At 38.5% G+C, this 109,507-nt stretch overlaps 2 protein-coding genes across 4 annotated transcripts in view; both read right to left on the bottom strand.

Annotated features, from left to right (window-relative positions):
* Nucleotides 1–4,207: 4,207 nt before the first annotated feature.
* ANXA2 (annexin A2) lies at nucleotides 4,208–60,359 on the bottom strand. Its single transcript, XM_069098396.1, has 13 exons — nucleotides 60,260–60,359; nucleotides 47,780–47,838; nucleotides 39,865–39,964; nucleotides 23,414–23,508; nucleotides 19,773–19,886; nucleotides 15,713–15,803; nucleotides 14,624–14,703; nucleotides 11,416–11,475; nucleotides 9,322–9,415; nucleotides 8,216–8,311; nucleotides 7,481–7,539; nucleotides 6,238–6,360; nucleotides 4,208–4,592 (listed from the first exon to the last, which is right to left on the bottom strand). The coding sequence occupies exons 2-13, from the start codon at nucleotides 47,825–47,827 to the stop codon at nucleotides 4,533–4,535; spliced, it is 1,020 nt and encodes a 339-aa protein (XP_068954497.1). The 5' UTR covers nucleotides 47,828–47,838; nucleotides 60,260–60,359; the 3' UTR covers nucleotides 4,208–4,532.
* A 27,033-nt stretch (nucleotides 60,360–87,392) lies between these two features.
* ICE2 (interactor of little elongation complex ELL subunit 2) overlaps nucleotides 87,393–109,507 on the bottom strand; it is a 64,782-nt gene continuing 42,667 nt past the window's right edge. For 2 of the 3 annotated variants that reach the window (XM_069098393.1, XM_069098394.1), the window contains 4 exons: nucleotides 108,428–108,512; nucleotides 106,503–106,553; nucleotides 102,801–103,059; nucleotides 87,393–89,228 (listed from right to left, as the gene is read on the bottom strand). In XM_069098393.1, the coding sequence (XP_068954494.1) occupies nucleotides 89,082–89,228; nucleotides 102,801–103,059; nucleotides 106,503–106,553; nucleotides 108,428–108,512 (542 nt within the window). In that variant the 3' untranslated portion in view covers nucleotides 87,393–89,081. Of the gene's footprint in view, nucleotides 89,229–102,800; nucleotides 103,060–106,502; nucleotides 106,554–108,409; nucleotides 108,513–109,507 lie in introns of those variants that run through there. The other variant, XM_069098395.1, reaches the window with a different exon arrangement.

The following is a 109,507-nucleotide window of genomic DNA, read 5'->3' as shown; positions in this document are numbered from 1 at the left end:
GATGGTATATACTGTCTTGCACTGTAATTATTTTAATGTTATATCTTCTCTCTCCAACTAAATCCTAAATTCCTTGAGGGCACAGCCCACATCTTTTAACTCCCTAGAGTACTGCTTAACACATTTTAGGCTCTCAATAACTTTTTATTGATGAGTTAAATTGCACTCAGATTCATAACTATCACTTCTAAGAATGGAAAAAAAGTGAGTGACAAATGTATGATGGAAACAAATATACACGTGTTTCACTGCATATATATGTATATATGTATAGATGCATACATCTATATACATATATATATATATATATGCGTGTGTGTGTGTGTATATATAAAGATGTGTTTGTCTGTATTTCCCCAGAAACCTGATAAACCTAATTTCAGACTGAGGTACCAAAAAAATCAATCTCACTTATGAATTTATACTATGTACTTTGAAAAAAATTCTATAGCATCTTCTTTAAAGGCTTTTTACAGAAATGAGTTTCACAATAAGAAAAGGCAAATGGAGAAAACAGATGCAGGTGGAAAACTCTGAGCTTTGGATAGTAATTAGCTAGCTATCATTAATAATTAACTCATTCTGAGTTAAATTTAGAGCAGGTCTATACAACCAATACCAAGTGAACTTCAGAGTTTAACTATTCTAGCTTTTAGTCATATGGAGACCTGGATAATGGTTCTAGCTGAGTTGTTTGTCCAAACCTTCAGGAATGAATAGAAATTATTGAGCTGTTAAAATGTTTTGAAGTTTCCCAAAAGATTTCCTAACAACTTGAACCAGAAAGGATCATATGTGGAGTTGAAAGGGAGTTTAGAAATTACGTAGTTCAAGGCTCTTTTTACAGTGGAGGAAACTGAGGCTCAGAAACATTAAAAGACTTGCCCAACTAAGTCAAATAGATGACAAGATGCAGAGCTAGATCTGAAGCTGGGTGATTGGATTCCAAATTGAGCAGTTTTCCTGTGATATCATGCTGCCTGATCTCAGTGATTCCTTATAAGCATATTTTGGGGGGAAAAATTTTTTTAAAAAGAAAAAAATATACTTCCCAAACTCCATCATAATCAAGGACATTTCCCAAGTTTTCTTATATGTCCTCAAAATCACAGGTGACAATGTCCTACCTGATACATCTTGACTGAAGTCAAATTTAGAGTAGATCTATACAACCAATACCAAGTGAATGGAAGGACTATCCATTATCTCGATCATTTAGATTAGGCTGTCTATATGTAAGCAGTGTAGACAGTTACCTACCTGCTGTCATTTCAAAAACTTACGGAATGCTACACATATTCAGGAATATCTTCTAAATGTTCAGCAATACTTAAAATTTCATTTCACTGACTCCACTTTACCTTAAAAAGTAAAAGCCCCAGGAAGAGGTAACACTGTGACATACTCATACCAACTTATAAACAACTGATAGCAAATCTTACCTGATCCTAGATCTTAAAGGTTGCAGCATAAAAGCAATAGGTGCCTAAAAGGAGATGGGGTGAGGAAATAATACAAAAAATAAACAGCACGAGAAAAGGAGTGTTATGAATCCCCTCAAAATATGTTGCTACAAGATCTACCCCCTATGCATTCAAATTAAAGATAGGAAATTTGCATTCTAAGTTATCTGGTGTGATCACTGACTACCACTCAACAAAGTGGCTAACAGCCAATTCTCTACCTTACCCTGAGCCCAGTGTGGAGACCCAATCTTAGAGGAATGATTAGAACTCCAAAGCTGAGGACCAGAACAAATGAAAAAGAGTCAAGACCCGAGAAGAAAAAAAATAAAATGAGTGTGACTTTCTGTTCAAGGAAACTTGCTGACACAGAGAATGCTTCTGTTTTCCTACAGAAATGCTGTCTTCGGTAGACAAAATTCAGTCACAATCAAGCTAATTGAATGCACAAATGTAATATTTTTCTGGGGCACCTCCAATTTAATGCTTGATGAAGTCGTGTCATTGGCACGTATTTACAAAAGCTTTTCTTCATCCAGAAACGTCTGGTGAAATTGCTTACAGATGCTGAGATAGCAAATCACTCTTCTAATGTAATGAAATAAGTCATCTCTATAAACTTTGCTTCCTCAAACGTAGTCACATAGAAGAAATCAGGCTACAGGCTTTTTTCAATAAATAGAACGAACAACAAGAACTCAATGGCTATGGCATGTTCTACCTCACTGCTAGGAGACATTGGAAACTGCACTCTCTCAGTAGGGCTTTCCTTTTGGTGGTTGACGGGAAAAAAGTCAAATAAACTTATGTGAATAAAAAGCCAAAGCACTTTGTCAAAAAAAAGAGTCAGAGTCATTTAAAGACCAAAAACAGGCTTAAAAGCCTTCTGTCTCAGATCATTTTTCTTCCTAATGAGCTTGGCCTCACCAATGCGATAAAGTGTAGGGAGTAGGAAGGAATATTTTTTCAAAGATTGACCACAAATTACATTTATGCATATCCTTCTAATTAGATGACATAGATCTAGGCAAAATCCCCCGAAAAGTTGGGTGGAACTCCCAACTAAATCGAAGAATTTCCTGGAGAACATCAACAAGTCACACAGGATGAAAATGCCAAAATGGGCTATGGTCTGCATCACTGGGGAAAGCATCCACTATGATGGGATCACAGTTCCATCAAAGGACATAAACATTCTTTATATAAACAATACATTTAGTTATTGTCAGAAAAGGGGGGGATCACAAACCTCAATATATGTCAAAATATTAGGAACACCTTGTTTTCCAGAGCTAAAATCCAGAAAGCAAGCTGTGCCCTGAGCTTGGCATAACAACAATTCTTTGAGTTCATCCTCTGGATGATCTCACCCTCTGGTAAAATCACAGAATTATCAATTGCTTTGACCAGTACCAGGTATTCTCTGAGCTCAAACATTGGACAAGTTCAGACAAGTGTTCTGGTCATGAAGCCCTCCTATGAATCAAACTTGTCCCATTGTTGCTGTTACTTCCAGGGCTACAGCTGACCTGTAGTCATAAGTATAAATATTGAGATCTCCCCACACTGACTCATCTCCTCCCCAATAAGGGGCAGGCCCCCGGCACAATGTCTAATTTCCCTCCGTGCTTACAAGCTATTTCCCTCACTTTGAAATTAAATACCTGTTTAATTCCTGACTCTTCTGTGTCTAGTCTACTTTGTTTGGCTCTACTCATCTACACGTTAGAAGCCAGGTCAGTGAGGTGACATTAAAAATATAAGTTTAGGGGTGGCCAGGTGGTGCGGTAAGAGTACCGGCCCCAGAGTCGGGAGACCTAGGATCGGCTCCGACCTCAGATACTTATCAACCACACAAAAATAACTGTCCATGTAACCTTGAGCAAGTTACTTAACCCCTATTGCTTTAAAATATATATATATATAAGTTTATATGACTGTTGTTATCTGAAACATAAGGAGCTATAGAAATGTAAGCTATTATGATGATGGTCAAAGTATGTGCCCATATTCATTCCACCACAGAAAGAAAAGTCTAAAAAAGTCACTTGGCCAATCCCTCCCCCAAATCGTATTTTATACTTTAATTAGTGGCCTTTAAATTTTTGTTTAGGGCTATTTCAGTTAGGAGAAGGTAGAGGAGAGCAAGAAGGAAGGAAGGAAGGAAGGAAAGAAGGAAGGAAGGAAGGAAGGGAGAAGGGGAGGAGGGAGGGAGGTGAGGAGGGAGGGAGGTGAGGAGGGAAGGGAGGGAGGGAGAGGAAAGAAAAGGAAGGGAAAGAGTGAGAGGGATTGAAAAGGAAGGAAAAGAATATGAGACAGACAGGCAGGTAGACAGAATAGAGAACTAAAAAAAAAGAAAGAACACAAGATTCCTATACATGCAATTGGCCCATAAGTGCAACAACCCAACATCACCAAGAAGGTAAGTTGGCCCCTTCCCAATTCCACATCCAGTTCCCAGGTACATATTTTTTGTGACATCTTTGTTCTCTCAAGACTGTCCTTGATGTTCATTTATCCCAAATTTCACCTGATATAAAAATTTTGCAGGCCAGGGGCACTGTTGTGGCTGACGATGATTTGGCCTTCCTTGGTCATCACCCTTCATAAAGGCCTTTTTTCCTGCTAAACATTTGCCCACAGGATTACCGAATAGAGAAAGCAACAATGTTGGATAATCCCTTTCAAAAGGTGATCTATTAGTTTTTAATTCTGCATTTGAAAGCAAAGGTGACAAGACTAGCTTTTAAAGTAAAAATTTGGTTTATTTGTCTTTTTGACGGACACAGGACACAAGAAGCCAAGTGTTTCACATGAAAGATTTCACTTCCATTTCCTTGAAATGTTCATTCCTTTGGCTAAGGGGAAAACTTGAGGAAAGACAAGCAATGCATACATGACTACAAAAAGTACAAGAAAGCAAATAACATCACCCTAATAAGGACTAATACGAGTTACTGTTAGTTGCAAGTTACCACAAGTTGATTTTCTAAAATTACTAGGGGGAAGGGCAGAAAGCATTGTTTCTGGATATTACAACTGCTTTGGTCATTTCTTTCCACAAGGCTTTTAATCATCTCCGCCACACAGATACAGGAGTGCCTTCTGATAGTCTCCTTTTGTGTCTTGCTACAATGTCATGAAAGAAAAAGAAAAGAAGATGTTAGGACTCATGAAAGGGCCCATGAAATGCCATAAAAATGCCCTAGATATAGGCGTTCCCCACCACACAGCTAAAGCAAGCCTAGAAATCATAAGAGTATTTCAGACAATTAAGAGAATCTCAACAAATGAACGTAGATTCAGGGAAGTAGGCATGAGCCCAACACAATTCTATAGCATTATTCTATTCCAGTCCTTGTTGAAAAAAGAAAGTGACTGAAAGGGACAATTAAGTATTTAAAGACCTTAAGGAATAAAGAATGGAAATAAATATAATCTAAGGCCAGAGGAACTTTTTTTAATTTGTTTCACAATCTAGCAGCATTTAACTAGGTCATGGAGATTATGCCCAAGATAGATGAATCAGAAGTTGGCAGGGGATGAAACAGAAGTACGGAGTTTTGTGTCTTGAACACTGCTGGGCTGGCTGACATGGACACCATGACTGAGAGTCAGGTCCCCATACCTTGTCATAACTGTGCTCTGTGAAGGTCCATAACCCCTGCCCCTTTGGCCTTGCGATCCATCCCATAGCACAGTGGTAAAAGTGAATGCTCCGGATTGAGAACAAATGTAGCAAAATGAGCTCATGCAGCAGGAAAAAAAAATGCCTTGTTCCTAGGGTGGCTGATTATGAACTTGTCTGAACTCAGGGGCCAGAGACCTTTTTGCTCTCTCTCAACTGCACCTGAAGGTGGATTCCTGGAATCATTTCTGGGAAAACTAATGATCACTAAACTCTCTAATTTCTCCCTAAATTCAGGTGAAAAATTTTACAGAACGTCTCACGGAAGACCTGGGTATACTACCCATCTCCAAATTCCTGTTATTTTGCTAAAAAAAAAAATGATTGCATCTTCCAGGAAGAGCGCTTACAAAGTGGGTCTCGGTATCACAATGGCACAAGTATATTATTCCTTTATAATATTAACTTCCCATTCACTCAGAATAATGAGGTATGTTTTGATTTGTCTTGGGATTAGGATATTGTAGCTGAATTGACTGAATATTCTGGTTAAATGAGAGGTATCATAATAGTGTCATAATGTAAATTACAAATCTCCAAATCACTGAAAAATAGTAAAATATACTTAAAACAAAACATAATGAATCTATCTTTGATGATCCAGAAGGCATCTGAGGAGCTTGAACTGCCTCCAGGCCCATCACTATCAAAATCAATTATCACTGTAAAAGATTATAGACATAGCCAAATTTATGCTAGCCTAATGGCATCCCCTTCAAGGTGGTTTGGTTCTTTTGATATTGTTGTTACATAAGTCCACAATAGAAAATTAATTGTCATCTGTCTGGTTCTCAAAGAATTGGAATGTGGACTATAACTGTTTTTTTCTACTTTTAAGTTATTTATATTTTCAATAAAGCAGAGTTTATTGTATTTTCTATGAGACCTTGCCAGGAAAGAACTTTGAGGCATACAAAGAAAATTGTTCATGTTTAAGAGGAGGATGGAGCTAATTAAAACAATTTCCTCCAATGTAAAAATGCAATTTCTCTGCTACCGTCCTAGGTAGCCCATTCAACAATCCAGCAGAAAAGGGCTCTCAGTAACCATACAAAGTAGGTGTGAGTCACACGCTTCCAGACTTACCTGGATGAAGTAATACAGAGATTTTCCATACTTCCTCTTGAATTCAGATCTAATTTTCAGCATGTCCACTTCACTGCGGGAGACCATGATCCGGATCAGGACCTTGTCGCGGGTCCCCTTGCCCTACAGTGAAGTTTACATCAGAAGTTACAATTCACTGAAAACACTATCATCTAAAAGCAGTTGAAAAGGGCTCGCTTGCACATGGAAGGGTGCTAGATCCCTCACAAAATACTTGGCCCTCGACAAATATAAGGGCAAAATTATTTTACAAAAAAAATTTGAGCTTATTGGAAATTCAAAAATGCCAGTATTAAATGGATTAAAAAACCCACTGCATTTATTCATTGTTTTTGTTGTTGCTGCTGCTGAGGCAAATCGGGTTAAGTGATTTGCCCAAGGTCACACAACCGTTAAGTGTTTGAGGCCAGATTTTAATTCCTGACTCCAGGGATGGTGCTTTAACCACTGAGCCATCTAGCTACCCCCATTCATTCATTGACTGATAACCCCATTCAATCATTAATAAGCACCTATTATGGAGGTGTGACACTATGTAATATGGAAGACAAAAAGCAACATTAAGACACTATCTCTGCCCTGAGGAGTTTAAAGTAGGGGAGATAAGATATACACAAATACAAGTTACATGATGGTTTGTTTGAGTAGAGTCAGCAGTAAATGTTGGAGGAGTCCAGAAAAGGAAGACTTCGTTTCTGTCTGAGAGACATTCTAAGATGATAAGGGAAAGCTTTAAGGAAGAGGTGTGAGTGGATATAAGTTTTCAGAACATGGGGAGGAAATGGAAGTGGAGACAATCCAAGCTGAGAACAGAAAAGTGTGAGAAAGCATAAGACAATCGAGGGAACACCATATACAGCAGATTGAGTGAAACAGAAGGTTCATGCCCTATAAGGTACAGGTGACAGATAAGCCTAAAAAGCTGGAGCCTCGTGGAAAAGGATCTTGAACATCAAGATAAGAAATATGTACTTTACTCTGTAAGCAACAGGGAAGCAGAACACTTCCTCCACTTTCATCTGTGCTTTTTCTATCGATACTATACCACTCAGTTGTAGTTTGTATGACATCACAAACACACCTGATTCCAGGCTCTATGCAATGAATCCCTTCCTTTATCAGAGGCAACATACTTTTTGAGAAATTAGAAAAAAAGCTGGGGTCAAGGAAAGAAGAGAGGCCAAGCAGCAGAACTCTGAACTGAGTAACCAGTTGCTCTTACCTTCATGGAATCATAAAGTCGGTCAGCAAAATACAGGGGCTTGTTCTGAATGCACTGGACTACAGAAAGAAGAAACTGTCAGACTTTTGGTGCAACTGCTTATCTATCTACAAACCCCAAGAGTGAAATGGTCTTATCCTTGCTGAGTAAACTAGAAAGGATTATATCACAAAATGGGTTTGCTTTACTAAAATATATTTTAAAGTAGGAATGTCTGATGGGGATCAGAAAATTGTACATGTTTATCCCAAGACTGATACTAATCACCAAAGATATGTAAAATCCGGGGATATAGATGATGTATAGACAGTGAAAATCTCTTTCAATAATACAGTCCTCTCTTCTTTGACCATCATTCTCTCCCCTCTCTTCCTCCACCTCACCCCCCAGTCCCACCCCACCCCAAGCTTTTTGGTCCTACTATAACAAGTCTGTCAGTTTAATGTCTTCACATAATATCCACAAATTGAAATATTGGGTATAAAAGTGCTTTAAGGAATAGAATGCACTACATATAATAGAAGGTGGTATGATGATGATGTTGATTATACAAAGCCACAGTGGAGAAAGCTCCTAAATCATAGCTCTTTTTTCTTTCTTCCATGCAAAAATCATTCACATTCAGAATAAGAACTTCCAATTACCCATATAAGTTGGTAGGGCTGATGAAGTATTAAGGCTTAAGGCCTGTTCAGAGAAAGTTGAAATGGAGTCATAGGGCACATATTTGCTTACCCAGGTTGAGGAAGGCATTTTCAAGGTCTCCTTTGACCTCTTTCTTGATACTCTCCAGCATGTCATAAGGGCTGTAACTCTTGTACCTTTCAAATACTGTAAGAAAGACAAAAGGAATTAGAAGAACAGAAGCCTTCAGTGCACATCAAACCAAAGTTATCAATCAATCAGTCTCATCCTGGGGGCAGAGAGGCTACACAGAGTATTTTGGGTTCAAGATTTGTCCCTGACACTGACTAAGTAAGTGACCATTTAGTTCTTAAGAGTCCCAGGAAACTCGAAGTTATAGGGAAGTCATAGACCTGCATCCATGGAGAGAGTTCCCATATAGGGGAGGGAGTTAACTATACTGATAAAATCACAGGTACAGATCCATAAAAAGGTACTGCTATCAGAAAGAGCTAATTTATTATTATAACAGCTTCTTCCTTCCACAAAAAAAAACAAGTGAGTTCAGTGCACAGTAAGAACAGCTAATTCAATATATGTAGGTAGATGAGAGAGAGAGAAAGCAATCATAGGGTCACAGGCTGAAAGATGTCCCAGATGTCCCATTTTATAAATGAGGAAACAGGACTCCACTGAGGTTGAGTGACTTGACCAGATTTCCACAGCTAGTAAATGTCAGGTACTGGATTTAAACCCAGATGTTCAAAACTTCAAGCTCAGCCCTTTATCCACATGGACATGCTGCTTCTCTCTGATAATGTCTGGTCAATGTATTTTCTTGTATTTCTTCGTAGTGCAAAAATTTATGATCTATGTACTCAATGTTTTATTCGAGGTACTAAAAATGGAAAAGTGGAAAGAATGAGAAAAGAGGCAAAGTAACTCTGTCACTTGACATATTTTTGGGTGGAAAAGGACAAAAATGGTGGGGCTGGTGGGAATGGATGGTGGGTGTCTAATAAGTGCTCGATGATTGACTGACAGGAAGGAGTGACAGTGAGCAGACAGATGAGAAGGTAAGTAAAAGACAGAATCATGCCACCCAAATCCTGCCTCACCATGGCCCTCCCCCAAACCCTATCATCATCGTATGTGAGATAAGCCTTGAGGACAAAACTCTAACTTGGGTCATGTATTAGAAAACGTGGGCACAGTACCTTTCTGGAGGTGGCACACACTCCTCTCAGTCATGATACTGATCCATTTAGGAACATCAGTTCCCTTTCTCTTCACTCCTGCATCATAGAGTTCCTGTAGGCAAAATCAAAGCAGACAGAACTCAAGCCTCACTAGGCAAAGCATCACATTAACCTAATACAGACTTTACATTAAAAAAATCCTCAAAATCCAAACCAGAAGAAAACTTTTTCATACAGACCCAAATTGAAATATATGACGTATTAGTGGTTCATATATTTCCTGGTGATTTGCCTCAGGCATAAAGCGGGAAGATCCTGGCTTCCTTCAAGATACAACTCAAATGCCACCTGCTCTGGTAGGTATTTTTCCGTGCCCCCTCCCTGTCTACACCCCAAGATGCTAAAGCGCCCCTCTAAGGTTTCCTTCTATTTTCTCTATAATGTATCTTGTTTGTAAGTTAATTATTTACATTTTCTCTCCCCCATTCAAATGAAATGAGAGAGGCTTGAATGGAGAGGCTATTTTCCCCTTTCTTGATATCCACAGTGTCTGACTTTAACAAGCACTTAATAAATGCTCACTAAGTAATTGATTATTCACAAGGAGAAACAGCTCTAAAAGAAGGTTTTCCTTAGAGAACTTTTGTCCATGTGTATATTGTTGTTCACTCATGTCTGGTTCTCTGTGACCCCATTTGGGGTTTTTATGGCAGAGACATTGGACTGGTTTGCCACTTCATTCTCCAGGCCATTTTACAGATGAAGAAACTGAAGTAAACAGGGTTAAGTGACTTGCCCAGAGTCACACAGCTTGTAAATGTAAGTGACTTGCCCAGAGTCACACAGCTTGTAAATGTCTGAGGCCAGATTTGAATTCAGGAAGATGAGTCTTCCTGACTCCAGGCCTGGCACTCTATCTACTACCACCTAACTTCCCCTGTCCACATGTATAGTGGAAAGTAAATTCTAATAGTGACACATTGACCAATCCTTTCTTATGACTTTTGTCGGTCTTTTTTCAGTATAAGCACCTGTCAACACTGGTCAACTGTCTCCCTGCACCATACTCATGGGAGATCTTTAATGTTGGAATCTATCTGCCACTGAAACCACAGTGCAGGCAAAAAGCAACTTCAATATTCTATTACTTGCAATTTTCAAATGTCAACATTTTAAATTTTGATATTCAACTTTTAGAACAGTGATACTTAGCTTGGGTAATATGTGAACCTTTTTTAATCAATGTAATAGGCTTCCTCTGTATTCCTCTGTATTTTATTTTATGCATTTAAAAATACTACTTTAAGAAGGGATCCATAGACTTCACCAGACTGTCAAAGGGATCCATGACACAAAAAAGGTTAAGAAGGGCTCTATTAGAAGTTAGTATTAGCCCAGGTCCAGACTTTCGAAATATCCAGGGGCAATAGGTAGGAATAAGTAAGGCACATAAGTACAGAGAAGGCAGGGGTTGGGGAATAAGAAAGAAGGGGAAAAGAGAAAAAGAAAAAGAGAGGGAAAAAGAAGAAAGGGAGTAAGGGCCGGGGGTGAGGGGAGGGAAGGAAAGAAGGAAGAGGGAGGGAGGGAAGTAGAGGTGAAAGAAGGGAAAAAGGGAAGAAGTCTAGATCATTTACAAACTAAGAAACATAAAAATGCTCTCCTACCTGAATACATACATGAAAATATAATACTCTATGACTATTTTTTAAACATCTGACCCATCTTCACTCTCTAAGCTTCTCCTGAGTGATTTATGTCATATATTTAATTTTTAAGTAAAAATCAACTCCTTTTCTGTTTTAAAGAATTTTTAGATCTGCTCTGAAATAAGGGTAATATTCACCAGGAAAAATCAGCATTAGTGTCAACCTCTTTGTCAATTCCTTACCTTCATCTTCTACTTCTCTCCAATATTAAATGCCTAACATACATAAAGCATTTTGCAAACCTAAAGCACCATATAAATGCTGGCTATTGTTAATTATTATTATTTGTTTTATTATAAATAGTGATAATAATATTTCTTATTATTGCATGAGCCTCTGGAGCAAATACACTTTAATAAGGCACTTCTAGCAAAAAGAAATCTTTACTGGTTATACTTTCACTTACCCGAGCATCTTGGTCAATTAGCTCATAATCAATCACAGAACGATCCTCTGCCCGTCTGCCCTATAAAAAAAAATCACATATAAAATTCATAACCATATTTTATAACAAACTTAAGACAAATTACAATTTCCCCATAGTTTCTATAAAGCTCATGTGTGTTAATTAAATGTTCACTTTGAACAAATGCAATCTACGGTTTTCAAGTTGAAGCAAAAGACACTCACTACAAGCAGTATTTAAAAAATAGTGGGGGTGGTGGGGGACAAGATGTTAACAGACCAAAGTTTGAAAGCTACCATTCCTTATGTCTCCAAAGTTAATCAACAAACATTCACTAGGACAGACAAAGTGGAGCACATAAGTGAAGGCAAGAAGGAATGCTAAGGAGTCATCTAGTCCACCCCCTTCATTTCTTGGATCAGGAAGATAAAGCCCAGAGAAGTAAAGGTGACCTGTCCAAGGCCACGCTAGTCTCAAGTAGAAGAATTCAAATCTGAAGCTAGCTTCTTAGATTCTAAAGCCAATGCTCTTCCACTACACCATACTGCATCCTAAGGTATATGTTTAAGCAGCCTATACTTTAATTAGGAAAACAAAAGGAGAATAATTAAGTGTAAAAATCATTTGAGACATTGTGACAAAAATCACTGTGACATTGAGATGTCACAAACAAGGAAGCCTTTCTGCAGGCTGACTACTGTCACAGATTTCTACTAGTCTCTCTGACCACCATTTCCCCTTTTCAGTCTATCATTTTATCAGTCTATCATGACCCCTCCTATCAGGGACAAAGCTGTCAAAGCTAGCTTCCTAATTCATAAGCCCCATAATGTCACTCCCCCTGCTCAAAGACTAAGATGTTCTCCATGGCTCACAGGATAAAATATAAACTTTTTTTTTTTTGCTTTTTGGAGGGCAATTGGGGTTAAGTGACTTGCCCAAAGTCACACGGCTAGTAAGTGTGTTAAGTGTCTGAGGCCACATTTGAACTCAAGTCCTCCTGCCTCCAGGGCCAGTGCTCTATTCACTGCACCACCTAACCACCACAAAATGTAAACTTCTTAACTTAGCATTTAAGGACCCTACAATATGATTCCAACCTATCACTGCAGTCTCATTCCATGCCACTTCCTCCTATCCTTACTACATTCCAGCCAAACTAACTTACTAGCCTCTCCCTGATCTAGTCCTTCCCTTGCCTACCAGAATGCACTTGTATTAGCAAACACCCATTTCTAGAATGGACTTCTTCCATATCACTTGCCTGCTGAAACAATGTATCTTCCCCTTCAAGTGCTAGCCAGAGGTGTGCTGGAGCCAGCTCTAAAGGCCAGAAGCTAAGTTTTCAGTGTGAGCACTTATACCTCAGAAACTGGCAAATGCTACAAAACATGACTTGAGTTATTTGGTTTCTTTATTACCTGCACTTAAAAAGCAATGGGGAAAATATCAATAAAGCAGATTAAACTTAAGTGTATATGGGTACTTTTTTCCGTCCAGAAAGACAGTTGTTAAATATTTCTCAGCACACCAACAGGTGTTATCTATTTCACAAAACCTTTCCAGTTAGCAGTGATCTCTCTCCCATCTCTCACCCTTCTCTGTCTCACCTCTTCTACATATTCATAACATTCTAACTTGTATCGTAGCTATTGGAATATGTTTAAAACTCCCCCTTCCTACTATATTATAATCTCTCAGAAGATAGAGACTATCCACTTTTCATTTTTGAAACCCCAAAGCTTATTACAAGGCCAGTTCCTGGAACAATAGACTTTTAAGCAACTTCCAAAAGCTGCCTGTTAAGGAGTAAAGTCACTGTGATGTGCAACAGTGAAGGGGATACCTAAAGCAGTCTCTGATCTATAACATATTGAAGTATCCTCAGGACCTAACACATAGTAGCAGATAAATAAATATGGGAATTAGGATGGGGTGTTAGACCCTAAAGGATGAACAGAACCAGAAGGAAGAACAAGGTAAAGTAGATCTGAGCATGTTATCACAGTGATAAGATCAGGCTCCCTCCCATAAGTCATGTTTTGAACTAGATCCTGTAATTTTTAGTGATATAGGGTACTCACACTAAGGAAACTCCCTCTACTCATGCCAATGGGAAACTAGTCTGCAACCTATAGTCTTAGAGAGTTTCCTGAGACACTGGAAAGTTAAAGTAACTTGCCCAGGGACAAACGTTTACTATACATCAGAGATATGAAACTAAGTTTTCCCAACTTTAAGGATGATTCTGTCCAACAAACTACATTGCTTCTCAATATACTGTCTGGAGTAATAAATGTTGGAAAACAGGGATGGATAAAATGGGTGGGATCAGATTGTGGAGGGTCTTGAGAGAAGAGGAAGGAGACAAAAAGGAGTTTGACTTTGATGTAGATTTCGTAGGTTTGCATATCACGTTTATAGATTTTGTAGGTTTGCATGTATGTTTGATGATGGCATTTCTTGAGCACAGGTTTGATATGACAAAAGTAACATTTGGGAAAGATTAGTCTGATTCATGGGATAAAGTGTAGATAGGAAACTGGAGTCAGAAAGCACAGCCAGGAGGCTGTGAGGAGATAAGCCTGTGTGGTAGGGTCCAAAAAGCACTAATCATTTCATTCTGAAGGTCCCAGGGAAAGTAACTTCAATTCCCTCCTCTGGTTCTTAGGCTTTTAAATTGCATCCTCAACACAATTCAGGCTTATAGGTGATAATACTTTGCATTTCAACAATGCCTTGTACTTGCATTTTCAAACTGACTTACAATCACCGACAACACTAAGCACAGGACCACATGTGTAAATCCTCCCAGATGTGTATAGCTGTTCCTTTCTCTCCTAAGGAGTTTAGGTGAACTGGATGAGAAAGCACAACCCTGTGAAGGGGGCCTTTGGGAGCCCATCTGAGAGAGGCAAAGTGACCTTCCTAAAGTCACCCCAGCAAGGGCTGGCAAAGCCTGGTTGGGCCTCAGGAGTTACTTATTCCCCTTCTGTTCCCCAAGTCCACTAGCCCAGGCTGTTTCTCAGGATAAGAAATCCTATTATATGAAAATGACAACTCTGCAGTGCCGGTATAAACCTACTGTCAAGAAAGCAGCAGGCCCTGGAGGATTTAGTTAATTTACTCCCAGTCATGAAATGAGGCATGGGACTGGCCAAGGGAGTCAGAGGAACAAGGGCAGAGAAACATGCTGAAAGAAACTAACCTTTGCCAGGGCAACCATCAATTTGCGGAAGTCACCAGATGTGTCCGAAATAATGTCCTTCTCCAACTCTGTCTTGTACACTTGAAAAGAAAGTCAATAGGTTTTTACATTTCCAGCCTCCTTACCTACCCTCCTACCAGCCCCTGCTGTTCTGGCTTGTGTCAAGGCTTTGACATGTCTGACTTAACCTGAACAATGAACATACCATGTACATTAGCATCCCCAAATCAATACCTAATTATTAAGAAAGAAGCCTTTTATACTCTTGGAGTCAGAACTGGTTTGTCACTTTTAGTAACAAAGGACTGATGGTTGAGTTTGAGATCAACAAGCTTACTTCTAAACAGCCAAACTTGAATTATCTGTGGCGTGGAAAACTAGAGAGCTTTAGCAAGTGAAATTTTCATGTGCCACAAAAAAATTATTTCATCCTCCCCACCAAATCTTTTTCCCCCTAGCAATTGGGGTTAAGTGACTGGTCCAGGGTCAAACAGTAGTGTCTGAGACCAGATTTGAACTCAGGTCCCTCCTGCAGACCTCTCTACCAATGCAGGCTGGCTCTTTCTCTACAATTTTTGTTGTTGCTCTCATTTAGTTGTTCCAAGCATTCCATGCACTGTACTACCTAGCTTCCCCTCTATAACTTATATTCTTAGAATTTTGCTTAAAGTACTGCTGAGAAGTTAAGTATTTGTTCATGGAACCACTGTGTATCAAAAGCAAAACCTGAACCCTGTTCTTTCTGGTTGTGAGGCCAATTTCCACTCTGCCCTGCTGCCTCTGATACAGCTACTAATAACGATGAAAAATTAATTAATTTTTGTTTTATCTGCTTTCCCTTCTGTCTACCCTCAAGACATTCAGAAAAATGCCCAAAAGTCAAGAAATGAGGCAGAAGAAAATGCTTGGATAATTTTAAAAACAAAACTAGTAACATTTTGAAAAATTTCTCTCCAGCATAACCAAAGGCATGGACCATTCATCAAAACTTCATTGCAGCCATCTTACTGTCCCATTCTTCCATTATGTATTCGGGAAAATTGGGCTGAAAGGGTTTAACATAATTACAGACACAGAGAGCTCACTTACTTTCTCTGTAGACTTTGTTAATTTCATAGAGCTCCTGGTTTGTCCGTGAGCAGATTATCTCAATGAGGGAATCTTCATCAGTACCCAGGCCCTGTAACAACAGATCAAAATTAGGGAGGAGTGGTATTGAGAAACCATAAAGGTCTAAGTGCTTGTAATCATATAGTCACTTCTGTCTCCTTTGGTATCCATACTCGTGAATCACATGGCTTTGATATGAGAAACCTGCACTAGCTCCATTATCTCCCCTCCCCATTCTTTTTTTTCTCTTTCCAAGAGAGAATCTAGACGGTCTTCCTTAGATACTCATGTTCTTCTTCATTCCTTAAAAAGTGACTGTTTTTCAGTCATTTTAAGCAAAAGAAATACAGGTGATGTTATGGTATCACCTACAGCCAGCCTGTTAGATTCAAATAAACCTTTATGCTAGGAAAAGGTATATGACAAAACAAGCTTTAAAATGAAAACTTGGATGAATGTTAAAAATGTTATACTTGCATTGCCTCTTCCCCTTAATTATTATGCACTCTTCAGGCATTTTAGAGGAGCAAAAAGAAATAATGAAGTGTCAAATAAAGCCAGACACTAACATTTTATTAAGGAGTAAGAATTGGAGAGAAGATGTATTCAAATTTAATACATACACTTTTGATTTAGCCAGACTGGTTGAAAGGACATGATGAAACATGTATTTCAAAGCCTGCTTTGTGATCAAAGTCAAGATTTAATAATCAGGTCCTTGAATACTTGCCATTCTGTGAAGCTAAAGTAAAACTGAATATAGAAATATTGCTTTGAACTACACAGAATGAGTACTGTTGAAAATGTAAATCAATTATAAGGTGTTAATACAATAAGAAAATTACTTATCCACATGAAAAGAGTGTCAGCTATTAATTAAACTCTATTAGAGTTCAGCTGCCCCCCAGATATGCTCAAGTACCATGTGCTAAGCCTTGGGCAACTGGTCAATGGTTAATTTTAAATTTTGAACTTAATCTGTTTCACCAGCTAACACCTCTGCCTACAGGATTTCTGGATGTCTTATTAAGGCTCTGACATTCAGTAAAGCAAAAACTTCCTCCCTAAAATTCTGTGCCAACTGAAAGGGCACCATGTAAACAACCATTTATCTTTCACAAAACATCCCTACTTCTACACAAATGAATAGTGGAAAATGAGGATCAAGGGGCTGATGATATAGATTTGGATAGTATCTTTTTCATTTTCAAGGCTGATGGAAATGTGGACTGAAACAATGAAATCCTTTACCACTGTCAGTTTGCTCAGTCTTACGGCTGAGAGAAAAGCAAGGACCTTACAAGGTACTTGTTTGTCTCTATTATTTGAACTTAACCTGTGCAGTCTCTGAACTCTCAAGGTTGAATGGTTTCTGGAACATCAATAGAGCTTATATGTCTTGGGTTAACTCGGAATACTTCAAAAACTAAATAAAAACTCGGGTTTTTCATGAGGCTGCCCACGATTCCTCCTGCGGGGGCAATGTTGACAGTGACATGCTGGGGATACTGTTGCTTCCAGAAGGCAAAGTGGACTGTTCTTAAAGGTAATTCAGCCAACATCATCATTTCAAATTTCAGAGTTTCCAGTGTGGTGCCCAACACAACAACAAAAGAAAGAGCTGGAAAGGGGTCAAAGACTTTTCACTCAGTGCTTCTTTTCATTGGCCTTCAATGTCTTGAGAGATTATAAAAATGACAAGACAACTCTAATAAGTCCCGAGTCCTGTTTCAATCACTGGTGTCTAGTTCCCAACCCCAGATAAGTATGAGTATCAGCAAAATGAATTCATGATGAAAAGATTTAGCATGAATCTGCTGAATGTGCTGATGGTAAGAAAAACCCTCCATAAGGCTAAATCTTATGTTCCTCTGTGTTTTTCCTGGCTCAAATTTCAGGGATGATATTTATCAAGAAGGGATCATTAAATCTTGATGAAATTTCACTCCTTTAAGTCATTTTGATGAATCTTAGACTAATTAGAAAATGTAGGGAGAAGGGAGTGTCTAGAGGGAAAAAGAAAGAGGAGAAAGAGAAGGGGGAAAAAGGGTGAAAGAGATAAAGGTAGAAAAACAAGAAGAGAGGGACAGAGGAGAGAGAAAACAAAAGGAGAGAAAGCAAGAGAAGGGAGGGGGACGGAAAGAGTGAAAGGGAGAAAAACAGGAAAAAGGGGAGGGAAAGTAGGAGGGTGATACATGAGCTGAGTTTCAGCATGATAAGGGAAAATGAATTTAATAATTAGATATTTATAGTGGACTTGATGTTTTAGGTTTTAGTCCCCAAGAAATACACCTTCCCTCAGCATGCTGACTCACACTCTAGTTTACTCTCCAGAGAAAAGGACTGAACTGTGGCACTGGTCATAGCTCTGCTGAAAGGCCTGCAGGTTGGTCTCTTGGCAATCCAGGAATATTAAAAGCCCAACAAAAGCAGTGGAGCACAGAATAAAACGAGAAATGTGCTTTTTCTTGAATTGTACAAGTTATATCTACACAGAGCAGCAGAGGGCACCATTTGATTATCCAAAAACCTTGTGGCTGGCTAGACCCTATGGTAGCACCATTTATACACTAAATGTGTGTGTGACACACACACATATGCGGATATAAATAGATATTATGTAGATATATTTTTCATTTAATGTAAGTTATGACTTTTAGTACAATTCCTAGCCAAACTTCTAATAATTATTTAGCAATAGACACCAAAAAGTAGTATGAGTTGCATGATGATGATACAATAAACAACTAACATTTATATAAAGTTTACTATGTGCCAGGCACCGTGCTAATAAGCACTTTACAATTACTATCTCATTTGATAAGATACCTATAATAAATCTTATGTAAAATTATGTCAGAAATTTACAAAAATTTTGTTTGACCTCTCAAGAAAAAAAAAATCAAATAGATAATTCAAACAATGGTGCACCCATGACCTGAAATCCCTAGCCACAGAAGTGCCAGTGTCTCCCTGCTGCCCCTATGTTAAAGTAAAAATTATTTTCTTTGGCATTTAAGACTCTTCTCCAGTGTTACTGCCTGTTACTTTCCACATATTCCCAAGTTTAAACCAAACTGGCCTATTTGCTGTTATTCATACGTAACATTTCATCTCCTGTCTCCGTGACTTCACCCAAGCTGTACCCCATCCCTGGCTTTGCTCCCTCCTGACTTTCACCTCTTAAAAAACTAGAAGTTCCTTCAAACTCTGTTCAAGTGGTACCTCTTCCATGTGTGCTTCCTCAATCTCACCACATGCCTGTGTGCTAACACCCTTTCCCTAGTAAATATTTTGTACTTACTCTGTTTTCATCTGTATTTTCCTATCTATGTTGTTCCCCCCTAGCAGAATATAAATTCCTAGTGGCAAGAGACTATTTCTCCTTGGTCTTTGTATCTCAGGAACATAACACAATGCCTGCCGCTTAATAAATGTTGAATGAATGAATGAATGTAGAAGAATTCTTATTCCCATTCTGTTCCTAGGCTATTTTGTCAAATAGAAGGTAATCCTGGTCAAGTTAACTATCCTCTCTAGGCCTCAGTTTCCTCTTGAAAATGTGGGGTTCCAGACAGATTCTCTAGTTCTAACAATCTACATTCTAATATTTGTTTCACTAGCAGGGAACTGGGGGTGGTGAATCTATGAAATACTAAGGCAGAATTTTTTAGCCTCAGAGAGGACCTCCTATGTGTTTAACTTTTACTTAAAAATCACAAAACATTTTTCAAAGGAGGAAGTGTAATCAAGGAAGTAGTTTTCCAAATGGTACAGCAATTGCCCAGGTGCCAAGCAGTAGCAGCTGGTAACTGACTTCTCAGCATCATGAAATTTCTTTAGAGTTTAAAAAAAGGAATTGAAATATTTTTGGTTCAAATCCCAGGCCCTATATCTTCAGTTCATTCAAGAAAAAAAAAGGTTCTAAATGGGAATATTCAACAAAACTGAAAATCACCTAATTATACTAAAGAAGAAAAAAAAGTAATTCCCAATATTAATGGTAGACTTCTGATTTGGATTAAATCTGATTGTTTACCTTCATTGAGGCTTTCAGCTCTGAAGCATCATATTGAGCAGGTGTCTTCAAAAGGCCCAAAATCACTGTCTCCAGGTGGCCAGATAAGGCAGATTTCAGTGCTGATGAAAGTTCCTTTTGGGGTAGAAGAGAAGAGAAAATTATGGTGAACTTAGAGTTAATAGTTAGCATGGCTTTTCAAACTTATGATTAAAAGAATGGTAAGATGAATTCATTTTTAAGGCAGATTATTATCTCCAGATGAAACACACAAACATTTGTTATATCATTTCTATTCTGAGGTGTCATGGCTGGAAATATCTATTTCCACTTCCCTTCAACACAGCTAGATGCTAAAAACCCAAAGATCTGACAGACCCTTCTTTCAAAGTCTCCTCAAAATCCAAGAGGGAAGACATAAAGAGAAGTAGAGTAAGCAGAGTGCTGTGTTTCCCTCCTTGTCAATAAAAAGATGTGGAAATTTTATTTCATTCTTGAAAGCCGTAGTAACATCAATAAAGTCTCATGGCTTTCTGAGGTTCAAACACCTTTGCTAATCAGGAGGCTTAATTATTAGATGAGAGAATCACTACATAATGCAGGTTCCTACTCCAGGTCTATGATCCTATGACACTTTTTGGCCAGGAGACTAAAATATTTGTCAGTGGACCTTTTTGCTGAGACCCTGTTCTTCCTGAAGATTAAAGAAAATACAATAAAGTCCATTTCACATTCTTTGATGCCTCATATGGGGAGTCTTAGCTGTATCTCCAGAGATGATACTGGCATCAGCCCAGGTGCCTGACACCACTCATTCAGTTAAGCCAGCCTAGAACCACACAGCTATGCTAGAGGGCATCAGATGTCAACCCATGCTTTTCACCTTCTAGGTCCAAAAGTCAGCAAATGCAGTTTTGCCTTGAAAGCACATCCAGCTGTGGGTATCCACTGCCAACAACCGCCTAATAAGAAGAGAATCAACCTCAGGAAACTCTTGCCTCTGCATTAACTGGGGAATTACAGATTGGAGTTCCCAGAAATGGAGAGCAATCCCTCACTCTGCTATAAGCACACAAGGACAATGGCTAAAGATGCCTTTTTATAGACTGGGTCTCAAGGATAAACTTAATTGCAGAGGAAAGTTATTTCTGGTACACAGTTTAGAGTAGCAAGTGAAGACAATGGTGTTGCCACCATCCAACAAAAAACTTTAACGAAGTTCCCTTCTTTAAATGAGTCTCTCCCTTCCTCTTCCTTCCTTTCTTCTCTCCTGCCTGTGTCTTAGTCCTACCAAAAAGACTCAACAGACCACTTAGAAATTACTTTGTCCCACTGTAATCTGGTCAAATCCATTCATTTTACAGAGGCTCCTCTACACATCCAGAAGTGTTATGGCCAGATTTCCAATCAGACAAATTAGGAGAATTCTGAAGAAAGCTTTTCCTAGTGATTTGTCCAAGGTCACACAGATAGAGGCAGAAACTAGGATTTGAACCTGGGTTCTCTGACTCCAAATGAGTGTTCTTTCAATGGTACCACATGCAAATCAGTCAAAAATGAGGAGCAAATTATCGTTGTTTTAAAGATTATTTTTTGCTTTCTAACACTACACTCTTAATTGGCATAGTCTCCTCTGGGGAATAATATAACTGAGATGTAGGCAATATTTTCCCTCGAGTGTGTTCTCATACTGTCCTCCCCTGTTGTTGAACACCACTGTCTACCCTTCTAGTACTACAGATATATTTATTAATCCTGTCACCTTTACATGAAAAGGACAGAGATGCACTGCCTCTCTCGCAGAAGTATCTCTACATTGTAGGATCTTTTTTTTTCCTCTTGGTTTGATACCAATTTCATATACTATGGTTTCGTTCCCTCCAGAAATTGTTTCAAAGTGTTTGTTATCCTTTTCATCAGAGATGAAAAGTTTCCTCAGCAAAGAGAAAAGGGGTTGAAAGGGGGAGGGAGACAGACTTAAAGCTGTCTCTGTAGCAGTAAACAACTACTCAGAGGTATCTAAAAGACTGGTAAATAATCCTGCCATGATCAAGGAGGTCTGCCCACCCCAGTACTAAGAGAAACTAAGAATCAATATAACTATATGTGTTGCTAAAAGCAAGCTGTCCCTATACACAGTGACATCTATGAGGTCAATGAGCACATTCAATTGTTTATAGGGATGAGGGGATTCCACAAGAGGGTCTCTCAGCTCTAGATCTGTGACCCCATGGGTGCCTTCCTCCATGCAGGACTGGGCAAAGCTGCTCTCTTCATTCATCCAGTTGTCTGATTGGAAATTTAGATCTACAGTTCTCTATGTGCACACCAAGAAAGGAATACAGATTAAGATGGCATGTTCCAGAATAACATTCCAAAGGTGACAGTCTAAGAAAGCAACTACAAGGACATTTTCTGAAGAGAGAGGTTCTCTCCTTTAGCTGAGACACAGCTCTACTGGTTCACAGATCCTCTCAGGGAGTCAGAAAAAGAAAACATGCACCCAGACTCTACCAGGGCAGAATAATAAAAGCCCAGCTCCAGAAGGAATTATAATGCATAGAGGATGAAGGAAGACAGCTCCCTGATTTATACCATTTCAACTACTCCAGGAGGAGGGAGTGTTATCATTACTTGGCTACTTCCCAAAGGTATCTTACAGTCATATCAGCCGAAGTCTTTCCTCAACCCCACAGGGCCCCAGACACCCAATTTCCCTTGCATTCAAGCACAGGTTCCTTTGCTTCATTTAGACCACTGTTAGAAGTGAAAGCCTGCCTGGGAGAAGTCAAGGGTGAGTGGCAGGAAACTGCACTTACTACCCTGCCAAAGAATAAATCAGGTACTTTAAATAACAAGAAGTTAAAAATAAAAACTGCCAACACTACAATGAAGTAAAAGGTGAATAAACACTTGGTTGTTCCAAAACCACAGACAAAAATAAACAAAACACCTTAACCAGTGGCATATATATATCCTGTGGATCTCTTCCCTGTTAAAAGCACCCTGGTCGATCAATTGGCTAGCTCTGTAGGCAGCTTAATGGAAAACTTACAAATAACCCAGTAGGTCTTTAAATGCCATTTTGAGGTATTGATGCTCAGTAAGATAGCATGGTACTGGGAAGAACATTGGCTTTGGAATCTAAAGTCCTGGGGTCAAATCTTAATTCTGTCATTTATTGCCTATATACCCCTGAATGTCACTTAACCTCTTTAGGTCTTGGTTTCCTTATATGTAAAATAAAATAGACTTGAAGGACTCTAAGGTCCCTTTCTGCCCTAAAACCTACCATATAATTCTGTATATAAGCAAGATAATACTAAATTCTAGTCTCCCAAGCAAAAATTTATAAGCCCTTTCTCCCCAAGCACTAGAAATTCTTTTTTCATGTACTCTAATTAGGAGGGAAAGAGAGTTCCCACTGGCATACCCTCAAAGTGCTTTATGATCTGCTTAGAGGGTTCCAATAGCAAAAAAGAAGGAATACCACATACCTCCAAGTGCAGCTGCCTTGGACAAACTACAGTTTGACAACAATCTCATGCGACTCCTTGGTTTGAAACTTTGAGGGAGACCCAAAACTCTTCTCAAGAAAAGTAATCCCATGCCACCCACGCTCCTAGAATAAGACCAACCTGTACACACAAAATCTTTAGTACCTTTTTGGTCCTTCTCTGATAAGCGAAGGCAATGTCCTGCCTCTGTTCATTGCTGCGATTTGTCAAAATGTTGACAATGGTAACTTCATCCACCCCTGTGGAAACACAAGTTGGAAAAGATCATTGCACTGGTTGTCTCATCCAGAGAATTTCAAATTGAGCTTTTCTAATGAAAATGTCATTGTTTGGTTCCTTGAAACACCAAGACATCAATATTTGTTCCTTATCTTACAAGTACTTCCTCCAATCCACACCCTTTTTATTCCCATCTTTTCAGATAGCCTCAAAACTCACATCTAAAGACACATTTTAATTGCTCATGGGGAGAAACATTTTACGCATAAATTGCTTTTTGGAATCAACAGTAGGCAGTGAATTTGTGAGGCTCCAGCAGTCGGATGGAACAAGAAAGATGCAGTGGCATTTTAAATGAAGATTCCCAAATTACCACTTAACAGTGAGATTAATAGAACAGTAGCTGCAAGCTGAATTAATGGAGACAATTATTTATATTTATTACAGGTTTATAGCTATACAAGCAGCTAGGTATAATTTCTACAATTATAGCAACTGTTATGACAAATGAGTCTTAGATTCGATATGGCAGTTGTATTTTAATAGCATAATTGATTATTAAAATCACACTTAGTGAAGACTAAATTGTTTTGTGAGGGAAATAAATGTTCTACTGCTTTTAATCTTCAATAGGCAATTTTAATAATCAATTTTATAACTTTATTAAAAAGAATAAGTGCTTTAATCTAAATTAAATCTAAATTGGGAGTTTTGAAGTGCCACCAAAATATTTTAGTACCTATTTTAATTGGAACATATGTATTTACAAAGATAAGCAATGCCTCCTAGCATCCGAGAGCTTCCAACTTTATATAATGAGAATGCCACCAAGATACCATTAACTTTTAAGAACACATGCACTCAAGAGTTCAGAAAGTAAAAGACCTCTCCTGGCTGAATATGGACTTGCTTCATAAAAGGGGGGGAGGGGAGGGGAAAGACAAAGAATCTTTGCCATGACTCTCCCTGCCTGTCAGGCAGGTGTGCAAAAAGGATGTCAAGTGGCACATACCTACCTAAAACAAGATCTAACTCAAAACAGTTTTCTCCAAAGGAAAACCAATGATACTTTTTTTTTTTGCTTTTTGGAGGGGGGAAGGTAGGGCAATTGGGGTTAAATGACTTGCCCAAGGTCGCACACAACTAGCAAGTGTTAGGTGTCTGAGGTGGGATTTGAACTCAGATCCTCCTGACTCCAGGGTCGGTGCTCTATTCACTGCACCACCAATGATACTTCTTTAAAAAATAAAAGAAACCCATTAGTTGGGATTTTATTTCAAGAGTCACAGAGTCAAGAGAAAGTACAATGTGATCTTTAAAATAAACTATAAAGTTCACAAGGAACAAAAATAGGATGAAAGGGTGTATAAAAATGGCACAGTAACATTTCAGACTAAATTTCATAAAAGGATTCATCAGAACACTACATCATGGCATTGTTTTTATTGTAGTGTCTCCAATTAGCTCTTATTTTTTAAAGACTTTTAAAACTGCATCTTTGTACTTCTCTGGTCTTGGAGTAGTGGGGAGACTCGGTATGAAATGTTCTATGTGCTGTCGTACACTGTCACTGGGTTCATTTTGCTTAGCTCTTTTTGCTTTTGTTCAAAGGGAGGGGGTTAGGGTTAGAAAGTTAAATTCCTATGAGGGTAAAACCAAAAAGCATCAATAAAAGTTGTTGGGAAACTCAAGGGATTGTGGAACTGAATCTTGTAAACTAAAAGTAAACAAATTAATAAAAACAAAAAAATAAAAAATAAAAGTTGTTGGGGATTTGCAAAAAAAAAATCTTATCTGCAAGGATGCTGTTATAGACTACTTTCTGGTGAGTACTGAATTAAGTGTACCTAAATTATAAAAGGAAGTTCACTGGAATAAGAATTCCAGGTTGGATTCATGCTCTTTAGTTCAACTAAAACTCTTCCTCAAGGCAAAAAAAAAGAAAAAAAAAAGGAGGGGGGGGGAGCCTGAACCCAGCCAGAGGACTACACATGTCAAGAACATTCACTTATACAGTTCTTCCCCATCCCTCTCACCACCCAAGAAGTTGAAGCAGGCAGTTCACACACATGGCTAGCCAGGGGTAGGTCTTTGGAAGTTCAAACATGAGAAAGTCACCAAGTGCCATTACTCAAGGCTGTTTCTGTAGACTGCACTTTCTACAATAGTCTGTCAGGGAAGAAGGGCAGCCTTTGCCTGAATCTCTCCAGCTGAGCAATGAGGCCTAAAAGGAAGGATTCACAGCTGAACTAATTCTCCCAGTTGCAGTCCATAGTAAGTAACAAGCACTTCCCATTTTCAGAAATGGGGACTGATCCAGACCTTACTTTTTCCCCTCTAGCTTCTCACTACTGATCAATGGTCAGAATTCAATATCTCAGTGGGTCAACCTACTAAAATACCATCCAAGGTTCATCAGCAACAACTATAGCCTGAAACAACCTAAATGCATTTCCCTTAAATTATTTACCAAGCAAACTGCCTGCTGAGAAGCAGCTTCTGACACACTGGGACAGTTTACAAAGGAACAATATGATCCATTACCTAAATGCTAATGTCACTGATTACAAAGACAATTAAATAGAGTCTATTTCTGCAAGAAGAAGCTCCCAGGGCACTTGGCCTTGCATCAGCTTTTTCTCAAGCATGTTCATTGTCTGCATGTTTTAAATTGAACTGGAATGAAAAAAAAAAAGAAATGGAGTACCAGACTGCTAAGTCTGATTCATTTAGAGACTCATTCTTTCATAAGAAGAGCCGAATATGCACATGGCGGCCTGTGCAACATAGTCATCTTATCTTCAGTGACCTGCTGCTGCTTTTCCACTTGCCATCCATAATTTGTGAGGCAGTTTATTCCTGTGGAAAATTGTTCAGAACAGGTTGAAGCTGTAAGGGTCTTCTGGTGGCTCATCATTCCAGTCCAGGATGTAGCTGAAGAATGCAAGATGGAATGAATATACTTTTTTTTTTTCCTACAGATGATCATGTTCATTGTCAACAGTGCTGAGTGAGGGCAGAGTTAATGGTGGATACTGGGAGGAGCTTCTACCTAGACATGGTCCCTAACCATCTAATTCCTAATGTGCATGGAACTAGAAAATGTAGGTGTAAAATTACCGAACTGTAGAGCTGGAATGACAAGAATACGGCTTTATACAGGACGTAGATTTAGAGATGTCAAAGGCCAACTGGTCCAACACTCTCATATAACAGTAGAGAATGTGACGTTCCAAAAAGTGTAAGGGACATGGCCAAGGTCACTTAAATCAATTAGCACAATGGAAAAAAACACTGCGTCAGGAGTCAGAGAACCTGGGTTTCAATCTTTCCCCTAATGCCATCTTTGTGATCTTAAGCAATTCCTTTTATTTGTCTGTGCTTCTGGTTCATCTTCAGCAAATGAGTAAGTTAGACTAGATCAAATGATATGTTTGTAAAGTGCTTACTTAGCATGTTGCCTGGTATACAGTAGGTGCTTAATAAATGTTCATTTCCTTCCTTCCTAGGTGGCCTTGGAGGTGTAGATCTATTATGCTACAATCTATATAACAGACTTTAGATTCCAACTTAAAGTATCTAACTTCAACTCCAGTCAATGTTCTTTCTATCACTACATGCTGATTCTAGAGAAGGGACAGCTTGTTAGAGTAGGCCAAGTGCTGGGCTTAGAGAGTACGAATCCAATCTCTGAAATTTCTTAGCCAGTACTTGTTCAAGCAAGTCACTTAACCACTATATACTTCAAGCAATTCCCTCCAACTTCTCTAACTAGGTCATAGCTAGGTTGAATCTATCTACGTTGGAGAATGTTATCACATTGATAAAATCATGAACTGATGCAACACTTTAATTTTCCCAACAAGTATGTGTCAACAGGTAGTGCATGTGTGTATTATTGTCCCCATTTAATAGAAAAGAAAAATGAGGCTCAGATAAGAAAAAAGACTTGACCTTATGAATCACTTTGACTTTCATTTCCTAACAATTCAAGTTCCAATCCAAAGGAATTGCTTCAATTTTCAGTCAGGGTCAGAATAGTATCTTGCTGTACCAATATGACATGGTTATTTCCGGAGTTTATTAGAATTGGGGGAAGAAAAAGAGGCTAAACAAAAGATGGCTGGCTGACTTCATATACAATCATTTGGAAATTCAGAGCAATGCTTTTTGTAGCAGCAAAGAACTAAAAACAAGGTAGATACCCATTGATGAGGGAATGACTGAAAAAAACATAGTACATGAATGTAATAAAATATGAAAAAAATGAATTTGGAGAATTTGAGAAGCATCAGAAGATATATGAATTGATACAGAGTGAAGTAAAGAGAATTAGAAAAACAATCTACACAATGAGAACAATATAAATGGAAAACAAGCTAACAAATAAACAAAAACCCATGAATATAATTGTGAAGACTGAGCTTATCCCCTAGAAGAGTGGAAAAAAATGTCTCTCCCTCTCTCCCTTCTTTGCAGAGGTAGGGATTGCAAGGGTGCAGGACACTACATTACTGTCAGACTTCAATGACATGTTGGTTTTGCTGAACTTTTTCCTCCTCTATCTTTTTTATTCTTTGTTACAATAGATGGTCACTCAGGAAGAGAGAGAGAGAGGGATATATTTGGAAATTAAGGTGATATAAAAACAAAAGATACCAATAAAATCAATTTAAGAATATACACCCACATTCACTTAGAATCCATTTTTCATTTGGTTCTCTTGGGCATAAATTCCTAGTACAGACATTCCAAGCAACTGCTTGAATTTTCTTCTTTTACTAGAAAGAGACTTAGTAATGGCATATTCAAAAAGATATGGCATTAAGATCAATGTAAATTTTGTAAGCCAAATATAATTTTTGAATCTCTTGCAGTTAGTGTTCTTGTTTTTTTTATACATATATAGTTTAGTTTGTTTTGTTTTATTTGCCATCTTAAAGCAAAATATAGATGGAGTTCTTAAAAGTTTTTTTTTCTCTTTAAGCTGAAACATTCAATTTTTAACTCAACACTATCTTTCAGGGTTTCAAAAGCCTGGAATCAGATTCCCTTATACAACATTTTGTCTCTCACTTCTGCAGTGCCCAAATGCTCCCCTTCACCTCCACCCCTCAAGAGGCACCTCCTACATAGGGCCTTGCTCAATCCCCTCAGTCATCACCTTGCCTCTCCAACCCCACTCCACTCTTAACCAGCCTCAGACTTTTTCAGCAGTAAAGAAGAACTTGAGTTTAAATTCTTGGGCTGTTTTTTTTTTCCCACAACATAATACCAATCCCACAAAATTAGCCTGCTGGTGTTTTCTGTTCAGCTTTGTGGATGGAAATCCCAAACTGGATCCTAGTCTGGCATTTTATGGAAAATGTGTGTCTATTTTCTGTGGCAAAGAACCAGCAGGACATTCTGAACAGGATACTGACTCACATCTCCTGAGATATATTGACGATACAACGAAAATGGATCTCGTGTCTGTTCTCTAAAGAGTCCAGGAAGCACTTGGAGGTGGGGGAGCAGCACATACTATGAGGCAAAAAAAAAGCCTGGCCAAAATCCTGTACTCAGAATCTCTCTTTATCTAGATAGCAGGACAGTGATGGTTTACAGTTTGATCTGTATCAGGAATTTGCAAAGTATAATCTTTACACCAAGATGAGTAAGCAGTGATCAAAAAATATATGGGGGTGTATGTGTAGATTTTGGGGGTAGTGATGCTCCCTGCTTCTCTCCTAGGATATCTCTTACAATTAAAATGTGCTAATTCACTAAATGGGTAAATCAACTTTTAATCCATCAATCAGCAAGCATTTATTAGGCATGTACTATACACAAAGAAAATAAGACAGCCCCTCCCCTCGAGGTGCTTATATTCTATAGGGAAAGACATGTACATACATGGGTAACTACAAGACACACACAGAGTAGAGAGAAAATAACTCTGGAAAGGAAGGTGCTAGGGAGGAGGGAGATATGTTTGAGTTAAGCCCCTGGGATTCTAAGAGGCAGAGGTTCATGGAGAGTAAGTGAGTACCCAGGATAGCCAGTACAAGGCACTGTAAGGGAAATGAAGGTACTGTGTGAAGAAGATGCAAGTCATCGTGGCAAAAACTGTGAAATGGAGAAATAGGTAAGAATGTTTCGGTTTAAACCCAGGGATGCCAAAAACTGTTGTAGTGCAGCTTCCACCTAAAAACTGTTGTGGTTTCATGATGTGTTGTGGTGGAACCGTCTCAAAGAATTCAGAGTCAGACAACCTCTAATCCAAGTATAGGCATTTATTCAGATTGACGCCTCTCATGAAGCGGGCTAAATTCTAAGAGGAACCAGCGACTTCAGAGAAAGCAAGATGGATTTTTATAGGGTAAAGGTGCAATTACATAACAGAAATCATGACTATTAAAAAGGTAGGAGGGGTTTGTTAAGGGATTAGGTGATGGAGGAGGGGTCCCACCTATGGTTCAGTGGTTAAACATCTGGTCATGCTGCCCTCCAACTGGCTAGCTGTTGTGATCCTCTCTAGTCAAGATAGTTAGGTACTGTGGTCCTGTCTTGGGTTAGATGGATGATGTGATTGTGATTGAATACAAGAACACACCTGTTTCTGGGGGAATAGGTCTGGGGACAGTGGCCAGGATCCCATCATGACATCATGAACATGCCTCTGTTCTGTGAGAACTAAGAGTTCAGGGACACACCTGTTGTTCCAGTGAGCAGTGAGGCATACACAAAGAAGTCAGAACCTTGGCTGGGGGTGGGAGATTGGAAGGTAGGTACAGTGGGCCTATTGCTAAGTGGAGCCTATAATGAAATTAGGATATCGGGGCGGGGGGCAGCTTTATCAGGATTCCATCAAAAAGACTGAACAGAAAAAGAGGGGCCAGGTTGTATAAAGCTCTAACTGACCAGCAGAGATGTTTATATTTATATATATATATATATATATATATATGTATCTGGGAAGGTCTCTTAATCTTTTAGTGCTCTAGGCAACTTTAAGACTATAAGCTTCCAAAATGGTGCTGACCAACATTGGTAGAGGGAGTTTTTCTCCTCCAAAAGTTTCTTATATCAGTGAAATCACAGGTCCAGTCAAGAGATAGGATTAGTTATGCCTCTCAGTAACAGGCCTGCTCAATCTTTGACTGAGGAGCAGTTTATGGCTGTCTGCCCCATGCCACATGCCAAAGGATTTCAGGTGGCCCACGAAAACATCCTTTGTATGTAGAGGAAATCCTGCACCCCAGAGCCATAAGCTTGCCTTCCACAGGTTGTACAGGCCTACATTGGAGTATATTAAGTAGGGGAGAGGGATGATTAGATTCTACACTTTAGAAAACTCACTTTGGCAGCAGGAAGGGATTTGAGGCAATGAGACGAATGATGTTTTTTCTCTTGGACAACAACTGAAAGAATGTCTAATGGAAATGAAAGCATGAGGCTATATGGTGACAATCGCCAAAGAAATTAAGAAGTCAGCTGAGTAGCAGAGATGAGAAACATTCATAATTTTATTGATAACTTAGGGTGAGAAAAGGTCTCTTCTCTAAAGAAGACTGCTATGACTAAAATAAGTTGTATTCTTTTGAAAATTAGGCAGTTTATTATCTATATTGTATGAATTTAGGGAGTACTGCAAGGCCATATCTGCCCCAATCCCCAATAATATCTTTATTGGTCTACTATGGCCTCATCTTCTCAAACCACTTGGTCTGAAATTCCCATTCAGAATCACTTCAGAAGATTAGATAAAGTTGGATAACTATCTCCTAAAGACAACTGTTAAAACATTTCTGTAACCTGGGAGAGGGAAAAAGAAGGCATCTAGTCTTTTCCCATTAGAATATACTATAATTATCAGATCAGCCAGGCCAGGTGACACTTTGGAAAATATACATCAAACAAGTAACAAAGCAGGGAAGTCCCCAAAAAGCAGGTTGAAAAAGGCGAAATTTAGAAGATGAGTATCAGGGATGGGGGGTGGGGAGCTTCAAGAGGTGGTTTGGCCTGAAAGGCTTCTGCTTTACCCATATTACTTAATTTGACCCCCTAAACAGTTCCCTAAGGTAGATGCTATAGATATCTTTATTTCTGTTTTATGGATAAGGAGGCTAAGACTAAATGACTTGCCCATCCATGATCCAGAAGCTATGAAATGCCTCAGGCAGGATTTGAAGATGGGTCTTTCCTGACATCCAGTCCAAGGCTTTATCCACAATGCCATGCTATTTCTAAACATACTTTTAAAATAGAGCTCCTAGAAGACCATAAAGCATCAACAGTAACTTGATAGGGGCAGCCAGGTAGCACAGCAAGTAAGAGCACCAGCTCCAGTGTCAGGATGACCTGGAGATCGAATCCCAGGCTCAGACACTTAGCACCCACCCAGAAACACCTGGCCATGTAACCTTAAGCAAGTTACTTAACCCCAATTGCTTAAAAAAAAAAACAGTAATTGATGTTCACTCATAAATCAAAATAAATAAAATGGCAAAGGTGATTCTGACCAGAAACAGGGTACATTCACCACTTACCATCCTGATAAACCTACGACCCAGATTTAAGAGGAAATCAAAATTTTAAATGGTGAAAGAGGAATCAACATACACCCTCCGGATTCAAATTTGTCTCTTAATTGTTGGCAGGGAGGCTGTTTCTTGTAGTCCTATCAACTAGGACAACAAATAATGGCCATCTTACCTGGGAAGTGCTACCACTAGGGTTTCAGATGTGAAAAAAGATAAAAAGTTTACCAAGCAGTCTAGGAAAGAATGATGTTAAAACTGAGACCTACAACTAAAAAGGCATTTTGGATTCCCTCACCCATCCATGTTAGCATATTTGGCCCAGTGCCTTGGCATTCGGAATTGTCACGTAGACAATGAATATAATCACACATGAAATCTGTACTCCTAGTGAAAAGGTGGCCATGATTCATGGTTCTCTTCTCTTATTCCTGGCTGTCGATATAAGATGAGAACTCTAAAGTAACCATAATACAATGGGGCATGTTCTCAGCAACTGGGTTCCAACCCACTCCCTTCCATTAGCAGAGCAACTAAGAGGGAGACTATCCTTGTTAAAGCTCTAGGCTTCAAGCCAGTGGGCGGAAAGAGATTTTTCTTGTTGACATTCTAATCAAACCTTGGTTAACTTTTTCAGACAGGTTGGTTCCTGCTCTTCCCATGGTATACCATCAATCGGAAATAATCCTACATCAAGTTATGTCTTTTTTCTGGCTTAGTTATTATTATTATTCATTTTTTTAAAAAATAAAGTTATTTCAAGGCACCCTGTTCAATTTGAAATATCTCTATGTCCAGATACTATGCTAACAATATGCATAATAACTGCTTTTAGGTTAAAAGTGAGTTTTGGTCATTTAGGGTATTGCTTTGATTGGTTCCATTTTTAAAGTACTCACAAAAAGAAAAAGAAAAAAAACACAAGATAAGCACAGAAACTCATCCCAGTTATTCTATACTCATGCTCATAAAGAACATCGGCTGATTTTTGCATCCTTTCCGGAGAGCACAAATCCTGCTAAAATCAAAACTGGCAATAATAGGACCACTCATTATCCTAGCATTCCAGAAAGAAACTAAAGCTGTACTCATTTATTGGCACTTAAAGTAACTCCGGGGTTGTGTTGCCGCTAATTACAATCTATTTTGTGTAGTCTAGATTCATCCTTTACTCATTTAGCTGACTTTCCTTTCTAGTTTTTTCGACCCATATGGTAAACCATCCACAGCTGTGTTGTATCCTGCATAGTATATATTTAACCCCAGGCCAATTTAGACCGTGAAACTCCTACAGCTTTAAGCCTAAGGAGCCTCTTGTTAATTAGACAATAATAATACTTCTGCAAGGCTTTACTCTATTTCTAAGTAGATAAATTAAGGCTAGGAGCAGTACAGTTTTTCTAAAGGAGAGAACATATGCATTACTATCTAGCTTTTCCAATAAAGCTGTTTTAAGTACCATAAACATCAAGAAAAAAAAATTAGGCCCCCGGAACTGGAAACCAAATAGCAAAGACTGAATTCCTTTCTACAAAAAAGGGTTTCAACTCTCTGAGTGGGCCACTGAGATTCAGGTTCATCTTTCTATGGCTGCCCAATCAGCTGTAACACCAATACAGGTGTATTCACTCACCTAGGTCTCACCTGCAAGCTCCAAGTCATTCATTCTCCAGATTTGGTTTGGCTCTAGGCAATCCACAATTAAAGAGGTAAAAGGATCAACCACAGTTATTTCCTAATTAAGTACCAATTATTCAAATCTCAGACTCTTCCAAGTAGGTAAGGGAAGTCAAGAAGTCCAGGGCTGTATAAAGGGTAGGAGAAATGGGTAGTATGATGTTATGTGGCTGCTTTTCAACTCAAAACAAGCTGGCTTTGGCACAGCAGCTTCCTCTCTGAGGGTGAAGAAAAATCACCCAATCCTGTTATTTAGAATAGGAGCTTTTATTTGACTGGAAAAGGATATCCTCTAAGTTTTTTATTAAAGAATTGAGAAGATATCACTTGGGTCCCTAGTGCTTCTGCTTTGAAATGGGAATTCCTCAACCTTGCATCTTTGAGGCCTAGAATACACTCCCTCCTCACTGGTCCCTCAGGAATTCTTATATTCCTTCAAGAGCCAGCCAAAGGAGTGCCAACTCTTGACAATCTTAACCAGCTATATAATTAGTCATGCATTCCCTTCTCCTCATCATGCTATCTCTTCTTCCACCAGTTGTGATTCCCCCTGAGGGAGCTAGGTGAATGATTAGCTCTGGGCTTGGAGTCAAGAAGACCTGAGTTTTCAAATTCACCTCCAGACATACCTTGGGCAAGTCACTTAATCTGTGTACCTCAGTTTCCTCATCTATAATATGGGAATAATAATAGCATCTACCTCCATTATTGTGCAAATGAAATGAGATCATATTTGTAAAGAGCTGTGCAAACCTGCAGTTATTATTATGCTGGATGCTACCAGAAGACCAGATAGTACACCATGCCCCCATGCCAAAGAGACTAGTGCCCTAAAATTGGGAGGAGGGCAGTGCTGGGGAGGAATAAGCAAGTAAAAGCGCAGAATCTGTTCCCAGAGAGACTTACAGGAAAAAAGTTTTCAGAAGAAGGTTATGACTTGAAACCAATCATTTTTCAAATTGGCTATATAGGAGGGCATGCACGAGTTAAAAGAAGAGAGACTAGTGTTGGAAAGAAAAACTGAAAAGCTTTTTAAGACGATGAGCTAATGATTTTAGAGAGGACAGGAAAGAAACTTCATAGTTAAATATTTATGACAACTGGGATTTGCATTTAAAAATACTGTTTAACAAACACCAAAAAACCACTCTGGGCTGTGTTGCGTTTTAAGAGTCTGGGGGCTTTATTGTTCATCTATATTTCATCAATGTAGGAAATTTCCAGGGTTGAAGCTCCCATCACCAGAGGTAGGTCAATTAGCAGCTATTGTTACTTACAGTCTTGGAGGATTGATTGGAGCATTGAAAGGGTTAGTGCTTTACCCAGGATCACAAAGCTATATGTGTCAGAGGCAGGACTGGACCCTATAGTTTCCTGGTTATCAACTATGCCAGCTTGCCTCAACTAAGAATATTATGGATTGTTTTCACGTGTGATTGGGAGATAAAATTTTATTTTTAAAGAATATTATGACTAATATAGAAATGTTTCACATAATTGCATATATATTACTTACATAAAATTGCTTACCATTTTAAGAAGAGGTGAGGAAGAAAAATTTAGAACTTAAAACTTTTAAAAAATAAATGATAAAAATGTATTTACATATAATTTAAAACAATATTAAAAATGAAGATATAAAAACAGATAAAGTATTATCAGATGTTTGGGAGAGATACAAGGGTAAAATCTAGGCAGTATAAAAATAAAAGATCAATAAAATCTATTTTTTTAAAAGAGTATTGCATAAACTTAGGAAACAAAATTTTCTAGTCTTAATCACGTGAAAATCTGAAACTTTGCAAAAATGTTCATTCTAGTTTTAGACTTTGGCTATATTTCCCACAGGGGGCAAAAAAAAGACAAACAAGTTATTATGAGACTCCAAACAGGTCTCACTAACTTTGTAAACATGTTACACTTAAAAAATCTTTCTTCTAGGCATTTTGTTTGTTTCTATAGCACCTGGGACTTTCCATAAGGGAGTTTCATAAGAGTGTCACTGACATCATCTCAGGTTTCTGGATGAAATAAATCTTACAAGAGAGGAGTGTTCTGCTTACCTTGTGCCCTGCTGAGGCACTTAATCCATTTAATTTGGAGGATAATCTCTCTGTGCCTATATACTCTCCCTTCTACCAAGTTAAAGATCTTTTAGGGCAGGGACTATGTATTATGTATCTTCCCCATCCTTGCAGAGTAGGGCTGTATTTTTTTTTTCTTCTTTCTGCACCAGAGTTAAGTTTCTATCCAAGTAAGGAGTTCCCTGTGACGACCACTTGGTGAGCATATATTATAGTAGAGATTACTTTCACGGATAGACTAGAATGGATGGCCACTGAGGTTTCTTCCAGTTCTTAAATTTTTAATTCTGTGAACTCCCTCTACCAAGGCAGGTTAGCAACTGCTCTGAAACAAACCGAAACTAAGTCTTACAGAGTTGCTTGAGAAATTGAGTCACTCAATCAGAGATAGGTCCAAGGTCAACTCTATCCACTATACCAGACTGCTTCTCAAACAGCATATAGTAGATGCTTAATGTTCTTGAATGAACAGAACATTTTATAGGAAAACTGATTTTGCAGGTTAATGTTTTAAAAACAATTCCTTTCTACAAAGTATTGGAGCCCCTAACTAGAAGCGGTGGAAAGCCCTGGTGGCTGAATCTTCAAGAGAAAGTAGTGCCTGCAGCTGAATTTGAGAAGTTTCAGCTGTCCTCACAATCATCACCAAAAGATAGTTTAGGCTTAGACTGCTGAAGGTTCTTTCGGATTACAAAAAGCAGGTAGGGAACGAGAGCTGCTTTGGAATAAGGCTAAAGTTCTTAGTCCAGAGTCTAGCTATCCAGACTTTCTATGAGGAAGAACCTTTGATTATTTCCCATTAATTCCAACTGGGTAAGAAAAGGTACCATGAGAATTTCTGTGCTGACTAGAGTGGTTTTATGAAATCTTCACATTCCAATGCACTAAAAGGTTTCCCATGCAGGGATAAAAGGAGGCTTTGTTCCAGGCTTACTGAAAGCTGTGTGTCTTTTGGATGAGTTAACTGTTAGACGCTGAGCATGTTTCTACAATGGCATGTTGGCAAACCACAGGGCTCCAGGCACACCCAGGTCCTGGAGTGGGGATGGGGGGTGGGGAGGGGGCTGGGTGTGTACAGTTTCAGGAAAGCAGGCCACACCCTTTCTTTGTTTCTCACAGAACGAGAACTAGCCGTTAGGAGAGTTATGAGACAAGCCTTCTGGAATCTGGTTCAATTTCCTCATCAGTTTCTAAGGACATATGCCCTGCCCAAATTTACATGAGCAGGATTGGGGGTGGGGGGTGAGGGGTGAGGGAGAGGGCCATGTTTTAAAGCATCAAAAAATCAAAACTTAAAGCCTCATTTAAACATTTTGGCAGCTCACTTAGACAGCAAAGGGATGCAGGGGAGAGAGTGCTAGATTCGAAGTCAAAAAGACCAGAGTTAGAATCCGGCCTCAAAAACTTCCCAAGCATGATGATACTGACTAAATCACTTCCCCTCTTTGATTCTCAGTTTGTGAAATGTTTCCTCATCTGTAACTTGAGGGGTCTTGACTTCATTAGCGATCCTATGAATTTATTATTTTCTGAAGCAGAGAAAGCCCCAACCCTCACCCCAAATCAACAGAGTAACAGAACATCATTTTGAGAAGAGGGTCAGTGCCTATGGGGATAATACAGAAAGTGAGAGATTAGAGATTCCCTGCATGACTCAGGCTTTCTCAGTACCCACCGTACCCTCAAGACTGGAAAAAGCTCCCCTGAAGGAGGGGGCTGAGACCAGCCATCTCTTCATTTCCCACTACTACAATCCTATGGACTTCCTGTGTACCTCCCACCCCACTTTTCATCTTCCCTTTGTGGGTTGTTCCCCCCCCACCTCCATTTGACTATAAGTTTCTTGAGGGCAGGGTTGTTTATTTTTTTTCATATGTGGATTCCCAGTACTTGGCAAAATGCCTAGAACACAGGAGGCACTCAAAAAATGTTTATCCACTGACAATACGGTGGGAGAGCCTTACCAGAAAGTTAAGACTCCCTCAAATGAAGTCAAGGAAAAATCATTTATGGTGATCATCACTCTTTCAACCATTTTGAGACTGAAGACCTGACCATTTGTGGGGATGGAAAACTGTACTTTCTCATTCTTCACAGGGCTTGAAAGGAAGACACTTCCTAATTAATGTATGAGCAAGCTACAGCCTGAGTGGAGAATGAATGCATCCTTGATTCTTCTGTGACTGGGAAAATTGAGACTCCTGGTCAAGTTAAAGAGCTCCCTCCCTCAGGGATGTGTGCTCAGATGGGCACTGACCCAAGGAAACCAATATCAGCATCTCAGAAACCAACTAACATGATACCAACTGGGAAATTTCTAGGACAGTTACCAAAGTTTTACCCCCAGTAGAGTGACAAGCTCCTTCAAGCTAGAGTCTATTTCATTCTTGCCTTTATATGCCCAGTGGCTGGTCTCGTGCTTGGCCTACAGTACTGTTTAATAAACACTTATGAATAGGGACTACATCTGGGATTTCATTGATAGAGGGGACTCACTTCCAGATGATGCAAGCTGGAACCTTCTCCATAATTCTTAAAGGGTTGCCTGAGTACTAAGAGGTTAGTTAAGTGATTTGCCCTGGGTCATGAGCACCCAAAGTATGTGTCAGAGAAGGGATCTGAACTAGATCTATCTAACCCTAGGCTAGCTCTCTCTGCACTGCACTAAGGAGGTACCACAATAAAGGTTTACTGAATGGAACTGCTTGGAAGGAAAAGATGTAAGTTTATGATCACACAAAATCTTTGAAGAAACCAAAGCCTTCATTAGCCAAAATCTCCAGGTGTTATATATTTACTCTTGGTAAGATCTGTGTGAACTCTACAAGTACGTGTTATTTCTAAAACTAATTAGAAGAGACAATTTTAATGCTTCTCTGCAGCAATGATCCTGAATAACGACTACTTTTCTTGTCTGAGTAACAGCTAAAGCACAATGAAACCTCAAAAGGGAGAGCCGCAAGAAGGGTTATTAATATCAATCCACGTTTCACAACAGGGGGAGGATTTTTTAGGAATCAGAAAACTTGGGGGAATGCCAAAGACACATGCTTCGTTTCACAAAAGTTTCATATGATGTTGAAACATTTCCTTTCCTAATTATCAAGGACTGTGGCAGGCACCAGTAGAAATACTTGTAAATCATCTGTTAATATTTAGTTTTATTTCAAAAAGAAGGTTTACAGGCCTCGTGGTCATCTCTTAATAATCCTGGATCTCTAGGAAATCTCCTGACAGCTCTTCCTGGTTTAGGGCCCAAAGGCAAATGAATGACATTACTGGTTTCCTTCATTCAAGCTAAAATCCGCCTGGATTTTTCCATCATTAAATCACCAAAGAACATACACAAGAGGAAAGATTTTCCAGGCATTCCTTACTTGATTTTGCTACAAATTTTCATATGCAATCTTAAATGTTTTATAAATCAACAATATAAAAATAATGCTTGTTCAAAGGAGATTTGTAATTTGGAGCCAGAAATGACCTTACAGGTCATTATGTCCAATTCCTCCATAAAACTGAGGCACAGAAAAGTTAAATAACTTGCTCAGGGTCACAAAACTAGCAAATGTCTAAGGTAAAATTTGAACCCAGGTTCTCCTGATTCAAGTGTCTTATCCATTATGCTCTGCTTCCTCTCATAGAAATGAGATTAGATTCACAAGAGGTAAGGGTTTCATACTTCCAGGAATCTAGGGTCCTTCTAGGATCCATGATTTCCTCTGTGCAAGTAACTTCTCTGCTAATGCAGATCATTACCCATTCTCTTCCCTTACCCTCTCTCAAATGTTCCCATAGGTTGCCTAACAAGCTGATACATTTTTTTTTTAATTCCTCATTTATGTCACAGCCCAAGTTCTGGTGATAGCTCTCTTCAAATTATCTACACTGGTGTCCCAATCCATCAACAAGCCCATACTCTCTATTCTACCAGGATGCCATTTTTCAGTCCTTCATCCCCCTTTTTTCTAAAAAGTAAAGGGGGAAAAGGCAATGAACTGTTTCTACTAAATGTAAATACAAAAGTGACTGCAATTCAAAGGCAGCTATGATTAGATATGGGATCTGACAAGGGAATGGAAATATATCTTACCTTTGGTCTTGATGGCTGCCTCAATATTTATAGCATCCCTCTCGGCGTCAAAGTTGTTATAAGCCTTGACGGAGCCATATGCACTTGCAGGTGTAGAATGCTGGGATTTAAAAAAAAATTAAAAATTAGAAATCTGTCATCATGAACAATTAAAAAGTCTTTTTATCCAGACTTGTGATTTTAACCTATGTGAGGAATTCCTGGTATAGGGACTTGCTTCCTGGAACAGATCAGATGTTCTTCTGTAACTTAAAGCCTCAAAGAATTGTCTGGGGCATGAAAAGTTTTAAGTGACTTGCCCAAGGTCACAAAAGCAGTATGTATCAGAGGCAGGCCTTGAACTCTGGTTCCCATGACTCCAGAACTAATCTGCTAGTATCTACTATGCCAAACACACTCTCAAAACAGCCACCAAACGCATGTTAAAAAGTCAATAGTCAACTAAAATAAAAATAAGTAGGTTTAGCCTGTTATTCAATGACACTAGAACTTTATTCTTCAAAAGAGTTACTAAGTATGAGAAATATATAATTTTGAAAATTAATTTTTTTATTGTTCTAGGGAAACTTTGTAAAGTAGAGGGGATGAAGAAATGAAAACTCAAAACAATTCAAACTGTTAATAAGAACTGTGAAAAACAGTGAAGGGAAAAAAGGTAACCTGAACATCACTGAACAGATCAAAAGTTCTTCCTGAGATCAATAACCTAAGGCAGGCACCATGAATTGAAGCTGGATCTCTATCACTGAGATCATAATTGTAAAGGAAAATGCAACAATCCTAAGTAGTTTATCTCTGGTCATCTAGACAACTGAGTACAAGTGCATTCCTCAAAGACAAAGAGTGGCTTGGGCCACCAGTGTGGCATCGAGGTATGCAGCAATACCATCCACATCCTCTTTATGCCTTACCACCGGTCCTTGCCAATTTTTTTTTCCTCTTCCTGCTTACTCTAGACTCCTCTCTGCCTTCTCTGGATAGCACTCAGCTTTTCCTATTGCCTTTTTCTTTTATACTTTTCCTATCCCACTGTTTAAAATGCCTGGTAGTCTTTTTTTTTCCTGAAGTACATCCATATCCTCTTTCTCTCTCCATCATCCCACCCCCACCCTAGCTTGAGGTCAGAGGAATGAAGATGGCCTATTCTCTTTTGAGATCCTGAATTAACCTTTACCACTTCTGAACAAGTGAAAAACCAGCACAGTACACTTTGAGGAGATAGGAATGGTCAATCCTTTCCTATTTCACTTCAACTATCCCCACCCCTACTTCCCCCAGTGAGCAAATTCCACAGTGATTACTCATAATGTGGTAATGCTGCCTTTGCCCCATTTGTGGAGAGAATCGGGAGATCTAAGGGCTCTGATTTCATTCTCTGTCTACATAGCTGACATTACCAACCCACCTACACCACTTGGTTATCAGTAGGAAATTATCCCCATATAATATCGAGATGAGATACCATTTTTCATGCTCACCAAGATGGACAGAGATAGTGACTAGACTTATAGTCTCATGAGAATGAAGAACTCTCGGGGAGGAAACCTTCTCTGCAACTTATCATCCTGGAGAATTGCCCTGAGCACCAAGAAGTTAAATGACTTGCTCTGGGTCACCCAGCCATATGTGTCAGAAGTAGATCTCCTTGAACTCAGAACTTCCTAGCTTCAAAGCCAGCTCTTTATCAATTACACCTGTTGCTTCTCAATTCCCAGAAAAGGATATTTTGATCTCAGCAAGAATATGTGTATACACACACACACACACACACATATATATATATACACATATGTGTGTGTATATTTTGAGGCCAGATAACAATTATTAAGACACAATTATAACTCTTGAAAATCACAAATGAATTGCCAAGGTACTAACCACTGGATTTTTAGAGCTTTGATGTTCCAGTAAGGGACATTTGATATATTCCTCATTTGGTGGAAATTAAAGTATTTATCCCAAGTCAAAGAATAAGGGCTATTTTGAAGCCTGTACTTCCTTAGCACCTCCACTAAAATCCTACTGTTTATGCCTCATTATGGTGTAGGAGGTCACCCTGGGTCTTGCATTTAATGCCAGCTGAGTACTAGCTGTAGTGGACCCTACCAAACTGGAAAGGCTTTAAGCACAGACCTAGTGAGGCACTCCATGTCTTTTCATTTAGCTGAGTTAAGTTCAAAGAGGCTGATTACTAGGATGGTAAATTTTTCAGCCTCATTAACTCTCTAAGAATACCGAGTAAGTCATGGAAATGTTTCAATCCATGTCAGTGAAAGGAGTACCAACTCCCACAAAATCCTGGATCCCTGAAGTATTAAAGTCTTTCCTCCACCATGTTTGCTGCACAGAAGAAGACCAGGATGTTAATGGGAATTTTTTTCCTAGATGTTACCAAAACCATCACTTATTTATATTTGCAAAGACAATCAGGATCTAGAGTTGGGTTGTATCTCACAGGGCTTATTTTTCCAGATTCTGCATGTTCTTTTCCAAAAATAACAGTAAGTGGAAAAGGTTTTGTCAAAATACAGTCTCTATACTCAAACAAGAAGAAAAGGACAAAGGCAACTGTCTATAAAACGTCAGAGGCAGAGGGAGGGACTTACATTTGTGTTAGTTTTTTTTTTGGGGGGGGAGGGAAATTATCTTTGTTTTTGCTTAAAGTTTCCAATTGACTGCTTTATTTTCCATTTTGTCCTCCACATACAAGAGATACACCTGCCAGGAGGAAGCCTAGGGCAGTGGGAAGCGTACTGTGTCTGGAGGGTAACGTTCTTAGGCGCCCATCCTTGCCCAGCTCCTTACCCAGTGGGGGGAAATCACTCCACTCCTCTACTTTCATCAGTAAAATAAGGGGATTGGAACAGATGACCTCCGAAGTCCCACTTAGCTCTAATCTATGAGCCTCTGAGTACATTAACACACACATCAAAATACCTCATCATAAACGTGTGGATTTCCTCATCAAGGAATGTATCACAAATCATAATGAATGAATTGAAAACCTATAAGAAATGCATATTTTTAACAATCCTGGCAAGAAAGAGTTCACATTTGTTTAGCATTTTAAGGCGTGCAAAGCAATTTCTTCATAGTAACAATCCTAAGAGGTCAGCAGAATGCCAGGATTACTGCCATTTTACATAAGAGAAAACTGAGGCTTTAAAGGTGAAATGATGGGTCACATGACTACTGACCACTAGCAACAGGATTCAAACCTAGGTCTCCTAGTTGCAGAACAGAGTTCTTTCTGCTACCACTACACTGCCTTTAAATCAATTCCATACTAAATAGTTGGACAGAAATGCACATTCTTTGACCTCTGGACATGTATCTGGAGCTGTGATCTCCCACACAAGCTACAGCTTGTGACTTCTGGTAAATCAAACTGTGAGTGAAACAAGAACATGAGACTTCTCTTCCCTAGAAGTTTCACTGATTTTGTAGTCAGAGGGCCTGGATTAAAATCTCCGCCGTTTACTTTCCTGAGTAACTTTGGACATGTCGTTCTAATCTCTCTGGGCCTCAGCTTCTAATGACTCCTAAGGTCCTTTTCATTTCTAAGTCCATGACTCTAATTTGAGGTATTCATTCATAGAAAGGGATGAGACAAGTAGAGAAGGGAGAAGAGATAAGGCATGTGGGCAAGGCATATGTGTATACATACAGGTGCATGGATATATGTAGATATATGTAAACGTGGGTTGTGTGTATATATGTATGCGTACATATATATGTATATACACACATCTGTGTGTATGAATTATCAGCTTTTGAAATCAGGTACCAACTCTCATCTAGTTGGGCAAGATTATGGTAAAGGTGATTGTATCAGTAAAAGCAGACTCCAAAAACCCAAGGCTGGGCAGGGCAGGGTGCAGCAAGTACCCATAAATTACTACAAAGAGACTGAGGACTATTTCTTTAAAACAAAACAAATATCCAATTCATCTAGAAAACAACCTGAAATCAATCATAAAAAAAAGTACTGAAGTGTTCATGTCCTTTGACTCAGAGATCCCGCTATTGCATTTGTATCCCAAGAAGATTAATGATTACAACAACAAAAAAAGACCCAGATAGACACAATCCTAAAAGCATGATTTGTGATTGCAAACAGCTGGAAACAAACCACATGGGCAATGACTGGGGTGATAGCTGAACACATTAAAGTAGCCAAATATCACTGTGACATATAGAACGACAAATAGGAAGAATTCAGTGAAAGCTGGCAAGGGTTATTTGGCTTTTCTTTTATCGGGAACTTAATCATCAACCTACTCAAACTTTTCAGTCTACAACATAAACAAGATACAGGAGGCTTGCAGATGATGTCATGAACATTCGTCAGCTGCAGTCCGTTTTTTTTTTAAAGAACATCTAATGTTAGATTTAACAAGGTAGTCACAAAACTGCTACATATTTCTACATCCCTTGATGTAACCTTTTCATTTTCTTCTGTGTACTTTTTATAAGTTTCACTGGTGCTCTTTTTTGTTGTTGTTATTCTTAGAAGAAGGAGCCCATCCTTTTTAACAAATACACATAAATCCAGAAAGCCAGATCTGCACGCTGGCCACATCTGAGAATACATAGGTCATTCTGCATCCTGAGTCCATTACCTCAAGGTCTGTTGTAAGAGATGGGAAGGAAGGAAGCAGAATCAAAAGAACAATGTATACTATAAGAGCAGCAATGTAAATGAATAACATCAAAAGGTCAAGTGCAACAAAACAATGTTGCTAAAAAATTAAGTTCAAGTACATATCTTTCCCTTCTGTTAAATTGTGGAAGACTAAGTAAAGTAGAAAATGAGTCCTTTTTTTTTCTTTTTTTTTTTTTGCTTTCTGGAAGAGGGAAGGCAGGGAAATTGGGGTTAAGTGACTTGCCCAAGGTCACATGTGTAGTAAGTGTTACGTGTCTGAGGCCAGATTTGAACTCAGGTCCTCTTGACTCCAGGACCAGTGCTCTATTCACTGCACCACCTCACCACCCGCAGTACCTTTTTTTTTTTTAAATATGATTCTGCTTAATTGCTTTCAAGAAGGTATGTGCTAGGGGAAGGTAGGGAAGAACATGTCCAGTTTATCAAAACAAACAAATAAATAAACGTCTGAATACACCAGACAATCTGTAACAAACATTAAGCCTAACCAATACCAAATAACCTTTATTTAAAGTAGCCAAATGAAAGTATAAAGTGCTCTGCTCAATTTTTTTAAAAATATGTTTTAATGTCTTTTGTCTTTATATAACAATTATTTCTGGAGCCAATTCTTCTTCCATTGAAGGCTCTCTTACAATAAAGAAAGACAGTTAAGGAAAACCACCCAAAACTGTGACCAATCTCTTGTAACGTAAGAGACATTCTGTCCCACTAATTCTCCACTTCTCTACAATTAGTATCCTCTGGGGCCGTAATTGGTTTTTCATTTCCTCAGAATCCAGTATCCTTTCAGTGGTCCTTTAATTAACTCTGTTGTGATCCTTATGTGTATTGTTATTATTTAACTGCTTATCTAACAACATATCAGTTCATACAAATTTTCCCCATGATCCTCTGAATTCTTCATTTGTTCCTGAACAATAATATTCTCATATATTCTAAATCGTTCAGCCATTCCACAAGCCATAGGGATCCATTTTCTCCAGTTCTTCACATCCACAAAAAATGCAACTTTGAATATTTTATTGTATGTAGGATCTTTCTGTTTGTTATCCTTTGGCTATATAACTACTAGTAAGATTACTGAATCAAAGGTCAAACAGTTTAGTCATTTTTCTTAGATAATTCCAAATTATTTTCTCCAAAGTTTGGATCAATTTACAATCGCCCAAGAACAGTGCGTATTAATGTGTCTGACTTTCCACTGTTCCTTCGATCACTGTTTCAGTTTTTGGTCATTTTTGCCAATTTATAGGTAAAAAGTAAAATCTCAGTGTTGTTTTAATTTTCATTTCTATTACTAGTCATTCAGGGTATGTTTTCATATGGTGAGTGGTAGTATGTAATTCTTTTTTTTGAAAATTGTTTATATGCTATGACCACTTATTTGTTGGAGAATGGCTCTTGGTCATATATACGGAAGTTGATTTCTCATATATCTTGTACATCAGACTTTATCAGCAATATTTGATACAAAAACTTTTTTGCCACTTAATATTTTCTCTTCTTATCCTGTATGCATTGATTTTTGTTTGTACAAAAAGCTTTTTATAGGGTTTTTTGTGGCTAAACCTGTTATTTATGATAACCACTCTCACTTGTTTGGCTAAAAATTCTCCCCCTAACCATAGTTATGAAATGTACCTACTTCCTCTCTCCTCTAATATTTTTATACTGTAACTTTTAATATTCATTATGTATCCACTGGCTCTATTGCAATATTTATCAAAATTATTGTCAATTGCATCTGTGTGGTCTTTTTTATCTATTATCATTTCAGTGAAAATGTATTTTTAAGTGCAAGACAGGATATAGTTATAAACCACATCACCATTAATAGTGCTGAGTTGTTATTAAAGTTCTCCTTAGACCATAACATTCAGGAACAAGCTGGGTACATCTCATTAGATCCTAATGTTCAAGTACAATCTCAATCGTCTTTTACCTTCCTATTAGAGCAAGGACCAATATCTGGGCCTCAGTCTGTGCATGTGAATGAGAATCACCCTATTTTTAATATTTATCATGTATTGAAGGCAGCCAGATAACATAGTGGCTGAGCCTGGAGTCAGGAAGACTCAACTTCCTGAGCTCAATTCTGGCCTCAGACACTTACTAGCCGAGTGACCCTGGGCAAGTCACTAAGCACTGTTTGCCTCCATTTCCTCATCTGTAAAATGAGTTGGAGAGGCAAATAGGAAACCACTCCAGTAGCTCTGCCAGGAAAACCCCATATGGGGTCATAAAGAGCTGGACATGACTGAAATGACTAAATAACAACAAAATCACATGTTAACTGTGATTATTCCTCCTAACTGTTAACAGTACTTGCTTTAAGGATATACTTTGAAGATCTGAAATTTTGCCCCTGACCTATATTTACAACTCTCGTATGACCTAGCACTTGGTCTTTAAGAGCTGCTATAGACATAAAATTCTTCATCCTGCAGTGATGGGCTTCTTTCATCTTAATTAGGCTGGTTCTTGGCCAAAAGACGCACAGTCCTTCAAGAAGGGTCACAGCAGTATTATTTTGCTAGTCTTTCCAATTTTGATGCAAGACCTGGAAAAGTTCATTACTTAAAATGCTTTTGGTTTTGCAGTATTGACAATGGCAAAATTAATGGTGGGAAAGGGAAGCCAAAGAATCTACCTGAATTTCAACCTTTAAGCTCCTCTAGAAATGGAGTTTTTAATCTTTGTTGTATTACGGAACTCTCTGGTGTTCTAGTAGAGCCGATGGATCCCGTCTCAGAAGAATGTTTTTAAAAGTATAAAATAAAATACACAGGCTTACAAAGGAAGCCAATTATATGAAAAGTTATCAAAATATTTTTTTTAAAAATGAGTGCACTCATCAAGTTAAGAACACCTAATAAAGATTCATGAATTGGGAGAGGGAGGAAGGAAGGAAAAAAAGCATTTATTAAGTGCTTACTATGTGACAGGCACTGTGCTAAACCCTCTACAAATATTACCCCCTTTAATTCACTCAACAACCCTGGGAGGTAGCCAGTATTATTATTTCCACTTTATACCTGAGGAAATTGAGGCAAACAGAGGTTAAGTGATTTGCCTAGGGTCACATAACTATGAAGTATCTAAGGCTAGATTTGAACTCAGGTCTTTCTGACGCCAGTTCCAGCACTATACCCACTGTGCCACCTAGAAGATTAAATAGAAAAAACAAGAAGTACAAAGATTCGAAAGAATCACTTTCAGAATACAAGGTTGGCATGAAATACTTACATCACCCTCCAAATTGAGCTTGCACAAAATTTCGTGAACTGTAGACATCTTGAAAGAAGCTGAGGGAATAAAAAAGAAGCACACAAGTTTATAGAGATGCCCTTATCGACACCACAAGTACATCAGGATATTTTCATTTGAGGAAGTTGTCATTTTTGCAACTCCGCATTCTCATTTTCAGCTGCCTTTAGCCTGAAAAAGCACCTAAGCTCCCTGATCTCCTTTGGCCTTCTCCTCCCCGCACCTCTTAACCCCCTCAAAAAAGTACAACTCATTTATAATGTGCTTTAAGGGCTTACAAAGTGCTTTTGCATGCATTATCTTATGGGATCCTTTAGACACAAACCTCACCACATATCATTAGTGAACAGAGAAGCCAAAAAAACCTCCCAAGTCTAGCCCTAGCCCAACAAAAGCCACCACAAGGCTGACAAGAATTATGAATCTTAAAAATAAAATCACCAGTTCTGTATTTCACAAATCTAAGCTCTCGTTTTTTTTAAGAGAAGGACTATCCTATTGTCAACTTCCATCTTTCCAATTTTGACAGGAGATCCAAATAATTATTTATGAGAAATTTAATTTTAAATTTCTAACAATATCTAAAACTTACATCTGACACTTAAAACAATATCTGACACTTACAAAGAGCTTCAAAGTTGCAAAATGCTTCACATAACACTTTCCAGTTTGAAACTCACAACAAGCCTGTGAGTAAATAATCCAGGTTCTATTATCCCCATTATGTAGATGAGGAAATCGAGGCCTAGTGAGGTTAACTAACTTGACAACAAGTCAATGCTATTTGAAGTTCTTTAGGGAAAAAAAAAGGTTAGGATCTGAGAAGTCACTTAACTTATCTGAATTCATTATTTATTACAAGCATACTTTAAAAAAAAAAAGGGGGGGGGGGGAGACTTAAAAATTCCATCTGCAAAAAATCTACAGATGCAAGTCCCAGACATTTGCCAAAACTAAATTTCTGGCTCCTCATAAAAAGTAGTGATGAAGTTTTCCAATAAATGATTTGTTTTATGCTTCCAAAATGTAATTATCATTTTGGAAATGGCTTTGTAAGCCATGGATGTGACTCCAAATCAGGACCACTTAACTTACAGTGATTTTCCTAAGCAACAATTCATATTTTTTTATTAATAATTACTGTCCTCAAAGATGTGAACAAACTTGTCTGGAGCACAATAGTCCATATGTTTTTCTAGTATTTAAAAAATTCCTTTGTGGTTGCTAGAAATCCAGAACTGAACCAACCCCCATGAAACCCTGAAAGCTGGTACTATCAATAACCAAATTCCTTATGTTGAGACATAAAATGGCTGGAATTCAAGCCAGCTGCTCATAATTAGTTAATGCTCTTACTTGGGCTGCATGCAACATTAAAGGATGAAGTTTGGCTAACCCAATCTTATAATCACACTGTTCTAGGGAACAACATATGCTACCAGCCCCTGCCACTAAGGGACATACAATTAGCAGACATTTTATCTGATCCCTAGCAATAAAGGTTCATTCAGTCCAAACTCCCAACAAAGGCCAAATGGAACACAGTCGTGCTCTCTGATGGAGAGCTTAAATGTGGAATGGCATTTTAGTTGCTGCAGAGCCCATCTGTGGTCCCACAGAGGCCCTCCTTGCTTTCTCTAAACCCCCTTTGTTCAGAGAAATCCTGCCCCCACAAAGGAAATATTCTGTTCTACTCAGCAGTGTGCTTTAGTCTGCTAGTAAAATGGTACCATGAATTACAGAATTGGAGGAGTTTTGGGGAAAGTCATCCCTGCTATGTTATAACAAAATACTGAGCAAATTCCAGGTACAATCTCTAAGGGAGGAGGGAAGGATGGAGAGAGATAAGATAACCAGGAAGACTCTTATTTCTTGGAAATATTTAACCCCAGGCTGTTTTCCAGTTTACACCTCTCAGTCAACTAAAGCTGATGGAATTGTTGCAAACACAGATGAGTTTTCAAAGAACCCAAAGCAATTCTCTCCCAAGTTTTTTATCCCCTAGTTCAAACTCAACCCTGAGTCTGATGCACAGAAGAGTCTGGGCTGGGGGGAGGAGGGGGCCAAGGAGGGGGCAAATAAGGTACAGCTAAATTATGAAACCAAAGCATAGGTTTGGGATTGTGTCAGTGTAAGCCTAAAGAGTCAGAGGAACCTAAATCAGATGTCAAAGGACTAGTCTAGAATAGCTAGGAACAGTGATACTGTCTTAGAACTGATTCAGCCTTTTCTGGAATTGTCAGAGTGAGTATAACTCAGCTCTTGGTGGATGGACTCCCCAAGACATCTAAACCCTAACAACTCCCCATGTTTCTATGAGCTTGCTGCATCTTTGCAAAGAAATTTAGATTCTTTTCCACAGATAGAGGATAACAATGGGGCAAATCTGCCCTCTTACCTTCCAGTCCATGATATGTTTGCTCCCTGCTGCAAACATGGAGGGAGGGCAAATACTAAGAGATAGAGAGCTAACCTGCAAAATGATGTGTACTACAAATAAGTACGAGTTCAAGTTTACCTGTCTGTGAAATCAAATACTGCAGAATCAATTCTGATGCTTCTAATGTATCTACTAAAGAGGAAAGCCTTCCCTTCAAGCTAGAAAGGACAGATGGAAAGCTCTTCAAGCCCTGACAAAGGTTTTGTAAGTTGTCTAAACGTCTAACATATATGCATTCCAGTACTAAAGAAGTAATCAAATGCATTGAGTACACTCTCCCATAACATTTTTTTCTCCAAGGTTACAACATATGAAAGAAGGGTAGACTACACAGAGATCCAAATAGGATCTTAAGGTATTTGTCCAAAGTCATTATGTGCAACGTAAAGTCGTCAGCATGGAACCATGGACTCGGTGTTCTTTCTCTCCACTAATAGCATGCTGTTTGCTAGCATTCTGAGCCTTAATATACATATGATGTTGTTCCTCCTCTCCTCTATTTATCCACCATACCATTCTACAACAGATTAACCTTTCTAAAGCACTCCATTGATCCTTTCACTCCTCTGTACAAAGTAACTTGACTGGCTCACCATTGCCTTAAAAAAAAAAAACTATCACCACTTTCTTAAAAAAAAAAATAGCAAACTCTTTAACTTTGCATTCAAATCCCCTACAAACTGCCTCAAAACTATCTTTCCAGCCATATTCCCCAACTGAAACCTACCTTTCCTTCACAACTACTCCTCAAACATGCCTTGAGTCACTGCTCAGGCCATTCCTTCTCCCAAGGATGCCCTTCCCTGCTCACTTCCTTCTCCACCCCACCCCTACCTGTCAGTCAGATGTTCATCAACTTTCAAAGGTCCTCTTACATTACATGCCCCCACCTTCCAGGAAGACTTCTCTGTACAACCTGGCCTTCTGAATGGTCTCTCTCCCAACTCCTACAGAACTCTGTTCATGCTACTCAAAGACAAATTAGCTTATGATGCTTTGAACAGTGGTCATTCTTGTGCATGTCTTATCTCTTCTACTCAACTGCAAGCTCTTGAGAATGAGGAAAATTGTCTCATTGATGTTTGTATGCCCTGTAACTGGCTACTCTGTGCCAACACTGCTAGGCTCATTCATATTTCTGAATAAAATATTAATATATTTGTACTTTCATTAATAAATACTTCTAAAAATTAAAAAAAATGCCTCCCCTCCCCACCTTGATACACTGACACAAGCTTGGAATCAGTTAAGACCTCACTTCAAGTCTGGCAATTAATCAATGCTAATTAACATTCATACTAATTAATAAATATTAATAGCTGTGTGACCCTGGGCAAGTCACTTAACCACTGTCTGCCTTAGTTTGCCTATCCGATGGAAACAATTTTGGGCACATAATTCCCAAGGGTTGTTGTGAGCATAAATTGAGATAATATTTGTAAAGTGTTTTGCAAACCTTAAAATCCTATATAAAGGCTATTGTTATTGTTAATATTATAAATGATGACACTGAAAACATTAATGAAACTACAAACAAGATGGTAGAGAACACATCCTGTGCCCATCAGTTGGGGAACAGCTGAATAAGCTGTGGTAGATGAATGTAATGGAATATTATTATGCTAGGAAAAACCTTGAAAGACTTAAATGAACTGATGCATAGTGAAATGAGTAGAACCAGAAGAACACTGTACACAGTAACAGCAATACTGTATGATGAATAACCGTGAATAGCTTAGTTATTCTCAGCCATACAATGATCTAAAATAATCCCCAAAAACTTATGAAGAAAAAAAAACAACTAATGGAGTCTGAATGTAGATAAAAACATACTACTTTTCACTTTTTTTTTGTTTTGAGTTTTCTTCCACAAAATGACTAATATGGAAATAAGTTCTACATGATTGCACATGTATAACCAATATCAGATTGCCTGTCATCTCAAGGAAAGGGAAAGGGTGGGAAGAAGGGATAGAATTTGGAATTCAAAACTTAAAAGAAAAAAAGAATGTTGAAATTTTTTTGACATGTAATTGGGGAAAAAAATAAAATATTATTTAGAAAGAACAACATCCACAGTGGTGGCTAGGGGGCGAAGTGAATAGAGCACCCGCCCTGGAGTCAGGAGAATCTGAGTTCAAATCCAGCCTCAGACACTTGAAACACTTACTAGCCCTGTGATTTTGGGCAAGTCACTTAACCCCAATTGCTCTCAAAAAAAAAAAAAAAAGAACATATCCTAGAGATGGAGTCAGAAGAAAACCATACAAATCCAACTTCTATCACTCTGGGACCCTGGTGGATTCATTTCATCTCCCTAAGCCTCAGTTTCCTTATCTGTAAAGCCGAGGGTTGGACTAGATAGTCCCCGGATATAAATATGTGATACTATGAAACAAAAGGCAGTCTTTAAGATACTTATGATTAGAGGAGAAATTTTTTTGTTGGTTTTTTTTTTTGGAGAAGAATTTTTGAGTGAATATCACATTTAAAGGTGGGAAAGGGGAAAACCTTCTCCAAAATTACTGTCTTCTCTGCATACACACAAACCATTAAGGGTAAGAGTTAACTCATTTTCACCTTAGAAATAAAACAGGATATTCTCTCTTCATCCCATCAAATCTGCCAGTGTTACAAAGCCATTGTGTGTAGGACTAATTAGTCGCCAGAGGAAAGAGTCAGCTTTCCTGCTTATGCTACTTGTAAAAACATTAGTTTAATGTTGTACATGTGATTGATGTGAGTATGTCCATATGCCAGTATCCTTCCAACAAGAGGAAAACAAACTGGAATTAGCCTTTAAGAGTAGAGAAAGCCAAGAACATATTCTATCAACCAGTTCAGAAGGATTAAATGAAATTCTTCTACATCTTCAGGACACTGTCAGGATCTGTGAAAAAGCACTAGATCCCTGACCTCAAGGCCCTTGGACTCTATTTGGGAGGAAAAACTGATGTTCAAAACAACTGGACAACAAGTAAGGGCTAACTGCAAGTGAGCAGCAGGACTAAGGGCAACCAGAAAGACAGTAGTTAGAGAAGGTTTCATGGAGAAAGGAGAAATGGGAGGGAGAAAGGGACAGTCTTGAGCAGGGACTTGAAGAGTAGGTAGGATCTGGATTAATGAAAGGGAGGAAGACAGGCAGGAGGAGTGGAAGGGGCTTAGTCTGTAAAGGGAGGAGAATGAAGTATATGGTGATAGAAAAATTAAAGGGGAAAGCAGAGTAGGGTCAGATACAGAGGACCTTAAAGAGGCGGACAGGAGTTTGGATTTGATATGAATATTTGCTCACTGAAATTCATTCCCCCTCCAAAAATTCCATCTCATATTTTCTTACTTTTTATTTATTTTATTTTACAAATTTAATATGAAGAAAGGCCACAGAGTGTAATGGATGAGTTCTGGATTCTGACCTATGCCTTGACCTCAGCCAAAATCACTTCACTCTCTGAGTCTCATTTTCCTCACCTATAAAATAGGGAATGATACTTGTAACTACCCATGTTTCAAGTTTGTTATGAAATTCAAATGAGCTCATCCATGTTAAATGCCTGGTAAATCATAAAAGGCTTTATCTACATGTTGTGTTATTATTGCTTTGAGAAACTTAAACCAGGTCAGAAGGCTAGGCAGGATAAATGAGTCCTTATCTGCAGAGTACCCTACATTCACAAAATTATAGAACCATAGCTCTGGGTACTCAAAAGGGACCTCAAAAGACTTCTAGTCCCAAATGCCTCATTTTATACATGAGGAAACTGAGCCCCAGGGAGATTGCATAACTTACCCAAAAGTCACAGTTATCATTAATGCTAAGAGCAGAAATGGCCTTCCAGACCTTCCCCTTCTTGTCTAACAAACTGATTACATGGAATCTGGAAAGAGACTTTGAGCTTTTCCAAAACCTCAATCTCACCTAAATTCTTGACTTGCCCCAACTTGCTAAGAAAAGCCAATTCAGCAAATTCATCCTGTTGATAAGCACTCTTAACACATTCCAAACTTTAATTCCCAGAAACAGGGTGGGTGAGTCAAGAACATGCAGATTTAACTGTCAAAAAACACTTTGGATTAGTGTAGCCCCTAAACAGCCACACCTATATAAAGCTGCCTTTAACAACTCATTATTGGGGTAGGGAAACAGATTTTGAGGCCCACCATTAATGCAAGCAAGACACCTGAAGAGAATTCTCTGAAATTCAAAATATCAGTAAGAAACGGTTGTTTCTCTTACTAGAAAAAAGCTCTTCCAGTATAGATTCCTAGAATGTAATAACTGAAGGGGGTTTCAAGATTATATAGTCATTTTTTAATTCCTTCATGAAGTACTTTACACTGGATAGGTACTAAAAGGTTTGTCAAATTAAATCTAGTCCAATTTAAAGGAGAGAAAGCTGAAATTCAGAAATGTTTGGTGCCTTGCCCAAAGTCACACTGCTATTAAGTTACAGAGCCTTAGAGCTGTACCTAAGGTGGAGTTTCCAGAGCTTTCCCACAGGGTGCCAATATTTAATAAGTGCTAATACACCTGCATTCATTCATCAAGTAGAAACAGTTTTAACTCCTGATAATTAAGAAGCTAGGAGAAGTTCAAGCTGGCTGTATCTCAGGTGGGATATTCCTTTTCCCTTTCCTGGCAACAGTCTCCCTAACAAAGCCCTTTGTACTGAGATTTAAGGTCTTTCTCTCAATCTTGCCCTGCCCCTTCCAAGTGATTTAGAGAGAAAAAAAAGTGCTTTGAGAGTGTCCTTTGTGCTACTTGCCCCATGTGCCAAAATTGCTACCTTCAGCTCTGCAGCCTAAGACATACCCAGACCTTCCTCTTTCAAGCAAGCCTCTAAGTCTTCTAGTAATGAATCAATTAACAAGCATTTTATTAAGTACCTCTCATATATTCGATGTGCTAGGGGCATGAAAATAAAACATTCACTCAAATTGCTTATGGAGTAAACTTCATGACTCTATTTAGTTCTTAGAGGAAGAAAGTTATCTAAAGAGACGAAAAATATTCTTCTCAAAGATATTTTAATAATTTGAGCTTATGTTGTTTTGTTTTCTTTCCTAATCCTGATTCTGATGAGGAGTTTGTCTTGCCCTACCCACCATAACTAACAATAATAATAAACCCATCTCAAATTTTCCTGGAGAGGTAGCTTTAACTGATTATCCAAAAAAGAAGAAAAGTCCCACACAATAACCAGGTGGGCAAAAGTTGCTGTTTTGTTTTGGTTTTGTATTGAACCCAAAGGTTAATCTTCTGGGGGGACAAAAAGCATCAGCAGCAAACTATGAATAATGCTGTTTTAGTTAGACACAGTCTTAGAAGGCATCAAGCAGTCAGTAACAGAGAAGGCTTATTTCTAGAGCAAATAAAAAACACATTGAAAGAGGCCAGTCCAAAGAGCAAAACTTGAATTCCTGCCAACAGTTTTACCCACACCCCCACACTGCACAGTCACACGTGGAATGTTGATGGGGTTACCACAAAACAGCACCATAGCAACCACCATGCCATTCAGCCAGAACAGGATGATGAAGTCTATGAATTTTAACCAATAAAGCTTGGGAGGGGGAAGATTGAGCCTCACTCAAATCTTTTTCCAAAGTACAGACTCAGAATACTTGGTTTCACAGTTTCTTAATGAAAGTATGAGCTAAAGACCTCCATGATTCACCAGATGAGTATCATGTGCCTGTATGTGAGTTTCTACGTGCATGTCCTTCCCTGAAGTCCAAAACAGCCCTGATCAAATAGGACTGGGTGAACATTTAAAAATAAAATAACCTGTCTTGCTCTGACTTGTTCTCTTAAAGCCTGCAGACAAGTCAGGGCCCTTCTTGTTTAGTTTCTCTGCAGTTCTCCAGAGAAGATACTGGGTTAGAGTGAGTATCCAGAAGAAACCCAACGGGAAGTAACCACTTCACTAACTTAGAGAAGTAAACCGTGTTTTCAGTTCTGGAGAAATCATGCCCACTCGCCAAATGTACAGGGGACAACTGAATTTTAGTAATTTATGGCCATGCGGCATATTTCATGATCATATCACATATGGAAGACTGCTTTACACTAAACTATTTCCTTAAGAACTTGGTGATACGTTTTTCCAAAAACAGCAAATATAACATAGCTTTCCATGTAAAGGTAGAAGACTGAGTTGGTAAAGTAATATATTCTTTCAGATTTGGTAACTTTTGCTGGTTGGCTTTGCTTATTGGTTTTTCTTTTGTTAAAAGTGAAGGTTCACTGTGGGGGAGTATATCAGAAAATGATTGTAATTTTTTTCTAATTAAGGGGAAAAAATTCATTCAAGAAACTGGATGGAAAAGGAGATGAGCCAGGAATGGCTTCAGGGACAGGGAGACAGTTCACGTACTATATACAATGTACCTCATGGAATGTTAATAGACCTGGAGAGCACCTCCCCCCCCCCCAAATAGATCCTCTATGGAGAATTGGGGGGGGGGGCGGGATGCAGATACAAATCCCACAGAATGAGAAAGAGTAAATGGGATGAAATATGTATCTCTGCAGGCCCCAATGAAGAAGTTTAGTACCAATATGGGTTCTCTTTTTCACCCCAAGCAAAAATTTACAAACACAGGAAGACCTCTAGTATCCTCCAACACTACAATCCTCCCCAGACACTACTCCAGGGGTTTCCAGTTAATGATTCAAGGTGTTCACATCGATGTTTCAAGTGGTTTGTGCTAAACATTCTTTAATGGCACCTTATGCAGTAAATAATTGCCCAATTATGTTACAAATCTATTTTTCTTCTGTAACAACAAGCATATGTATGCTTGAAGCCTTTTGTTTGTGGTAGCTGAAAGGAATTTGAGGAACAAAAAAAGTTGGGAACCACTGCACCATTCCTTTGATTATAAACCCTCAAGTACTGCAGAGATTACATGGCAGTGATCCTACTGGTCTTGGAAACACTAGAGGCAATACTGTTAACAGCACTGTGGGAAATGATTGAAAGTGGCCTTGGGACTGATCAGTGCAGATGCGTGTACTGTTTGCTTGGGAGTGGCAAAGGAGGGGGAAGGATTTGGATTCCAAGAGTCAAAGTCCCAGCCACTCCCTTCTCAGCAGGAAAGGCAGGCCACAAATTAGCCAGTGTTAGTACTCTTCAGTCCAAGCAAACAGGATTTTGGAGGCAAGGACTATAGATTACAGGATTTAAAGTTTCAGAGCACCATTGTATGGATAGGGAAACAGAAATTAATGGAGGTTAAATAATTTGACCAATCTGAGAGCAGGAGGGGTGGCTGCCTAGGGTGCTCTCCAGAAGAGATACAGGACCACTCTGGCGGTGGTCACAAGTCCTAAGACTGGTCACCTCCTGACTTCTCAGCTGGTCTCTGTCTCTGCCAGGGGGTAAAAGATTTCTCCTTCAGAAGAAAAAAAGATAAACTTCATTGAAAGGAGGGGAATTTTTAGTGAGTATGATTCCTTCTGATGTGGCAGGCCACTGGAACAGGGTGTGGCAGCATTCAAACACTAGGGGAAAGGGGGATTCCCATTCATAAAAAGGAGGAACAGCAAGAGTCCATCCAATTAATTCAGATAATTACACCTGAAGATAGGTCAAAGTGTTGGTAACTTTAAGCAACACAAATCCACAACAGGCTACCTTAGTTATTTATGTGAAGACTGGTTTAAAATGAAATCTCTCAGTATGACCACCAACTCCAACATTTACAAGTGTTATTGTTTTAATGAGCCATTTACCCGTATTGTTATTGCCGTATCAACTATGGTAGTAACAAAATTAATTTAGGGATGTGTCTAGTAATCATCTAGTACAGAGTCACTAGATTTGGAGTCTGAAAACCTCTTTAGATCCCATGTGGAATAAGATGGCCTCTAGGTTCCTTTCTCAGCTCTAAATCTATGATTCTTATTTCCAATGATCTTTGTAGCCATCAAAAGCAGGCCTGTAGGATTTATGAGGATTTGTGCCTCCTGAATGAAGACCTGGTACCCAATGGACTGGTGCCATTAAATCCATCATGAGAGGAAAAACACATAGCCCTTAAATCAATAGCAATTAGGGAAGAAACGTCTCTCCTTAGACTACTTTTTTCCAAAGACTATTTAATAGAAATATCAGTCAGGAAGCTAGGGGTCATATGTACAGGAATAAAATCAATCACGGTTTTAGTATCACAAAGACATAATGCATTAACATTGCATTTCCAATCCATATTTATGTTCCTGACCAGTAAGCAACTTTTATCGAGCCTTTATCATGGGTAGGGCTGTTAAGAGAAAATGGTGGCTATTACAGACAGGCCTCAGCCTGAAAGAACAACCCATGCTGCCACTGTCCCTGCCACACCCACTCATGCTGTGGCAAGTGAGTCATCATGCTGCCATGGAAAAACCGTTTTGTTTTGTCAAAAGACTTCAGGTTTGAATCCTAGCTCTTCTAATGACCTTCCTAAGGTTCTTCCCAAATCTAACATTCTATAATTGCCCTACCACTCCTATTTCTAAGATAATTTACAAATAAGCTTCTTGGCCCAAGAGTGTAGAAAAAGTATAGACTCTTTTAAAAGTAGAAACTCCAGTTCCAGTCCTCAAGGAGCTCACATCCATATTCAGGATGCTTTTTCATAAAGAAAATGGGTAACTTATACCCCAAAGTCACAGGAAATAGAGATGAGAGTACCCTTAGAAATAATAAAATGCCACTGTCTCACTTGACAGAGATGGTAACTGGGGGCCTGTAGGTGAAGTGACTTGTCCCAGGGTGATAAGAGACAGAATTTTAACTCAGGTTCTCCAATTCCATTCCATTGTACCATTCTGTTGCTTTCTACAGCAGGCAAGTAAAGAGAACAGTTATCATCATCCCCATTTTACAGAAGAGGAAAACAGTGTTTGGAGGTTTTGTGTTCGCTACTGGAATTTAAATCTATTGCTCTTTCCATGCCAGCCAGCCAGCATAGGTACCTAATAAATTCACCTGAACCATCACAAGAGTAGCCACTTGGGCCTAAATCTATTTGGAAGGCCATGTCTCTCTATACTCTCTGAATTCATACGCCCTGTGAATTAGAACCAATAACACCTCCTACCCACATTACCAACATCTTAAACATCCTGTTAGGCGGCTGGAAAAACTGCCTCCCCCCACTGAAAATCGGCTCAACCCTGTCTACTGCACCCACCAATGCTGGGGATAAAGGGGGAGCTCCTTGGGATACTGGGATCCATTGGTAAAAGCTGCTCACAGCCCCTCAGGCCACACAGAAGAAAAAAGTGGGAAGAAGAAAAAGGAGAGGAAAGAAAAGGGGGATAAGAGAAAAGAGAAAGAGAAAATTTAGGGAAAGAAAGGAAAGGAAAGGAAAAACAAGAAAAAAAGAAAAGGACGACTCCCCAAAACATAAGGTTTTAAGCCACTATAGCAATCCATGCCAGCTGTTGGATTTCCCTCATTATGCAGCAATGCAGCCAGACTAGCTCTCCCCAGTTACTTCCAGTCTTTAAAACGAAGAGAGTTAATAGAATCTTTATTTCAGGTCAGTTACTTGACTTCGGAAACGTCTGTGCACTTTTTAATGGGATAAATTCTGAAAACCCCACTTGGTAGAAACTTCTTGAAGCTGCCTTGGCCATCTTCCACTGCCACGCCCTTACCTCTCCTGTGCAGATGCCTTTCCCCTGGAATGCTGGGACCCTTCCCCCCTTCTGTTCACCCCCTTCAGCCTCGCCCCACAAACAAGCCTGAAGCAGGGGGCCCGGGCCCCTGGCCTCTGCCGGAGGCTCAGATGGGACGCCGGCCACACTACTTTCTCCCTAGATGTCCTGCCACTGTCGCGAGTCCTGCGCCCAAGAAGCCCCTAGTGCAGCATCAGCCCCTCTTCTGCTGCCCATTGTTGTCAGCCCCCTCTGCCCTAAAGCAACTCAGAGCCCCTTTGCAATGACCTTTTTTTTTTTTTTTCTTTCAAGAACTTCTCCCTCCCCGTTATAGTCGAGGGATGGTAATAGCGGGAGGGCCACTCCTTACCTGTGCCAAGCGCGAAAAGAGCAGAGAGCTAGTCGGGCTTCTGGCAGAGCCGGGACCGCTTGGGTGGGGTTTTTATCCTCTGCCACATCCTCAATAGGAGTAGAGTCCCCGCCCGCCCCGCCCCTCCCAGCCCCGCCTCCTCCCCCTCTCCCCTTCTCCTCCTCACCAGGACCTCCCCTGATTCATAGTGACTCACACACAAACACACACACACACACACACACACACACACACACACCGTGGCAGGAAACATTGTGCAAAAACTTAGCTAGCAGGGCGGGGTTCCCCGGGGGTTCAGTCTTAGCCCCAACGTTAACAGGCTGAGTATCAAGTTCTGACCCCTCCAACAAAACCTTCCTAGCTATTATTGAACGTCAGGCCCGAACCGTTTTTCTCCCGCTTCTGCTTTTCGGAGGTCTACCTCTGGATTTCTTGCCCCTCGTTCTTCCTTGCTTCTTTATCCCCCTTCCTTGTTCAACATTACATCAAGTTTAGAGACCTGAAAAGGAGTGGGGGGAGCAGAGGAAGAGGGTAAGGGTGTGAGGTTTGGGTGGAGGTCCTTGTCCTTGCTGTTAATGAATTTGCTGTCCCTCAGCTTGGTTAAATAGTTTCACGTTTTGATGTCGATATTAAAAGCAAAAAATGGGGTTGGTTGTTCCAGGAAACATAAATCTTTATTCCCCTGAGCTAAGACTCCAGGCACCCTTCTTCTATTACTGTCTGCGAATCTATTAGCTTAACCTTACTTAGACAAGGCAGTTCCCAGAAGAAAGCCACAATGCATTATCAGAATGATCCCATGAGCTTGCTGCAGCACTTGGTTCTTGGCATATCTGTTTGCCCTTTAATATAAAGAAGTGCATGGAAAGGAGTCATTGCAGACTTGGAAACGTCAGTTTCACATTTGGGCAAGCTTTGGCAATACATTGCTGCAACACTGGGCCAGAGTTTAAATAGGGTGGGTAATTGGCTCATTGGAAATAGAAACCTCAAAGCCAAGTTTCCAAACTAGAGGAAACTCCTTTACTCCAGAGTAATCTTTTTACTCATCACGATTTCCACTTCTCCCTGAGAAGTTTCTGAGTTCTGTGTATTTGCAGTGAGCTTTGCAAGCAGTTTTTATTCATATATGTACTATGTATTCTGGAAGTTTATACACTGTCTTGGAGGACCTGTTGATCCTGCAAAGTTGTCTACAAATTTTAACAACTGAATTAGTGCCAAGTGTCAATCCAGTCCCCAAACTGGATTTCTTTTCTTCCTTGTCTTAACACCGTTGTTATTTCCCAATCATTTATCCCCACTCCCTTGACTTTGCCCCTATCTCCCTAAACTCCATCTCTCACCATTAGTACTTTGTTTGGACAGTGTTCTTACTTGGCAACCAATGAGTAAACAACATTTTGTTTGATTTAGCAACCAGCCATTTTTCTTCTCAATTTATCTAAAAAGCTTCTGGTAAAATTATTACCTTCCCCATTTGAATGCTTCCCTTTTTCCATCCTGTTTTTTCATATTCAAGTTATTCTTCCTTTTCTTCAAGGTTTCTTTGGTCTTCCATTCTCATCATCCCTTCCTACTTGCTTACATTTTGCCTAGATCTATCCTCTCTTCTTTACAGATGAGTTTGGAACCCCATTTTAGAATCAAAGAATGTTAGAGTTGAAAAAGATCTTGGAGAAGATCTAATCCAACGTTTTCATTTTTTAGATGCAGAGAAATTCAAAATAATCAGGACAAAGCCAATGCAGGTAGTTAATATAAGACAGAATTAGAATTCAGACCTCCTGCCTCTTGTCTTCATATACCATTTTTACTTCTAGGTCTTTCCCCACATGGCTTCTAATGCCTCATGTATTCTTCTACCCAGATATCAAAGGTTCCTACTTTTTAAAAAATTTCAAATCCCTCCAGAATATCCCATGAGGTATTATCTGTGATAGACTTTAACTGAAAGATATAAAGAAAAAAACCCATAAGGGTCACATCTCTGATACTTGAATAGCTTTAATATAATTCCTGGACTGCATTTTTTACTCTGAAACTTAGACTGAAAGGCCTTAGGGCAGAGACTGTGTTTATGCACCTACTCAAAAAGTAGCATTGAGATAAGGATTGTCAGCTCTCTGCCAGTATTACTTTCATAAAATAACAGGTATGTGATATTTAGAGTCTCCTTTTTCTGAAACAAGGCCTTTCTAGTCCCTGGGACTGGTAGAGAATCATGCTTCCAACTGCAGTGGTGATAGATACTATCAAGAAAGTATTTCATTCAAAAGACCGAACATATTGAGACCTCAAAGATTTAAAAGAATATATTTCTTAATTATTTTGTCTAATCCATACTTAGTTGGTCATCTGAAATATAAAGCCCAGTATAACAAATTAAACAAACTCTGATTTGTCAACAATGATCTGAACTTGGAAGGATGGGAATATATGGCTTGGCATAACTAATTTGGGAAGTTCCTATCAATATAAGTCAATTCTTGGATTTTTTAAAACATAGCATCATGGAGTTTTTGAAAGGGAAGTGACTTTATCAGTCATCTAGTCCAGTAGTTGCCATTTAGTGGTCTATGATTATCCAAGGAGTTCATGCTAAAAATTCTTTAATGGTATCTTACTTCCTGTAGTAGATTATTGCCCAGTTATGTCACAAAAATATTTTTCTCTGTGAAAATAAAAACGCGTATGTTTGAAGCATTATAGATTTATTTCTGCATTTATTTGAAACTGTCATGATCATGCATACATTTTGGTGTTCATGCAGTGATGATAATCAGATTTGGTCTGCTTCTAAGTGCTATGTGTTTTTGCAGTTTCTCAACCTGTCATCAAATTGTTTCCAAACCACCATAAGGGTCCAACATTCAAGCCCAAACCAATTCCCAAGACACGGTCAGACTTACGTGCATTCTCCCATTTGTATTCTGTACACTTCAGCAGAGTTGCTCCCTTGTTTTGCGATTATCCTATAATCATATGTCATAAATTGCATCATCATGTGATCTAGGTGTTATGAGTGTTTGTGTTCTTACAGTTAAATGTTAAATTGTCTGGAAATCAAAGTGTGCACGAGGCAAGCACATTACAAAGCATCTTGAAATCCTCATGGGCCATCAAATTTGTTCTGTAGAAATAGCTCTAGATTGCCTCTCATTGCAATATTAAGGCTCTTTTCCAGTTTAAATTTATCCTCCACTTATGTTACTATTCTTCTCTCTGGTATATTTTCAAATTAGTTAGCTGGTAACATTAATCAGTCATTCAGTAGAGTTTCTGTAAGGGTATAGTTGGCATACCAGTGGTAGAAAAGAAGGAAGTCATGTCTAAAGAGATTCTTTCCTTACAAAGGTTAGTTTATATTATTTATATTGTGAAAAATGAAGCAATATATGCAACTGAACTTTAAGTAAGTTGAGCATTTAATATAGCACTTGTTATTAATCAGTAGAAAAGTAAGAATTTTATATCATAACCAGCTATTCATTTTTATCAATTGGTTAGGTAGCTAAACTTTTTAAAAATTATTTTCCATCTCTCAGCAAGAAGGCTTGTAAAATTCTTTTACCATTTTTCTAACACATTTGCATGAGCAAGTGTTTTTACTTTATTCTTATTTTAAATTAAAATACAGAAATAAACTCAATGAAAAACCAAATATAAGACTATATTTATCTGCTGTTAAATCAAATGTTACAAATATTTGTTTAAATTAAAAAGTCCAGTTTTGAAATTAAGTTGATTTTTGCAAACATCTTCCAAGTTCTAACTTAGTTCAGTCAAATATAATTTATATTTAATAAAATCTGTAAAATAAAGAAATTTAATGTAAAGTCTTGCATATTATAGTAAGCATATGAGGTCTAATTGGGTTACCTCTTTTAATTCTTACAGAATGTGCCACAGAAAATATTCATAATTATTTTATGATTAGTTTTGAAATTTTATAATTATATAATATAGATTTTTAAGTTTGGAGGCAAAAGTTATCATTATTATTGTAAATACTTAAGGAATAATTCTAAAAGAATTATCATGAGAAGTATATTAAATTATCCTGTGGGTTCACAACACTTTTTTCTGTTGTTGAGAGGGGTCCAAGAACAAAAACCTTTGGGAACCACTGATCTACTCCAACCCATATCCCAAAAGAAATGCCCTGCATTAAATACCTAACAAGTGTTTATCCAGTCTCTGCATGAAGATCTCTAATGAGGAGACACTCACTTCTTCCTGAAGCATCCTAATGAATTGTTCTAATTGTCAGGAAATTCTTCCTTACATTAAGCCTCAATATGTCTGCAGCATCCAACTGCAGTTATGTGTTTTGGGAACAAACAGAAGAAATCTAACCCTTCTTCTTTTAAGTTTCTTTCCACAGGCAGACAGCTCTAGACCAGACCTCATATTATATTCCTTGGTATGCTATATCTCATGGAATTCATCAGAAAATTTGAGAATTGGAAAAGACCTGAGTGATCCTCTAGTTTAAGACCATAAAGATGCTAAGTGGTACATTGAAAAAGTATTGGACTTGGAATCAAATCTTGCTTTAGGTACTTACTAGATAGTAGGTAAGACACTAGTAGACTAAGTGGACAAGTCACAACCTCTCTCAGTCTTAATTTTTTCATCAATATAAGAGGGATAAAAATAGGATTGTTGTGAGGATCAGTTGAATATGTGAAACATTTAGCTTAAGTATAGCAGAGAGCTAGGTTCAAGTTCTGCCTCTCTGACACATGATATATGACCCTGAGCAAATCACTTTACATATTTTCAGTGCTCTAGGTAATTAAGACTTTAAACAACATAAAAGGTGCCAACCTGCATTGCTAGAGAAAATTCCCTATTCAGATGAAATCACAGGACTAATCCCTAACAAGAGATGGAAAGGGGAGAAGGATACTAGACGGAGTGGACCTACACCAATAGCAATACCACCCTGTAAGGTAATGTGATTATAACTATGTTTGAGAAGCAACATGGGGCACTAGCTAGGGCCCTAGACTTGAAATCAGAAAGACCTGGGGTTTAAATATCTCCTCAGATGCTTAATAGCTGTGCAATCTGAACAAGCCTCTTAATTCTCTGTACTTCAATTTTCTCTTGTCTAGTCCTAAATTTATTATCCTTACATCTCTAGTATCTTCAATATCTGTCCCTTCCATGCTGTACTCAGCCCACCTCCCAAACACTGGATCCTTCTTATGTGATTTCAAACATATCCAGATCTCTCCTATCTTAAAAAACAAAATACTATCCCTGGACCCTGTTGACCCTGCCAGTCACTGTCTCACATTCCTTCTTTCACTGTGAAATATTTTATACAAGAGATCTGGTTCAGCTGCCTCCATTTTATCACCCCTCAGTCCCTCTTAAATACCATGAAATTCAATTCCTTCCCCTATCCACTGTTGAAACTGCCTTCTTAAAGGCAACTGCCTCAAAAATTCCAGTGGTCTCTGCTTCTATTCTCCTTGACTTCTCTGAAGCCTAAGTCCACCTCTTTCTTGAAGCTTTCTCTTCTCTTACATTCTGTGAAACTATATTATCCTGGTTCACTATCTTTTTTTTTTTTATGCAATCGGGGTTAAGTAACTTGCTCAAGGTTACACGGCCAGTTATTTCTGGGTGTGGTGCTGAGTATCTGAGCCCAGATTTGATCCAGGTCATCCCGACACTGGAGCCAGTGCTCTTACTTGCTGAGCCACCTGGCTGCCCCAGTTCACTATCTTTTATACCACTTTTCTGTCTCTGAATTTTCCTCCTCTCTAACTTCAGTTCTCTCACAATATTCAGGCCATAGTTTTCTGCTTTTCTATGTAATGTCTCCTTCAGTGAGTTTATCCTTTTCAGTAGTTTTAACTATTATCTTGACACCAATGATTTCTGAATATATCACCAGCATTAGCCTCTTGTTGGAACTTCATTCCTACATATTCAACTGCTTTTAGGACATCCTCACTTTAATTATTACCATCGTCATAAACTCAACATACTCCAAATGAGCCTTATCTCTTCAAAAATCAATAAGGGTTGATGAAGTACCTGCTTTGTGTCATGTTGTACTAAGCTATTAAATCAGCTTCCCTCTTCAATTTCTTTAGGGCACCACTATTCTTTCAGTCATTCGGGCTCAAAATTCAGGAGCCACTTTCAACTTCACCTTCTAGAACTACCCTGTTACCAAATCTTGTTTATTCTACCTTTGTAATATCTCTGAATAATTCATCTATTCTCTAGTCTTTTATCCCTTAATGTCAGCTGTTGAAAGTTTCCTGTTTTCCACTCTTCCCATTTCTCCCCACTCCAATAATCTTACAATATTGCTTTTATTATGTCTCATAAAGAATATAGCCTCTCTGTTAGCTAGAAGATCAAGATCAAACCTTTCCATCTGGCCTTTAACTTTCTCCATATTCTTGGCCCTAGTTTGCATATCTAACATCTCCCACTACTCTTGAACATGTATAGACTCTCAATTGCAGTCAGGCTTCTCTCCTCATTTTTGCCTCCACAGGCCAAGGTTATTATCAGCTTCACCCCTTTGTTCATGCTGCTTCCCTTACCTAGGACTTGCTCCTTCTCCAAAGTTAGCTACCCCAAGGTATTGTTATGGGATTTAAAATTTTTCCTTTTATTACTCAGAATTTTGGGTCATTCCTCCTAGATATTTGGTTAACTGGTTAAAGTCTGTCTTCTGTTAACCATACCTGACCGACACCTGACTCATGAAATAATAAAGGAATGTCAAGGCCATCTGTCCTAGATAAGAAGTTGTTGAACTGCCCAAAACCTGTCTCATGGGATGTGAAAATTTACTTAGAGCCTTAAGCATTCCTTATATAAGAACTCAGAGAAAAAATCTCAGTGGTCTCTGACTCCTTGGTGACATGTAAATCTTCCTCCTCAATCAGTTGATTTATGAACCCTCTAAATGTAGTTCAATCTGAAAGCTAACTTAGTTTCCCTAAAGAGTTTGTTTGATAAGGTTTTTTTCCTTAGAGGATATATGAAATGTGACTGTTTAAATAAGTTTGTTCAACTTTTATGACATTGAAGGAAGTACTCTGTCATGAACCTATGTTTTCTTTAAGTTTTATGGCCTAAGAGCAATCTAACCTGCTTTCATCCTACCGTTAAATTCTGGTCCCCCTCCCATCAGTCTGGCCAAGATAAGAGGTACCGGGAAACCACTTCAATGAACTGTCCATCCAACTGCTTCTCATAAAATTCTTTATATACTTGGTTTATCCTTTGAAAATAGTAAGCCAGGCTCTTTTGTCCTGGACACAGACTAGACAAGGCCTGCACATTTGGCCCATGGGCTGCTTGCAGGTCGCATGTCATGCAGGCTTTGGGATACTCTATTTATTGAATTGTTTTAAGCTTGGTACCAAACTTTTCTATAGTATTCTAGGGGGCCCAGGGCCATTCAGGGAAGACTAGAACTTCTGGTGTGAGGACCTGCCCAGCCCTTTTCAGGGATGCTCATCCACCTTTGATGTCTTCCTGTTACCCACTCTCACTTGTGGCTCCTCGAAGCCGTGGCATGAGCAGTGGCCACGCCTTAGTAAAACCTTCTTGGCAGATGTGCTGAACCGAGTGGAGGATAGCCAGTAGGCCTCACACTTCTCAGTGAGTTAGGGAAGTGTGTGCCCCAAGCATGGAAGACATCCCCCAGGGGAATGGCAGGATGGGAACAAATTTTTCCAAGAGCCATGAAGCAGCTGAAGCAGGCATTGTGAAGCGCTTAGAGTTTGGTCAGATACTGAAGAAGCCAAGGTCATCCACTGTATCCTGGGCCACTGTCAGTTGCCTTGACTTTTGTCTTGTAACTGGACTTTGATGACTTTGGAACAGAGAGTAAGGCTAGTGACTGTGCAACTCTGCCTCACTTAAAGCCAGTTCAAGTGAAAGTCAATTCCCCCTTATGTCATTGCTTCTCTTCAAAACTGAAGGACAAACAACAGTATTCCAGGCAGGGATGAACTATGGTTTCATAAATCATTAGGATAATGCCCTTCTCTTTGGTTTCTAAAACCTCTTATAATGATGTCCATCATTCTGTTGACCATTTTAGCCACAACAGCACATTGGGCAGAGAACTCAAAAAGCATTCTTTACTCCAGGGACTTCCAGATCTCTTTCCTAAGTGGTGACTAGTAGTTTCAAACTTCGATTCAATAAATAGTTATGAGACTACTATGTGCAAGGTTGAGCAGAGGTGTCAAACTCCTGAGTGGTCTGAACCAGATTTAAATATAATTGAGAAATGTTTAACAAAATCAATAAAAATACAACCCAGATAATGTTAATTTGTGATTTTCTTAGTCAAAATATAGGTCTGCAGGGATCCATTTCTATTTAAGTTTGACATCAGTGCTGTACAGAACAGAAAACAGGCCCCAGAGCTAGGAAAATCTGGGCTTAAGTACCATCTTTACATATCCTGGCTGTCTGATATGGAACATTAACTTAAAAGTTAACTTCTCAGAGCCTCAAGCAAGTAGGGAGCATCACGGAGCAGTTACTGGTCTGCTTCGTGAAGGGCCTCTCCTTCTGGGAATTCTCCTATACTAATGAAATCAGAGGCATCAAAGAAATTATGCCTGTTTTATGAAGGTTGGAGTGGTTTCCCTTTAAAGGGATGAGGGTACAATTCCTGGGATCATCATTGATTTGACTTTCTTACTACCTGAGGCATAAAAGGTCCAACCTATGAGTAACTGGTGTTAGAAATTTTAGGGAATTTCTGCTGCCCAGAAAAAATGCCTTTCTGACCTAGTATGGCCTGTTACTATGGTGAATGGGAAGCTGAAGCATAGAAACCATTGTATTTGAATTTTATTTTTAACTTTAAGAATTGTATCTTTTTATCATTTACTATCATTATACTGACTTTTATAGTATTTAGGGTCAACTAGAATCTCATTGCATTTCAACCCTGAACCTGAATCACTGGACTGGCCTCAGGCCTAGCCCAGAGTGATTGTTTCAGACCAGGGGGAGAAAAGGTTTTTTTTCTAGGATCTGGAGATATAAAGACAAAAATTAAATATGCCCTGCCTTGTAGGAGCTTACATTTTACTAGGGGCATACAACAAGTGTACAGATAAATAGATATAAAGTCATTTTAAATGGGAGAGTGCATTAAAAATCAGGAAGGATCAGGGAAGGCCTGTGATTTGAAGGACACTAGGAGGTATAGATGAGGAGGGAGTACATTCTGGACATAGGAGAACACTTGTGTAATGCACAAGGATGTTCTATGGAATGTCATGTTTGGGAAATGGCCAGCAGTGCTATTTGGCAGGTATAGAGAGTACACAACAGGGAGTGATCTGAAATAAAACTAGAAGAATAGGTGATAGCCATATTGTGGAGAATTTTAAATGCCCCTTCAAGGATTTTGTATTTTATCCTAGAGACAATAGGGATTCAATTAAGATTTTTGGGTAGGTGAGTGATAGGGCTAGATCTGTGCTTAATTGGCAGCTCTGTAGAGGTTGGGTTAGAAAGGAGAGAGTCTAAGAGACCAATTAGGAGGCTAATGCAATCATTTCGGCAAGGGGTGGAAAAGGGCTTGAACTGAAAGAATTTCTATGAGAAGAAAGGAGGGGAGGATGCAAGAGATATGCCCAGGTAGAACTGACAAGACTTAACAAAGGCTTGGATATGGCAGGAGAGAAAGAGTCAAGGAGTCTCTAAGGTTGCAAACCCATTATAAGTATGTATTAGAATGTATTTCCCCTTACAAACATAATATTTTATACTGTTATCACTGAAATTTAACATGTAAAACAAAGGTATGTAACAAATGAAAATAGCAATTACTTCCCTTTGATGTTGGGAAAGTCTACTCCTTGCTTGTAGGAACATTGAATCTACTAAATGTGCTCTAATGTATCTTCAAACAAATGCAACAACATGATGAGCAGAGAATTCTTTTTTTTAAATAGCACCTAGTATGTGCTAGATATTTTATAAATGTCATCTGATTTGATCTTCATTTCCATTCAAATAAGGATTATAGTTATCTCCATTTTACAGGTGAGGAAACTGAGGCAAACAAAATTAAGTGACTTGTACAGGGTCACACAGCTAGTAGGTGTCTGAGGCTGCATTTGAATTCAGGTTTTCCTGACTCCAGGCCCAGCAGAGATTAGTTTCCAAACATAAGTAAAGTACATTCATTTGTTCAACCATAGAACACCAAAAGGTCAAAAGTTCCCCACTCCTGGATCACAATTGAATCTACCCCAGAGTTACATCAAGTTTAAGCACAGCACTTAATACCCAAATGGAGTTCTTTTCTTCATCTTGACACGAGGCAAGTTCTCAGCAATCTTAGTTCCTGGGGACACAAGGCTTAGCAAGGCCACAAGATACATTGCCAGTCTCTTCATTGATTCATCCTCTGTCTGCAGAACAGTCCTAGAACCCCTGAAAACATTAGCAAAACCCTCTCCCAGGATTTCTGTAAACATACAACAAGAAAATCCTTCTTCAGGGCTTCTGAACCAACAGAAAGGTTCCCAGACCCCTGCAACAACAGCACTGTCCTTCACCAGTGGACAGTATTCACTCTCTGTCTGCAAGACAGTCTCAGGAGCTCTTAGCCAACAGAAAGGTTCCAGGACTTCTTCAATAACAGGACTGTCTTTCACCAGTGGACAAATCTGGCAAAACAACATCAAAACAGACAGACAAAGTACCAGCAAAACAGCCATGTCTCCTCAGTCCTTAGCAGCCCCGGGGGCAGGTCTCAAAAGTCCAGGGCAATTCAAAGTGGCCTTCAGCAATCCTCTCAGTCTCTCTCTGCCTCCACGAGGGTGCTGCTTCCAAAAAGTTCTTCTGCCTCTCTCTTGTGTCTCTCCAAATCTATGTCACCAGCTCCTCCCAGTTCAGGACTCTCTTTTCACATCAACAAGTCCATCCCACAGGTGGGATTAACAAGCTCTGGGTTTTAACACAATCAATTTGAAAACCAAGCCAATACAGGGGGATCTTTATATTCCATTACTATCACACAGTCTTATCTAATGAACCACCTAGTTGCTTCTGAACATAAGTTCTGGAGTTAAGGATAAAAGTTAGAGAAGGAGTAGCTTGTACAGAGAGAGGAAACTTTTCCTGAGAGTCTCTGTAGTGAAGTGGATGCTTATTGGATTTGGAGTTAAAAGTTCCACTAGCTTTGGATCCAAATGACTGGACATGTCATTTGAACATTCTGGAGCCTGAGTCTTTTCAGATGGAGAATGGGGATAATAATACTTGCACTACATATCCCACAGGGTCTTTGTGATGAAGAAACTTGGTAAATTGCAAAGTTCTATAAAAATAGGAGCTATCAACATTTTAAAAAATGTTTCTTGATGTTCTTTGCTTTTATACCACATTCATATCTTGATATATTCTCCCTCATTGTTGTTTATCTTGTGAAGTGAAGCTAAGCCAACTTAATACAGAGATCCTGTCTGAAAGCACATGTCCTACTGTGCACCTGTAGTCAGTCTCCAACCTCTCCAACAAGAAGTGGTCAGTATGTTTCCTTGTCCAATCTCTGGTTCTGAGGTCAGTCACTACAAATAATCAGTTATTTTTGAGTGTTGTTTTCATTGACATTATTGTAGTCATTTTTTATTTTGTTGTCCTAGTTCTGTTTAATTTACTCTACATCGGTTCTTACAAGTATATACTGTCATATTATGTTATTAATCTCATTAAATTGATATTCTTCTGATTTGGAATTGTAATAGTTAAGCCTAGACTTACCTCAACCTAGATTTACTCAAAGCACATTTGTATGATGTATCAAGGAAAAAACAATTTATAGTTAATTAATAATGTAAAGAAAATGCCCATTCCAACTCTGTGATCGATTACCTAAGATTTCATGGGATTTCTAGGAAAAACAATGTAATAGAGAGAACACTACCTCTGGGCACTAGCCTTCTAGGACTCTAAGTAATGATCTAAACATTTAAAATAGTGGGTAGAAGAGTTATATATCCAACATTGTTATTATGCCAGAAGAATTTTAGCTCAATTTCCTGACACCTAGACACCTGGACTTCCTGACCCAGTCTTACATTCCAATGCTTGATGTATTTTTAACTGGGTGGATCTTGGGATTATGTTATGGACAAAAGGCAAACCAGATGGTTGTTATTCTAATCATCTCTGGCCAAATTTTTTTCTCCCTTTTCTTCTTAATTTTTTTTGGAAACATGAAGTTGGGACTAGATAATCTTCACTCAGTCCCCATGCTGCCCTCACTTCCTAATTTGGGGATGTACTAGATGACTTCATAGGTCTTTTCCTCCTCCAGTTTCTATGAATCATCAGCTATAGCAACTAGGGTGGGGCAACAGACGTCTCCACTACAAATATATTGTAGCTCAAATGGAATGAGAATAGATGGGACTGCTGGAATTGTAAGAAAACATAAGAGATCCAAGAGTCCTTTGGGGGGATCTTCTGAACACATATTATCTTAGAAATTTCTATTTCTCTACCCCGGAACTTTCTGGACTGTTTAACCATTGCATACCACTTTTCTGGTTGTAAAGTGCTTTATAATCATTTTTTATGGGATGGGTAAAATGCTGATTCCAGTTACAGATGGAAATCTCTGTGGGTCCAGATAACCAATTTCCCTCCAAGAAATGTCAGCACCTATCAGTTCCCATAAATCAGGTAAAGCTCAAAACAAATACATATGTACTCTCTGAGAAAGGCATTTAGACCTTCAATCTAGCTTGCTGCCTTCATGATTATTTTATGTTATTGGTTAACCATGAAAGAGAAACTCTGTACATTATCTGTACATACATAGGCACAATGCTTTTTTTCTAAAAACTATTCTTGGCATCATGCTAATAAACATTGAAAAGAAGTAGTAGATATATTTTGAAATAATTTGTTATCAATTATTCTTGCTTTATTGCCTTGTGATTTTGGGTAAACAACTTAATTTCTCTGGGCCTTAGTTTTTTATCTATAAAATAAAGGGGATGGGCTAGATGTCCTCTGCAGTCCCTTTTAGCTCTAAATCTATAATCCCATGAGTCTATGAATGCAAAATTAGAAGATGAAGACAATGTGTTTTATAGCTCATTGTGCAGTACTAGCTAAAATATGAAAATAAACTCAACATACATAACATAGTCACTTCATTCACCAACTACCAAATGACGTCTACCTGGTGCTAAGATATATTATTACAGAGCAGAGTGAGGGGAGGGGAGAATAGGCAGACAATTAGAGAATAATGTGCAGGGGAATCAAATAAAGGGTATTTTTCAAGATTACTTTTTATCAATACCCATGTAGCAGGACTTGTCTTTACCATTGTAGCAAGGTTGCCTATGGTGGCTTCCAGTCTTTCCTCCTCCCTCTAGACACCTTCAACCCATCATGTCCAGAAGTGACCTCATTACCTTTCCTCCCCTCTTAATCTTCCTATGACTATCAAAGGCACCACCATCCTCCCAATAAGCCAAGCTTGAAACCTCGTTGTTATTGCCAGACTCCTTACTCTTTCTCATCTCTCACATCCACTCTGTTGCCAGGTTCAGCTGATTCTGCCTTCGTGACATCTCTTGTATATACCCCCTTCTCTTCTGACACAGCCACTACCTTGGTGTGGGCCCTCATCACCTCAAGCCTGAACTATTACTATAGCTTACTGGTTGGTCTCCCCACCTCAAATCTCTTCCCACTTTGGTCTATCCTCCACTCAGCTGTCAAGGTGATCTTCTTTAAGTGCAGGCCTGACCATGTTACCACCCCTACCTCTCATTCTTTCTGATAGTATCAATATTTACTCTCCTTCCCTATAGTAAACTCTAGGGGTTCTCTACTATCTGCAGGATGCAATATGAAATCCTGTCTTTAGCATTCAAAGCCCTTGGTAATCTCTCCTCACCCCAACCTTTCCAGCCTCACACCTCATTCATCTCCCCTTACATTATGACCCAGTGATTCGGTCCTCTTTGCTGTTCCTCACACAAGGCACTTCTTCTCCTGACTCCAGGCCTTTTCTTTGGCTTTCTCCTATGTCTGTAATTCTCATCCTCTTCATTTCTGCCTTCTGGCCTCTCTGGCTTCCTTCAAGTTACAGCTGAAATCCGCTGTCTACAAGAAACCTTTCTTAATCCCCTCAAATGCTAGTGGACTCTTCTCCATAGACGACTTCCATTTTATCCAGAATTTATCTTGTCTGTAGTTGTCTTTGCATGTTGTCTCCCACATCAGACTGTGAGCTCCTTGAGGGCAGGAACTATTTGTTTTGTTTTGCTTTTTCCTTTGTATCCTTGCTTAGGATAAAGCCTGGCACACAGAACAAATTATCATTACTTCTTAGCTGTATGAAGTGCTTTCTTGAGGCTCCTCTGAGCCTGAGGGTATTTTGCATGGCCTTTAACAGAAGGAGATTTGATAATGAAGGAAATTAGAAAGAAAATGCTTTGAAAGAAGATATATCACCCATACCTCAACCCCTCCTCCCCCAAGTTTTGTAAATGGTATATGCCACTACTTGAGCCCTAGGGCAGGGAAGAGGTGAGGAAAACTTAATCACCCTAATTCCACTGGCAGTAAACATTGCGATATTCAGTTGAGAATGGGGTAAGAGGGTTTGATGGCAGCCCAGGTAGCCCTTTTGTGCGCCATCTGACCTGGGTAGGCAAGAAGCCCAAGTGGAATGGAATGGAAAAGTGAGCATTGATAATAGTGCCCACTATGTGCCAGGCTCCACGCGAAGTGCTTTTTACAAATATTCCTTCATTTGACCCTCACAACAAAGCTTAATGAATAAAAGAATTTTTATCCTGTCATTCAAGGCCTGTTACAATCTTCAGTTGGCCTTAATTCACACCACTCTCCTTCACATACTATGTTCCAGCAGCTACTTATTCCCAGTCTCTCCTGCTTAGGCAATGTGCTATGGTGGAAAAATACCTGGATTTGAATTTGGCTCTGCTACTCACTACCTGTGTTACCTCAGGCCAGTCAGCCTCCTTGAACCTTAGTCTTCTCATTTGCAAAATGGACAAGATGGTCACTAAACCTGAAAAGTTGTCTCTTCTTGTTGAAATCCTGTGCTTCTATTCAGAGCCAGCTCAGCAATCTCTCTCTTCTCAAATCCCTTTTTCTCCTCACTTGGACCTTTCTTTTGCAATTGGTCATAACTAGTGCTGCAGTTATTTGCCTCATTGCTTTAACCAGATTGCAAGTTTCTTTAAGGCAGGAATTGTCTTTTTTTTTTTTTTGCTTCTCCCCGTAGCTTGCACGTAATAAATACTTAATAAATGTTTGTTGAACTGAATCAAGTTGTGTATATAAATTAACAAGAGCTATTCCAGAAAGCATACATGAAAATTAGTTTCATTACTTTATAATCTCATATACCTAAACATATATGGTATAAAGCTATAAATATAAGTGTTCTCATCTTTCTTGACCTCTTTGTAGCCTTTGACATCGATGATTACCCTCTTCTCTTTGATACTCTCTTCTCTCTAGGTTTTCAGGATACCACTCTCTCCTGAGTCTTCTCTGACCTATCTGACCACTCCTTCTCAGTCTCCTATGCTGGATCTATATCTAGGTCTTATCTGCTAAAAGTGTGTGTCCCACAGGGTTCTGGTCTGGGCCTTCTCTTCTCCCTCTATATGATTTCACTTGGTGATCTCATCAGCTCCCAAGAATTTAATAACCACCTCTATGCTGATGACTCTCAGATCTAAATATCCTGCTCCAAACTCTCTGCTGACCTCCAATCTTACATCTCCAACTGCATTTCAGTCATCTTGAGCTAGAAATCTAGTAGACATCTTAAACTTAACATGTCCATATAATGCCAAGCGAAGGCAACTTCCTGAGGTTCAAAATACCAGCATAGCTGCTCTCCATTTTATTCAATGACAAATTAAGAACAGAGAAAATAAAAATATAGCATCATTCAAAATACAGCATCTACCAAGTGTAATTCAATAATTCCCAAGTACTACCCCACCCCTGGACATTATAATTCATTTAGTCAATCCCAAAGACCCTCTTCTAAGTGCTACTCCTCCCCTAGGCAGTACATTCATTTAGTCAATCACAAAGCACAAAAAAATCAAAAGATCCCCACCCTTGGATCACAACTGAATAGGCCAACTACCCCAGAGTTACAACAAACTTAAGCACAGCATTTAATACCCAAAAAGGGGTCTTTTCTTCATCTTGACCTGAGGCAAGTTCTCAGCAATCTTTGTTCCTGGGGAGACAAAGCTTAGCAAGGCCACAAGATACATTGCCAGTGCCTTCATTAATTCATTCTCTGTCTACAGAACAGTCCTAGGACCCCAGAAAACATTAGCAAAACCCTCTTCCAGGATTTCTGTAAATATACAACAAGAAAATCCTTCTTCAGGGCTTCTGAACCAACAGCAAGGTTCTTTTGCAACAACAGCATTGGCCTTCACCAGTGGGCGCAATTCACTCTCTGTCTGCAGAACAGTCTCAGGAGCTCTGAACCAACAGCAAGGTTCCAACACCTCTGCAACAACAGCACTGTCCTTCACCAGTGGACGAATCTAGCAAAACAACATCAAAACAGACAGACAAAGTACCAGCATAACAGCCATGTCTCTTCAGTCCTTGGCAGCTCTGGGTGGCAGCTCTCAAAAGTCCTGGGCAGTTCAAATTGGCCCTCAGCAATCCTCTCCATTTCTGCCTTCATGATGCTGCTTCCAAAAAAATTCTTCTGTCTCTCTCTCTGCTTGTGTCTCTCTAAATTCACATCACCAGATCCTCCCAGTTTAGCCCTCTCTTTTCACGTCAAGAAGTCCATCCCACAAGTGGGATTCACAAGCTCTGGGTTTTAACACGATCAATCCAAAAACCAAGCCAATACAGGGGGATCTTTAAATTCCATTACTATTACAGTCCAAAACCAAATTCCTTGTCTTTCCACCCCAAACTCTCCCCTCTTCCAAGCTTCCCTATTACTATAGAAAATAACACTATCCTCCCATTCCCTCTCAGGATCACAACCTAGCAGTCACCCTTGACTTCTCACTGTCACTTACTCCCTATATCCAGTCTGTTGCCAAGGCCTGTCAGTTTTACCCCTGGAACATCTCTCTCCTCTGATATTGTTGGGCCCTCATCACTTCACACCTGTACTATTGCAATAGTCAGCTGGTTGGTCTGTGGGAATGTGATAGTAATGGCATTTAAAGATTCCCCTGTATTGGCTTGGTTTTCAAATTGATTGTGTTAAAACCCAGAGCTTGTTAATCCCACCTGTGGGATGGACTTGTTGATGTGAAAAGAAAGTCCTGAACTGGGAGGAGCTGGTGACGTAGATTTGGAGAGACAAGAGAGAGGCGGAAGATTTTTTTGGAAGCAGCACCTCGTGGAGAGAGAGAGACTAAGAGAATTGCTGGTGGCCGCTTTGAATTGCCCTGGACTTTTGAGACCTGCCCCCTGAGCTGCCAAGGACTGAGGAGACATGGCTGCTTTGCTGGTACTTTGTCTGTCTGTTTTGATGTTCTTTTGCCAGATTTGTCCACTGGTGAAAGACAGTCCTGTTGTTGAAGAAGTCCTGGAACCTGGCTTTTGCTTAAGAAGCCCTGAGACTGTCCTGCAGACAGAGAGTGAATACTGTCCACTGGTGAAGGGCAGTGCTGTTGTTGCAGGGGTCTGGAGACTGTCCTACAGACAGAGTGAATACTGTCCACTGGTGAAGGACAGTGCTGTTGTTGCAGGGGTCTGGAGACTGTCCTGCAGACAGAGTGAATACTGTCCACTGGTGAAGGACAGTGCTGTTGTTGCAGGGGTCTGGGAGCCTTTCTGTTGGTTCAGAAGCCCTGAAGAAGGATTTTCTTGTCGTATGTTTACAGAAATCCTGGGAGAGGGCTTTGCTAATGTGTTCAGGGGTTCTAGGACTGTTCTACAGACAGAGGATGAATTCATGAAGGGACTGGCAATGTATCTTATGGCCTTGCTAAGCCTTGCCTCCCCAGGAACTAAGATTGCTGAGAACTTGCCTCGAGTCAAGATGAAGAAAAGACCTCTATTTGGGTATTAAGTGCTGTGTTTAAACTTGATGTAACTCTGGGGTAGATTCAATTGTGATCCAGGGGTGGGGAACTTTTGACCTTATGTTTGGAAACTAATCTCCATTTGAGAAGAGGGACTTTGTGGTGGATTAAATTAAGGTATAGCCTAGGGGTGGAGAAGTATTTAGAACAGAGACTTTGTAATTGATTGAATGATTGGAAGGTCCTGGGGTGGGGTAGTACTTGGAGATTATTTAATCACACTTAGTAAATGCTGTATTTTGAATGATGTCATGTTTTGATATTCTCTGTTCTGGGTTTGTTACTGAATAAAATGGAGAGCACCTATGCTGGTATTCTGAACCTTGGGAAGTTGCCTTTCCTTGGCATTATATTACAGGGCTATAAGTTTCTCCCTACTCCCTACTCAGTCAGCTAACCAAAGGAATTTTTCTAAAGCACAGAAGCAATCATGTAACACACACACTCTCTAGAAATTTCAGTGTCTCCCTATCAAATACAAAATCCTCTATTTGGCATTCAAAGCCCTTCATAACCTATGTTCCCCCTCCCCCCACCTTTCCCAGTCTTCTTACACATTACACTGCCCCCCCCCCCCAACACACACTCCTCAATGCAGTGACACTGGCCTCCTTGTTTTTGCTTGAAAAAAATACTCCAGCTCCCAACTCCAAGCATTTTCACAGGTTGTACTTCATACTTGGATGCTTTCCTTCCTCATATCTGCTTCCCTAAAGTCTAAAAATACTAACTCAGTAAACCTTTCCCAATCTCTTTTAATTCTAGTGCCTTCCATCTGTTGATTATTTCCTATTTATTTGTATATAGCTTTAAAAAAATGAAATTGTTTATATATAGTCTTCTTCATTAGATCGTGAGCTCTGAGGACAGGGGCTGTCTTTTGCCTTTCTTTGTATACCCAGTACTTAGCACAGAGCTTGGAACATAGTAGGTGTTTATTAAATATTTGTTGACTATATGTGTGTGTGTGTATGTAGTATATTCTATCTATAATGTACATGTTTAAGCCTAGTTTGTCAGGCTTGAAATTATTATTCACTCCCCCTGCCATGGCAAATACATCTGATTATTTATACTTTTCAAGTTATACACTAAACTAGTTACTAAGATTTAAAGCTCTGTACCTAAAAAATGACTCACCAGGAACAGGAAGATCACATCCCAAAGGTACGTGCTTGCCTTCTTGCCAGATATACCCTAATAATTGAACAAACTGGTCATTTTACTCCACATGTAGAATGATGTAGAACTCTTTGGCCAAAGGGGCAGAGGAATTGAGAGGCACATTTTAAATGGAACTCCAGATGAAAACTTTCAGATCTTTGGGTATCAAAGCTGGCCTCACGAAGGTCATTTCCATGCTCCATAATTTTTGAATCTAGGAAATTCTGTAATTCACAAGTTCCCCTAACCATAGAACAATAGAGAAGGGACCTTAGGGGATGCCTCATGTTAGAGGTGAACAAAGTAAGATCCTGGGCAGTTTGGTGACTTGATCAATGTCAGCATCACCTCTAAAGTAGGATAAATTTGGGGCAATACACCAAGCCCTTATGCAGACTTCTGTGGAGACACCAGATGGTTAGAGCTAAAGGGAAACAGTAGTGGTGTGTATGCATGTATGTATACAAGTGTATAGAAGGTTAGTATAGAGGTGGTGTTTCAAACATGCCAGTGGTAGTGACAAGAATGGCACTATGACCATAGAATTTAGAGCTGGAAGGGAACTCTGAGTTCATCTAATCTAGCGGCCCTCAAAGTATGGTCTAGGGACCACGGAAGTCCCCAAGACCTTTTCAGGGGATCCTTGAGCTCAAAACTATTTTCATAGTAATGCTGATGTTCTAATTTCTAATATGGTAAACATAACTAATAACTAACATGGTAGATAAGAATTCATATAAACAAAAGCCCTTTGGTGGAGAGAAGGGGGAGCTCTCAATAGCTTTTAGAAATGTAAACAAGTCCAAAAAATTTGAGAACCACTGAATTCTACCCCAATACGCTAAGTGAAAAGTCCTCATTCCATTTCATCTTGTAGCATTCACCTCTCATGATGTACTTACTATGTCTTACCATCCTTTTGTTACTGTCTTCCCCTTTAAGGTTATTCTCTTTAACCATATTTATGTTGTAGCAAAGATAACCAGTGCCCTCTTGGACTTTTCTCCCTCTAACTCCCATGTTACCAAAGAATGCTTTTGGTAATTCTTACTTCTCCTTGTTTTAAAGGGACCTTGAAGATATGGACTTAAAACAAGCAAATCAAACAAAAGCCTCAAAGGACCTTTTCCCCTTAGGGACATCTTATTCTTAGGAACTCATTTTTAACCTTCTGGCTGGTTTTGTGAGAATAAATTTTTACAGTTCCCAAGAACAGCTTCAACCTGCACCTTAACAAGTGACATATCCCCTTTTGCAGCCCCCAAAGACTGCTTTTGTCCAATATATACTCTCTCTCTGGTTTGGCTGTATTATTGTAAGCCAGTGTGATATAGTGCAGAGGTTTCAAAGACATGGCCTGTGTCCACAACAGTATGAGGTCCACAACACTCCTGAGTGTGACCTGACCCAGAGTCAAATGCAATTGGGAAATATCTAACAAAACAAATACATAAATGTGTAGTTTTCTAAGTCAATATGCAGCTCTAAGCATTCCTTATTTATGGTTTAATGGCCCCCATTTTTATTTGAGTTGGGCACCACTGAACTGGCACACACAGAAACAAAGTTTTAAAGACTGCTGCTTGGTCTCTTGTGTTTAGTTAGACAGACCTAATAATGAAGCTTCATGTCATTGCTGGGGCATGGCTTAATAACTGAGACCACCAGCCACTAAAATTGGGAGGCCACACAGAGCATTCTGATGGCAAAATCTTCTTTAGCCATCCTGACAGACCCTTCATCCTCAGTGATCCCCTAGGAACCTTCTTATTCTTTGCCAGCTAACCTGTTAACTACTGCCTTTCCCATGCCCTCTTCCCACATTGTGGCTGTCAGCCTAAAATTCTGAAGGCATGTATTTCCTTAGTTCTGGATTTGAATTATGCCTAGTGCTAGTCGCCTCTAGGGACACAGGGAGCCTTCCTGACAGCAGACTCAGCACTCCACTGTATGTGGAATGACATTTTAGCCTTAGGCGGTTACTAAGTTACTCCTTAAGAGTGAAAGTTTTCTATGGCAAGACTACTGCACAAAAGAAGCCAAAATGAATTAGAGACTGACTGACTTACCACTTTATTAGCTTCACAATGTACACAAAGAAACTCAAGCCCTGCAACTTTTTTTTTTCTCTTTTTAAAATCACAAGATCCTCATTGCACAATCCTATGAGACTGTAGATTGGAATTGGGCAGAAACTGTTTCTGGCAGCACAGAACGACTTTTTGGCCCTTGACAAACTGCAATTTGCATCACTTGTGGTGGGGCAGAGGGCAGACATTATACTTGCAAAATGTGTTCAATTATTTATTTTTCATATTAGCAAAACTGCTGTTTGCTCATCCTTGAGACCTGCATAGTCAAAACATATAAAATACAAAATAGGTGCTCATAAAGTGAGTCTCTTAGTTGCATTTTTAATTTTAATCTTCCAGTTCAATTAAAATGACCATTTCTCCAATTCATCTGTTTATTTGTAGTGTCTATCCCACTATCTCCTCTCTCCTAGTCAAAATGGGAGGATTCGTGTACACCATTATAGAATTATATGCTTCTTCGGGGAGCGGGGAGGGGGGGAGGCTTTCATTACACATTTTGTTTATTGTCCCTCAAATCCCAGCTGACAAGTGAAAAAGACACTGCACTAAAGTGAATTTGAATTTTTCCAGGAGCCTGTGTTAGGCACAGGCTGGTTGAAGCACTAGTTTGAAATCCAAATTACTTCATTCTTATTTATTTTATATTTGGCTACGAGGAAAAAAACCAATGACTGAAAGGTATTAAGTTGTCCCCAGAGAAGATAACTGCTTTCCAAAGTGCTGATGCTAGAATGCAATCTTACCTATATGTCCTTTCCTTGGGTAGGAGATAGGCATATTTCTGCTAACTAGTAAAGAATAACAGACCACATATTCCTATCCAGACAGGGTTTTGGCTTCCTTTTATACTGTAATTAAGAAATACTAAAATATGGCCATTTCTGAACTACTAAATTTAATGCAAAATTGTGTTTCTAAAGTCAAGTGGAATTCCATAAAAATGTTACTGGGCAAAGCTATCAAACACTAAAACAGCATCCAGTTCTTAGGAAGGGAAGAGTAAGTTTATGAAAATAGAAGGCCTAGGGAAGAGCAGAAACCATGTTAATTACATGCTCTATAGTACAAGTTCTCAGTTCAATTCGTTAAATGTAAGACTTGTCTAATTCTTACCACAGTGCTGGGCACATAATAGGAACTTAGTATTCATTGATTGTTCTAAATGTTATGAGGGGTAAATACTTTGAATCTATAACATTTTTAACTTAATCTGTTTACTCTAATCTCACAAGGGGAACTGGACACATGCACTTGCCAAACAAAAAAGCATGAAATAACTTAAGCATCAAATGATACAATCTGTTATGACTTGACAGGAAGCAAAAATGAACAATGGCTGGAAGGGTCTGAAAGGATCCATAAGATGAACCTGAAAGGACAAGGCAGGATTGGGATAGAATTACAATTCAATTCAACACATGTTAAGAGATATTGGGGTGCCTAGATGGAATGGTGAATAGAGCACTGGCCCTGGAGTCAGGAGGACCTGAGTTCAAATCCAGCCTCAGTCACTTAACCCCAATTGCCCTGCCTTCCCCCCTCTAGGAAGAAAAAAAAAAAAGAGATCACTGGTATCAGAAATGTCTCAGGAGATGGAACTCCCTCTGCAAATGCAGGTCTGGACTTCTGCAGCTTAACAGTCCTAGGGAGTTGCCTAGAACACTGGGTGCTTCAGTCATTTGTCCAGGATCACACAGTGGTATTTCAGAGATGGGTCTTGAAATGTGACCTTCCTGCTTTCAAGGCTGGTGCTTTGCTCTATGCCACACTACTCATATTTATTAAGCACGTAATAGATGCTAGACTTTGAAAGGTGAAGAGATACAATAAAGAGCCTGATCTTAGGGAGTTTACAACTTAGTAATATGTGTGGTTGGTGGAGAATTAGACATACAGGAATAACTAAAAGTCAGAAAATGATCAGTGAGTCAGAGTCTCAGGTCAAAGCAGACAGATTCAAGGCGGCAGGGTTCACTTCTGAGTGAGGAAATAAGGATATGATTCATAAAGGAAATGGCACCTGAACTAGTCCAGAGGTTAAGATGTCAGCAGGCAGAGATGAGAGATCTCCCAGGCATGGAGAACAACACTGTGTATAAAAAGCATAAAGAAGAAAAAAGCAGGACACAATGTGGGAGCAGTCAGTGAGTAGCCACATTCAGCAGGACTATAGGATGTATCAATCAGCAAACACTTTAAAGCACCTTCTCTATGTCAGGCCCTGAGTGAGGCATTGGTGAAATACACTGGACATGATTTCATTCTGAGATGAGGATATTCCTTTTTGTAGATGCCCTGCCTCTGCAGATGCACATCTAGACCTTCCCAGCAACTAGAAGCCTTAGAGGATTGCCTTGGGCCCATGGTCATGGCATGGTGGGCTCACAGCATACCAGTAGCTGAGGGTAACTGGAAAAGGCTTCATGGCAGTGTTTAAGCTGGCATTTAAACTAGGGATCTTAAGGGGCAGAGAGGGGCATTCCAGTAATAGGGGACAGCCTATGCCAAGGCATAAACACAGGCGATGGAGCGCGTTTTTTTTTTTTTTAAGAAAAAAAAGCAAACAGGAAAAGTAGGGTGGTGCCAGATTGTGGAGTGTCTTGAATTCCATGTTAAAGAGTTTTTTTTTTTTTTAAATTTCATAGGTAAATAAGCAGTTTACACAAAAAAGATTTTTGGATTTTAGGTGAAGGGCATAGCGAAAGCTTCCATGAGTACATCACAATCTCTAATGTTCTCACTATACTTTGTTCTATTTTATATATTTATAGTACAGTATAGGATTACTATTATTTTCATGTCAGTTTTTTTAATGGGATTCAGACAGAAATGGTCCTAAGACATCACTATTCCATTATTTTATTTAATGCTCTATGAATTATAATGCATAGTTTTTCCTCCCCCTAAAAATGAGTGTTCCCCAAGGTTCTATCAAGAAGTTCTAGGCTTTCTCTTCCATAGCTCCAGTGATCACTTTTACAGATGCCTCTCCAGTTCCCAAATCTTTTGCTACACTTTTCCCTAAAGCTCCAGTCTTCTATGGATATCTATTCTACTTTTATGGCACCAACTCACCTTGTTTAAAACTGAAATCAGCTTCCTCCCACGAAGCCACTCCTTACCTAATTTCTGAATCACCATTCTTACGATTCTCAATGCTAATAACCTTAGCATCAGAGACAGTATGGCAGGGGGCTGGCTGACCCTGAAGCTGGAAGACCTAGATACTCTGTGGCCCTAGGCAAGTAAGTCACAACCTTTCAGTCCCTTGGGCAACTCTAAGTCATAGACAAGTTAACAATATACCCTAGTGCTTTCCAAGCCAGAAATTCTTCACCAAATTAAATTTCATGTCTGAACCAGATGTACACACACACAAATACACACAAAACAACTTTGGAATTCTCTTTTATTCTTCCCTTTTTTGTCCTACACATATGATCAGGTGCCATATTCTGCTATTTCTACCTTTTCTTACATCTGGCCTATTATTTCCAGTCCCACTGCAAACACAGTAGCTCAAATGCCCACGTCTCTTCTCACCCATTTTAACAGGTTCCTGATAAATCTTCTTACCTCTAGTTTTTCTAACCCCTCTTCAAATCATACCCCCAGAGCTACCTAATATACTGCTGTCATTGAGGAGAGGAGCACTGTTGGCCAATCTTCCTCATTACTATCAGCAACTTCTACTGGCCACCTCCTACAAATAGGCATATGAATCCAAGACCTCTTGATATGTCAGCATCCCTCAGATTACTGGCCCAATTTCTAGCACAGACTTTACAGCCATCATCTAGGGAAGCCAGGCAAGTCAAACCACCATCATCACTTTGAAAGCTATCTACCCTTAGATCCCAATAAACCCAAGATTCTTGGAAGTAACAATGCTTCCAGCCCACTGTCCACAACCATCATCCCAGAAATCAACCCCTTCAGAGATACAGCCTTTCAACTGTGCCTGTATGTGCTTACAGTCATATGTATCAAAGACACAGATATAAAAGTTTTTTTTCCACCAAAGTCCTTGGCACTGTCAGATGATTCAACACAAAAAACTGATGTTATCAGTGGAAAGGACATAAGACTTATTGCCACCTGCTATGCTGCTGTATCCTAAGGACCATGAGACCTTTCCACCCAAGTTGCAGCTAAAAGCTTTTACATGTTGCCCCCCATTATAATGTGAGCTCCTTGAAAGCATAAGCCTTTCTTGTTTTATTTGTACCCCCAGTGCTTGGCACACAATAAATAAGCACTCTATGTGTTCTTGTCATCATGTCTCATTTCCACTCAAAAACCCAGTATGCTCCAATGCCCACCAAAATAAAGTTTCAGGGCAATAAAAAATCTGGTGCCAACTTATCTTTCCAGACAATCTTAATCCCCTTACCACTTTCCTTTGTGTATTCTGCATTCTAGCCAAACTGCACTATTTTTATTTCCCATTTCTCACTCCATCCTTTACTCTAGGGGTTTCCAGTCGTCCAATCCTTCCTTCGAGGCTTAACTCAAGTGTGACTCCGTCATGACACTCCTGACTCTGTGCTTCACCTGGCTCCCTTGGTTCAGATCTGACACCCTCTGGCAGATGACCAAACAGGCCTGGGAAACTTGCTTGAGGCTGCAACAGTAATCCAGAGCAGAAGCAAGGTCTGAACATGCTTCTTAACTCCAAATCCAGTGCTCCTTCTACTACTTTGTAGTGTCCTAAATGTCTCCGAGCAGTTTTGAAGCTTAATGGATTAAAATTGCACTAAGACTCTTGGGATACCCCATAAATACCTGTCTGTGTGCTGTGACTTCCTGTTAGACTACAAGTTCTTAAGAACAAGCATAATCATTTTTCACTCCTGATTTCCGTGCCTTGCACGTAGAAAGTGCTTAGCCACATTTGTTAATCTGAATTGAAGTGATGGAATTTTGTCTGTAGGCGGATTCTGCAACATGCTTTAAGGCACAAATATAAGTAACCTTATAACAGAAATATTAAATACTTTACCGTAGTCAATGAATATAGTCTCTGCTTCTAAGAAGAGAAACCACAGACTTGTAATTTTCTTCTTTTTTTTTTTTGGAGGGGAGAAGGCAGGGCAACTGGGGTTAAGTGACTTGCCCAAGGTCACACAGCTGGTAAGTGTTAAGTGTCTGAAGCCGAATTTGAACTCAGGTCCTCCTGACAACAGGGCTGGTGCTCTATTCACGGGGCCACCTAGCTGCCCCTAGACTTGTAATTTTCAAATTAGGTTCAAAATCTTTAGATGTAGTATTAAATATTGACTTTGAAATCACTGCTCATGGCCCAACCAATTTCTGAAAAATTTTTTTAAAATTTATGCAACATATTTGAAGGTACAACAACATTTTGAAATGCTAATTCTATAATCTGCCTAAGAAATTACAGGAAAAAAATTTCCCATTCATTTACATTCAATTTTCAATTCAACATGTTAAGCCACTACTATGTACAATATTCAGTAACAAAGATACACAAATTTAAAACAAAAATAAAAATTGCAAAAACTGATTAGCCCCTGATGTCAAGGGATTTATAATGTAATAGGAGTTGCATATATATGCATTTGACTATCAAAAAAAAGAACCACACAGCCTATGGAACCTAATGGGGAAAAAAATAAGTGTGTATGAGACCAAAAAGAAATACTAATGCTCAACACCAATTTTTTTTTTAAATATTTTATTAGATGGCTACTCAGGACTATATTTAGTTACATAAAAAGTTAAGAGTTCATTTTTAAAATATTTATTTTCAGAATATACATGACTCCCAAGAATTTTATTAAACATAATATGGTAATATGTTGTCAGAGGGCAGTTACTCTATCATATAAATAAATCCTTAAAAAATTGAAAAGCTCAATCTTTTAGATATTCAGATAACTGAGGAAACATTGTACAGCTAGAGTCAAAGAGCAAATTCCAAGGGATTCCCTGCCCCACCCATAGCTAACTGATATGACTCAGAAATGAAATATTTCTGGAGTGTGACCACAAAATGAATTAAAAAAGCATTAAAAAAATTTCAACAATAGCTCCTTTGTTAATAGGATAAGGAAATGATACATTAGAAAAAACAAATTTATCAATGATTATTTAAGTTAATTAGAAATGCTTCGTAAATCGAAATAAAACAGTTTATAGAAAAGCTAAGATTAGTTGAATTTTTTAATGTGTAAGAAACCTACAGTGTTAATATATTAGAATACAAAACCTTTATCTTACAAATGATATAAAAGTGCTCCAGAAAGATATGTTTAATATACCTTAGATAACAGAAATAACAAATGTAAATGTGCTCTATATGGAGTCCAATTTGGTCTTATTTACCCTCTTTCAAATTCACATCTCTAAAAAGTGGTCATCCATAATCAATGACACAACAAATGACTGCAGTTAACATAAACCCCTTCAATAGTTTTGAACTTTAAAAATAACACATGAACAGAAATCACAATACTCAGAAGGGATTAAGACCAAAACATAACTGAATTTTTTTTAAAGCCACAAAACCTGTCAAACAAGAAAATGTTTCATTCCTTTTACAAACTTAGGGTTATTCAGTCAGAAAATGTAACTTGTAAAGAAGAGTGTTCTGTGTTAAGTGTTAAATAAATACCCAACAACCACAACAACAAAATGACCTAACAACATGGTCCATCTAGTTCAATATCCAAGGTCTGACACAAGTACAGTGAAAGACATTTTTTAGAAAAGGATTATCCTACCAAGGTTATGTACATTTAAAATTTAGAGGTATACAACAAAATTATGACATTCCTAAATTTACAGGATTTACAGCTTAAAAGGACCTTAAGAGAGAAATACAACCCCATCATTTTACAAGACAGAGCAGCTAAATGATTTGCTAATGATATAGAGGAAGGAACTCAGATCCTCTGACTAGAAATCCAGGTCTGCCGCTCTCTCTCTCTCTCTCTCTGTATGTATGTATGTATTCCAAATGGTGCTAAATACCGAGTAAAGCAAATGTTTTGCAACGAACTCCTTCAAGGTAGATCTCCAGCTAAAACCTGATTACTTTCCTCTGATTTATTATATTTCCTTAAAATGGTAAAGACGAAAATCCTAACTGCAAAAGTCATGAGAACAAAATTCCATCTTATTTTATAACATTTATGGGCATGGTCAAAGTTATTTCTGTTAATGCACTTTGAATAATACCTATAGAATGAAAAGGTCTTCTCTTGCTTTATGGTTTAATAAATTTGGTGACTTAAAAAGTCAGCTGCCTTCTGGCATGAATTCCTGCTGAGTACTGAGGTACATTTAGTAACTGTGAAGAGATGATTATGTTTTCCAGAAAATCTCTGGTAGTCCTTCCAACTGCCAGAATAAATATCTCTTAGATACATTTTTCCCTGAAATGTCTTTATTTTGCTACTATTGTCCTCTCTGAACTGTCATTTTCCACTATATTGATTTTTTATGGCTATTTTGCTTCCTTTTCTTTGGAACCACGCCCTCGTTTTCGACTTGCTGAGCCGGCAGGTTACTGTTCTTTGTTTCCGCAGTTATTGGATTCCTGTGGCTAGGAACAGGCACTCTCGTTCCACCAGCCTGAAAGAGATGTACAAGTATAACATGCTGCAGTTCAAAACATTTACAATCAATCCATTATTCTGTGACTTGATAGTTTCTAAGAGGGATATTCACTCTGTAGAATGGGAAATCTGAGGCTGCTTTCCCTCTGCCACTTCAGTATGCTTCTGGCCATCTCTTCTTACTGTAAAGCGGCAAGAGAATTTCTGACACAGCTCAACATTCCTTGAATTTTTCCTTCATTTAGAGGGATAAGAAAGGGAGGCTGGAAGCACTCCTCTCTCCTATCTCCAAACCAATTTGTCTGGGTTTGTTTTGAGAAACAGGAGAGTTTTAAGATGTTTGCTTGATTACAGAAATAAAGCTGGAGAGAAGAGGAGGGAGACAGGGAAGAAAAACCATAGATTTAGAATTAGAAGGGATCTAAGAGATTATTAAGCCCAATCTCTTTGTTTGACAAATTAAGAAATGCAATGCTTTGTCCCATAGAAAGCACTAAATAAGCTTGCTGATTGACAGAGAGTCTAACCAACTAATAAATGACAGGACTAGGACTTAAAGTCAGGCCTTCTGGGTTCCAAATCCTGTGCTGCTTCTACTGCATCAAACTCAGAATGCGGAGTGAAAAGGAAGAGGAGAAAATTAACAGACTGGCAACTAAAGAAAGAGAAATAAGGTGAGAGGATAAGGCCAAGAAAATAAAATAAGACAACAGGAATGGAAGGAGGAAGAAAGATAGGGGAAAGAGAATTGAAGGAGTAAAGGAAAAATCATGGAGAAAGGAAGATAAGAGAAAGAAAGAAAAAAGGATGAGGCGGCTAGGTGGCACAGTGAGTAAAGCACCAGCCCCGGAGTCAGCAGGACCCGAGTTCGGTTCCGGCCTCAGACACTTAACACCCACACAAAAAAAAAACCTAGCCATGTAACCTTGGGCAAGTTACTTAACCCCAATTGCCCTCCAAAAAGCAAAAGAAAAAAAGAGGAAAACAATCACTTATAGTCAAAAACCAAACAGGAGTTTTCAATTATCCTTACCACTGTTTCCCACCTCTACAATTCCCATTGCATATCAATATTTGCCCACTCTATAGAAAGCAATTTAACCAGATTAATGACAACTTTTAAGGAATATGAAATTTTTTAAAGGCTCTATTATGCACTTACTTGAATGAGTTCAGGAAAAAAACACAGGGATTTCTATCAGAAAGCTAGTTAGCAAGCACACAACTGTTCTAATTGTAATCTTGTTATCCTCAAATATAGCCCCAAATCCAGTGGTTAGTTGAAGAAATTTAGGATAAGATTAGTGTTTGAACCAGGAGAACTGTAGGTGGAAGACTCAAATTTGTAGGATACTTTAAGGCTTGTAAAGTGTTTTTTTCCTCACTCAGATCTGTGTTGTTATCCCTATTTTACTGATGAGAAAATGGAGGGTCTGAGAAGTTAAGGGACTTGCCAATGATCACTAAACTAGTCAGCTTCTAGAGCAAGAATCCAATTCAAGTTTCCTGACTCCACAGCTCTACTCAATATATTTCACTGACCAGGTCACTGACAAGAAAGGAGTCATAACAAGATATAAGAGAATAGAGGTGGCAGAAGTCAAGGGAAGAAAGGAAAATGAGAAAGCCAATACAAAAAGGAGATTTGGTAAGAGCTAATGTGTAATGTAAGAGCTAATGACCTTTTAGGGTCATGAATGAGGCAGCATGCAAAAATGTGAATTGAGTTGAAAGAGACTGTGGCCCTTATAAGAGATCATACTGGTAGCTCAAGCATTCATATAAACACTTAATGTACTGCTGTCATTCATTCACTCATTCAACAAACTTATTAAGTTATAATGTACAGAGCACTGTGTTAAGTCCTCAGGGAGATACAAAATGTAGCTCAGAAGCTATTCTTGCCCTTACAGAATTCATAGCTATAGAGAAGAGTAAGACACAAACACATAGGTTTAATACATAATAACGCATAATAAATTTATTAGAGAGTTGCAAAACAAAGTGTCATACAAGGTCCATGGAGATTTAGAAAGACTTCATGGAAGCAGGAGCATTTCATGCGACAGTTTCAAGGGATATGTAGAGAGGATTCTAGAAATTCAAGAAGTCAAAGAAGGGGAGGATGTATATTCTAGAAAAGACACAGATATAGGAAAGAGTAGCAAATGGCCAGGGTACAGACAGTAGTCCAGTCTGGCTGGAGTACAGAGGACATGGAAGGGACTTACTTAATATGAGATTAGGAGGAAAAGCAGCGGGTGGCAAATTGTGGAGACCTTGTATGCCAGATCAAGAAATGCAAACTTTAGTGGATTGGGCAGTAACAGCTGAACATTTTTTGGTGCAGGGCGTAACATGAGCAGTGACATGCCATGAAAGTATATATGGTAAAGTGACTTGGAGTTTAATATATGCAGACTCTGAATCAGCCTGGCATAAGAACAATCATGGACTCATAGATCTACACTACCTGAACTATCACTCCAGCCTTCCCCCTTCTGCTTTTGGGGACACATTTCAATTAATCAAACATTTATTAACCATGTATTATGTAGAGGTACTCTGTGCTAGGCACTAGGGTTATAAAGATAAAACACAGCTCCTCTCTCTTAGAACTAGCAAAATCTAGTAAAGGGATAGGACACAAAAGTCAATTTATAAAATTATTGAGCTCTTACTGTATGCAAAGTTATATCTCTACCCACAAGAGTTTAAAATCTAGCAGATGGATATAAACTATAGAAAAATAATGCGTAAGTATATTTATTTGGTTAAACAAAAAGGTAAAAAATGACAGTTGATGTAAACTGAAATTTATAATTTGGTAAGAGGAAAAGACATGTATACAAATAATAATAATTCAAGTTAGAGAGTAGTCAAATGGCACCAGATGAGATTAAAGAAGAGAGATTACTTTTATACTTGGGGAATCAGAGAAAGTTTCATAGAAAATGTGGGAAGACCCAAGCTAAGTCTTGAAGAGAGAAAAGGATTTCACTAGAGCTATGGAAAGAATCTGTTTCAGACAGGACTGCTATAATGTATAAATGGAACAAAAGTAAGCAGGAATAGGATAAAATCAGAGAACTGGTAAATGGTACAGTTTGAAAGAAACATAGCGTGAAGGGGAATGGTGTGAAATAAGATTACTCTGGAAAACAAAGACAAAATGCCGCACACATTCATCAGATGTGGCCTTTGTCTCATTTGCTTTTAGATTTTTTTTATTTGTTATAAGGAAGGTTCAATTTAGATGTGGGAGAAGGGCTATTTCCAGAAATGGAAGCACTGTTGAATGTGTTGGATTTAGAGTCAGGAAGACCTGAATTTGAATCTTATCTCAGACACTAGCTAGCTCAAGGATCCTGGGCAGGTCACTTCACCTCCCTATCTCAAGTTTCTTCATCTGCAAAAGGAAGGGAATAATGTCACCTACTTCCCAGGTTGTTGTGAGAATCAACTGGATAACATACGTAAAACACTTCTGTCAGTCTTAAAGAACTCTGTAAGGTGTAGCCATTAAAAACAGAAGGCATCATAAAATGTTTTAGTAGTTTAGATCTGGCTAAGATGACACTTTTCCAATTTCACTTCCTTTGGTTAACCTGTTGAACTCTACACAATCTCCTGTCCTATCAACAAAGTCTTACTAAACTCTCATCTTGAATTACAACTATTCTACCACTTTTACTCATGAGTTGCTGAACAAACCTAGAGGAAGTTACAGAACTATCCTAATTGGATCCACTATAGATTTACTTCATCTAATCTTACCTGGAGCCTTATAGCAGCAAGGCAATCCTTTTGCTTCTCCCAAACTGAATCTCAATACCATTCATCAGAGCAGTTGTTCAACTCTCTTTGATCCTGAAGAGATTTCCTCCTATCACCCTTTTAAGCTGACAATCTTGTCTCATACTTTACTGAGAAAATTAAGATCTTTTGCCAAGGGCTTCCTCTTCTCCCTGTCCATTCTGCACAACACAACCATAACCTTTCATTATCTCCTCCTTTATACCAGCCTCAGATGAGGTGGCTTTTTTCCTTACAAATGCCAATATCATGGGGTGGCTAGTTTTTAGAGCTACAGAACCCACAAAGTGACAGAGAGAAACAAATCTCCTGCTGATGGCAGGAAGGGTCACATCACAGCATGCTGGGAGCAGAGCATAGTCCCCTGCAAGCCCTTTGGTTTTAGCCTCAGGGTGGCCCAACCAGTGGTGGCCAGAGCAGACTTCAGGAGAGTGAATCACCAGCAGCTGTGGCAGTTTCCAGACTTATCAACCCATAAATGCCAAACAGCAAGTAAAAGATCAGTGTGGAACTCTGTTGGAACTGGGGGGAGGGGGAGGGGACAGAAGTATGCAGTCTGGCCCCTGCCCTAGGGACAAGAAGCAGTGGAGGCGCGGTTAAAGCAAGAGTGATTACCCCTCAGACTGGTCGCTTATTCTGTTCATCAGTTCATCTAAGTCTTTCCAGAAAATGCACTCCCCTTCTGAACTTCCTTATTTCTATTTAGGACACCAACATCCTTCTAGTCATCCAAATTAACAAATCTGGTATTACATAGTTGGGTACGAAAATACATTTCGCTCAATAGGGAAAATAGAACAAAAAGGGAGAAAGGGAAATTAGAGTGAAGGAAAGTTAATAGAAATTAGTCCTAAGCATGTACAAAGTATTTATTGCTCTTTTTGAGGTAACAAATTTCGAGAATCTGAGGGTTTGCCCATAAATGAGGCAAAGGCTGAATGAATCATAGTTTACAAATGTAATGGAATGCTACTATGCTGTAAAAAATGAAGGGGGTGATTTCAGAGAAACCTAGGAAGACTCATATGAACCAATGCGATTAAACAGAATCAGAAGAACAATCACTACAAAGACAATATGACAAACAACTCTGAAAAAAAAACACTGTATTTAACAAGTTAATTACTTACTAAACTAAATAAGTATTATTAGTAATTATTATTAGTAAGTTCAAAAAAAGTTAGATTTTTTGAACATTGCAGGGACTTTATTACAATTTCTACCATTTCCTTTTATAATATGCACTGAATATTAAGTCAAGGTTCCTTAAAACATGCCTTTTCTAATTTCTTGTGGCAATGACTGATCCTGAATTGATATCACAATCCTTCCATTTCTATAAACAAATCTGTAATGACTCAATCATCTCTTAGGTACTTCTCAACATACTGATGCTGAGTTAATATGAATGGCATCTCATAGAGTGCATTTTTAAATTTATTTTGGATCTTAGCTTATTTTTACTGGCTTTGTCTAGAGACAAACGAAGTTATATTAGACAAATCCAATGATGCCTACTTGCTAACAACCCTTACTATTACTTGCTCCAAAAAGCATTTCTGTAGGTTTTTGACTACTTATTTACTCTTAGAATGTCTACCAATCTTCTTCCTCCTTTTTGATGAGGAATATATTGATAGCTACCTTCTTTAAAAGGATGGGTCCTATGTTTTGTTAATATCGTACGGGTCTTTGTGAGGATACTTTCTCAAGTTGTTACTGAAAAGTTCTTTACTTCTTTCTTTGTTCATTTTACAGCTTCAAAAGTCTATGTTGTCTGGCATTGCAGAGATGTTAACTGCTTTTAAATGTGTTCTTCATATTTCACTAAGTTTCTTGACATACACAATATTCTTCTAGAGAGCCTCATATGTGATGTGGGCCTGGAGAAGACTAAGGAATTTTGAAGTATTTCATTCACCCACTAATTCAATTTGGACTCTAGATTCAAGCTCAAACCCTAAGTTTCTATTTTCTTTGACAAATATTAAGAATTTTATACTTGGGACTGAGTTAAGATGGCGGGGTAGAAACAGGACCTCCACGCGGCTCCGGCTCCCACCACCTCTAATTCATGTAAAAGGGGACTCTGAACAAAGCAAACTTTGGAGCTACAGAATCCACAAAATGACAGAGAGAAGTTAACCTCCCACTGAAGAAAGCCCAGCAGGCCTGCAGGAATCAGCCAGCACAGTGCTCTGGGAACCAAGCCCAGCCTGTGAGGTGAACCTGAGGTTTTAGCCCCAGGGCAGGCCTAACTAACCACTGGCTGGAGGGACTTCAGATCACCAGCAGCTATGGCAGTTTCCAGAATTATCAACACATAGATGCAAAGGACAAAGTGAGAGGTCAGTGCAGTGTGGACTTTGGGATCCAGTACTTGGGAGTACATCAGCCTCTTCCCTTGGGGCAAGAAGCCGCTGAGGAGCCGTGCCTGTGCAGCCATCCCCACATGGCAGCTTCAGCTCCTGGCCTGCAGAGTGTAGGGGAACCAAGCAACCAGTCTGAGGGGTAATCGCTCTTGCTTTAACCTGCTTGGAACTGGATTGCGTTCTAGGGTGGAGGTCCTGGGGTGTGCGAACAGCTTGCTAGAGTGTGTGGAGGCTTCGGAGAGGGAGCCCAACTAATACCTTCGGCAGCTGAGAAAACCGCAGTGTTTGGGACGAAGCTCCCCTGTGTGGTGGCAGAGTCCTACTGTGGCAAAAGCCCAGGGGTCAAGTGATTGAGTGGCAACATGAGCAGGCAAAGGAAGCAAAATAAACATAGTACCCCAACTTTACACTCCTATTTTGATGACAAAAAGGATCAAAGCATGGAACAGGAGGAAGACAGTGAAGTCAGAACTCCTGCACCAAAAGCTTCAAAGAAAAATACGAGCTGGTTACAGGCCATAGAGGACCTTAAGAAGCAAATAAGAGAAGTGGAGGAAAAATTGGGAAGAGAAATGAGAACGATGCAAGAAAATTATGAAATGAGACGCAATAGCCTGACTAAGAAAAATAAGAGCCTAAAAAATAGACTAACTCAAATGGCAAAAGAGGCTCAAAAAGGCAATGAAGGAGAAGAACGCCTTAAAAAGCCAAATTTGCCAGATGGAAAAAGAATCTCAAAAGCTCAATGAGGAGAATCATTCCTTCAGAATTAGATTAGAGCAAATGGAAGCTAATGACTTTGTGAGAAATCAAGATGCTGTTAAACAGATCCAAACAAATGAAAGAATAGAAGGCAATTGAAAGATCTCATAGGAAAAACCACTGACCTGGAAAATAGATCCAGGAGAGATAATTTAAAAATTATTGGACTACCTGAAAGCCATGATCAAAGTAAGAACCTAGAAATCATCCTCCAGGAAGTTCTCAAAGAAAACTGCCCTGATGTTTTAGAACCAGAGGGCAAAATAGAGGCTGAAAAATCCACTATCACCTCCTGAAAAATATCCCAAAAAGAAAACTCCTAGGAATATTATAGCCAGGTTCTGGAATTCCCAGATTAAGGAGAGAATGTTACAAGCATCCAGCAAGAAACAATTTGAATATCATAGAAACACAATCAGGATAACCCAGGATCTGGCAGCTTGTACACTGAGGGATCGAAGGGCTTGGAATATGATATTCCAGAGGGCAAAGGAGCTAGAATTAAAACCAAGAGTCACCTAACCAGCAAAACTGAGTATCATGTTTCAGAGGAAAATATGGTCATTCAGTGGAATAGAGGACTTTCAAGCATTCTTGTTGAAAAAACCAGAGTTGAATAGAAAATTTGACATTCAGATACAAGAAGCAAGAGAAGCTTGAGAAGGTAAACAGGGAAAAGAAATCATAAGGAACTTATCAAAGTTGAACTATTTACATTCCTACATGGAAAAACAATAATTGTAACTGATGAAACTTTTCTCAGTATGAGAATAGTTGAAGGGAATAGAAATGTGTGTGTATGTATGCATATATATATATACACACATACATACACACATATTATACATATATCTATATAGGAGGGTTATGAGCATATGAATACATATGTGAATGTGTGTATATGTTTACAGGTATACACAGATAGAGGGCACAGGACCAATTTAATAGGAAGGGATGATACTTAAAAGGTGAAATTAAGAGGTGAGAGGAATATAACGAGAGGAGATGGGGAGAGACAGAATGGGGTAAACTATCTCATATAAAAGAGGCAAGGGAAAATGGTTACAATGGAGGGGAAGAACAGGAAGGCAAAAAGGCAAAACCTTATTCTCATTGAATTTGGCTAAGGAAGGGAATGACATATACACTAAATAGGGTATCTCACCCTACAGGAGAGTAGGGGGAAAGGGGATGAGAGGGGGGATGATGGAAGGGAGGGCAGGCTAGGGGGGAGGGAAGTTGGAAGCACCCACTTTTGAAAAGGAACAGGATCAAAGTAGAGAATAGAGCAAGTGGGAGGTAAGACAGGAGGGAGAGAAATACAGCCAGTCTTTTACAATATATCTACTATGGTAATGTTTTGCATAGCTACACATGTACAACCTATACTGAATTGCTTATCTTCCAGTAAGGGTGGGTGACAAGGGAGGAAAGGAATCAATCTAGAATTCAAAATTTTAAAATCAAATGTTTAAAAATATATAAATTCTAGGGGCGGCCAGGTGGCTCAGCGAGTAAGAGCACCGGCCCCAGGGTCAGGATGACCTGGGATCAAATCCGGGCTCAGATACTTAGCACCACACCCAGAAATAACTGGCCATGTAACCTTGAGCAAGTTACTTAACCCCGATTGCTTTAAAAAAAAATCTCTCCTTTGGGGTGGCCAGGTATCACAGCAAGTAAGAGCACTGGCTCCAGTGTCAGGATGACCTGGGGATCGAATCCGGGCTCAGACACTTAGCACCCACCCAAAAACACCTGGCCGTGTAACCTTGAGCAAGTTACTTAACCCCAATTGATTAGGGGCGGTCAGGTGGCTCAGAGAGTAAGAGCACTGGCTCCAGTGTCGGGATGACCTGGGGATCAAATCTGGGCTCAGATACTCAACACCACACCCAGAAATAACTGGCCATGTAACCTTGAGCAAGTTACTTAACACCGATTGCTTTTAAAATAAAAAAAAAATATATATATATATATATATATATAAATAAATACTATTATTAATGCTATTTTACATGCAATTGAAAAATAAGCTATACAGGCATCGGGACACAGAGATCCACCGTGTCCTACTGGAAAAGTTGAAAGGGGTATGGGAGAAGACATGGGAGAGAGCAGATTGGAGGAGGGGATTTCCTTTGGGACCGCTATTTTGGGGCATTGAATAGGGGAAAAATGGGGGAAAATTTTGTAACTCAAAATCTGGCGGAAATAAATGATTTTAACCAGAAGTTAATAAAGCATTTGGAAAAAAAAAAGAATTTTATACTTACTGAGCACAAATGACATTTGAGTATCACTAAAGAAAGATTCCACAAGAGGAAGAAGTTGTTTAATATTCCATACAATTTTTGGCATGACTACCTCTTCAACCTCAAAGCCATACAGAGTTCTACTTAGGACAGGGAATAATAATTTTAAAGCTATGTAGAAATATAATAAGCTTAAACTATTTCCCTGAAAGATGTCACATTTTATATTCATTGCTATTAGTATTATTGTGATAATGGCATATTGTAAATTGAGAAAGCTTTCCATGTGGACATCAAAATCTCTAATGTTTTCACTATACTTGGTTATATTTTTTATACATACATTATTACTATTATTTTAATCTAATTCTGATCTTTTTCAATGAAGTTCAGATAGAAATGGTTGTAAGACAAGTCATTATCCTATTGTTATCTTTTTATATTTAATGCTCTATAAATTATTGCATAGGTTGACAAAATAACTGCTTCCCTGTAGCTGATAAAAAAAGAAGCATTAGGATATAAACTCATCTCCATAGGAATACTGCAAACATTTCTGGTCAAACTCTAAGAACAGAAAAGACAACAGGATGATAAACACTTCATCCCTGCTCCCTCATGGTTTTAATTTCTTCTTTTTTTTCTGAAAGCTTCTCATTCCATATTGCTTGGCAATTATGATTTTTTAAATGAAGACTTATATTAAAAGCATTCTTAAGATTTTTGTGCCTCAGCAATTGTGGGCAAGAGTTTTGTCTGTCAAGAGGTTTTGCTGCAGGTTTTTGGTAGAGTTCTCCAAGATACCTTGAGATCTGTAATTTTTGCACAAAGATCTATCATTTGTCAGTTCATGAAAGATAGCAAGTTTCTAATATATCACCAAAGTTACTCAGTCATGTCTTGATCAGTATTTTGTAGATATTAGATTTTTGCAGTTTATAAAATAATCAACAAACATTTATTAAGTGACTCCTATGTTCCAGGCACTGTGCTTAAGCACTGTAGATACAAATACAGAAAATAAGATAGTTCTTGATCTCAGGAAATTTATAATCTAATGAGGAAGAAAAACACAAAAGGAAATTGTAAACTGCGGAGAGATGTTACAGTGGAAGGAGATACCCAAAATGGGGGCATGATGGAGAAATCAATTAGTAAGAGTAGGTGAGTAATCAGATGTTTGAGCTGAGGTATCTCTTTAAATAGTGGTTTGGAGTTCATGGCTCCACTCCACAATCAGAGAGGCAAAGGGTGGTAAAGAGATTTTTCCAATAATGAGCTCTTTGGGGCAGCTAGGTGGCACAGTGAACAGAGCACTGGCCCTGGAGTCAGGAGGACATGAGTTGAAATCTGTCCTCAGATACTTAACATTTACTAGCCGCGGGACCTTGGGCAAGTCACTTGACCCCAATTGCCCTGCCTTCCCCCCTCCCAAAAGCAATTAAATAAATAATGAGCTCTTTGGGGCATGGTGAAGTCAGTCAGAGAGGTTCCAAGGTAGTGCAGCAAGGGGAAAAAAAGGGAAATGATGTAAGAAATGACTGAAAAAAAAATGCTTCCTTATATAATCTGCATTGATAAGTAAATCCTAGTTCCTTAAAGATAATCCTATAATTTGTGGGGCAATGACCAGCAATAATAAGAGTAATGGCAGTCATTTCCACTACTCTACCACCATCACCACCACCATTACTCCTCCTCCTCCTCAAGTATTTGAGTCTCTTAAGTAGAAGAGGGATTAGACTTTTTGCTTAATCACAGAAGTCCTGGAGTCAGGAAGACTCATCTTTCTGAGTTAAAATCTGGCCTCAGACACTAGCTGTATAACCCTGGGCAAATCACTTAACCCTATTTGCCTCAGTTTCCTCATCTGTAAAATAAGCTGGAGAAGGAAACTCCAGTCAGTATCTTTGCCAAGAAAACTCCAAATGGGGTCATGAAGAATCAGATATAACTGAAAAATGATAGAACAACTATAAAAGAGCAAGTGATGCTAAGAATAAAGGGCAGACACTGAAGAGAAGCTGATTTCTGCTTGATAAAAGGAAAAATTTCCCAACAATTATAAACATATAAATGAGGAAATAAGCTACCTTTGGGGCAAGTATACTTCTGTTTGCTACAGGCTTTCACTTGAAAGTTGGGTGACCATGTACAAAGAAGGATAATTTTTCAGCTACAGCTTGGGTTAAATGGGTTTGAGCTTTTGCCCAACTCTGGAGACTTTGGGAGTTCCTAGTTGAGAGTAGATAACAGGAACTGCACCCAAGTTAACAAGGTTCCTTTATTTCTTTTACCAGTATCCAACAAATGGGGACCAACTGTAGAGAAGGTAGTTGCTGGGAGCAATTCAGGATCTAGGACTAGAAGGGAATGAGAAATGAAGGTCAAAGAATTCAATACAAGGATGGAGGAGAGAGCCTTTTGAAATTGTAAAACTTTAGGGTGGTCAAGACTATTAAAGAAGAAAAGAGAGTCCAGAAAAGAGGTTACTAGGGAAACAGTAAAGGATTAGTGGTCAAAGTGAGGAAGATGAGCAGAAATATAAATGAGGCAATGGGAAAGGTAGAAGGCCAGGGGAATGATCAGAGGGCAATTTCAGGGTTGAAGAGGAAAAACTCTAGTGATCCAAGTGAGAAACTCTAAATATTGTAAAAATGAGTTATTTCATGTTATCATTCCATTGCTATCATCATTATAAGGCAATCCTTCTCCCCCCAACTCCCCAAGACTAGCTTCATTTTAAGAAAACATTTGGAACCAAATACAATGCTTTTCCCTTTCAGCTGATGAAGTACCTGGCAATCCTAGTATTAAACTGTTCATTTTCTCTAAAAAGAAATAAGCCACCCCCCACACACAATTATATGTTTGGTCTGACAGACTATAATCATAGTTTCTAAATTAAAAGGAAATCACATCCACCTACAAAGACCATAAATCTCTCAAAAATAGCTCTTCAATTATTATTATTCTTAAGACTGCTAAGAAAAACTTTGTTGTACAATAGCATAGGAATAGGCATTTATATGAGGCATAAACGAGGAAAAAAAACTAGAACTACAAATAGAGCAGTCTTAAGTGTAAGGCATTACAATTTCCATTTTTTCCACTGGTTCCACCTAGTTAATCATAAATTAGTTATTTCTTGGTCAAGTAATCTTATAAGAACATAAAATGTATTCTTCATATCTCAAAGCCAGGCTCTAAGCTAACAAAAATGTTTAGAGGACACTAAAAAAATTTCCTAATCATTGTGAATTAAGTGCATTTTATACACACATATATACATTTTACACACACACACACACACACACACACACACACACACATGTATGTATATATTCCTAAAGCTTATATACCATCTTCTGAATAAACTCATGGTAATTTACTGATTAAAATGTAAAAAATAATATATTTAATAATTTTTTAAAGAGAACAAAGTCTATCTTCTCTATCTTCTTAAAAAATTGCAAAGTCCCTGAAAAGTCTCTATTTTTAAAAACAAGGAACATATGTTTTTAGGAACCTAAAACGAGCAGATTATAATACCCAGGCAATAAATGTGGTTCTGATTTTAGAAATTAAGGAAAAATGGGAACTTATAGTATGTCGCATAGTTTTGATAATGCAAGGTATATAAGCTTATCAGCTCACTGATCCAGAGCTAGAAGGAAATGCAAAGATCATTTAGTCTTTCTGCTTGGAAAACATTCTTCTCCTTTAATTAAATTCCATTAGGAATTTATTAGGTTGGTCCTTATATAAAAGATATCAAGTAACACTGGAGCCAAGATTTACAGCTGGAAGGGAGAAATTATCTGGTCCGATTACCTGATTTTACAAATGAGAAAAATGACTCCCAGAGAAGTTAAGTAACTCTGCCAAGCTAGTAATATAGAACTGAAATTCAAAATCAGGTCCCTTAATTCCAAATTCAGCACTCTGTACTATATAAGGATGTCACTTCTTTAAGAACATAAATGTTATAATTAAATGAACTCTGTTACTTGTGAAATTTGCAAAACAAAATTAACCTCTTAAAAGTTTATTTGTAGTTATATTTTCAACATGATACTTCAGTCCCAATAATTAAGCTTGTTTCATCAACTGAAGTGAATTAACACTGTTTACACTATTTCCAATACTACGCAACAGGACTCTCTGTCAACAGACTTTTATAAGTTGATTTGAAAACTTTGTAAGAAAAGAATGATAGTTAATTCACATGCCTATCTACAGATGTGATTAATACATGATATTCCATAATCTTTTTATGGGCCCTATATTTTCAAAAACCTTTTAGGATTAATGTTAAAAATATGAATCTCAAGTGATCCAATCTAAAACAGCAAATGCACCACTTGATTTCAAACATCTTACCTTTTGCAGCTTTGTAGGGCCTTGAGTTTTAGGTGGGAAAGTACAAGGTATTCTTCCATGATGAATATGATAAGGTAACAAGACAGTGGGATCTAATGGAACCCAGGGAACAGAAAGACTGGATGGTACAGCGGGTAAGCTGCAATGAGCTTTATGCAAATTATAGGCTGTTCTAGAAAATTTTTCATCAGAGTTTTTGTATATCAAAAGTGAAGAATCTTCGGCTGCATGACTCAGCAAGTAGGAGCCCTCCTGCAAACTAATTACAAGCATAGTTATTACAGTTCAACATTTCTGATGATTATGTCAAATTCAACACCATTTTCTTAATTTTGATTCATCTAATAGTCAAATTGAAATTATGCAACTTTATTGATGAAACTTTATTTAAATAGTGTTAATAAAATGCCACCTCCAAATCTAATACTTTCATAAGCAAATGAACGATTCTTACTTTTTCTTTTGAAATAATCATCTCCTATTTATCCTGTGTATGGCTTATTTATACATATTTGCTTGCTTACTGTCTCCCCCATTAAACTGTGAGCTTCTGGAGGGTAAGACTGTCTTCTGCCTCTTTTTGTATCCCCAGCTTAACACAGTACAGGGAGACTGAATGGTAACCGATTTTTTGTTTGATTATGGTTTTTAGGGAGCCTAATGATTCTTAAAATTCTCTCTCCTTGACCTGTTTTTGATAGTAAATGGCTTACATTTTCTTCCACTTATTCAGTGGTTCGATTTGTTTTTTATTTGTCTTAAGGCCAATTTATGCTATTCTATTCCTCAAGGAGTCCACTTACTTCATTAAAGTTTTCTACCTCCTATTTTAAGCTCTTTATTCTCTTTCCAATTTTTTTCTCAAGAGCTCTAATTTCAGTTTTTTAGCTCATTTAAAAAATTAACTTGACAAACATATCTATATAAAAAGAACAGAAAAGGGGAACTGCATATTAAACTGAATTTCTATTACATATCACTTTTAAAGACCGTGACAAATTCAGAACATTAGTTCCAAAGATGGCCTGCTTCTGTTGTCTCCCTCAGAACTCTATTCTATTCTCTTTTTTGCATTTTTGTGCATTTGGGGGTTAATATCACTAAACTGTTATCTTTCATGTACCAAGTAAGTACAGTCAAGTCAAATAAACTCACATAGTGATCATGTGTAAAAATCTACATCTCATTTCACACTTCCAGTCTATCACTTCTCTGGTAAGAGGGAAAAAGCACATATTTCATTACTGCTTCCTATAAGCCAAGGCTGGTCACTGAACTGACCAGAACTCTTAAATTTTCAAAGTTCTTTTCCTTCCCTTTATATAAATTGTTCTCTTGGTTCTGTTCATTTCATTCTTCATCAGTTTTTCTTCTCAAATCTTCTCAAGTTTTTCAAAACTTATCTCTTTTCATTCATTCATTTTTTTTTTTAAAGCAGTTGGGGTTAAGTAACTTGCTCAAGGTTACATGGCCAGGTGTTTCTGGGTGGGTGCTAAGTGTCTGAGCCCAGATTTGATCCCAGGTCATCCGACTCTGGGGCTGGTGCTCTTACTCGCTGTGCTACCTGGCCACCCCTTCATTATTTCTTACAGTCCAATATTCCATTACATTCATAAACCAGAATTTGTTCAATCATTTGCCAATTGATGGGTTATAACAAAAAGTATTATAACTATTTCTGTACAGATGGGTCACATTCCTCTTTCTCCAGTTTGTTGTTGTTTTTTAAGGCATATATCTAGTAATAATATTAACAGGTCAAATTTCAGTGACTTTTTGGACACAATTCCAAATTACTTTACAAAATAGCAAGACCATGTCATATCTCCAACAAGAGAACATTAGTATGCCTGTCTGCTGAGTCCCTCAACAATTATTATTTTTATCTTTGCTGATCTGATGGTATGAGGTTGAACTTCAGAGGTTTAAATTGCATCTCTCTTATTTTAGTGATTCAGAGCATTTCTTCCCCCAAATGATTATTTATAGCTTATATTTTCTGAGAACTGCTTGTTTATATCTTTTGAACTATTAGGGAATGGCTCTTATTCTTATATATCTGAATAAATGCCTCATATATCTTAGTTATCAGACCACTTATGAGAGAAATCTGCTGTATTTGTTTTTTAACCAATAGCATTATTTAACACTTTAAGATATAAAAAGAGCTTTACAAGCATTTTCTAATTTGATCCTTATATTAACTCTGGGAGATAAGTACTTTTATTATCCTCATTTTTCAGATGAGAAAACTGAGGCAGGAAGACGTTAAATTATTTGCCCAGGGTCACACAGCTATTAAGTGTCTAAAAGGCAGAAGGTCCAGTGCTGCCTCAACTGTCATATGTTGAATAATAAGTAGTTTTCATACATGGTTTATTTCAAATATGGGTTATTTTAATCTTCTATTTCTTGTTCTGTTAATTTGATATTTTGGGGTTTTTTGGTAAACATTCATTGATTTTGTTTAAGTTATCAGTCATGCAAGGTTTAATTGGGCAAAACAGTTTCTTTCCCCTAGTAAATTTTCTTTCTTTTTTTTGCCTTTTCTTTTTGGAGGGGAAAAGGCAGGGCAATTGGGGTTAAGTGACTTGCCCAAGGTTACATGGCTAGTATTTTTGTGTAAGTGTCTGAGGCCAGAACCAAACTCGGGTCCTCCTGACTCTGGGGTCGGCAATTTACTCACTGCACCACCTAGCCGTGCCCCTCTTTCATTTTTTATACAGGTAATTTTGTTTTCTTTGTTCCTTTTTGTTGCTAAAAGACAAATTAACAGTATATACTATTTTATAAACTTTTAAAAAACTGCTAGTCTTATTTACCATTTCATCATTTTGGTTTTTTGGATTTCAATTTTGTCAATTTCTTCTTTGATTTTCATATCTATTTTTGTGCTTGATTGGTTCTTAAACTTTTTTTACAGTTAAAAAATGCATACCAAATTCACTGATTTGTTTTTTCTTTTGTTGATTAAATTATTCAGTGCTTTAATTATTTCCATAAATGATGCTTTTGGCTGAATACTAATTTTAGAATGTTGTCTCACTGCAATTGTTCATGAAATTACCTAATATCCCTGTGATTCATTCTTTGATCCACAAAGTGTTAAGGATTAAAGCATTTTTTACCCATTTTCTTCAATGCTCAATATTGATTATAATTTTTACTATACTATCAATAAAGGATTTATTTTTTCTGTATTTGTTTTGTATTTTTATGTTCTAGAATACGGCTAACAAATATGCATATATTTCCATTAAAAAATCATCAGGAATTTAGCATATCTAACATTATTAAAATTATATTCATGTCCTTGGCTTCTTTCTCATTTATCTTTTTATTGCTTTTGTCTAGATATCAAACAGCAACACTGAGGTTCCCAAACTATTGGGAACGATTTTGCTATTTTTCTCTATGATTCAATTAACTTTTCATTTAAGTACTAAGATGTTAAGGCAATTATATATACATATATTAAGTACTGATGTTATTCCATTATCCATAGTACCTTTCAGCATAATTTTCTTTCTTGCAAACAACATGCAGTTGTACTGTGCTTTCTAATCTGTTTTGCTACCTTCTTCCATTTAATTGGTGAGTTCATTCCATTCAATTTCACAGTTATGATAGTTAATCTGCTATCCATCATATCCTCTAATACTTGTATCACTTTTAATCCTCATTCCCAGTTCTTTAGCTTACCTGCTTATTTTCTTCAGAATATGCTGGAGAACATTAAATGCATTCGGAGTACTATGAGGAATAAATACAGACAAAATAAAGCTCAAAATACTAATCCTTACAAATGCCAAACAAGTCAACTGTTTGAATTAACTAAAAAAGAACAACACTACTGACAATTCAAAATAGTAAATTAAAAAGTTATCTCTAACTTGTATTAGGAAATAGACAATGACTCCTAGATTATAAACTCCTTGAGAGCAGGAATTATGTCTTATTTATCTTTGTATTTTCCACAGCATCTATCATAGTACATTGAATATAGCACACCAAACTCTTAAACATTTGAGGGATTGTATATTTACCTATGTTTGGTTCAGTGTGAGCTCAGGGTAAATGTAGGAAAATCATTTTATCATGTTTTCTAAAAACCACTCTCATATTCAAATTGTATTTTAAAATGTTCAGAAAAGAACTTGATCCATTTAAGAAGCATTGGTCAGAGAACTTTAGCAGACCCAGTGTGGGAGAGAATTACGCAAAAAATTACCCTTGTTATAAATTAAACCTTGGAAAAGGGTGAAAAAAAGTTAGAACTGAGAGTAAGTTAGCTGCTTCTGGATGAAGAGAATGTTTTCAGAGCAGCAAACTCCTGAATGAAAACAAAATAGACAAGGAAAAAAAATTTACTCTGTGATGTCATATTATTTGGGCCTTTTTTGATCTTGAAGAAAAAGGTGGAGAGGTTTTTATGTTTGAAAAGAAAATAAGACTCTAAGTCTTATAAGGATAGCTGAAGAGACAAAATGATGTTTTTAGTAGAAGGCTGCAACAAATCCAGAAGCTGGAGCTTTGGAAAGTCTTTAATTTTACATCTGTTTAGTATTTTATTTTTTCCCAGTACATGTAAAAACAATTTTTAATATTCGCTTTTTAAAACTTTTCAGTTCCAAATTCTCTTCCCTCCTCCTTCCCCACCCTCATTGAGAAGGCAAGCAATTCAATATAGGTTATACATGTGTAGTCATGCAAAACATTTCCATGATAGTCATGTTGTGGAAGAAAACAGACCAAAAGTTTTTCTATATTAATCTATATTGGTTCTCTTTGTTGTATATTTCTCATAGGAATAAATGGACAGTACACTTATTGCAATTTTAATAGTGAAATTTTAATTGAAAAAGCAGTTAGGGGTGGCCAGGTGGCACAGTGATTAAGAACACCGGCCCCAGTGTCAGGAGACCTGGGATCGGTTCCAGCCTCAGATACTCGGCACCCACACAAAAATAACTGGCCATGTAACTTTGAGCAAGTTACTTAACCCCAACTGCTTTAAAAAAAAAAAAGAAAAAGCAGTTAAAGAGATTTTATTCTCCCCCCCTTCTGTTTTAGCCATGCCTGCATTCAAAATAACAACCCAACCTACTCATTAACAAGTATCACTTGTTTGCTTACCTACTGAGTTAAAGGAACTACTGGTTGCCAAGAGAAAATAATCAGCCTTTATAAGGCTTGCTGTGCAAATTTAAACCCAACAAGAGATGCAAAACACCCTAACATATAGATTAATTTTAATCCCAGCTAAGGCCAAACATAGTTATAAATGAATTTAAATGAATTTATGAGCTCACATCAATTGACAGTAAAAGAAAGCTCAAAAACAAAATGGATAATTCAGACTCAGAGATTGACAGTCCTATAAGCAGTGATACCTTGTACTATTTCCTATGGTTATCTAACTTTATTTCCTCTGAACCATTTTGCTAGTGGTATGGGCCACACCAGACTAAAGATATGTATGACCTCAAAGATATAGTTATAAGTCTTCTCAGTCCCTGAAATAGCAGGGCTAGCTGCTTTGGACATTTATTATTGATTTGGAACTAGTACAAAAGCAAGTCATTGTCTCATCAATTTTTTTCACCTACCACAATAAATTGTCTTACTTGAGTGTTGCAAACTTCTCTTTGAGTCCATCCGTAGGAATTTCTTCAAGCATAAAAAGCTTTGATGTAAATGCATCAACATGTCCTGAAAATATAGGTCAAACCTGTATTTGTCATATTTGTCAAACTGTCATAAAATGAAAAAGGAGAACCAAAATAATCCCCCCAAACAAAATTAGTTTCTTAAACCCTTTAAAATGGTTAAACATTAACCAAAGTACTTTAAGCTCTTCTTAAATAGGATGTTCTAGGTACTACAATTTCAAATTAATTTTAGTCGTTTTAAAAATGACTTAAGTCGGGGCGGCCAGGTAGCACAGCAAGTAAGAGCACTGGCTCCAGTGTCGGGATGACCTGGGGATCAAATCCAGGCTCAGATACTTAGCACCACACCCAGAAATAACTGGCCGTGTAACCTTGAGCAAGTTACTTAACCCCTACTGCTTTAAAAAAAATGACTTAAGTTATTATTAAAAGCTTTTTCAATAGAAAATATTTCCAGTATATATATTTTTTATTTTCATGCTTTATTAACTTCTGATTTACATCATTCGTTTCCACCAGATTTTGAGTTACAAATTTTCTCCCCATTTTTCCCCCACCTGTCCCCCCAAAACAGCAGTCCCACAGGATATCCCCACCTCCAATCTGCTCTCTCCCATATTTTCTCCCATACCTGTTTCGACTTTTCCAGTGGATCTCTATGCCTCAGTGCCTGTATATCTTATTTCTTAATTACATGTAAGATGGTATTAATAATAGTGTGTATATATATATATATACACACACACACACACACACACACACACACATATATATATATATTTGAATATTTGATTTTAAAACTTTCAATTCCAGATTCATTCCCTTCCCCCCCTGCCACCCACCATTGGGGGAGACAAGCAGTTCAGTATAGGTTGTACATGTGCGGCTAATGCAAAACAATAACATAGTAGATATATTGTAAGACTGACTATATTTCCCTCCCGACTATCCCACCTCCCACTTGTTCTATTCTCTACTTTGATCCTGTCCCTTTTCAAAAGTGGGTGCTTCCAACTTCCCTCCCCCCCCGCCTTC

Source organism: Petaurus breviceps, unplaced genomic scaffold (assembly GCF_028583685.1).
Source record: "Petaurus breviceps papuanus isolate PSGF00001 unplaced genomic scaffold, PetGlider_PUasm1.0 37, whole genome shotgun sequence".
In the NCBI taxonomy this organism is placed as follows: domain Eukaryota; kingdom Metazoa; phylum Chordata; class Mammalia; order Diprotodontia; family Petauridae; genus Petaurus; species Petaurus breviceps.
This window is presented reverse-complemented; position numbering and strand designations above follow the sequence as displayed.

What these genes read in the sequence shown, in the direction of transcription:
- ANXA2 (XM_069098396.1), bottom strand. Translation starts at nt 47,827, where the DNA reads ATGTCTACAGTTCACGAAATTTTGTGCAAGCTCAATTTGGAGGGTGAT. An exon ending in AAATGCCTTCCTCAACCTGG is followed by an intron (nt 7,540 to 8,215) that starts GTAAGCAAATAT and finishes TTCTTTCTGTAG; the next exon opens with TCCAGTGCATTCAGAACAAG. An exon ending in GACTTTATGATTCCATGAAG is followed by an intron (nt 6,361 to 7,480) that starts GTAAGAGCAACT and finishes ACTTCACTGTAG; the next exon opens with GGCAAGGGGACCCGCGACAA.